Source organism: Amphiura filiformis, chromosome 2 (assembly GCF_039555335.1).
Source record: "Amphiura filiformis chromosome 2, Afil_fr2py, whole genome shotgun sequence".
NCBI lineage: Eukaryota > Metazoa > Echinodermata > Ophiuroidea > Amphilepidida > Amphiuridae > Amphiura > Amphiura filiformis.
This window is the reverse complement of record NC_092629.1, coordinates 84,175,155-84,319,333: the sequence shown is the minus strand read 5'-3', so window position 1 is coordinate 84,319,333 and position 144,179 is coordinate 84,175,155. Positions and strand designations below refer to the sequence as shown.

At 37.4% G+C, this 144,179-nt stretch overlaps 6 protein-coding genes across 6 annotated transcripts; 4 read left to right on the top strand and 2 right to left on the bottom strand.

The window, feature by feature from the left end:
• Positions 1–6,321: 6,321 nt before the first annotated feature.
• Positions 6,322–39,351, top strand: LOC140146719 (uncharacterized). Its single transcript, XM_072168591.1, is given in 14 exon segments — positions 6,322–6,359; positions 8,545–8,795; positions 9,375–9,700; positions 13,054–13,281; positions 15,705–16,539; positions 24,143–24,247; positions 27,396–27,437; positions 27,440–27,534; positions 28,234–28,390; positions 29,278–29,330; positions 29,332–29,426; positions 30,077–30,196; positions 30,598–30,668; positions 38,109–39,351. Coding segments are annotated over 14 exon segments (2,691 nt in total). The 5' UTR covers positions 6,322–6,351; the 3' UTR covers positions 38,414–39,351.
• Positions 39,352–45,341: 5,990 nt separating this feature from the next.
• Positions 45,342–50,042, bottom strand: LOC140146718 (pyruvate dehydrogenase [acetyl-transferring]-phosphatase 1, mitochondrial-like). The gene has a single exon (XM_072168590.1). It carries the CDS (start codon positions 49,916–49,918, stop codon positions 48,221–48,223), a length of 1,698 nt encoding a protein of 565 aa, XP_072024691.1. The 5' UTR covers positions 49,919–50,042; the 3' UTR covers positions 45,342–48,220.
• A 7,701-nt stretch (positions 50,043–57,743) lies between these two features.
• LOC140146720 (cysteine desulfurase-like) lies at positions 57,744–122,027 on the top strand. Its single transcript, XM_072168592.1, has 12 exons — positions 57,744–57,967; positions 67,786–67,865; positions 68,556–68,672; positions 76,475–76,558; positions 77,150–77,203; positions 78,124–78,222; positions 79,913–80,006; positions 81,740–81,874; positions 90,825–90,982; positions 91,830–92,101; positions 93,699–93,788; positions 121,256–122,027. Exons 1-12 carry the CDS (start codon positions 57,832–57,834, stop codon positions 121,317–121,319), a joined length of 1,383 nt encoding a protein of 460 aa, XP_072024693.1. The 5' UTR covers positions 57,744–57,831; the 3' UTR covers positions 121,320–122,027.
• Positions 111,707–113,575, top strand: LOC140146717 (uncharacterized). Its single transcript, XM_072168589.1, has one exon. It carries the CDS (start codon positions 112,279–112,281, stop codon positions 113,503–113,505), a length of 1,227 nt encoding a protein of 408 aa, XP_072024690.1. The 5' UTR covers positions 111,707–112,278; the 3' UTR covers positions 113,506–113,575.
• An 8,612-nt stretch (positions 122,028–130,639) lies between the features above and the next one.
• LOC140144136 (uncharacterized) lies at positions 130,640–131,311 on the bottom strand. The gene has a single exon (XM_072165974.1). The coding sequence runs from the start codon at positions 131,309–131,311 to the stop codon at positions 130,640–130,642; it is 672 nt and encodes a 223-aa protein (XP_072022075.1).
• A 6,343-nt stretch (positions 131,312–137,654) lies between these two features.
• LOC140144127 (tripartite motif-containing protein 3-like) lies at positions 137,655–139,547 on the top strand. The gene has a single exon (XM_072165966.1). The coding sequence runs from the start codon at positions 137,655–137,657 to the stop codon at positions 139,545–139,547; it is 1,893 nt and encodes a 630-aa protein (XP_072022067.1).
• The last annotated feature ends 4,632 nt before the right edge of the window (positions 139,548–144,179 follow it).

Below are 144,179 nucleotides of genomic sequence, written 5' to 3'. Positions count from 1 at the left end.
AGAGACCGCTTATTATTTTATTAGTACTAGTGCACCTGCAGCTCTGAGAGCCCTGATGCTGTGAGAGCACTGGCATGATAGCATTTCTGTTTGACCCGAGATGACCTTGGTGTAATTTTTTTTTTTGGCCCCCTCATACAAAGGATTCCACCTATCAAGTTTAAGCCCAATAGGGCAAAGTTTAAATTTAGCCCCTACATGACCTTTGACCTTGTTTGACCTCAATGTTATTTTGCGCATATATTCCCCTCGCATCAAGGATTCCACCCACCAATTTTGAGCCCGATAGGACAAAGTTTGAAATCCATGACCTTTGACCTTTGACCTCGGATGACCTCCATATAATGTTTTTCATGCTTCCCTCATACGAAGGTTTCGACCCACCAAGTTTGTGCCCGATCGGACAAAGTTTGAAATTTGACCCCTCCGTAATGACCTTTGACCTCGGTTGACCTTGATTTTATTTCGCGCATTATATTTCCCTCCTATCAAGGATTCCACCCACCAAATTTGGGCCCGATCGGACAAAGTTTGAAATTTTGACCTTTGACCTTGACCTCCGATGACCCTCAAAACCACATGCCCAACATGCTTTTCCCAATACCTACCTATATCCAAAATTTCAGCACGATGCGTCGAAGCGCGGCGAAACGCATAGCCGGACAGACAGACAGACAGATACACAGATAGAGACCGCTTATTATTTTATTAGTATAGACTAGTGCACCTGCAGCTGTGAGAGCCCTGATGCTGTGAGAGCACTGGCTGACCTCAATTTTGTTTGCGCATATATATTCCCCTCGTATCGAGGATGCCACCCACCAAGTTTGAGCCCGACAGGACAAAGTTTGAAATCCATGACCTTTGACCTTTGACCTCGGATGACCTCCATATAATGTTTTTCATGCTCCCCTCATATAAAGGATTCCACCTACCAAGTTTGAGCCCGATCGGACAAAGTTTGAAATTTGACCCTCCGTAATGACCTTTGCCCTCGGTTGACCTCGATTTTATTTCGCCCTATAATATTCCCCTTGTATCAAGGGTCCCACCCACCAAATTTGGGCCCGATGGGACAAAGTTTGAAAATTTGACCTTTGACCTTGACCTCCGATGACCTTCAAAACCACACGGTGAACATGCTTTTTCCGGCACCTACCCATGTCCCAAATATCGGATCGATGCGTCGCAGCACGGCGGAACGCATAGCCGGACAGACAGACAGATAGACAGACAGAGACCGCTTATTATTTTAGTATAGTAGATAGATAGTGCACCTGTAGCTTTGCAGCAATGCATTCTGGGTAGACATTACAGTGTATTTCAAATTGGGCAGACAGCCAAAAGCTGAATGAAACTTGTCCATAGTTGCCCATTACACATCTTTGTATCCACTTGCTGCTGCTTTTGCTATCCAGTTGGGGTATTTTGCCCCTAGATGACCTTTTGACCTCGAGGGGCCCTTCGAAAACCACCGGTCAACATGCTTTTCCCGTCACCTACCCATATCCGAAATTTCGGCTCGATGCGTCGAAGCGCGGCGGAACGCATAGCCGGACAGACAGACAGACAGACAGATAGACAGAGACCGCTTATTATTTTAGTAGTATAGATAGATAGATAATTAATTAGCGACATGTATGGTTAGGGTTAAGGTTTAAGATATGGTACATAGCACTACGGGTTTTATGAATGTTTTTTTAATTATAAGATTATTACCAACTATTAACGTTTCAGAAAATAAAATAAATGATATTCAGCTATACGGATGACAGTATTGACTTGACATTAGTAAACTATTATATTTTTAAGCAAAAACAAAACAAAACAATAATTAATTAATTAATATTAATTAATATTAATTAATATTAATTAATATTAATTAACATTAATTAATATTAATTAATATTAATTAATTTAATTAATTAATTAATTAATTAATTAATTAATCTAAATTGTCCTTATTTACAGGGTGCCCTGTAGATTGATCATCATCATCATCAATATCATCATCACCATCATCACCATCGTCATCAACATCACCATCATCATCATCATCATCATCAATTATAATGTAATATAATATAATATAATGTAATGTAATGTAATGTAATGTAATGTAATGTAATGTAATGTAATGTAATGTAATAATGTAATGTAATAATGTAATGTAATGTAAAGAAATCTTTTTTGGGTTTCATTACTGTATGTATATACTTTAATGTAATGTACTGTGTTGTAATCTTTTTTGGATTTCATTACTTTATACAATATACTAGTAATGTAATGTAATGAAATCCTTTTAGGATTTCATTATTTTACGCTATGTGATGTAATGCAATGTAATGTAATGTGATGTGATGTGATGTGATGTAATGTATTTTTTTCGAATTCATTATTTTACATAATGTTATGTAATTTTAATCCTTTTTGACTTCATTACTGCATGTAATGTAATGTTTTGCAATTCTTTCGGATTTCATAACTGTACATTAATGTAATGTAATGTAATGTAATGTAATGTAATGTAATGTAATGTAATGTAATGTAATGTAATGTAATGTAATATAATGTAATGTGACGTAATGTAATGTAATGTAATGTAATGTAATGTAATGTAATGTGACGTAATGTAATGTAATGTAATGTAATGTGATGTAATGTAATGTAATAATGTAATGTAATGTAAAGAAATCTTTTTTGGATTTCATTACTGTATGTATATACTTTAATGTAATGTACTGTATTGTAATCCTTTTTGGATTTCATTACTTTATATAAAATGTTAATAATGTAATGTAATGTAATCCTTTAGGATTTCATTATTGTACATTATGTGACGTAATGTAATGTAATGTAATATAATATAATGTAATTTAATGTAGGCCTAATGTAATAATGTAATGTAATGTCAAGTAATCTTTTTTGGATTTTATTACTGTATGTATATACTTTAATGTACATGTAATGTACTGCATTGTAATCCTTTAGGATTTCATTACTGAACTAATACATGTCATGTCAGGTCATGTATTAGGATTTCATAATGTGACGTAATGTGATGTAATGTAATGTAATGTGATGTGATGTGATGTGATGTAATCTTTATTTGATTTCATTATTGTATATACTTTAATGTAATGTAATGTGATGTGATGTGATGTGATGTGATTTAATGTAATGTAATGTAATGTGATGTAATGTAATGTAATGTAATGTAATGTGATGTGATGTGATGTGATGTGATGTGATGTGATGTGATTTAATGTAATGTAATGTAATGTAATGTGATGTAATGTAATGTAATGTAATGTAATGTGATGTGATGTAATGTGATGTAATGTGATGTGATGTGATGTGATGTGATGTGATGTGATGTGATGTAATGTGATGTAATGTGATGTGATGTGATGTGATGTAATGTAATGTAATGTAATGTAATGTGATGTGATGTGATGTGATGTGATGTAATGTAATGTGATGTAATGTAATGTAATGTAATGTAATGTGATGTAATGTGATGTGATGTGATGTGATGTGATGTAATGTAATATAACAATGTTATGTAATGGACGTGGTGTAATGTAATGTAATGCAATGTAATGAAAACAATGTTATGTTATGTAATAACGTAATGTAATGTATTGTGATGTGATGTAATGTAACGTAATCCTTTAGGATTTCATTACTGTATATAATTTGACGTAAAGTGATGTGATGTAATGCAATATAATGTAATCTAATGTAATGTAATCTGATGTAATGTAATCTGATGTTAAGAAAATAATTATGTACATTGTACTTAAAGTTAACCGTGTACTTTTTAAGGACAAAATATGTCGGCAAAATTACTATAACAGCAACTTTGTCTTGTTAAGTGGGCATATAGGTGTTGGAATAAAATAATCGTACATGTATAGCATTTTTTTCCTATGGGCGTCCCGGTGTTGGAAAAAATAATACTCTAATTGTAATTTTTCCTAATGGGCGTCCATGTGTCGGAAAAACTACTCTAAGGCAACAAAAAAAACCCTGTTCTTCGGGTGGACGGGCCATTCAAGTAGGGTTGGTCGGTTTTTTTAAAATACCACCAAAACATAAAAAACTGAAAAAAAGATCTGATGATTTTTTGTTGCAAACACATGTTCTATGTTTCGCCAAAATTAATAAATTTGAGCCCAAAACAGGATAATTTTACATGATTTTAGCGAAATTCGGGCCCGTAGAACAGGTTATATTTTGTTTTGTTTAGTCGCCTAATAGCATGATCTTTGCAGATGGGCATCCAAGTGTTGGAAAAACTACCATAACAGCACATTTGTCCTGTGCATCCGTGTGTTGGAAAACAACTGTGTCTTAATGGGCATCCATATTTTGGAAAAACTACTTTTAACTATAAACTACTTATAATTACTCGGCAAACACACAACGTTTTACTGAAAAATTGAAATGTCAGGTCATAAAGGGTATAAAACATTTTAATAACATTCGTAAAACATTTTTGAAATATTTTGCAAAAATTAATGTTTGCCCAAAATATTTTACGACGGATTTTGTTGAGGTAAACCAGCTTTATTTTGTCATTATTTTTTCTTTATGACAACCAACTTTAATTTCACTTAAATTAGCTTAAATTATATGTACAGAATTTCTTCATTTCCGCAACACCGAATCCTGATTTCATAGTACTTTGCCTATATTATTCAAAAAGATCTTGGAACAAAATTTCCTCACAAGCTCGATAATCCCCTAGGTTATAATCATAGAAAAAAATGAAAGGGCTACTGTAATTATGCAGAGATAATGAGGGTGGAGGTAAAACTTTCAATGACCCTTGTAAACAGATTTCCACGTGTAGGCGTACATTACGCGTTTAGGCGTATAGCTGGCTGATTTTGAATACACTCTAAGAAATAAAGGTTCTAAAAAGAACCTTTTACGGTCCTCTCAGGAGAACCCGTCTTGAACCTCTCAAAAATGTTCTTTAATTTTGGAAAACCATTAAACTAAAGGTTCTCAAAAGTATCACATTTTGGGGGCAATTTTCGATGAGTTTGGAACCATTTTTGGTTCTTTAGAGAACCTCTAAGGGTTCTCCTGAGAGGACAACTTTAGAACCTTTTTAGAACCTTTATTTCTTAGAGTGTATAATCGGGTGTAATTTTTGCTATCTACTGAAGATAGCTCGAACCAAATGGGAAATGGGACAACAGCTGCGTAAAATTGTCTTAACATTTTGCTAAGTTGCAGAAAATTGCCCAAACGTTTACCAAGCACCATTACCATGAATCAGTTTTAGGACGCTTATGTGTAAAAGAGTGTAAAAACAATATTGAGCATAAATTTCCTGAAAGCATAGATAATATGACACTAAAAGACGAATCTGAAAAAAAAAATGATAGTTCAAAAATACGTTCCTCAGCTTCGGATGATGAGGACTTTAAATGTTTTAAAATAGCGCCGCCCATAATTATCTGATGGTAGGTCCATGGTTACTATGTGACGCTCAGCTGTCACATGTCTCGTCTCCACAAGGAGGAGCTTATTTGCATAATTAATCTGTTTCCCAGTATTCGCTGCGTGTAATTGGTTCCCCGCAGCCTGCCACAGCTCACTGTGAAAAGTTATTCCAAACTTTACAACCGGACATCAGCGACGCTTCAAGGCAAAAATACAATGGCGGATGAGACGAGTGTATCGTGAACTTTTGGCAGAGATAATAAGCCAGTATTGATCTTCAAAATGGAATCACAATAATTTCATTGACGTGTAATTGATTTGGTGAGTAACAAATGGACCCTTGGTGACTTAATAATAGGCCATTAGGTTGTTTGGTATATTTTGTAGTGCACGTTAGCAGGCGGCCGAGTGATTTTAGGCTTTCATTCATGTACTTCGACTGCACAGTCCACTGACTCGGAATCTGACTGATGTGCAAATCATGAAATGATTTATTTTGAACAACTCTTTAATTGATGGATTATTATGGGGATTACCTTTGCTGGAAGATTCATGTATACATGGTTCCTTGACGGAGGGACTAGCTTCATAAAATGATATTGCATTTGCATGTTAATTCTGAATTTTAGAATATTTTGATGTTGTGTGAGCTGAACTTGCCTGATATCTGATTCAGTGATTGAAATTTGATTGAAGTGATTGTTTTGGCATCACTTATCATGTATTGTAATATTTCACAAGAGGATTTTATGTTTTGCACTTTTGAAGTACATGTAAGCTTGCAGCTGCAGGCAGTGTAACTTGTGAACAGTAATAAATCAGCAATACTAAAAGTAAAACTAGGAACCCTTCAAGTTCAACAATATTAGGAAAAGTCAAAACAGCATCAAAATGTATGGGTAAGTAAATAAAAGTGTGTAAATCTGATACTAGTGTTAGTAATGTTGATCACAAGAAATCTATGCACTTTCGGTGATCTTTTCCTTTAGACCACCCTCGCTATAGAGGGACTAAATTATTACTTTTGCGTCAAGCAAGGTGTACTTTTGCATCACAGATATACAGTTACCAAATGCAAACACTTTGAAGTCAAGGTATTGGACGGATGGCAGGGCTTCGATAAATGAGGAAAATTATGGGGTAAAAAAAGGCTAAAACAACGTTTTGAAAACAATTGAAAACAGCTATTCTGCTAAGAAGTTTTTGTCTCAAAAAATATTTACAAATTATCAGAAAAGCAAGGAACATACATACCTTCATAAATTCAGCATCACTTCCGTCACATAAAAAGATGATCAGATGAGTGGAAAGTGGCAAAGAATTTGTGAAATGGGGTTATTTTTTGAAGAAAAATACATTGCGTTTTTTGAGAAATTTACCGGCCATCTTGAATACATGCAGAATTACGTCACTCAGTAAAAAACTCAATCGTGCTTGAAAATGCTTGATACACGAGCGTAAGTTACCGTCAGAACGAGGATACCGGTACATCAAGTGCTCTTGCTACGCGAAAGTTTTGGGAGTTTGCATCACTGGTTTTGCACAGCTCTTTTATAATGTCAAAAATTGGGATAAAAACATGGATTTTGACAAGTTTAATTTGATAAATTCGTAAGTTTAATCTAGCTCGGATGGTCTAAAAGAAAAGATTGCTGTACTTAGTTTCCACATGACGACATGATACAGGGTTCAAAACAAATACCCACCTAAAATTATAAAACATTTCTTTTGCATAACTTGATGATAGATTTGGTTGATTTGAAAAATTCAAAAATCTGTGAATAGAGGAATTTTTTTCACCCCTCTGCCCTCTCAAAGTTGTCCCATTTCCAAAAACAATTTCTGTGGTCAACAATAATCACCAGGGAATAGGGGGCCTACCTTTTGAAAATGATAAAAGAGCTGTAGAATGCTCTTCTAAAACTCTTCTTGAAGAGACCAGAAGAGCACCTCAGAGCACTTGTGGCCATTAAAGCATGTACAGAATTTAACGAGTCATCTAGAGGAGCTATAAATCGCTCTTGCAAATGCAACTTAAGAAGAACTGTAGAGGAGTGATTGCTCTCACTCCTCTCAAAAGGCAGTCCCTGAATCACATTATCTAATAATGATGCTTTCAGAAAGAAAAAAAAATCATTTTTCAACATCCTACATGAAATGTACCCCGGTACATAATGTTATTGATATTTATGATTGATTTAATTGTTTTTTTCGAACTTCACCTTGAGGCTAATGAAATGAAATGATTAGTTGCCTGTCACATTTTGTTTGGTGAAATATGAGGTCATGGTTTCATTTTGAAAAATTTCATTATTGTCAAAACTTTCATTTATATATGGCTATTACTTGTTGATGAAAGACCGTCTCAAGGTACATGTAATCCTTAAATTTTCATTATTTACTACATATCCTCTACCCCTACAACTAAGAAAAACTGCTGATTGTGATCAGCAGAGGATGTCAGACATTTTGAGAGTTTAAAATTTGGTTTTCCATCTCAATTTTCAGATAATAGACTTTTTTGAAAATAATGAAAGTTTTGATCAAATTGGAAAAGGTAATCATGCGGGCGGGTGACGAGAAGCTTGAAATCAACTTTCATTAGCCTTATGTCTCCTGTGCAAAACAATGATTTGTTGAAATTAATTTGAACATAAATTAGTTTTTCTCTTACGTAAGTTTTTGATCAGCAGTTGTCTCAAAATTATTAAATCACTAGGGAGGAAAATAGAGTTCTCCATATGTATACATGTATGTACATTTGACCAAAAGGTGAACATTTACATGTATTGAGTAGCAGTGGTGTCCATGAGGTTTTCAAAAGTGGGGGGGCACAAGTCTTGATTCCCCTTACTGTTAAAATAATCTGAACTTCCTTTGCTTTACACGGTGTCATGCTTCAATGATTTCAACTAGATTTCAAATGCAATAGTCTTGATCCTCGAATGTGAAGCTATCTGTGGGCAAATTTGTGGCTAGACTTCTCAAGCAATCCTTCAGTCACTTAATCATCATCAATTTTCAAATGCAAAAAAAAAGTATTAAGAAATACATGTAATCTTCAACCTTATCTGCTTTCTACAGGTCAAATCGTTTCGACGAAGAGAGCGACGAATTTGCAAAAGAGCGCGCCATCATGAATGACCTGGACGAGAACGGATGGAGCCACATCCATCATGCCGCTATGCACGGCATGATCAAATCAATCCAGAGATTTGTTAGCGCCAGCGAAGATCAGCTGGAATTCCCAACCAATGATGATCGTCACATGACCCCCCTGTTGCTTGCTGTGGAAAGTGGAAAGCTGGATACCGTTCAGTGCATTGTGGAGTTAGGTAAGAATTGTAACAGGCTGTCGCAATATTTTTATCTTTCTGGGAACATGTCAGACATTTTCTGCATGGTAAAATGGTTTATTATGGTTATTACATTTAGAAGCTTTTGTGGACAGGCTACAACAATAGCCTGTCCAGATGCATAATTATTTTTGCAATTTAGAAACTAAACAAAATGACATGTCCAGCAATATTGCATTTTGCAAGTCATCTCATTCTTTATTACCTGCCACTTTCAGGCATGAAAAATGTTAGCGTTTTAGCTGATTTCAGCATTTTTTGTTATTGTTTTCAGTGTTTTTCTGCCTATTCTTGAATTAAATTCATAGAAAATGGTAAAAAACATGGTTTTCAGTGTTTTTTTCCAAGACTAGTTTTCATGCCTGCATTTCCATATTCCTACCCTTTTCCATGCCCTGCATTGGGCTATTCCAGTGGAAAAGATCTTATGTACCCCAATGGAAGACATGACCATAAGTCACATTATGGCTCTAAGTATTCATATAATCAGACAAACTATCCGGGAGCTCCATCCTTAACTTTGTTTTAACTCCAATACTTCCTTAATATACATTGTAGGTGGCGATCTTCGTTACTACAATCACCAGAACATTGGCGTCATCGAAATGGCTGCAGTGAAAGGATATCTAGAAATTATTGAATACTTCATCAAAATGGATCACAAAGATCTACCCGTGTGGCAGAAGCTTCTCAAGTTTGTCAGTTCAGACAGCGACGACCAAGCAGAGGCTTCCGGCAGCATCTTGAAGAAGCTGAGCAAGCCTTTGGAGGAGGGTGAAACGAATCCCAACTGGGAACCATTGGTAGAGAACAATGCCATACCAATCCTGATGAAGGCTATCAAATCAATGTGTTCAGAGAAGGCCAAGATATATGCCTTCAAGGTGAGTACAAAATGATGCCGTACAAGGGTGAAAATAAGAGAGCTTGAACCAGGTTGGCTATAAAAAGTGGCCCCAAAATAAGGAGTGATGGACCAGGGGCTACTTTTACATAAAAATGGCAGCTGGTTGAACAAAGTCCAATCACCATTAAGGGGCTAATAAAAATAAAGATGTGCTGAATGAGTAAAATAAGCACCAGTTGGTTTGAATTTGAGTTTTTGGTTCACTATCCAGGGGGCTAGTTTTTTGATAAAAGTGTCCCTTGGTTAACTAAAATTGAGATGGATGCACCGAACCAGGGGCTATTTCAGAGTTTCTGTTGGCCAAATGGCTCCCGTCTCCTACTTATTTCCACCCTTGATGCCGACCAGGCCTCCAAATACTTTTGGTACCGTACAGGGTTGTAGCTAGACCAAGTTGAGTGCCGGCTAATTTTACTATCAAATTAGAGTGCTGGCTCGGGGCACAATCTTTTAGCGAACATGAGGGATCGGGGAATAGGAAAGGGGTATACCCCAAATTTTTTATGTTTTTTACTCTTTTTATGATGAATAAATCATTTATGGGGAAAAAAATAAAAACAATTTTTTTTTTAATTTTGTTTTTTTTAGTGCCGGTCGGCGCCGGTCCGTGCCGGTCGGCCCCGACCAGCGTGGCTACAACCCTGGTACCGTACCTGCCGGTAGTGGTGTAGCCAAAGAGGGGACCTTGGCTATGTTACTGCCCCCTGCCTGGCCTTGGCTAAGTCACTGCCCTCTCCCCTGTGAGAAGTTTTGGCCTTCTGAGGGATGATGGCCCTGATTTTTGTCTCACCTGAATGTTCAGGGAGAGACTTAGTAATCACTATGGTGTGCGTGTGGGGGTGTGGGGGTGCGTGTGCGTGTGTGTGTTCGGAAAAAGCTTGTGAACGCGTTATCTTGAGAACCGTAAGTGCTATGATGATGAAACTTTATAGGGGGTAGCATGACCAGAGGGTGTCGACCTGATTAGATTTTGAGCGCAAAATATGGTAATTAAGTACCTAATTTGCATAATTTATGCGTAATAAGCAAAATACCTTGTGAACAGATTATCTGGAGATCCGTATGGGGTACAGTGACGTAACTTGGTGGGGAGAAGCGTGGCCAGATGTTCTCGACCTGATTAGATTTTCAGCGCAAAATATGCTAATTAAGTACCTAATTTGCATAATTTATGCGTATTTGATGCGTATCAAGCAAAAAAACCTTGTGAACAGCTTATCTGGAGATCCGTATGGGGTACAGTGACGTAACTTGGTGGGGAGTAAGCGTGGCCAGATGTTCTCGACCTGATTAGATTTTCAGCGCAAAATATGCTAATTAAGTACCTAATTTGCATAATTTATGCGTATTTGATGCGTATCAAGCAAAAAACCCTTGTGAACAGCTTATCTGGAGATCCGTATGGGGTGCAGTGACGTAACTTGGTGGGGAGATAGGGGGCCAGAGGTTCTCGACCTGATTAGATTTTGAGCGTAAAATATGGTAATTAAGTACCTAATTTGCATAATAAATGCGTAATAAGCAAAATACCTTGTGAACAGATTATCTGGAGATCCGTATGGGGTACAGTGACGTAACTTGGTGGGGAGTTGCGTGGCCAGAGGTACTCGACCTGATTAGATTTTCATGAGGTCAAAGGTCACATACAAGGTCAAAGGTCAACTGAGGTCACCAAATCTTTTAATAATTAATTTTTAACTGTGCATCACATATCCCAATAACAGCTTGATCGGTCATGTAATTAAGGAAATATGACGACTTTAAGATAGGCGCTTTCTTTGTAAAGTATAGCAAAGTAGCACTTTCAATGAGTGATAACTCGTAAAGGAAGCATCTTTCTGTTTTGATTTATTTGATGAAATAGTTCTTCGGTATTGCCAAATTTGATTTTTCAGCGCAACATACTTTTTCCAATTTCGTGAGGTCAAAGGTCACATACAAGGTCAAAGGTCAACTGAGGTCACTAAATCTTTTAATAATTAATTTTCAACTGTGCATCACATATCCCAATAACAGCTTGATCGGTCATGTAATTAAGGAAATATGACGACTTTAAGATAGTCGCTTTCCATGTAAAGTATAGCAAAGTAGCACTTTCAATGAGTGATAACTCGTAAAGGAAGCATCTTTCTGTTTTGATTTATTACTTTGATGAAATAGTTCTTTGGTTTTGCCAAATTTTGGAAGGTCATTACGGGTCATCCGAGGTCACTCAGGGTCATCTGAGGTCAAGTTATTAAAAACTCGTATGGGCATGAAACTTGGTGGGTACAGTCATCATTTAAAGCCAAATTTTGGAAGGTCATTTTGGGGTCACCAGGGTCATCTGAGGTCAAATGAGTAAAACTGTCGTATGGACATGAAACTTGGTGGGTACAGTCAACATTTAAAGCCAAATTTTGGAAGGTCATTTTGGGGTCACCAGGGGTCATCTGAGGTCAAATTAGTAAAACTGTCGTATGGACATGAAACTTGGTGGGTACAGTCAACATTTAAAGCCAAATTTTTGGAAGGTCATTTCAGGGTCATCTGAGGTCAAATTAGTAAAAACTGTTGGATGGACATGGAACTTGGTGGGTACAGTCAACATTTAAAGACAAATATTTGGAAGGTAATTTCGGAGTCACCAGGGGTCATCTGAGGACAAATTAGTAAAAACTCGTATGGGCATGAAACTTGATGGGTACAGTCAACATTTAAAGCTAAATTTTTGGAAGGTCATTTCGAGGCCACCAGGGGTCATCTGAGGTCAAATTAGTAAAAACTGTCGTATGGGCATGAAACTTAGCACGAGGGGTACAGTCAACATTTAGAGCCAAAATTTGAGAAGGTCATTTCAGGGCCACCAGGGTCATCTGAGGTCATATTAGTAAAAACTGTTGCATGGGCATGAAACTTGGTGGGTACAGTCACCATCGGCCAGATAATCGTGCCCAGCCGATAACCGCCAAATTCATTTACCTCTCTACCAACAGTTATCGCAAAAGCAGGCGGTCACAAAAGCAGGCGAGACTCGTGGTTCGAGAACCGCCTTGTTAAGATCGTTAGGCCTTTTTGTGTACAGCACTGGCCTTAACTTATGGACTATTAGGCTATTATTGGCTCAATACATGATATATACATGTATTACTTTTTGTAACCAATAAAATAGTTCAAAGAGGGTGACAATTCCTTTGATATACTTTGTACGCGTACAACTACAATTTCTACTACTTTGTCGGCACGCTTGCAGTACCACCACAAAAGAGAATTAGCATGATCACTATGATCTTGAGGTGAATCAAATAAAAAATATGGTCTAAAATCATATTTCTTATTTTCTTGAAAAAGGTGATTCTGAACATCATCCTAGTGGACATAGTCAAGAAGCAGCTGGTAAAGGAAGGCAGTATTCCAGTGTCCCTGGAAATATTGAAAAGCAAGGAGTCTAACTTGCTATTAGTGGCAGCCCAGGTGCTGTGTCATCTCTCTGGAGTCCAGGAGAATGTGCCAATAATGGTGAATAATGAAGCCATTCCAGTACTGGTTAAACTCTGGGAAGAAAGCAATGATGCAGAGGTATGTATTCTGAGGTTGGGAAGGAGGGGTGGTGGGAGGGGGCGTTCAATGTTGCTACTAGAATCAAGAGTATGTGTCAATTTTAGTTGATAATCTTAATGGGGCCTTTCCGTAGTTAAACTTTGGGAAGAAAACAATGATGTACAGGTCAGGTATGTATCCTGAGTGGGGAGGAGGGGTGATGGGGAGGGGGAGTGGTCCAACAGCATCACAGCTATACTTTGATCAACTCGTAATTGGCGGGCCTTATAACATCGCCGATTAATATCAAAATATTTTATTTTGAGAATTTTCTTGTCACATCTTTCCAGAAGCATCACAAATTATTAATGCAAGTCCTACATGTATACTTTGTCTACTTTCTTTAACACCCACATAAAGACCGGACAGGTCAACTAATAGTACCCTTAAAGGAAATCTGTACCATAAACTAATCAATGGCTATATAGTTGCAATAATAATAAAAACAACGAACAGTAAAAGTCCCAAGCTTATATACGTCCAAATAAAGGAGAAATTCTTAATTTCTTTCAACGACCAGCGGTAAGTTTGCAATCCATGGTGGCTGCCATATTGATACCTGGTGTATTTTTATTACGCTGTAACGGCACCCCGATTTTGAAACCAGCGAAATCTGTGCCACAAGCCTCGCCCCTCGTGAACTTGGTGACACGGGCTTAATACTACCAAAGTTCAGATTCAACATTCGTTCAAAAGAAAACGCGACAATTTATACCCATAAAACTACAGAAGAACATAAAAAAATGTATTTTAAGTAATATTTGTGATCAACAATGTCTTTTGAGAACGAAAAGTGTAAAAACAGCACTAAAACCAAAATTGCTGTGAGGGTCGCTAATGCCATACACCAACACACGCTTTCGCCGAAGGTAGCCGAGGTCTGTGTGAAAGGTTACACTACCGCTTGTGGCAGAAAGGATTCGCAAGCAGCTATCATGGCGGCTTCCATGAATCGCAGAAACAAAGGATTAAAAGTGCTTTTTCTTTGTTAGGAATATTCCGAAATTCATATAGACCGCCTGGTATGTTTAATTTAGGGGTATCTATATAATAATACGCTATTCTCTGTCTGTAGATCTGTCTGTCTGTCTGTGACTGCTAATGTGAGGCCACCGTAGGTCATACGGGGCTCAAACTTGGTGGGTGGGTGTAGTTCTGTCCCGGCAAGAAGAAGTTTATGTTCGTTAAGTCGTCTGGCCCCGGGTCCCCCGCCCAGGGGTCATCTGAGGTCGAATTACTAAAAACTGTCGCGTGAAGCCGTGGTAGGTCGTATGGGGCCCAAACTCGTGGGTGGGTGTAGTTCTGTCCTTGCAAGAAGTTTATGCTCATTAAGTCATCTGACCCTGGGCCCCCCTCCCAGGGGTCATCTGAGGTCAAATTACTAAAAACTGTCATATGGGCATGAAATTTAGTGGGTACAGACAACATTTAGAGCTAAAATTTAAGAAGGTCATTTTGGGGTCATCCAAGGTCACCCACGGGTCATCTGAGGTCAAATTAGTAAAAACTCGTATGGGCATGAAACTTGGTGGATACAGTCAACATTTAGAGTCAAAATTTTGGAAGGTCATTTTGGGGTCATTCGAGGTCACCCACGGGTCATCCGAGGTCAAATTAGTAAAAACTGTCGTATGGACATGAAACTTGGTGGATAGAGTCAACATTTAGAGCCAAATATTTGGAAGGTCATTTTGGGGTCACCAGGGGTAATCTGAGGTCAAATTAGTAAAACTGTCATATAGGCATGAAACTTGGTGGGTACAGTCACCATCAGCCAGGTAATCGCGCCCAGCCGAGAACCGCTAAATATGGGTAACCGCCTAGTATAACTATATTAGCCATTGATTAGTTTATGGTACAGATTTCCTGTAACATGGGTCTACTTTTCGGCGTAGTGGTAAAATCCTAACATTTCCCGCCTATTACGAGCTGATCAAAGTATAGGCACCTGCCAACTCATTCTTTTTTTTTGGTGGGTGTGGGGGGACTCAGAGTAGTTCACCTCTGGGGGCGAGTGACTGAAATGTGCCGAAAATAGGCATCATTTGTGAGAAAATCGAGGTGGCTGACGCTCTCAAAGCGACCCATATCATGGGCACACCACTGGGTATGTTTGTAAGTTCTACATTATGTGACATGATCTGGTCCATATAGAGGCCAAAGGAGGCATGTTTGAAAATTTTGTTTCAGAATGATTGCCTTGTACAAACATTAAGCTATCATATACTGAAAACACCAAAGGTCTAGCAAACTTTGTTCTAAAGTTCTAAAGTTTTATGATGTTCATTTTCTGTTATATTTGCCTTTTTCTCAATTTCAAATTTGCCGCCTTGGGCCTCCATGGACCAGACTTGGTCACATGGTCTTTGTAAGGTCACTAATTTTGACATTATGTTCTGCAGGTACTGGTGCAAGTGACAGATACTCTAGCCAATATAGCCAATGCAAGCAACGAGTACAGGCAAACTATAGGTAATACACAGGGCTGCTTCCCCTCCATCGTCAACATCTTTGACAACAACACATCCAGGCCGCTGCTGAAGTCTCTCACTAAGGCGGTGAGCATCATAGTAAAACAGGACAAGAATAATCAGGACATGTTTGTTGACGACAACGGTGCTGCTGCTCTCATCAATCTCGCCAATGCTAAGAAGAGCCCCGAGCTGCAGCTAAACGCCATCACCGCCATTCACATGCTCGCGCAAGACAACCCACACACGCAGAAGATCATTTTAGAAGAAGGCGGTGTGATTCCCTTGATGCAGCTCTTGAAACGAAGCGGCGCACCGACTGTTCAAGTATGTACGGCAGGCGCTCTCTGGGCGCTCGCCGGAGAAGATATAGAAGAAAGACGGACAATGGCTGGAATGATCGGTGTGACTTTATTGATAGACTTCTTAAATGCACAAGCAGAAAACGACATCTTGCATTATATCGGTGCAGAAGGATTAGGCGTGCTCGCGCAAGGACCACATAACAAGCAAAACGTAATAGCAAACTCAAATGGAGTCCAACCGCTTGTAAGACTATTAAGATCACCTAAGGAACACATAGTGCTGAGTGCTATCAGGGCATTGAGGTTTATGTGTGTGGGTATAGGCTATATACCCCATACTAAGAACCAGGCTACTATATTAAGCTCTAGGGGGATCAGATACCTGGTGGCGTTGATGGTGCATTCTAGAAATGAGTTGATCAGGGTGGAGTCGGCACTCACGTTAGCATGTTGCTCAATAGGTAAGAATACATGGGCTATTCCAGTTGAAATCCATATACCCCCTGTATGGAATAATGGAAGACATGACCTACCTTAAGGTTAGCCGAGAGTTTTCATGCGCTTGATAACAGAGGGGCGTAAGATCATAACAGAAACCGCCATGCAGAAAATGAACAAGCGTACCGGGACGTAGGCCTACTTACAATAGAATATCGATCAACGGTCAAGACATGAAAGTTGGCTTAGCTCGTGCCCGGAGCTCGTGAGTTGGTGGCGGGGGCGGGGGGGGGGGTGTCATGAGGGGCGGCATGCCAGGTCGGATGCCGGGGGGGGGGGGGGCCCAAGCCGTTTTCGGCAATTTTTATAAGGATTTTATAAATTTTAAAATTGATTGGGGCACTTCGTCAAGGTACGCCATGGAAAATGTGTTGATTTTGAATTTATAGCCTTGATATCTTTGATGAAATAAATCAATGCTGCTATTTCCCTGATTACAATGTAATAGGGTACAACAATAACATCAACAACAATATCAAAAAGCAATCATTTGCAAATCGAATTTGGGAATAATATTCAACAAAACAGGCCTACAAATTTCTGAATTATATAAAGTGAAAAACAATCAATCACGATTCACTGCAGTCAGCGAATCAATCAAATAAAACTAAAAAGAAAGGAGCAAGAAAGAATAAAGAAATAGTGAAAAAGAGAGAGAAAGATAGAGAGAAATAAAAAGAACGAAAAAGAAAGGAAGAAAGAAAGAAAGAAATGAAAAAAAACGAAAAAAGAAAAGGAGAAAGAAAAGAGGAAAGAAAGGAAGTAAAAAAGAGAAAAGAAAAAAAAAAAGGAAATTCGGCCACACGGGGACTCGAACCCACAAAAAAGGTTCATAACAGATTCCCAGTCTAACGTTCTATCCACTCGGCCATACATCAGCTTACGCAAGTACTTGTTCTCGAAGCGCATATATAACTATAATTTGATGCAATTACTTGATTACAATCGCGTCCGCATTAATGGCTCTTAGAACACGCATGTCGGGCGCTGAAATTTTGAACGAACTGATGGAGGAAAAACCTCGTTTTTGCAATACTAGCTTCAATTTGGAGTGAAAATCAAATGGGATAGCAATTGGCAGAATGTTGAGAAATAATGTAGGTATTCAGATGTCTAAATTAACGTCCCGTAATCAAGATATCGATAATTTCACAAAACAGTTTTTTCTCAGACAAGATTCTCGAAAATGTTCCCCAAAGCGGGCTTTTAAAATTTAATCGGTACTGTATTTGGTTCTTCCCCATGGCAACATTATTTCTTTAATCGATTTATAGTACAATACAAAAAAGAAGAAAACAATCACTCGGCGTGGTTTTATACGAGGCGCACATTTGAAAAAAACGTCATGGAACACGTTTTTGATCTTGTGAACATGGTGCGTAAAACGGCTTTAAACGAAGGATTTTCAAATTTATTCTAAAAATTTGTATAAACACACAAGAAAAATGTTAAGCTACATCCAATGCACCAACATTTCACTTGCTGCGATATTTGATTACTGAGAAAACTCTGTTTTAGAGAACAACTTTATACGTCTTTTATACGTTTTTTATACGTTTCTTTGTATAACCTTAATCTCCTACGCAGAGTAAATTTAATGTTAAGATCCCTCAACCAAGAACAGATTATAAGAAACATAGTTTATCAGGTGGAATCATCTAGAACAATTTAGATGAAACATTCAAAAATCCATGACCTTACATATTTTCAAAAATAACATTTAAAGTGTGTATTTTAAACTGTTGTTTAAAATATCAATTTTATGATGATGTTAATCATAATTTATTTGTACTTTGTTGATTAATATGTTTTGTATGTTGTGTTATGTCCACAGCCCCAAGGAAGAACAACTTGATTTGGGCCTCCGTGGTGAAATAAAGCTTCCTATCCTATCCTATCCTATCCTATCCTATCCTGTCCTATCTAATCCTATCCTGTCCTATCCAATCTAATCCTATCCTGTCCTATCCTGTCCTATCCTATCCTATCCTCCTATCCTATCCTGTCCCATCCTATCTTATCCTATCTTATCCTATCCTATCCTCTCCTAACCTGTCCGATCCTATCCTATCCTATCCTATCCAATCCTATCCTATCCTAACCTGTCTGATTCTATCCTATCCTATCCTGTCCAATCCTATCCTATCGTATGTATCCTATCCTATCTTATCCTGTCCTATCCTAACCTGTCCTATCCTGTACTATCCTATCCTTCCTTGTCCTATCCTGTCCTATCCTATCCTGTCCTATCTTATCCTATCCTATCCTATCCTAACCTGTCCTATCCAATCCTGTCCTATCCAATCCTGTCCTATCTTATCCTATCCTATCCTATCCTAACCTGTCCTATCCAATCCTATCCTATCCTGTCCTATCTTATGTATCCTATCCTATCCTATCCTATCCTGTCCCATCCTATCTTATCCTATCCTATCCTAACCTATCATCTCCTAACCTGTCCGATCCTATCCTATCCTATCCAATCCTATCCTATCCTATCCTAACCTGTCCTATCCTATCCTACAATGTATCCTATCCTGTCCTATCCTATCCTATCCTATGTATCCTATCCTATCCTATCTTATCCTGTCCTATCCTAACCTGTCCTATCATATCCTGTCCTATCCTATTCTACCTTGTCCTATCCTATCCTATCCTGTCCTGTCCTATCCTATCCTGTCCTATCCTATCTTATCCTATCATATCCTATCCTAACCTGCCCGATCCTATCCTATCCTGTCCTATCCAATCCTATCCTATCTTATGTAACCTATCCTGTCCTGTCCTATCCTATCCTATCCTGTCCTATCCTATCCTCCTATCCTATCCTAACCTGTCCAATCCTATCCTATCCTGTCCTATCCTATCCTATGTATCCTATCCTATCCTATCCTGCCCAGTCCTATCCTATATATCCTATCATATCTTATCCTATCCTATCTTATCCTATCCTATCCTATCCTATCCTATGTATCCTATCCTATCCTGTCCTGTCCTGTCCTGTCCTGTCCTGTCCTGTCCTGTCCTGTCCTATCCTATCCTATCCTATCCACAGGGAGTGTAAATTTGAAAGAGGTTGCCTGAATGGGTGACTCCATTTTACACTCTGTGTGTGGAACATTAAGGTCAGGTCTTCCATAGCGGGTTTTGGGATTTTAACTGGAATAACTCAATAGAATTGTCACTTGTATGCAATAAATTAGCAAGCCAAAAATGGGTTTGCATTCTTAAGGGCTCGTGGTCACCCATCTTTGCATAGTATTTTTTGTGGGACCCGAGAGCTCATCAGACACACCAAATTGCATTCTGAATACGAGGAATGTCCCTGTGATATCAAATTATTTTGATTTTTTGAAATTTGTGATATAATACAAATTATGTGGCAAGTTATTTTTGACATTAACAGTCCTCGAAGTACACTAGGTAGACTTTATTAAATCTAAGTAAAAGTGTATAATTTAGCTGAGATGATTAGCCGACCAATGGCGGCCATCACATGGAAATATTGACCATTACTTTTGTATTGAACATCTACATGAAGTTTCCCAAAAGACCTAAAATTAAAAAAAAAATGATGTTCATGATTCCAAATAGAAATCATTGAATGATCTCAGTGCCTTCCTAGCAGATTCTTTCTTCTCTTCATATTTTCCCAGTTACTAGCCTGATGCATGCTTGCAGTCATGTTTTTATGTTTATACAGGCGTATAGGCCTGCTGATTGAATGTAATGCACTACTTATTTGTAATTCAAACAGAGAAAATAATGAAATGACCTTCTAACATTAGCATTGCAATTTATTATTAATTTGCCTGTCACAACAACCAGCTCAGAGCAGACAGCACAAATAAAAGCATTGATTTTTGCAGGGACTCTCTTTAATGCTCTGCGTGCTAGCCATGGGCTTCAACATAAAAAGTCCAAATTTTGAGATATTTTCTCAAAATATCAAGAGCTATCTAAAGAACCACTGAACCAATACTAGGCTTGTTTGTACTCATTTCAATGCATTTTTCATGCTGATTCCAAATATGGTAATGAAAATTTACATTTCGGAAATTTTAGAATTTTTAGAATTTTTTTTAAACATGTCGTCTGCAGTCGACACCCACGCTAAGAGGGTTAATAAGGTCCTAATAAAAGTGCAATTATAATTATATTAATACACACCTATGACGTCGCGCTATTGTTTTACCGCTCCATTATTTTCCACGAATGGAGCGATGATCACAATAACACGCCATTCGTAAATGCCTTTCTCTTTTCTCTGAAAAGCAAATACTTTTCAGGAAAAAGTACTGGCATTCTGAATGTAGTGTTAATATCAATTGCACTTTTGAAAAGCAAGTATTTGCGAAAAGTGCTTGTATTGTTATCATCACTTCATTCATGCAAAACAATGATACGAAAAACAAGAAGAAAATGATTTTCATTAATACAATAAATTGAGGAAGCGGATAGCAACATTTGCACAGTATTGTCATGGGACCTGAGAGCACATCAGACATATCGAATTGCATGCTGAATACGAGGATTGTCCCTATATCTAATAATAATAATAATTTTGATTTTGTGAAATTCGCGATATAATACAAATTATTAAAATTTCATATTTTTTATATTTTTCCAAATGTAACAATCCTCGAAGTAAACTTTATAAATCTAATGATATGTAATTAAACTATAGGCCTATGTAGCTGGGATGAAAAGCCGACTCAATTGAAAATTTGACCTTTCATATAGAACTTAAACATTTGTTTCCAAAAAGACCTACATTTTTTAGTGTTTTGAGGAAAAAATCTATATCTTTAATAATGAAGGTCACAATTTTCATATGATTGACTTGCTGTTCAACCCAACTTCCTACTATTTACTGCATATCGTTAGATTTATACAATTTACTTTGAGGACTGTTAAATTTCAAAAATATCAATTTTTAATAATTTGCCTTAAAATGTGTATTGTATCGTGAATTTAATAAAAATCTAAATTATTTGATATCAGAAGGATGTGTCTGATTTGCTCTTAGGTGCCACAAACAAAATAACGCAAAAACGTCGCTATCCGAGCCCTTACAATGCAATCGGTGAAAAGCAAGTCAAGATCAAAGCGGGCAGGTTAAATTGTTGGCTAAGTACGTTGTACTTATTATGCAAGATGTGTTTTACCCTCACTTAGGCTTTACTTAGTAGGCCTTTACTTTTATTTATTTGGACCTTTCTTTCTCCGCTTACTGTTTTTTATAACATTTTTGTTCCTTCTTTATATTTTTATACGTTTTTTAGTGGCTTAGGCCCTACATATAATTTGTCATATTTTGGGCAACATTGCTACATATACATAATACACATTCTGTATCAATGTATTTAGGCCTATGAATCTGTTTATTTTCAAATCGTTCTCTTCGGGCATGTTTAATAATGATAACAGCCACAGTAGGTCTATTTTCTGTATAATTTTTATTTGTCATTAGTATATCTGATGTTTCATCTGATGGTATTTTGGCATGCTTGAATATTTACTTACATCGATCAGTAGGCCTATCCGATACCGTAAAACGGGTAACTTTGGGCACTTTTCAGAGTTTTTAAACCACTGCTTCCAAACAAAACCAAATATATTTCTAATTATCTCTTTTTATGACGTTAGGGTTCCCTTCTACACCTTGAAGTTGAAAAAGATTTTTGAATAATTTTGAAAGGGTGCCCTAGGGGTTGAAAATAGCCTGACCAAAGTTACCCCACATTTGGGGCAACTTTGGTCAGAGTATTACATTCCATGAAGAAAAGAAAATGAAAAAAAATGATCTTCGCTGTATATGGGCAAGGTTTTGTTTTTTGTGACATTTATCCCCATGGAAAATTAAGCAAGCACGCATCCTTGCTCACAAATATCGATTTTTATTTTGTCTGAAAAAATGTAAAAAATGCTCATTTTGGTCAAAAATGCCAATATTTTCGTAACTTTCAAAGAAATTGGACATGAGCGACTTCTTCCAAATATATTTCTTAACAAATTGAGACCAAATATGACTAAAAACAATATTGCTGTAACGGAAATATGACCATTTAAAAATATATTTGAGCGACCAAAGTTACCCGCTTACCGAAGTTACCCCCATTTTACGGTAATTAAATATTACAATGTTAGGGACGCTCCATTTGATTTCGGAAGGGGACTGGAAGTTGAGGTGGCTTTTATTTCGCGTCGAAGGCGGCGAAGTTTGTTTTGTTTTTGCCGACAAAGTTCAAGGACAATAATAGGCCTAGGTAAAATGTGTTGTAGTACATTTAAAATTTTCGTACCTTTTAAAGTACCTGATTTTGGTCCTTCTGCTGCGAATCAACGATATATATCCTCGGAATGATTCCATCACAAAATTATCCAAGATAAACAATAGTGTCCATAATTGCATGGTTGTTCCAAAATCGTAAACTCGATTCACAGAGAAGAGTATCATTGCTCAGGTATAGCGATAGGTATAGTTTTCTTGAGGTTGACAACTGTAATGACCATTTCATATGAGCCTATACATGCTATATGACCTTTTGCCAATTTTCCTTATTATGCAAAATAGAGACCTAAACGCAACATGACGCAACTACTTCAACAGTTAATACATTAGAAGTGGGCATAAAGAACTATTGATGGTCTAATCACTTTAATGATTTTACTGAATCTACGTTTATTCAATTTGTGTAACAAACATTTTAAATCTTTATAATTCAAGAAGGTGGTTACGGATGATTTGAACTAAACACCTGGATCGTGATATGATGGGTATTTCTATAGAAATTTTACATAAAGCTGAGTCGGACTATTTTTGCACTCGCACCTAAAATTTAGTACGATCATTATATTAGTGTATTGTCCGCATCAATGAGTAATTGATCAATTTGTAAAGAGCAACCTATTTCAATAACACTCCATTAATGTGAAAAATAATGGAGCGGTAAAACAATAGCGCGACGTCATAGGTGTGTATTAAAGTCGGTTAATGGCATGATTAGAGCGTGAGTGGGTAAGAATGGCTTCGCCGCTCCGCGGCTCAGCCATTCTTACCCACTCACGTTCTAATCCTTGGCCATTATCCTATACTTAACCCATTACATGCTGTTTACCTTTGCGTGGTCATGTTGATATCTGATGCACAGGTTGTCAAGCTTACAAGCCCCATCTTCAATAGCTGCCAGATGTCATAACATAAGATGTGACATAATCTGCTCCATGGGGCCAAAAGGGCCAAAAGAGGCATTTTTGGAAATTGAGTTACTATAATTATTACCTTATAGTAACATTAGGCTATCATATACTGAAAACACCAAAGGTCTAGTATACTTGGTTCTTAAGATATGAGGTTTGTGATGTGTATTTTCGTATGTATTTTATTGTTTTTTACTCCATATTTTTGCCTTTATCTCAGTTTCAAATTTGCTGCCTTTGGCCCCCACGTACCAGATCGTGTCACATATGCATAAATTGTCAAATGTCTATAGGGCAGCTATTGCAGATAATATTTTCTTGCACTACCAATTCTTCCAAATATTGATTTGTTTTGTTTGACAGGAAACCAAGATGTAATGAATGATATTATGGACAATATGGATTTCAACTATGTGCATATACTCAGACTGTTGTATTCACAAGATGAATTAGTCCAACTGTTAGCTGGTGAGTAAAGTACAATGTAGTCCTACTTGTTATGACACAATTTGAGCCAGTTGTGTAATAATAAATGATATTGTTGATTTCAACTATGTGTATTATACTCTGACTAAACATACAAATATTTGTACTAGTCCAGTAGTCCTACTTTATTACTGTCCAATTATGGATTTCAAATGTGGAATAAAGTATAGAATGCTCCTGTGCACTCTAACCCAAACCTGACACTTACCCTAACCTTAAAACCTAACACTCTAAACCTCAACCATATCCCTTAAACAGGAAGCCCCGCTTGGCCAGTTCTCCACAGGACTTACACCTGTTACCTTGATGACAGACAGAACAGAATTTAAATGGATACATTTTAACCTTGACTAATTCCCAAATTTCACCAAAAGTGGGTCTTCATCTTTAAACAAATAATACATTTGAGTTATGATTTGACTGATTCCAGATAGCTGTAAGTTTTGTTTAGTTGCTCTGAGGATGGATCTCTCTAGAGCACCAAAAGTTTAGCCCTCTGAAAAGGTCTTTTCTTGGGAAAGTTTAAACCCTACTCATTCGCACGGTTCCGCATATGCAAGGAGTGCCTTGAACTGGCAATAGACATGACAATTTATGACAAAACAGTTCCTTATTTCTTTTTTCTTTCCGGTAGGCTGTGCACATATTGTTTTAGGGACCCATTTTACCACTTTTTGTTTTTGTAATTTTAGAAATTCAGAAACAAGTGACATTTTCAAGCAAACAAAAATCATAGATTTGTTTCTGATACATATATTCTTTTACAAGCAATATACATGTAATATCAATAAATGAAAATCAATCTGTAATTTTTTTTCTAAAACTTATAATTTTCATATCAAGCATAAATCTGCACTGATTTGACTATAAATATTTGTGATTTGAGTCATAATTCACCATGTATGTAAATCCCAACTCGAAAAACAAAAAATGCATTTTGCAATTTGGTTATTAGGCCCCTACATGAAACAAACACTGTTTTTTGTAGCATAATCCCAGTGTTTTAGCTGAAACTGCTAAAAGTAAAAGCAAATTTTATCTTTGGAACTCAGCAATCCAATGTTAGGGACCATTCACAAACACTTGTTAAGGGGGGCTGATGCAAAAAAAATTCATATCACAATTTTTTCAGGACCCCCCTTTACAGACCTCAAATATTTCAAGGCCCCCCTTTTTGACATGAAAATTATGGGTCAATAGAAAAGTATATAAACTTAATTTTCCCAGGAAAATATTTGTGGTCATTCATTAAGAGGGTCAAACATTTTCAGGCCCCCCTTTTTGCATCAGGCCCCCCTAACAAATGTTTGTGAACAGTCATTCATAACAAATACCATCAGCAAAAACTGACTAACATTGAGGACCGAGTTCACAGTCTAGACAACAATGTGCTTACATGTGAAAACAAAATTGGCATAAATGAATGCATGATTAAAATCTGCAGTGAATGAGTACTGGATAATTCAAAGACCTATAGCAGGTGAGGCAGGTGGAATAAAGATCTGTCTATTTCCTCTCATCAATAGAGTATTGCTTTATTATTGTATTGGATCACATTATTCATAATCATTTGTATGCCTTTTTGATCAAGGATAAGCAAAGAGAAATTTACGTAGAAAATATCTCGTACAATATGTTGTTATGGTGATATATAAAGTCTGCACAAAAAGTAACTCGGCTGTTATAAATATGCCTATAGATTCAGAACTAATAATTGTTTTCACAATATTTCAACATAATAAGACGGATGATTTATTAACGTGCATTTTGATACCCCATTTGTCCAATTTTGTTCAATATTGACAATACAACAGTGTTTTGAAAGAAAAATACCCCAATTAAAAAGTTGCAGTTATTTGTATTGATTTGAAGTAAGCGCGAAGATAATGGCGGGCTTTAAGTGTTTACAGTGCTGGCATTATAACCTTTGATCGCTGTAAACGGCAACTTTTAAATTGGGGTATTTTTCTGTAAAAGCACTACTGTGTTGTTAATATTGAACGACATTTGACGAATGGGGTATCAATATGTGTGTAAATAAATCATCCTTCTCGCTATGCTGAAATATTGTGAAAACAATTATTAGTTCTGAATCTATAGGCGTATTTATAACAGCTGAGTTACTTTTTGTGCAGACTTTATATACATGTAGGTTTTGTTATTTATAGTTAAATGATGTGTATGTGATTAGATGAGGCGGAAATTTGGGAAAATTGATCTGATATTGAGAAACAAAAGAAGCACGGATGATCTAGCTTCTTTTATGTTTTGTATTGTTTCAGAAAGTACAACATAAAAGTACAACATAAATGTCTTATACCGGGGTCTTATGTTAGCATATAGCTTCTTTTATGTTTATAAAGTGCAACATGATTATGTCTTATGCCAGAGGGAATTATGTTATTATTAATTTTAATTGATGAGTTAATTAATATGTGTAATGTGATATGTCCAAAGGCTATACATTATGCAGAAAGTGCAACATCATGTTTTATGCCAAGGTCTTCTATGTTAGTAATGATGATAAGTTAATGTAAAGGCCGATATATACCGAATGTATTGTTATTATATTATGTCAAGAGATACCACTGACGACAGCGTTCAAGATCTTGGTACCATCTGGGGGCAAAAATGGTTTGAACATCAAGTTATTGATATTAATATGGTCAAAGGAACTTTTTCTAGGCAGAAATTTTATGCAGATTATGAATCTGTAATCAGAAATGCAAAATCTGCTTTACTTTTAATCTTGCATGATAAGGCAGGAGACTATATAATCACTTTTCTGTGTGTGTGTGGGTGGGGGGTGCATTTGTAAATGCTTCCAAACGAGGACCTACATATGGATACACACCATAAAACGAGGACACACCTCCAAGCGAGGGCGTCCTTGGTTTGAAACTATGACCAGGATGACGTAAATGATGCAACTGAATATGCGTATAAGATAGGTCCCCCATAGGAGGTATAGGATTGGTCACACTCCTCTGGGGGTTATGGGCAGGCCTGGGGAAAATGTGGAATCCAGGGGGTGCAAATTGTAGTGCAAATTGGGGCAATCATATTTTCCTAACACTTCTTTATGGTGTGTAGTGCAATATAAAATTTCAAATAATTTTTATTTGTACAGGTTTATCGCTGGCTGCCTTTGCATACAACAACGTAGCACAACAAAAGAGATAGCAGAGTCAGGTGGTGTCAGATATTTCTGTTTTGAACCTTTCATGGCATCACAAGATGAGTTTTATAGGTGCAATGCTGCATTTATGGTAAGTTGATTACCAATGGTGGGGGGGGCATGGGGAAAATGCCCCCCCAGTCAGAACACTGTTTCCCCCCAGTAAAATCCCAACATTACGAACATTTCCACTTTTTGCGGCAATATTGTGCAAAATGTGTTGATTCCCCCCCCCCCTGAAATTCACTTTTCCCGCCCCCAATGCCCTCCGAAAAAAAATCCCGGCGCCGCCACTGTCGATTACAGGCTTATCTCTAGCAGTAAGGTTCAAATTTAATTATCCGTTGGCAAAAACCAGCTGTAAATGCTTTGGGCAAGCTGTAACACCACAGGCACTTGCCCCTGTGTCCAGTTGTAAAAACAGCCCTTAAGTTACTGATGGTGCCCTTTGCTAGAGAGCTGCCTTTGAGAAAGTTTTCATCACATTTTCAGTTGTTTAAATCATTGAAAAGTGCTTTCTGATGCTAGATTTTGACTGACAATTGAGAATTTGGATTTGACTCTTGGAAAAATAGATTTGACTCAAGTGAGAATATTACTCTATTGAGTCCAATGCAAATTTGTTCGAGTAATACGTTTTTGAGGACTTTTTCCTGTTCAAGGTGTCCATTCAGAAAGTCAATGTCATTACAAGCAAATAGTTCAGTGTCTTCTCCCACTAACAGTGAATGTTCCACAATATGACTATTTAATTGTTTTCTCTTTTTTATACAACAATTTCCTTGTGTAGATTGTTATTTTAGCTCGCATCATTCCAGATGAAGATCAAGCCAAGTCATCAGCGATGGGAATCAAACTGCTTGTGGATCTTCTTGAGCAATCCAATAATGACTTAATCCTGGCTTTAGCGTCAGATTGCATAGCAAGATTAGCCCATACAAGAGCAGGTAAGGGTTCTGTGTACTTGGTAGTTTTTTGGGGCAGGTGGATTTCAACTTAATCCTGACTCTCAGTTGGTTAACATATTTTTAATCAGGAGAGTGAGTTGGCATCGTGGTTGCTCTCTAACCTTGCACCAACGAGTTCCACGTTCAAACCTCGGCCGTGCCCAGGGACTGTACTAGCATTTGGTTTATCCTGATCCATCCTCGCTCTCGCAGGTTTTCTTTTGGGTTGCCGGGTTCATCCTGCATTCAAAATCGGTATTAGTTGAATTGTTTGGTTATCAAAATTCCTTTCACCCAATGGACTTTGGGGTGCTACACAGATAATTGGTGGATGTTTGTTACAATCTAAGTGTGGATAGGTTTGCACCTGAATCGGCTGCAACCGGCTTGCAAGGGTTCTCTATCATGGGTTGGGGATGGATAAAGTAGATCATTTGAAGCAACAACCTGATAGTCCTTTTTAAAAAAAAAGGCTCTTGGCTGAGGTTAAAAACTGTGTAGCTAGGCCAGCCTCACTGCTCTGCTTCACCGAGAACAACTCTATGCTTGGAATCGCCGAGCCTCCATCCTCCGATAGCCGTAGTCCTTCTTGAAGGACTCTCTGATCACAACTCTGTTATCATATTGTATTACCAGATTAACGCAGGAACAGCTTTTAAAAAGCATCCTGAGATTGGGAGGGGTAAGATGGAGCTCTTGGAAGCAATCTAGTTTCCAGTATAACAATTTTTTGACCAAAGCTCATTTATCAGATTGTATTGCAATCAACATGTGCTTATGACTTGTATCATTCTTGAGAAGATCTTAAAAATCTACAAATCAGACGATTTTGGCAAATTTCATTTATATACTTTTTACACTTTTTATGTTTTATCCAATACATATAGGTGTTCCTGCTGCATTTGTGTCTGTTAACACTGTTGATCACCTGTGTCGTTTTGCTCCTACGTGAAAATGAGCAGGTCCAGGGATCAGCTGCTATTGCACTAGGATATCTCAGCTATAACCACAAAGCAGAGAGGCGACTACTTAATAGGTAAGATGTCTGCCTGCCTGCCTGTATACCTGTCCCTCTGTGTGTGTCTGTTTGTCTCCTGAGTCTTTCCCCGTTACATGTCATTTACGTCATCTGCTCCTATATGGGAATGAAGAGGTCCAGGGATTGGCTGCTATATTGCACTAGGATATCTCTGCTATAATCACGAAACAGAGAGGTAACTTCATACAGGGTGAGGCAAAAAAGTGCAATAGAGAAAAGAATCCATTTTATTTAAGAACTGAGTTGACCCTTTTAGGTTTTAAAACATTTTATAGATAACATATCCACGGTGATCTTGTGTGAAAAAATCAAGGAATTGGCATTCACCGTTTTGTTTTTATGACACATTTTATAGCGATACCTAATTTTAATGTTTGGCCAAGAGACATCTACTGAATGTCAGCCCACACTGTGTAAGGTAGATTTGGAACAACTGCCGTTTTCTTACCTCATTGGCATTGAAATAAAATGAGCACCCAAAGTGTTATTGTCCTTGGTCTTGTTTAAGTAGAAGAAACATTATTTCTTGTAATTTTCATTTTCCTTTACTTAAACATGTTTATTTTCTATCAAAAACATACAAATGTAGCTTTGAATGCCTCATTTAATATTTCTAATTTGCCCTGTCAATTCTTTTCATCATACAGGTGTCGTAGTGATCCATTCCTGTTCAAAGTGCTCAAGTATCACACACAAGAGTACAGGTTATCAGGCGCATTCCTTGAAGAGTGGAAGCATTATCAGCATATTGGTTTACCTCCTATTGAGTAAGTCTTACACTATGTGCATGTGTATGCCCACAGGTATGCGCACATGCTCGAGACAATAGCGTCGTCAACCTTGAGATCAATGCATCTGTAGGGTGCGGTGCTAAGTGACAGCGCCCTACAGATAATCCACATTTCATTTTGTGTGTATCACATGCAAATGCTACTGTATTGAGGAAGCCAAATGGGCTCTTGTAGTAGCCCTCATACATTTGGACCAAATTTCCATATGACAGAGATTGTTTGTTGAAAGCAAGGATTTGATCAAGGATTAGTAATATAGAGAGCATGTGTCTCTGTACAGGCGTGACTTAATGAATGTGAGGTTATGGTTTTGAAACTGAGCAGTTCCATATCTCAACAACATTAATCATATCATGTGTGTCTTTTTTCTTTTCAAGTACTAGCCTTAGACCAAGTCTTGTAGCCAAGAAGACAGTTCCATATCTCAACAACATTAAGAATCCACAAGGTGAGTTACTGTACTTGTTTTGATCAACATCCAGAACATTCCCAGACCAGACCTGACTCGCTTGAGTCCAGGGTTGGGGAAGGATATGTATCAAAACATGGGACAGGTCAGGTCAGGCCAGGCCAGGTACATGTAAGAAAGTCTTTCACCGGGTTGGGCTGGGGCTGGGAGGGTTAAACCAGGTCTGGACTGGCTGGGACTGACATCGATTGCATGCCAGCTTGAGGGTTTTCAAATCCCTAGTAACAATCTATTGCATGTCAGAGTTATTACTCTTTCTTGTCACTACCAGGGATGTGGTAATAGTTAAGGTACAGTGGCTAATAACAGTCTATTGCATGCAGAGTTATTTACTATTTCTTTCCACTACCAGGGGAAGTGGTAGTATAAGGTACAGTCCTAGTGACAATCTATTGCATGTCAGAGTTATTACTCTTTCTTGCCACTACCAGGTGAGGTGGTAGTACTTAAGGTACAGTCTCTGATAACAATCTATTGCATGTCAGAGTTATTTTACTTTTTCTTCCCACTACTAGGGAGGTGGTAGTAGTTAATTAAGGTACATCCCCTAATAAAAATCTATTGCATGTCAGAGTTACTATTTCTTCTTTCCAAATTACCCACCATTGGGGAGTGGGTAGATAAGGCATAGGCCCTAAATTGTCCATCTGGTCTGCTCAAGAGAGTGATGTCACTGTGCAGCAGTGTGCGTAGTATTAAACCATGTGAGTTGACTCAAAGAACTGTATGGTGTGTCTACAGCACGATCAAAGGTGGTGCATCTGTACACGTTTGAAGTAATTCTGACAAAGTACTAACGTCACTCTCTTGTGGAAGCCAAATGGACTATAGTCTTTAAAATCTGTTGCATGTTGGAATTATTTACTCTTTCGTCCACACAAGTTACTATAGAGAGGGGTAGGTGGTAAGATGCAGCCCCTAATTCTAATGATCTATAGCTTAGGGTACCCTATGATAACAATCTATTGCATGTCAGAATTATTTACTCTTCCTTACAAATTACTCGCTACTGTGGAGCGGGTATTATGGTATGTGCCTGGAATAATTCTGGTATACCCTGCACACAAGTATAACCTTAATCCTAGTCCTAACACTAACTCTAATCCTGACCCTCACCCAACCCTAACCCTAATCCTAAACCCTAACCCTATAACACAGGGTGCGCAGGGTAAACCAGAATTGTACCTAAAACACAGGGTGTGCAGGGTAAACCAGAATTGTACCTAAAATGCAGGGTAAACCAGAATTGTACCTATAACACAGGGTGCACAGGGTAAACCAGATTTGTACCTAAAACACAGGGTACACAGGGTAAAGCAGAATTGTACCTAAAACACAGGGTACACAGGGTAAACCAGAATTGTACCTATAACACAGGGTGCGCAGGGTAAACCAGAATTGTACCTAAAACACAGGGTAAAGCAGAATTGTACCTAAAACACAGGGTACACAGGGTAAACCAGAATTGTACCTATAACACAGGGTGCACAGGGTAAACCAGAATTGTACCTAAAACACAGGGTACACAGGGTAAAGCAGAATTGTACCTAAAACACAGGGTGCGCAGGGTAAACCAGAATTGTACCTATAACACAGGGTGCACAGGGTAAACCAGATTTGTACCTATAACACAGGGTGCGCAGGGTAAACCAGAATTGTACCTAAAACACAGGGTACACAGGGTAAAGCAGAATTGTACCTATAACACAGGGTGCACAGGGTAAACCAGAATTGTACCTATAACACAGGGTGCGCAGGGTAAACCAGAATTGTACCTAAAACACAGGGTACACAGGGTAAAGCAGAATTGTACCTAAAACACAGGGTACACAGGGTAAACCAGAATTGTACCTAAAACACAGGGTGCGCAGGGTAAACCAGAATTGTACCTAAAACACAGGGTGCGCAGGGTAAACCAGAATTGTACCTAAAACACAGGGTACACAGGGTAAAGCAGAATTGTACCTAAAACACAGGGTGCGCAGGGTAAACCAGAATTGTACCTATAACACAGGGTGCGCAGGGTAAACCAGAATTGTACCTAAAACACAGGGTACACAGGGTAAAGCAGAATTGTACCTAAAACACAGGGTGCGAGGGTAAACCAGAATTGTACCTATAACACAGGGTAAACCAGATTTGTACCTATAACACAGGGTACACAGGGTAAACCAGAATTGTACCTAAAACACAGGGTACACAGGGTAAAGCAGAATTGTACCTATAACACAGGGTGCACAGGGTAAACCAGAATTGTACCTAAAACACAGGGTGCGCAGGGTAAACCAGAATTGTACCTAAAACACAGGGTGCTTGAGGGTAAACCAGAATTGTACCTAAAACGCAGGGCGCGCAGGGTAAACCAGAATTGTACCTAAAACACAGGGTGTGCAGGGTAAACCAGAATTGTACCTAAAACGCATGGTAAACCAGAATTGTACCTAAAACACAGGGTGCACAGGGTAAACCAGAATTGTACCATATATGCCCTAATAAAAATCTACTGCATGTCAGGTATTTACTCTTTCTTCCTTACAAATTACTCCATAGTGTATGGGGAGCGGGCCGTTAAATGTATAGGTTCTAATAACAAGCAATTGCATGTTAGAGTTCAGTTAGCTTTCCTTTCAAATCACCAACCACTAATGGTGAGCTAAGGTATGGGCCTTAATAACAATCTATTGCATGTCAAATTGAATTACTCTTTTCAAATTCCCAGCCACTGGGCATTGTATAGCTCTTAATAACAATCTATTGCATGTCAGGGTTCTTTACATGTGCTCTCAAGTTTTCAGGTTTGATATTTAGTCCCTGGTAATGAAACAATCTATTGCATGTCAGATATATTTACTCTCTCTTCCTTTCAATTTAATCCTGCTTATATCTGCACAGTACTTGATGGGTGAGTATATTATGTATGAATGCACTGATTTCTGTGAAATTGGGCTCTTCCCGTCGAAATCCATATCCCCTATGGAGTAACCTTACTCCTCCACACAGGAGTGTGAATTTCAAATGGGGTTACCTGAATTGGTGATTCCATTTGAAATCTGCACCCCATGTGTGGGAGATTAAGATCATAATTATCTTCCATGGGGGTGTATGAATTTCGACTGGAATAGCCCGTATGGGTGAACTAACTTGCACACTATCTTTATTATATGTAACACAATCTAGCTTGATCTGATCTGTAACCAGGCTAAAGGAGCCAAATTAGGCTATTCCATTTAAAATCCACACTACCCCTGTTGAAGATTTTGGATATATCTTCCACAGGGGGAGTATGAATTGCAAATTAAATAAGCACATTAACCAGCTCTACTTGACATCTGATATCCCTCTTTGGAAGATTAAGGTTGAATCTTTCTCAGGGGGCGTATGAAATTCAAATGGAACTGCCTAATGTGTTTAATCCATTTGAAATTCATACTCCCCTTGTGGAAGATACTTCCAAAATCGTCCACAGGGGTAGTGTGGATTTAAATGCAATAGCCCAATTTTGAAAACTAAGTTGTTGTCATCAGCAACTTACCCAGTATTTAAGAATGATGTTGCCAAAATCATACATTCATATATGTGACATGATCAAGGGGAATGAGTCACATGTCGACCCTGGTCGAAAATGAGGTTTACTTATGTTTCTAAAGAAGACAATTAGATCTTTCAGAAACTGAAAGCCCCATGTTGATACGACTTTTCTTTGTGAAGTTACGTCATTTTATCAATCGCTGAAAACAACATAAAACAAAAGAATTTTAACACTTTCTTTGCCAATATCTGAAAATCAATATTAGCGACATCCGACTCATTTCCCTTGATCGTGTCACATATGTGACCTGCTTCCACAATATGAGTCTTGAGACCTTTGAGCTGCTGAGTTGATGTTCTTATGATGCACACATGACCTGCTCCAAGGAAATGAGCCTAAAGTCAGAAGTTGGTACGTAGTTTCGAGACCCCTGGCTGCTGAATTGGTGTTCTTTGTTTGACCTGTATATGTCAGTAGTATGTCCTTAATGAATGCCCTATTGTGCATGTTGCATCCCATTCACAAAGGACATACTACTGGCATGCAGAATGTCCCAAGCACAATTGGTTTGTACACACAGCAGCTGATAGGTGTATCCCATTATGCTCTGCAGTATCATGGAAGAACTGCACATGCCATAGAAACTAGAAAGTGTATACAAAATCCCTCACTTCATCAACTTTCAATTACTCTCTTATATCAGGAGCTTAGACTTTTGTTTGAAAAAATATGATTTCTAAAGTATTGTGAAACTATCCATAGCTCTCAATATTTAAGCGGCTCTTACTTTTATTTTGTATGTATTTGCTATGGAGCAAGCAGATGCATGATGGGATACTCCCTTCAGCTGCTATGGTTTGTACAGGTGTGTGTCAAATAAAGAGCATCAATTATCAGCCAGGAGTCTACCAACTTGCGACTTGACACACATTTCGTTGGATGTCACATATATATTATACTTAGTTGCAAAGTTACAGACTTTTACAATAGCCAATTTTATCATCGGATACAAGTTCCTATGTGCTGGGAACAAACAATTTAAAACGGTTTAAAATGTTTGAAGTGTGGACGCACATCTTTCTCAGAAGCCCTATGATGTTGTGGGCTTATCATTTTGGATATAACAATGATAGGGGTGTCGAGTATCCTCATTTAGTGAAGAAAAAATTGAAAGATTCTAAATCATGATCAAGGACTACAGTCTGTCTCATTCCAAGTTGAGAGTAACGCCTTGTTGTTTGGTTATCAAAACTTCCTTCACCCAATGGAATTTGGGGAGTTGCACATATTATAATTGGTGGATGTTACAATCTAAATGCGGATAGGTATGCGCCGTTTGGCAGCAATCTAGTTGATGCGATCTGATTGTGATGATTCATCATTGCAGCAAAATTACAGCGCTTTGATTCCTCTAAGATCTGGAGAAAGGCGCTTTATAAATCCAAAAATAATTTTTATAAAATTCCGAACGCCATGTTGGATTCCAAAGTAGCAGATTCGAATCATGCAAGCTAACCTAGAACCTCAAGAAGGCCGATTTGTTTGTACACTGGCAGCAACCTCATAAAAGCACTGATTCGATTCTGCCACTACAAAATCCAACATGGCGTTACTCTCAACTTGAGATGGGACAGACTATAGAGTTGCCATCCTTATATATAATGCCCTCAAAGGTCATTGAAAGGGCAAGGTCACAACATCATCTTACACTGCCAAAACGTGGGTTAAAATTTTTAACCAACAGGATTACCAGGTGAACCACATAATTGTTGGTTAAAGATTTTAACCACCAAGTTTAAACTTCTGATGACATGGGTTAAAAAGTTTTAACTTATTGGTTAAAATTGTAACCAAAATTTGTGTGGTTCACCTAGTAATCCTGTTGGTTAAAAATTTTAACCCACGTTTTGGCAGTGTAGGACTATTTATGAGGAGGACATATGTCACATGTTAAAAATTCCAGGTTATTTTAATTTTTTAGCTGGATAAGATTGCATCAAATATAGAGCTCTTTTGAGCTCTAATCCTAAGCATTTATGCTTCTTTTACTCCTAAATCTTCTTTTAATCCTAATCCTAACCGTAACTTAGCCGTATCCTAATTCCATCCTTAAACCCTAACCCAATCCATGTAATTAAGGCTAATTATTTTGATGTGCTAATTAGGTGCAGATTTAATAATTGGTGTGAAGTGGCAAATATATATATTGGTAAATTTGATTAAATGTAATACAGTACAACCTCCCTTATCCATACCTCTTTTGTACGAATCTCCTTCTTATTCGGATGTGTTAATTTCACAGGAAAACTGGTTTTTAATGCTTTGACCCAGTAATGTCATGCTCTGAAGCATCAAAGTCTGCACAAAAAGTAACTCGGCTATTATAAATACGCCTATAGATTCAGAACTAATAATTGTTTTCACAATATTTCAACGAGAGAAGGATGATTTATTTACGCGCATTTTGATACCCCATTCGTCAAATGTCGTTCAATATAACACAGTAGCAATCAATGTTTATAATGCCAGCAGCCAGCACTGTAACCACGTATTAGCTCGCCATTATCTTCGCGCTTACTTCAAACCAATACAAATAACTGCAACTTTTAAATTGGGGTATTTTTCTTTCAAAACACTGCTGTATTGTCAATATTGAACAAAATTGGACAAATGGGATATCAAAATGCGCGTAAATAAATCATCCTTCTTTTTATGTTGAAATACTGTGAAAATTTTTTTTATTTCTGAATCTATAGGCGTATTTACAACAGCTGAGTTACTTTTTGTGCAGACTTTATGTTGCATACATGTCACTCAAATATCATCTGTTGAGTAATCTTGTGTTGTTGCAATTTTGGCACTTGGTCATTCAATGTAGAGTTACACATAATTCACTTTTTTTCATTTGTATCTGGCCAATGCTAGGTCCCATCATGGCTGGATAAAAGAGGTTGGACTGTAGTGGTAGTTATTTGTGGAGGTTTTGTATTTATTTGCTATAATGTGATTGAATATATGTGACCATTCACCACAAAGTGGTAGTAAAGTCGGCTCTAGATCATTTTCTGTTTATTGCAGCTTTAAAATGACACCTCCAGCTTCATCGGAAGTGAAGTTATGGTTCATCAAAGGTCAAATTCCTAATATATTTTACATAGAAATCCATATACTGTTTTTGATTGTATCTCAAAATAGAAAATGCCGACTTTACGACCAGTTTGTGGTGGATGGGCACATATGTGACCTATCACATCGAAACAGCAGTTATCGGAAAACCCAAAAAATTGTATAATTATATTCCACATCAGACATCAATAAATGAGATGTAATTTTAAACTCAAATTGAGACAATTCTTCGACTTGATTAAGAATTAAAATGTACCTTTTTGAAGACAGCTGCTGTGTTTTAATGTGGTGGGCCAAATTATTGATGTGTCATTTACTACGGTTGACAGTAGGGATGGGCGATACTCACTTTTGCTAACACCAGATACCGATATGCCCAAAGTATTGATGATACTTTCTGTTACCAACAATACCATGGCCAATTTGGAATAACCCATTTAGTATAGGGTTTCCATCAAACAGAGGAAAACCTTGTTTTTTGGACATTGTTAATCTACTTTTCTCCATGAATTTGTCTTGTGAAACCTTTGGTGTGAGAAACTCTTAAGCTTTGGTTTTCATTTTAGGATGTCAAAATTGAACTTGATTTGCTTGCAAAATGACTGAGTACCCAAACTCTAATTAAAGGTATCGCTATATAATTAGTTAAAACATGTTTTGATACTTTGTGTAATTGCAGGCCCTTTATACATGATACTGTGCTATAGGGGAAGGTACCACTGTTATAAATTTTACATGCTTGATGCTTTGTATATAAATTACAGGACGTCCATACACGATACTGAGTTATGGGGAGAATGGGCCGCCGATGAGTCACCCAGCAAGCTCACCAACGAACCTGCCGGGCGCGAATTCCAACTATCAAGATGATAGCGCCATCCATATAGCAACCAATCATGACAGACACACACCAAGGTCACAGGTCACACCAAGGTCACAGGTGTCATCAAGGTCACAGGTCATGTCGGGTCAGTCTAGCAAACATGGGAGTAGATTGTCTACTGCAAAGAGTACTGTTTCTGCGAGGTCTGTAAGACTTGTTGTTGACGGGGGTGGGGAAGGGATGTGATGTATGATTCGTAAAATGGGCCATTCCAGATGAAATCCATCCATGCCCTATGGAAGACATAACCTTGATCTTCCACACAGGGAGTGTGAATTTCAAATGAGGTTACCTGAATTGGTGAATCCATTTGAAATATAGACCCCCTGTGTGGGAGTTTAAGGTCGTGTCTTTAAAAGGGGTGCATATATGTCAACTGGAAAAACGCAATGACTGTTTCATACTGAAACACGCTGGAGTCTTGATGTAACATTCTAAGATCCACAAGCAAGGCTTCTGAAGAGGTTATTGCATGGCAAGCTGGGTTTAATGGAATGAAGAACAGTCGTTTGACATGATCAAGTGTGGTATGAACAGTAATAAGACAAAGGTCATAGGTCAGTAGAAAGGTGAACCTGTTGTGGGGGGGGTCAACAACAGGGTAAGTCATAATGACATACATTGTTGAAGGAAATAAGGTTTAATGTGGAGCTGTTTGGAACTAATGATACAGGAACGATGCAAAACCGCTCAGTATAGTTAATTACCGTATTTCGTCAAACACCCCTAGCATTGCATTTTCCACCATAAGACTCAGTCCGAATTTTGAGGGTTAGGGTTACTAACGCTAACCCTAATCCTCAAAATTCAGACTGACGGTGGTTCGGACTGACAGTGTTTCGGAATTCAGGAGGAATTTGTAGTATTGCAGCCAAAACATGTAAAATTGGGCCCTTTGTTCTGAGGGGGCGTTAGTTTGAGGGTTATTTTCATCACTGGGGGCGTTTATATGAAGGGGAGCGACTGTTCGAGGATATACGGTAATTAATACATCTAAAATAGCCATACTGATAAAAAGGTTCACCACAAGGTCATGTCAGAATTCAGAGAATCAGGTTTTCTAATACACAACTAGCAATTACAGCAAGTGAGAGAATATTTGGCTATTCCAGTTGAAATCCATATACCCCGGTGGGGTCACTCCCTGGCAGGGGGGACGCATAGGACCGTTACCACAAGTACAAATTACCCCCTTTTGCAGTCGATTTCAAGGACAAATCATGAAATTTTACCCCCTTTTTACTCCAAAACAAGGACAAAATGGTACTCTGAAACACCCCTATTTTTTAGATTCCGAGGACACATTTGCAATTTTGACCCTATTTCAACATTTCAAGGAAGGATTTTAGGCCTATGAATGTTTTTTTTTCCAGTAATTAACAAGGGCATCACAGAATTCAAGTAGTACCCCTTGCATATAAATCAGAACCGAGAACAATATTGATCACGGGATGAGTACAAAGTAGGAAACCAAATTTATTCCTGTGATTTTTTTATCTGGCCACGGGATCAGGAGAAAATAATAAGAACCACTTTTTCAATTTCGCAGACATTTGTGCAATAAAACACCCCTATTTTTCCAATTTCACGGACAATTTTGTCCGCGGACATGCCCTAAAAATGACCCCTTTTTCCTTGATTTTGGTAACGATCGTGCGGTCAGTATTGCAAGTTGAGTGACCCCACCGGGCCATATACCCTATTGCATGACCTTAAGCTCCTACACAGTGGGTGTAGACTTCAAATTGAGTAACCCCTTTAGGTAACCCTATTTGAAATTCACACTCCCTGTGTGGAATATTGAGATCATGTCTTCTATACAGGGTGTATGGATTTCAAATGTTCATTGCTAGTGAACAAACAGAAGTTGCTTATTGTACAATGCTCTAAGATCATTCTGTCATGGCTAGCGATGTTGCTAAAAAGTTACTGTGAAGCCAACTGGTCGTGAGTTGACACTAAAGGCATGCTATAATGAAAGTTGGAATTAACAATACTAGTTTGCGTCTGACGCCACCTGTCAATCAAATTCGGAGACGGTTTTGTTTAAAATTGTTGTGATTATTGAAGTTTCTAATTGCAGCGATAAAACAGTTTGCCCTATGGTCATGTTTTTTATGTTGGGCACCAGTTGCGTTGCATGTGTATTTTTCAAACAAATCACATGCTTTTACAGGTTTGGCACTATAAATTCAAAAATTTACATTAGAACCCAATAAAAGTATATATTCTGAGAGCATATACTCAAGACGATTTCAGAAACAATACAATGGGAGTCATTATACAGGGTGACCCATATAATATACAGGGTGTAACAAGCAAAATAAGGATGACAATATTAATTCAGTTAGGGGTGTCACCCCTCGACGTACATTGATAACGTAAAGTTTTGACACATGTTTAATATAGTTAACTTAATTGCCCACCCAGCCATATGGAACATTTAGCGGTCAAGTACTTCAATTATGTAAATACAAGGTGGTCAAAAATCTATCAATATTTATATAAATTTCTTCAAAACACCCCTTATCTGGCACTGGAGATGCAAATTTTCATGATTGAGGCATGTAACTAGATGTAAAATAAGCTCAACAATCCAGTTTTGAAAGTTAAAAGAGAATTCGACATTTGGCGTTTTCGTAAAAATGGAATTTTTGGATCAAAAGTGAGCATGAGGGCGCTCTTTCAGATTTGTCGCAAACTTTCTTTGTTTTACTAGTTTTTAGTTTATTGAAGTAAAGAGGATCACAAGCAAGGTCTGCTTAAGAAATTTGAGTCTTTTATCATGTTTCGTTTGTCCATAGCACCCTTTTGAATGTTGCCTACATTAAATCCCTATGCAAATACATAGAGGGCAACGAACTTTATTAATGTAGCAACAAGTAATTAGTAATTTTTAATTGTCTAATTAACACATACTGAGGCAATGAATGTTAAACATGATTATCACTTGGCTGAGATCAAGTACAGATAAGTAGAAATCCATGAATAATGTTTGTTGAAGATCATGTGGCGGAGGATCCCCATTGTACAGCATTGTGATCCTCCACCACATGATCCTCCACCACATGAGCCACCCCTGACTAATTAGACTTAACGAGTTACAGTAATTAGTACAAATGAAAATCATAAATTTTTGTTTCAGAAATTGAAAGACCAATTATTAAAGAAAAACATAGTACTAAACAAGCTCATAATAAATATCAAATAAACAAGCTACATGCATGTAAACACGTCTTGATGAGTAAGAATGCTACAGAGCCACCCTTTTTAGGAGCCCAGTATAAAAAACATGACCATATGGTTAGTTTTTCACCTTCAAACATATAGCCACTGCAAAGTTAGGTTTTAGTAATAGGAAACTTTTGAACAATGACTAAAAAAGTTGTTGTTTGCCTTGTAAAAGTGGCAACATCGTCTGCCATTTTTTGTGATTCCTTTATCTGGTGAAAGGCACCAGATGAATCAGCCTCGCTTTTACGCACTACTAACCAATCACAGGCCGTGGGAAGTGTGATTGACAGGATCTTTAGACACAAACTAGTTCTGACTTTTATTACAGTATATATTGTCACTATTTGTAAATTGAGGATTTAATATGACAGGTCATATCGCTCTGTTTTTTTCATAGTGACAAATATTGCTATAAACCTTGCCGTGGTACTATTCTGTGCCCAACAAAGTATTCAACATTAATGACACTACAACATGTTGCGCCTGAGACGAATATAACTAAAGCCCCATTCTTTCATACCTTGTGCAGCGATCCAGGTCGCCCACAGATATTGTTACGCAAACCGTGCTAGCTCTACACTTACCTGCTTACTGCACACGCTCAAATCAATTACACGGTTTCAATACACTGCGGTCAGGAAGTTGTTAACAGTATTCGCCGGCAAAAAATCAGCTGCAGTGCTAGTTACTTTCTTTGATATTTGAAATTAAATTTAACTACCTTTTCATGAATTAGGACACATAAGTGTCAAGAGACAGTTCTGTGTTGAAGCTACCATATGGAAGACCTCGGGATATGATCAATACTTGATAGCAATAGGGCTGTGCATTGCTTTGTATCTCTTTAGTTATATTCGTCTCAAGTTCCACATGGGGGCAGTTATATATTCCGTCCATTATCTGCATTGTCTAAGTCTGGTGGAATTGTATATTTTGCAAAAGCACCTGTAATGAATTCATATTTATTTAGAAAATGAGTACCAATTAACTTTGCCATGTTTGTGTGTTGCATACATGTATCTAGAGGCCACTATGGACCGGTTTCTTGAAGCATGGCTAGTGGTGTGGCTTCCTATAAATGTAAGCTATCAAGCTTATAAATAAAGCCCAATTATAGCAGATTCAACCCATTGTGGAATATTTTTCAAACAAATTCAGGCTACCGGGCGATCATGCATATCACGCTAAAGACGAAGTACAGATGATTGACCAGCAGCCTGGATATGTTGGAAAAACAATGATTCAATGGTAAACACGTACGTGATATTTTTATTCAGCACTCGATCAGTGAGCTCAGAATAAAAGCGGGGATCTCCAGTTTTATTATAAATGTAAAATTTTACTGTAATTAATTAGCACTTAAGGCTTAGTCTTTCACAGGGCATTTATGTACACCAATGGCCATTACAGTTGTGCAAAAGGTAGAAATTAAAACAAAATTAAGGGCATTGCTGTGGAGCAAATCACACATGGCTTCAAAGATTTAAATTATTGTTTGATTTCAGGCTCTTGCTGACAAATGCCACCATGAGCGTCAAAGCAAGATGGCAGATTTGCAATGGCATTACTCATGGTGCAATTTTGAGTGGTAATCTTTTGGTATAATATATAATATGTATGGATATCAGTAAAAAAAAAACAATTAAAAAAAAACATAACAAAAAACTAACCCAAATTTTACAACGACTTAAGAGAACCACTGGACCTATTCTGTATCGGATATCGGATTGGTAGACAAATGCCATATCGGTTGAGCCCTAGTGAATTTATACTTTGATCAAGCCTAAAATGAATTTGTTTGATTGGCTTAACCAGACCTACCCTAAATATGCTGCTGATCCTGAATATTTTTATTTATTTTGAGGAAGAAAAGAGCAAGTAATTTAAATTTGATATAATTTATTATGGATAATAAATGCTCTATGGAACAAAGTTTGTGACTGTGTGAAGTTAAAAAAGATACAACATTTACCTTACACACAGGGAGCGTGAATGTCAAATGGGGTTACCTGATTGTTTGATTCCATTTGAAATCTACACCCCCTGTGTTAGAGATTAAAGGCATGTCTTCCATAGGGGGTGTATGGATTTCAACTGGAATAACCCAATATATGGGTGGCCTGTTATTTTGGTCCATGCTGGTGTGACAGGCAGGTAGGATTTGCTGCACAATCCCCAGTGATGCCAATGCTGCACTCGGGCGCACAGTTGGGCTTCATTGCGATCACTTGCTGCTACATGTACTCAAAATACCATGCCGCTACCTGCCTAAAATTGGGCTACTTTTGAAAGTGTCAGGCTTGGGCAGTAATTTGATGTATAATTTGCCTTTCAATTTCACTCTCATTTTGTGCTATTAAAAAGTGTTTTTAAACACTTAAAAGCCGAAAGCCGTATATTAAAGACAAAAAGAGACATTTTACATGAATCTAATTTCTTTTAAACTACATTTGAATTAAAAATGGGGCTTCAACTTTGTTGATACTGCTGTTTACCTCTTTTTTTTTTTTTGTTCACAGCAAAAATACCTAAATTTACTCTTAGGCACAATTTTTTACACCTTTGCTCGCATCAATGAATGTGCCTTTAAGAATTTGGCTAAATGTAGTGTTTACATACAGAAAGTTTTCGGGAATCTGTTTAGATGATACAAATTTGTTCTGAAATTATAGCTGTCAGATGTCTCTTTGCGAAAAACTATATAACAATTTGTAAAGAAAATCAAATCTTGTGTGTACATAATATAACATAGCTATGCATGCGTGTCTATGCAATGTATTTATCATGTATATTTTGAGATGTAAATAAATCTTGTGAAATTGAATATTACTGGTGTTTATATGCCATTGATTCATTGTGTATAACATGTAGGTACAGGTGCAACAAACTACAGGGAGAGGAGCATATTAATGATTTAGTTGTCAAAGGGCCGGGGGAGCCTGAGGGAGGGTGTGCATTATTTTGGCATAAAGTGGCATATATACCGTATACATACAACAGGGTAGTGCTACTATAATTTGGTTCACCTCAAGTTCGGTAGTGACATCAATGCATTTTCAACTGCCTCTGTACGCGGGCGTGTACACTCAGCGCGTTTTAACTTTACGCATGCGATGCGATACTGCGGCGAGCAAAATACGCACATGTCACAACCAAACTTGAGGTGAACCAAATTATATAGGTAAAATAATCCAATTCTCGATCATGAGAGCCAACTTAGGTAAATGGAATCAGCCAAATTTGTTGTGTTTGTAGGTAAACAGAGCAAAGTTCGACATAGTCACAATTCAAGAAATTATGACTTTATGTCCGCCCATAGAACTGCGTGTTAAACGGCCAAAATAACAAGCAGTGTTTCTTTCACGTTACCTCGTTATTTCAGCTCAAAATGGACAGAAACCATTCCCGATCATTATTACTAGTATTATTTCAGCATTTTGAGTATAGGCCTATAATGACAAATTTAAAATTTGAAGGAAATCGTACATTAAGCCTTTAAAGGAGTATTTCGTGATCCTAGCATCCTCTATTTATGTATTTTTCATTAGATATCCACGAAAAAAACACCTATTCCCAAAATTTCAGTTGATTCCGATTTTGCGTTTGCGAGTTATGCATTATTATGTGTATTACACTGCTCCATAGACAATGTGTTGTAATTTCGAATTTCACGATATCTTTGCTAAACGAATTAATCTGCAAGAAATGTTTTGTATATAAACATTATGTAGCCAGAGGTTTCCAGTGATATAAAAATCTCAACTTTTTTTGAGAAAAGTGGGGGGATGAGGCTGTGGATCACGAAATGCCCTTTTAACCTGCTAACCAACTTGAATGGATTTCATCTGGAACAGCCCAATAAAGGAGACTACAATTCAGATGGCTTGAAAAGATATAATTTATTTAAATTCATATTAGCATAATACACCACAAAATGTACAATCTTGGATATTCATACATAAGTGAATTACACAACTTCATATCATGTATCTTGTATGCATGCAACCTTGCTTACAATTTAATACTAAGTATAGATTTTATATAAAGTTTGAAAGGATTACATCCAGGACATGTGGACTAAATGAGGGCGCTAAAGAATATATTTTCTTTAAGAAATGTTTGACAGTGTGAGGCAATACCAATTCTAATTTATTTTTCAAAATTTATGAATCCAGGGCTACAAAAAACACATCCTGGATGCAAAGATGCGATCTAGTGCAATCCCCAATTTTAAGTGATAAGTAATCAAACTCCGACAGATAATTATTTTAAACACTTCAAAGTTAACAAAAGAATCATGCATGCATGCACTTATTTATACACTGCAAACGTCAGTTTAAGGGGGTACTACACCCCTGCCCAATTTTGTGCCTATTTTTGCATTTTTTTCCAAAAATTATAGAACATTGTAGTAAGATATGTATATTATAGGGGCAAGGACTACAACTGCTACACTGGAAATTTTATTTCGCACAGACAACAGTTGTGGAGTTACAGTCAAAAATGAGGGAAAACCAATATTTGATCAATAAATCAATAACTACTTGCCTTGAGTTGCTGAATTTTCAGTGCGGTAGTTGCAGTCCTTGCCCCTATAATATACATATATCTTACATTTTTGTACTTGTCACCAATGCGCTATAATTTTTGAGAAAAACGCAAGAATAAGCAAAAAATTGGTTAGGGGTGTAGTACCCCCTTAAATTCAAAACAAATATTGACTGATTCATTGCACAGTTTTACCAGCTATTATCCATTCCAGCTTCAATGTCGACATCTTTACTTTTGAAAAGATATTTAGAGTGACTTGGTGAGAGGTGCCCTGTTCAATTCTTAGCAAATCAAGACTGCTTCGATTGATTTGCTCTAAATGTATTGCATTCACAGTCACACACACATACAATGTACAAACCTCCTCTGACGAGGTGCCATCATACGTATAACAGCGAGGGCGAGGAAACTTTCTTGGCAATTGGGTATATATTCGCAGTGGTGTACCAACCAAATTTTTTATTTAGAGAAATAGAGTGTTCCTCTTGACTTGTTATAGGCCAGAAACATTCTCAGTTTGGCCAATTTTAGCAATGCAAATTTGCGCATTTCACAAACTTGTTCATACAATTATAAAATAAACAAGTTTGCAAAATTTGTGTTTGTAGGTCAAAGTAGCAAAGTTCGACATAAAGTCATAATTTCATGAAATTATGACTACAGCCAAAATAACCAATAGGGTTTCTTTCACTTTTAATACATTTTGTACCTTGTTATTTCAGCTCAAAAGGGACAGAAACCTCTCCCAACAGTTAGTATTATTTCAGCATTTTGAGTATAGGATAGCAAATTTAAAATTTGAAGGAAATCGTACATTAGGGCTTTAATTTTTCGTTGAAATTGGCCCTCAGTCCCATCTATTTTGAGCCCTGAGAAGATAAGCACTATTTTGAGCCCTGATATGTAGGAGATCTTTAAACACTTAAAAAGAACCTGTAACTGCCCTCGAGTTTATGGTTTCAATTTAATAGCTCTTGAAACTTTCAAGTGTGTTCAGATTAACTCAGACAGATTATTAGTATTGTAATGCAGCACAATATGTACATCATCTATATCATGCCCCCCTCAATTAAAAAAAATATCAATTGACAATCTCTTAATAGAGTGATAACACTACTTGTATACATGTGTCTTGTCTCAACCATGTTAGATTTTGAAGTGGCTGACTCGAATCCAGCGTACAGACAAATCATGTGTATATGCCCCACAGGGTGCGCGATTTGAATCTGCCAAGAAATCCAACACGGCATTACTGATTACTCTCAACTTGAGATGAGACACAGTATGAGTATGTAGTCTTGCATACTATGTACACCACTTAATTTTAGGTCTAAATTACTCCCAATTTGTTTTTCAAAATCACTGCCATAAATAATGTGTTTTATGGGACCTGAAGCAGTTTAAGGCGGTACTACACCCCTGGCCAATTTTGTGCCTATTTTTGCATTTTTCTCAAAAATTATAGCGCATTGGTGACAAGTAAGATATGTATATATTAGGGGCAAGGACTACAACTACTGCACTGGAAATGTTATTTCAACACAGACAACAGTTGTGGAGTTACAGTCAAAAATGAGGGAAAACCAATATTTGATCAATAAATCAATAACTACTTGTCTCGAGTCACTGAAATTCCAGTGTAGTAATTGGATTCCTTGCCCCTATAATATACATAACTTTTGTTACCAGTGTTTTATTAGTTTTTGAGAAAAATGCAAAAATAGTGACAAATTTATCAAGGGGTGTAGTACCACCTTAAGGCATGATGTCCCATAGTTTTGTAAATTTCAATCACATAATGAGCATTGCTAATATTAGAATAACATTTAAAAAAAAATACACTTTATTGTTTACTCCAATTATCATAATTTTATATACAAAATTATAATTTTTGACTTGTTCAGTGATAATTAAAAAATTTGATGTTGGTAAAAACACAATTACCAAGCTTGCTCACTTTAATTTATACTCCATCGTTGAGCGAAGAATGATTCATGGTTTCTAGCCAATGAGGTAGCACGCTTTTGTTGCCTTGGGAAAAGCGCACTACGGTAACTCATTGGCCAAATACCAATCACTTGTCGCTCAGCAGTAGAGTGTAAATACAGCTTCAATTGTGACTACCAAATAAAATTGTGAATACATTTTTTTTCAATAATAATTATTTTATTTATAATTATTATTTTATTTATCATGCCATTTCATAATTTAAAAATACACAACAATAACTGTGATGTCATCTCTATATTGCCTAGCTACATCATTTGGTAAACTGAGAGTGTGAGCTAGTCTGTCGTGATCAAACTCGTTTTGCGATCCACCTAGAGCGTACCGAATAAGATGTGTTGCAGCATTTATCCTGTCTATTGGACGAAGCGCGTCTCTGCGTTGAACGAGTTGCTGTTTGACCTCGCCCAATCTCATATGCCGCTTCTCAAATGATGCTGACGTCTTAGCTCTCTGCAACAGAAGATGATCACCGACTAATGACACCGCTCTCTGTGGTGTTATGCAGTCCCACAACCCATCAGTGGCTAGAATAAGAAACTTGTCAGTTTCCTTGACAACATGGTGCTGTACTTCCGGAGTTGCTACTAAATACGGAGGCGTGTGATAACTTCTTGGGACTACATCACTACCATACCATGGGTTTAGAACATTTCTTTGCGTATCGGCAGCCCATTTATAACGTACATCTCCGAATGCTCTGAGTGGAACAAGTTCCGATAGTAAACGTCCATTTTTGATTATTGTTGATGATTCATTCGGCGGATGCATTCCTTTTAGCCTTTTAATTTCATCACCATTATGCGCGTTATGATCAATAGATAATGGTTTTGCAAACCAAAATCCATCAGCGTCCTGGCTACCTAACACAGCCCTGCAATCCCCAGCATTAGCGATGTATAGATCGCTCCCATCAATGTACGCGATGCACGCGCAAGCACCAGAAAATACTGTATGTATTGCTTCATCGTACATAACTGCACTGGAGGGGGTGAGCGCTTCCATAGACAGATCTTTGTCCAGTCTTTCAAATGCAGTGATTAGGTCCTCTGCGATGTCAGCTTCACCTTCATGAGAATCGACAGACAGGTTGTCTTGTAGATATCTATGAAGACTTTTTTGATAGGTGTAAGCCCGATCTTGGGACGTGTAATCATTGGGGTGATGATACCACTCAACCATCTCACGTAGTTCACCCGAGTCAAACAGCCGTTGCGCCTGCAGGAGATCTTGATAAGGAAGAAGCTCTGCAGCAATGTAATTGAACAGCCGCTCACTTATAGATTGGGCACAAGCAGGACCACGGTGACCGTCAAATACCCCAAATAACATTGCATCACTTAGGTGGCTCTTGGCCTTTGCACGACGATCTTCAATAGGGTTGTTTGATGCAACTTGGTTACTAACAAAATTCAAGTACGAACCATCCTGCTTTTTAATTGTCTGAGCGAACTCATTTTTGCGTAGGATTTCGCTAACTTGTTCAGGAGTTAGTCTAGCATGTCCAAACCAATTCCGCGATGGATTCCTGTACAGATTGTCATGAACCGCTAATGGGGTGTGGATGTTGGCATGGTTTCGAGATCTGTTTTGTTGTAACAGTTGCTTCATAGTTCCAGCAGTGTTTCCATGGCTTGTGAATGATCGTCCTCTCTGATTAAGAGCAGAAGATGTTGAGAAACAGTGTGTAGGACATTTAAATGCTCTACACGAAACACTGTGATAATTCTGTTCATGAGCATTTTCGCCGGTGTTTTGACTTCCGCACGGCTTCCATTGCTGCCTGTGTCTACTGCTGCAAACTGGGGAACGAATTAGTGTCGAGATTGCGTTCTGTTTTCCGACTGTATGTACTCTTGCAAAAGACGATATTGAAATCGACGTAGACCAAACGGCCATGCTAAGTCACATTTTCAAATTGACGGTATCAAATTGGATATTATTCAGTTGATAACGTAAAAAATAGTGAAATTCTTCGACTGTTTTGCGTGCATCACAGAGATATCGCTGACCGAAATCCCGACCGAAATGACAAGGGTCAATGACCGGGTCAACGGTATCAGGACGACTCGACCTCCGGACTACTCGACCACGGACTACTCGACCACGGACAACTCGACCTCCCTGACAAGTCGACCTCCCTGACAAATCGACCTCCAGAATCGCCGTGCACTTGGTGCATTCATGAATAGTGATAAATGCATGCACGAAGTTGTTGTTGTTATTTATCATTATTACTTTGTTGAGTAGCTAACATGATTAGCAGGCCTACATTTAAATGTTTTGTGTGAAATAATATCGTAATATAAATTAATATTCCATATAACAAGACATGATTATCAAGATCAAGATCATCTGCATAGAGAGATACAGTATGGTAATATTTTTGTATTGACCACTTGATATTGATTAGCGCATTGTCACTTACCTACAATAGCAGAATGGCACAGGAGGTTAAATTCTTTGCTATTATATAAAATCAATGATTGTCAGGTTTTAGTTATCAATGAACATGATCAATGGAATCTATATTTTAAGAGTCAGATAAAAAGGAAACTAGTAGTTTTCGTGGAGAGTAAATATTACTAGAATAATCAGATACAGAATCATGATCAGACCGCGTATTTCTACAGAAAAGTCAGGAAATTGTGTGAAATGTTCTTGGCTTGCTAGTAAGCTCTAGTATATAGCTACTTCTGGGTTCCGTGTACGAATTAAATATAGCTCTTACCACCATGCGGAGCATTTATTAAAACACAGTTAATTAAAACTTCTTTATATTGGAATGGATGGATAAATTGTCTTTGGACTATAAAAATTTTGACATGAAATAAAAATGATTTCAGTACCAAGAAATAATATTTTAGCAATGTACCGGTATTTTCCATTGGGTTTGATTTAAGCTTCGCTATTAATATTGACTTGCTTATATAATTATTTATTTATTTATTTATTTATTTAGGCCTATTTATTTATTTATTTATTTATTTATTTATTTATTTATTTATTTATTTATTTATTTATTTATTATAATTTATGCTCTGATATTGAGCATAGCATTTACGGCGCGGCTCGCGGGTCTATAAAATAGTTTTAAAAACGTTTTAAATGAGTTATATTTTGGCTTTTGGTTAAGGTAACAACGTTTTAATAACATTAAAATGTCGGGTTATATAAAGGTCATGAAAACGTTTTAAAACTTTTTGTATGAAAACACACTACAGCAATATTTTAAAAATATTTTCAAAGTGTAAATGTAAACTATTTTTGCCAAATATTTTGTCAACATTTTAATAACATTATGTTAAAATATTTGCACCCAGCAAACACAGAAATGTTCTTAAAATGTTTTTTTAAAACGTTTTAATAACATTTAAATGTCGGGTTATATAAAGGTTATGAAAACGTTTTTAGAACGTTATTGCAAATATTTTGGGCAAATATTTTTCGCAAAATATTTTTACAACCTCAAAATGACATCTTGTTTATAATGTTTTGTATCAAGTTTTCACGAATGTTTTTGGAATGTTATTAAAACGTTTTTATACCCTTTATATAACCCGACATTTAAACGTTTTCTGACCTTTTATAACCTTTTGCGGATGATGTCAAAAACGTTTTGTGTTTGCTGGGATGTACGTGTTTATTGTCATCATGTGTGAGACTTGTGTTAATTTCAATTCGCCTCAACATGTTTAACATAGGTAAGAACGTTGGTGGGCAACGGAACCCGTGCTTAACACATGCACCTTGGTGGGCAACGGAGTATGCGGGGACTGTGTTAATTTCGCAGGCCTCAACACGTTTAACAGCACGTTGGTGGGCAACGGAGCACTGCACTTGTGTTAATTTTGACACGTTTAACATAATGCACGTTGGTGGGCAATGGAACCCATGCATGCACGCATAGTCTGGGACACGTTGGTGGGCAACGGAGTATAAGACTGTCAGGCACGTTGGTAGGCAACGGCCCACTCGTGCATAGCATGGCGCGTTTGCATGGGGGGGGGGGGTGGAGTACGAGATATGTGTTTTATTTGACATCGCATCAATACGTTTAAGATATGAACGGGAATTGTTGATGTTTTATGTTATTTCGCTATCTACTGTAATGCACACATTTGGCAGAATGTAGGCCTATTAGGAAAAACTTTTAGTATTTTGATATTTCGTGTTTGTTGCTTTGTTTCATTTATTTTTTGTTTGTTTTTTCACTATCTACTGAAATAGCATTTTGCGGCGAGACGGCCCTATAAACTTGATATTGAACATTTGAAAAAAGTTGAAAAGGCCTACTTTTAATATTTGATAAATTTGAAAATTTCACAAAAGTTGAAAAAGTCGAATTTCGGATTGAAAAAGACTTCCAATGATTGAAAAAGTGTATAAGGTTGAAAAACTCCCCAATTTTGGTTTTGAAAAAGACTATCTTGACGAGGCCCAAATAAGTTTTTTAATCCGACCTCTAATATCTGAAATGTTGAAAAACTAGGAAAACTAGAAAAATACTAGACGAGGTCAATTTTTTAATCGACTTTTAATATTTGAAAGAATTGAAAACGCGTGATTTTGGTGTTGAAATAGATTGTCGAGGGCCCCCACTGGATATGCTATTGTCTTTCGGGTAAAATGTTAACAAAATGGGGGCCTTTTGCGGGCAGATGCTAAAACATTCGGTTCCTTAAAGATCCTAAAATGTTGGTCTTTCAGTGGCAGATGCTTAAAAATGGGACCCGTTTCGAGGGAAAATCTAAAAATGAGTTCTTTCGAGGGCAGAATCTAAAACTTAGGTCTTTTGGTTTCATATGTTGAACTTTCAGTTTTTAATGAAATAAAGATATGATATAGGCTACATCATGCCTGCAGGATAAACACGTGAACCCAAAAAGAGAAGAACGAATTCGATGGTGTTGCATGCATTATCCACAACAGTGCGTTGTACTACGCAGGTGCTCCTTTGCTAGAAGGGAAATCCCTGATTGGGCCGGGAACTTCTGAAAAATATCATTTGAACGAATGTGACAAAGCATAGGCCTACCTGTAACAACTTATTTGAATTTGCAAATTGGTGAAACAATTCATTATCAGTTAAGTGTCGATACCTGTGTACGACATACATGAATAAAGTACTGAAGTAGGGCCTAAACACATGTCTTCCAAATCTAGGTATATTAAACACCCAGATTTGGAAGTTAAAGGTTAGCCTATTGGAAGTGGTCATTTTGTTATAAAAATAGATATGACAAGACAGATTCTTTATAAATTTATTTCAGTTTATTACACAAATTTTACTGATCTATTATAGGGAACACTTGTTTTAGTCTGACCCTTTTAAAAGTTATCCCATAGGATTAGGATATATCTATCATTAAACTTACTATCAACCATACTACAAAGTTTATCTACGTTATTGGCATTTATAGTTATACGTCCGATGATGTTGAACCATCCTTATTTATAAACATTGTCGATCAAATTTTCACCAAAAGACTCACTTCCCTTTATTTCTATTTGAATACTTAACCGTTCCCCCTGGGGAGTTGGAAAATGAGGTTCTATCTAAATTAAGTCCCAATTGAAGTCATTTAAAGGGGCACTTCGTGATCCACAGCCTCATCCCCCCACTTTTCTCAAAAAAAGTTGAGATTTTTATATCACTGGAAACCTCTGACTACATAATGTTTATGTACAAAATATTTCTTGCAGATTAATTCGTTTAGCAAAGATATCGTGAAATCTGAATTTCGTTCTGGTGCACCAGAACGAAATTACAACGTATTGTCTATGGAGCAGTGTAATACACATAATCATGCATAACTCGCAAACGCAATATCGGAATCAACTGAAATTTTGGGAATATGCTTTTTTCGTGGATATGTACTGAAAAATGTCATAAAAAGAGGATGCTAGGATCACGAAATACTCCTTTAAAACCATGTCATACAAGGGATACAAATTAATGTTTACCACCTTTACAGATATTTTGCAATTGATAATGATTTTTTTTTAAATTTCCATGATAATCTATTGACTTTTTCATGAAAATAATAAAAAGTTTTGGCCAGTGATAAGAGCTGGTGACGGGACATTTTCAATCACCTTTTTCATTACTCTCATCATGGAAATAAGAGAATTTTGTATAGCCCAACTATAATATTGAAGTGTTTGTTCCCAAAACTGATTATATCGAATGGCTAGTGTAAAATGTGGTTAATTAATTCCTGTACAGCAGTTGACAAGTTCGAACAACAGATATGAAATATTTATAACAATGATTTGAGTAGGAAAGCCGGGAAGGAAAGCCGTCTATTTATTTTTACAATCATCCAAAACAGATGATATGGCATAGTAAAATGCAACGTGCTAAATCAATTGGAGAATTCAGTAGGCGGATTAAACTTAAGAAAACATATTAAAAATAACACTGACAAATTCATATACCTATCCATTTCATTGGTGAAAATAATGTTATTAGAAGTTGCAAAGTTAAAATTATACAAGAAAAAGTAACTGAAAGCAACTGTTCAAAGTTGATTTAACCTTGTTTTTGGAAACAAAATTTCAAGTTCAACTGTCTTCCTTAATGGTCCGGATACGTCGCAAGCACAAGACACGGGCAAACGGCCCGTAATAGACTTGTAATTACTACCCAGGCGGTTATAGTGATGAGAACATACCAGGTTATGCTGTCTGCAGACACGCAGCCGAGGGGTCCGGGGACCGTAAGCAATCGATCTTACGTCCGGGTCCGTTCTGTCACCTTTGCGTGCTCACCGCTCGGTTGTGGTGCCGTTGATTCAACCCCTGTCTCACCCGGTGCTTTCGGCAGCACTGAAATACCCGCGGTGCAAAACGTGGGTGCCGAATGTACCCCAAAAATCCCGGAGCAAAAATAGTATAATATCTCCAAGCTGCTGCTCGCGTTTGTTTCGCTGTGCGCATTTGTCTTGGAGAAATTAGTTAATTATTTTTATCATAACTTTAAGTACATAAGGAATTTAACATAATAATAAATACATACTGTAATCAATGTAACTGAAACGTATAGATTTCTACATTTACAACTATTATAATCATAAATATCAAGGCCTAAATTTCAAAAATATAAATTAATTATTGTCCTGTTTCCTCTGTTTTGCATTTTTTATGATATGCCTATCATGCTCTATCGATGATTAGAATCTGAGAGTATACTTATAGATTCCATTGATAAATAATAGCACACTAGTTAATGATTAATACCAAAGAATTCAATATCCTAACCATTCGGCTATTGTTCCTAGTATCATACAATGTGACATTGCGCTAATCACCTTATCAAGTTGACAATACCAAAATATTTCCAAGATATCCCATCCCTTTCCTACGCAGAGCTATTTCAAGCTATTATCTTTTATAATAATTTTATTATTTTAACCTATCGTCAATATAATTCCTCACGCAATGTTGAAATATACCAAATGTTAGATAAACAAGTAAGTAAATGATAATAAAGAAAATAATTAATTGCTAATTAAATAAATAAATAAATTGCAATAATAGGCCCTAGATTAAACAAACATATCTGGATACGTCGCAAGCACAAAGACACGGCACAAGACACGGGCAAACGGTCCGTAATAGACTCGTAATTCCCCAGGCGATTATAGTGATGAGAACATACCAGTTTATGCAGACACGCAGCCGAGGGGCCCGGGGACTCAAGTAATCGATCGTACGTCCGGGTCTGTTCTATCACCTTTGCGTGCTCGGTTGCAGTACCGTTGATTCAACTCCTGTCTCACCCGGCGATTTCGGCAGCACTGAAATATCCGCGGTGCAAAACGTGGGTGCCGAATGTACCCCAAAAATCCCGGAGCAAAAATAGTATAATATCTCCAAGCTGCTGCTCGCGTTTGTTTTTGGATTTGCGCATTTGTCTTGGAGAAATTAGTTAATTATTTTTAACATAACTTTAAGTACAGAAGGAATTTAACATAATAATAAATACATACTATAATCAATGTATCTGAAACGTAGATTTCTACATTTACAACTATTATAATCATAAATATCAAGGCCTAAATTTCAAAAATATAAATTAATTATTGTCCCGTTTCCCTCTGTTTTTGAATTCATTTATGATATGTCTATCATGCGCTATCATGCTTATGAGGTTTTTTTAATTAATATTTATTTGCTTATTGTGCTCTGAAGCTGGAAATAATCTGAAATCCAAACTATTCTTCTTACTGTTATAACTTTTCTTCAGCTTGGTATCGATGATTAGAATCTGATTATATACTTATAATGATTAATACCAAAGAATTCAATATCCTAACTATTCGGCTATTGTTCCTATTGTACAATGTGACATTGCGCTAATCACCTTATCAAGTTGACAATACCAAAATATTTCCAAGATATCCCATCCCTTTCCTACGCAGAGCTATTTCAAACTATTATCTTTTATAATAATTTTATTATTATAACCTATCGTCAATATACCATAAATAATTCCTCACGCAATGTTGAAATATACTAAATGTTAGATAAATAACTAAGTAAATAATAATGAAAAATTAATTAATTTCTAATTAAACAAATGAAATAAATAAAATTGCAATAATAAATTAAACAAACATAATAATAGTAAAACATGACATAATAAATACATAATGCATAAAAAAATACATAAGGGGTAACAGCAAGAAAGAGAAAAATAAGCAAAGAAACTTATAAAGTTCTTCATTGTGACTTCTTAACCATTCTAATTATACTCCCGGCTAATATCACTGTTGTAAAATAATTAACAATAAAACCACAATAATTGTGACATGTATTGAAGTACATTCCATGATCATGGTAATAATATTCACTTGATAGGCCTATGCGCAAACAGAACATCAGCCCCCATTAGCCAAAAAACAAACAAACAAGACTTCTTGCACATAGGAATAGATAGATAAATAAATAAATAAATAAATAAATAAATAAATAAATAAATAAATAAATAAATAAATAAATAAATAAATAAATAAATAAATAAATAAATAAATAAATAAATAAATAAATAATAAATAATGACATCAGATAATATACCAGTTTATAATAACCCGGTGAGAGATAAGAAAGAAACAACTTCAAAAAATTGAGTGTTTTCACATGTTTTTGTAGGCCTCTATACGACTACGTTGGAATTTTGTACCGGGATATTGTAATAAAAGTCTGGATATAATACTAGTAGGCCTATCACTAAAATAATTGACAATAAAACCATAGTAGATCTAAATCATCACATGATCACATCATAAATATTATGGAAAACATGGAGCAAGCAAATCTTTCAACATGATGTAAAATGAAATGCACGATCAGCAAGTCATCCATCGATGAATGCATCAAGTGCACGGTGAATATAAAGCTCGAGTTCTCAGGAAGGTCGACTTGTCCGTAGTCGAGCTGTCACGGAGGTCGAGTTGTCAGAAGTCGAGTAGTCCGGAGGTCGAGTCGTCTGACATTCGGGTCAACAATCTGTTACCTTTCTCACTATTTGGAAAATAAAATAGTACATATTTGGCAAAAAAATCATTAAAATATTTTTAAAATGAAATAAAATTAGTAATTCATTGCGTAATATGGATTGTAATGTATATTTTATTTTGTTTTAAATGAAATTTTATGTTTAAACATGACTTGGAATCTTGCAACAACGGAAAGAGGCTGTGTTTACGAAAGAAAAGGTCAAACATGTGACCTTACGAGGCGATTCTGTTTTGCAACAAAATTTATGAACAGAACAACTGAGACTTGAAAAACTTAATTAAACCAACATGCTACCTGCAAGAGCATTGATGAGTAAATCTTGCGGTGCACGATTGCTGTGTCATGTTGCTAAACGTTCCCTGCATACGGGTGAGAGTTGTCAGGCCGCCGGTCGTGCTGCTGCCGCGGTAGCTGCTAAAGCAGGTAAGCTTAAAAAAGTTCTGGTGAGAATGTCAGGCAGGTCGTTGATGTACAGTAAAAATAGCAACAGACCAAGTGCGCCTTTACTTGACTTCCGAACCACGGATGTCGCATAGGGGGTGAGAAGAAATCCTACAATTAAATTTAATTCTGTGATGGAACAAAAACTTAATTGAAGGATTCCTGACCATATAGGCTAGCTACACCCATCGAATGTGTGTCATCAGCCCTCAGATCGGCCCTCAGACACACAGGCATAGAGTTGTGCAGTAGCATGTTTTGTTGACATTTTTTGTCAATGTTTACATCAAATGACAGAAGTACTCCCATAATTGAAAACTCAAATACAAAGGACATCAATTGGCAATCTTAATGTTATGCAATGGAGTTTACAACACATCAGTCTTACAATGGGCAGAAAGTTACTGAGTCACGCCACTTAAGTGCCAATATTGATTACTTCAAGTGGCCTAGTGGAGTGACCAGATATAACCCTGCATGATTTCCATGTTATTTTGCAATAACAAAACCCGGCATGTTTTCCTTGATTTTGGTATGAAATTGAGCAAATAGAATTCAATGTCATGTCAATTAGGAGTTATTAAGGGGGTACTACACCCCTGGCCAATTTTATGCCTATTTTTGCATTTTTCTCCAAAATTATAGCACATTGGTAACAAGTAAGATATGTATATTAGGCCAAATAAAAAAATAAACATGTTTCACGTCCCCTCCCGCTTCCTTTTTCGAGGTTTCCTGAAATATATTTTTATTTTTTGAAATTCACTTATAACTTTTCAAAAAATATGTCTAGGAAGTTGGGATGCTTTCTGTAGCCTTGTTAAGATACAAGAAACATTTTAGGAAGGTTTTGTGATCATTAGAGGGGGTGTAATTCTCAGAACCAGCCCTCGAATTAAGGATCTGAAGGGGCACGGCAACTTTTTTAGGGCAAGTTGATAATTGCCGTGGATTTTCACTGAAAAGGCAAGGCAGCACGGCAATTTGTAATATTTCAAAAGGGCATCAAGGCAACTGTTGAAAATTTGAGAAGGGCACCAAGGCAATTTTTCAAAAGCGAATAGATGCATTACCGTCAGCTGAATTCGACACCAAAGTAAAATTCGACTCTCAACTTTACACTAAAACTAACCTGATTGCTTAAAAAAACTGACTCGAAACAGCGATGAAACAGTTGTAACTTTGGTAATAATATTGATAAAATTTGCAGGGATAAAAACTATTTCGTGCAAAACATATCTAGAGATGGGCTCACATGTACAAGATAAGACGAGACCGGAAGAGTAACGCCATCGGTTTGCAATGGGAAGTCAATGTTTGATAATCGAGAGAACAATTGATTTGCCCAGCGCTCAGATTTTGTTCACAACACGAGGTCGAGGAGTCTTAGTTACTAACAGCGTTTCTGATTGGTCGATAGTACGTTGGAGGTATTTCTCTGACCAATCGAGAAAATGAAATCAGAATGTCAGATTTTTAGCAACCAGATAATGTATAAAAGCCGATGTGATTGGCTGAATATGTAAGCTTACGTACGGGTAATGAATATTAATTCACAACAAACTATTGTGTATACTGTAACTGTGATTGATAGCTGGGTTACGATGCTCAAAATAGCGATCGTGTTCAAGATTTTCGATTTAATTTTCCACAATTTTGCGGGGATTTAACCAGTACTTGTTAATGATTTTATAATGAAGGGATAGGGCTGGCCGGCTAGGGCACTCACGGCAACTTCATTTAGGGGCACGGCAAGTGACTGCCGTCGGTAAAGGACATATTTTGAGGGCATTGCGGCAATGGGGGTGGGCAGTATATGCCGTCGGTGCCGTGGGTTAATTCGAGGGCTGCTCAGAACAATAAATAAAAAAGGGCCTCCTCCTTTTTCCAGGCATTATTGTATGTACGCTAAAACAGCTCTAATTATGGGTATTTACATCAATTTTGCGATAAAAAAATAGAAAATAAAAAGCCCCCTCTTCCTCATTTTTTTTGAAAACCTGGACGTGAAACATGTTTTATTTTTTACTTGGCCTTATAGGGCAAGGACTACAACTACTGTACTGAAAATTCAGCAACTCAAAGCAAGTAGTTATTGATTTATTGATCAAATATTGGTTTTCCCTCATTTTTGACTGTAACCCCACAACTGTTGTCTGTGCTGAAATAAAATTTATAGTGCAGTAGTTGTAGTCATTGCCCCTATAATATAGGCCTACATATCTTACTTGTCCCTAATGCGCTATAATTTTTAAGAAAAATGCAAAAATAGGCATACATTTTGGCAGGGGTGTAGTACCCCCTTAAGGGCAACTAAAACTGATGTGAGGTAAGTTTTATCTGTTTGGAATCTGTATTGACAATTCTGAAGGAATTACTGCAATGTAAACAAACTAACTCATGGCCATATGAACATTGTGTACTGGTTTTCAGTACCATGTTTTCCATGGGTGACTGTAGGAACCCATGGATTCGATCCATGTACCATATAGCCTAGGAACTTTTAGGGAGGGAAGAGAATTTTCACCTACATTAGGTATGTGAGCTGGGGTAGCGCTAGGTTGCTTTTTGGGGTCCCGGACCCACCAAAATAGAGTTCGGACCCCCTATTTTGAAATTTTCTGCAAATTCAGGAGTCCCTGCAGACCCTCAAGTTTTTCAATCTAGGGCTATTGCAGACATCAGGGCATGCTATTTAAGCTGCATTAGTGCAACTCGGACTCACAAACTCTACTCCGGACCCCCTACTTTTTAATTTTCTGCAAGTTCGGGGGTCCCTGCGGACACTGGAGGGTTTAGTTCTAGCGCTACCCCTGTATGTGAGCATTCCTTACCTGAGCATGCGCAATATTCAGCCTCTCTCAGCATAGGGAAATCGCGCACCCGGCGCCATTTTGGAAATTCATTATCGGTAGTAAATATTTCGGCGATGTTTTTGAAAAATTTTTTTTGGGGGTATTAGATTGAGTTAGAAACAGTTCCGAAGCTTACTAGGTCAAGTCAAAAGGTTAAACTTGATCATAACCCGGAAGAGGTCAGATGATTCGCACGTGGTCGCGGCAAATTTTGGCGACTTTCTAGTGGGTTTGAAAGTAACAATTTCGATCTAATTTTTTTCGGAAATTACTCTCCAAATATCTAAATAATGGAGTTGAGCGGTAAGTTAAATGGAGCACGCGGTATTAAAATAAAGGTAGTTTTTTGTACATAAAAATGTTGGGTTTGATGAATGGATGGATGCCTTGCGCAAAAAGTGAGTGAACTGGGGACTTAGTGTAGTACGAATTCGGCGACTTTTGCCAGTGAGTGAACATGTTTAACCCGGCATGGTTTGCGTATTGAATGGGCTCATACTGTGGATGCTGGGATAGATTCTCATTCTGTGCCGACTATGAGTCGGGGGAAGAAGCAAATTTGGACCTGTCCTATTCCTATCCCATCATGCATAGCGCTAGCACGATTTTTGCTATGATAGATGCTGAATGACTGGGGTGGGCACATCAGGTATGATGGCGGGGCACAGGCCGTTTTTGGCCATTTTATGCCTCCACCGGAGGTATTATGTTTCCTGGTTGTCCGTCCATCTGTCCGTCCGTCCGAGCTTGCGGGTGCAATATCTCGGAACTGATAGGATGTACAGTGATGCAATTTGGTGGAGGGATGGTCATTGGCGGTCTTCAAATTCCAGTAGGTTTGGTTAGTGGGTCAAGGTCACCCAAGGTCATCTAGGGTCATCTGAGGTCAAATTAGCAAAAACGTTGTATGGGCATGAACCTTGGTGGGTACTGTAAACATTTAGAACCAAATTTTTTGAGGGTCATTTTGGGGTCATCCGGGGTCACCCAGGGGTCATCTGAGGTCAAATAACTTAAAACTGTCGTATGGGCATGAAACTTGGTGGGTACAGTCAACATTTAGAGTCAAATTTTGGACAGTCTTTTGGGGGTCATCAGGGGTCATCTGAGGTCAAATAACTTAAAACTGTCATATGGGCATGAAACTTGGTGGGTACAGTCAACATTTAGAGACAAATTTTTGGACAGGCTTTTTTGGGTCATCAGGGGTCACCCAGGGTCATCTGAGGTTAAATAACTTAAAACTGTTGTATGGGCATGGAACTGGGTGGATACAATCAACATTTTGAGTCAAATTTTTGGACGGTCATTTTGGGGTCACCCAGGGGTCATCTGAGGTCAAATAACTTAAAACTGTTGTATGGGCATGAAACTTGGTGGGTACAGTCAACATATAAAGTTACATTTTTTGGAAGGTCATTTTTGGCCTTACATTCCACTCGGATAATAGTCAAAATACTTCCTTGCTTCAGGTAAAAATCAAAATCAAACCATTTTGATGAAGACAAAATGGGTCAAGGATCTTTCATTCGTTACACTTTTTCTAAAACCTACACTGTCATCTAGAGATGGCCAGTTCCTAGTGAAATTGCACCAGTTAAAATGATACTGGCGTCAAGGTGGAGGCATTGTGGCCGGCGCTATGCGTCGAGAACCAGCATAAGTCGAGAACCGCTCTAGTCCTATTTGATTTTCTAAATGTTCAAATTGATGGGGGCGATGACATGGGGGGGTAACTTGAGCAGGAGTGACCCCATTTTGATGCTCAAGTGAACTGGCGCGCGGGGTTCCGCAATGATCTTTGGAATAGGGAGCATGCGCCAGCCAGTGCTCCAAAGGGTGCCTGCTCAAAGACAAAACTTACGCTGGGGGAAGGGGCAGGGGGTTCATACTTGAGCAGGAGTGACGCCATTCTGATGATCAAGGAACTGGCCCTCGAGTTTCATAATGATCTTCAGAATAGGGAGCATGCACCAGCCAGTGCTCCAAAGGGTACCTACTCAAAGACAAAACTTAAGCTGGGGGAAGGGGGCAGGGGGGTCATACTTGAGCAGGAGTGACGCCATTCTGATGATCAAGGGAACTGGCCCTCGAGTTTCCGCAATGATCTCAAGTTCAGAATAGGGAGCATGCACCAGCCAGTGCTCCAAAGGGTGCCTGCTCAAAGACAAAACTTAAGCTGGGGGAAGGGGGCAGGGGGGTTCATACTTGAGCAGGAGTGACCCCATTCTGATGATCAAGTGAACTGGCCCTCGAGTTTCCGCAATGATCTTCGGAATAGGGAGCATGCACCAGCCAGTGCTCCAAAGGGTACCTACTCAAAGACAAAACTTAAGCTGGGGGAAGGGGGCAGGGGGTAAAGTGTGCTGAGGCTTGTGGATCAATGTCTAGGCATTGTGCCTGTGCGTAGCGCACTATAAATCACTGCGCTTTTTTTTTTTTTTTTTTTTTTTTTTTTTTTTTTCATACTTGAGCAGGAGTGACCCCATTCTGATGATCAAGTGAACTGGCCCTCGAGTTTCCGCAATGATCTTCAGAATAAGGAGCATGCGCCAGCCAGTGCTCCAAAGGGTGCCTGCTCAAAAACATTTTCCTGGGGGAGGGGGTTGAATGCTAGTGCTTATGATAATTAAACATTTTAAAGGGTGCCCCCTTAAACAAATTACCCCCCCCCTTTGTATTAGTGAAAAGGTGTACATGTACTCTGGTGGGTAGTATCAAAACCGTGAGTTTTTCAATGACAGAAAATAATAAGACACTTGAACACAAATTTCATCTTTTTGAATAAGTTTTTCTTTATTTTTGCATTTGATGTTGGCCCTCACTGTGGTTTCCCAGGGACTGCCTTTTGAGGAGAGCGAGAGCAATCGCTCTCTACTGCTCTTTAATTTAATGCTCTCCTGCAAATTCCAAAAAGACAGTCCCTGGTTTCCATCCTCTGTCAAAGCTGGAATCTGCATCAGAAAACAGAAATGAAACAAAATGTTACTCATACATGTTCATTTGTATATGGTCATTTTCACGGTAAAGGGTGTAACTTTGGATTTTTAACATTTTAATCCGTAGTGTTCTAATAAAGCCACAGAATTCCATGATTTTTGGCCACATAAGTCATCTAGTTAGCAGCTACCTTGGGTAGCATAATCATCTTCGGGAGTTACTGCGTTCAGTTTTAACAGGCTTAAATGTACCTAATATTGCCATTTTGAAAAACTATAAAAACAGTAACATTTTGTAAAACCCTGTGTTTTCTTCAGTTAGTTCATGGATAATTTTTCTTATCCTGAAAGTACGGTCATATGTTCAGTAAACACTGCCACATTAGATTTCATTGTGAACAGACCTGTATTTTTTGAGAACCGGACTTCGAGATTTGTCGTTTCAGAGGCTTCATTTTCCGTTAACAATTGTTAACAAACTTTGTGGTGTTACGAGTCGTACTTGACTCAAGGCCAAAATCACCTTTCACCCGAACTCACACGAATGCACAACACAAATACACTGTTTATTTAAGCTAACAAAATCTAAGTCTTTAATTGAAAACAGAGTATGATTGGTACATATATTAACAATATCGCATATACAATAAAATCACACAATGACAGTTTTACTCTATGACTACTTAACCAGCTGTCTTCTTGTTGGTGATCCTAGAGTTCTTGCAATGTTCTGGACGACTGATGTAATATATCCTTATTCGCTTGTCCCACGAAGTCCAGTGTACACTTGCGCTTATAAATCCTTGCGTATAAAATCCTCATACGAACATGATGATGCTTTCTCCAATCTCCTTTGCGCTGTTATCTCCACAAATATATCTCCTTGCGCTGCTTTCTCCTCAAATATATCTCCTTGCGCTGCTTTCTCCAAAAAATGGTGTTTCTTTCACCAATCACTCTTTTTCCAGGGAACCGGTTTCTTTAACACAGCTCCACTGTTTCTTGACAGATGCGTGGCCTTCACAAACCCAGCAAACTCCAGCAATTTGACAGAAGAACTTTTAATCCTTTGATGAGGAAGAGCACTTTTGTGTGCTGCTCGCTGTCTTCTTCGTTGCTGTATTAAAATTAGCTCAATTATTGGCTATATAAACTGGTTAAAATGTACTTCTTTTTTGAAGCACGAAGACCATCACACACATGTGGAGTTTTCAATCTCCCATGGCATTCTGTAAAGTCCCAACAAAAGTCTCCAGCTTTTTATATCAGTACTCATGCAAAAAACCCATCATCTATTAATAAACCATTACTTCAATCACATTTTCACAACATTGCTGCAATCTTGGGATTTCCCAAGATTAATTATACACATTCACATTACATCACTTCCTGGGGGGTTTTCCTGATGGTGCAATAATGAACTAGGGCTTTCCAAGTTCCAAACATAGCTCTGACTTTGTTTACAATAATTTGGGGGAATTCCAAAATACAAGGGGGTTTCCCATCTCATGAAATACTTTCAGCTTGTAAACAAAGTTAAATAATTAAATTAAGTCAAATTACTCAGGGCACATCACAGTGGGTATAGCTTTGGTTCATAATTCTTGGTTATTTCTTCACTTCTTCTTGATTCATAATAGTTGATATCTTAACTTAAAATGGGTAACAAAAATTAGTCGATTTGCAAGCTTTAAAATTTTTTATAAAATCTTGACTTTAAAGAGCCGATTTTCCGTTAACTTTTTTGAAGCCTCCGAAACAAACTGTTCAGCAAGCTTGGGCAAATATAAATAAAAGAGCTCATCCAATCTATTTATCAAAATGTAGCAAAGTAGATCCTCAAGTCACTTGTTTTTAAATCGTGGAGATATATATCACCGTTTGAAAATGGGACCCAATACAAACTTTCCGTTAACAATTGAAGCCTCCGAAACAAATGAAGCCTCCGAAACAACAATAAGGTTAATAATCATCTATGCATATCTAAATTGGTGTGTTCCATATTGATATCTGCATTGTAATTGTTGCATGATATGTGCAGAATGTCATAAGTTTAAAAAAAAATTGATATTATGGTTAATGTTTGAAAAATATACTGATACCCAAGAAAGCCCGTTGCGGAGGCTTCACATGCAAATAACACCATACTTAACAAATGGGTGAAAAATTACCATGTTATAAATCTACAATATCTGCCGCATAGAATCATCGATTCAATACACACAAGAAAATAACAGCTTAGATGATCCCAACAGTGTTGTTTTCAAAAAAACTACTTCTGCAATGTTTAACCATTGTTAACATGAAGCCTCCGAAACAAATAAATGACTTGCTATGATAATTTAATTTTTTGGCAAAAACAGTTTTTGCCAGCAAAATGGCAAAAACTAAAAAAGTGATCTATAGTTCATTTTTTTTCATCTCAAAACAAATTATTAAGTTACAAAAATTATTTCCTGAGTGTAACAAGGTCAGATTTTGTAATTATAAATAACATATTAAGAAATTAAAGGTATACATGGGTTTTCATTGCTCAAGTGCATTTAACCGATATGTGGCAAAAATCAAATTTAAAACTTGTTCCTTTTAAGGACTTGATAAGACAAAAACTATTTAATGATTCACTAAAAGTTTTGTGATACTGTTTATGAGCTTAATATTTGAGTGACTATATGTGAGTTTTTGCCATTTTTTGCCATTTTTGCCGGTTTAAACCAGGCAAAAACTGAACCCTGCATTATTTTACTGGAATTTAAGTTGCTTCTATGCATGATTACAGTAAACAGAAACATATTTAAGTGGTTTGAAATTTTGACCCTATAAACCAAATTTACAAAAAGTCGGCATCAATAAAATTGCGACCCCCCCATTTCGGCAACAACATTTTATGACAAGGCTAAAATTGTCAGTCTTTTTGAATAAGATAAACACACTATCATCAAAAATTTTATGACCCCCCCTATTTTTCTTTCCAAAAAATTATGACCCCCCTGTATATTTGGGACCCCCCTTCCAAAGAAAATGATAGGCCTTTATGTTCACATCAATACAAATTCAATCAATATAGGATCACATTTACAGTTCACGGTAAATGGCAAGTGCCAGTAGTGCTTGTTTCTTAAAATTGTGTACCGTACTCACAATGCACAGTATATAGGCTTATAAGCATTTTAATAAAAATTATGTGCATGCACAAAAAGTTTGTACAGGAAATTGGCTGAAAAATTGAGACATTCAAATTAGCATATCTCCGCAACCACATGTCGTATGATATTCATTTATGCCTCATCAGTTTTCTTTCATTTAGCTCTTTATATGAGATTATTTTGATGAGAATAAAAAAAAAGTTCAATTTTTTTTGTATTATACCTACCTACATGTAAGGCAAGCCCAAGGCTTGAACTCTCGCCGATCGTATTCTCCCAGCCGGCAGCGCAATGCCTTAACCGCTCTGCTATCTCGCCCTCTCATTTTTTATTTATCTGTGTTCCAGGTACGCGCTGGTGATCAGCGATCATTTCAGAGTCATCTGAGGTCACTTAGGGGTTATCTGAGGTCAAATTACTAAAAACTGTCAATGTCATATGGGCATGAAACTTGGTGGGTACAGTCAACATTTAGAGCCAAATTTTTGGAAGGTCATTTTGGGGTCACCCAGGGGTATCTGATGTCAAATTACTAAAAACTGTTGTCAACATTTGGAGTCAAATTTTTGGAAGGTTATTTCAGGGTCGTCCGAGGTCATCCAGTGGTCATCTGAGGTCAAATTACTAAAAACTGTTGTATGGGCATGAATCTTGGTGGGTACAGTCAACATTTAGAGTCCATCCATCAGTTGATTCAGTACTTGCATCATTTTGATTCTTCTGTGTTGCCTAAAATACCACGTCGGGACTCGAGTTATCTGACATGAGCTATGATGATGATGATCCTTCACCTTTTACTCCCTTTCTATGATGATAATTATAGTCTCCATGTTTCTGTTTTTCTCTGTATTGAAATATAGGAAGAGATGCAGCCCAAACCAGTACCGACCCCATGGAAGGGAGATCACTATACCTTGATGCACAGGCCACTACACCTATGGTAAGAGCACACATACCCCACACACCCCACACATACCTCCGATATACCTCCCCACCCCCATATTCAGCTCAAACTAATACAGACACATACCCCCACAAATACCTCCCCACCCCCTCAACACAAACCAATACAGACTCCATTAAAGGGAGATCGCTGTACCTTGATGTTCAGGCTACTGCACCTTTTTTACACCTTTTTTATACCTTTTTTTTCTACACCTGTTTGTAAATACGTCCAAACGAGGACCTCGACTTAACAAGGATCTAACTGAGGACTCACACAAACACACCAGACAACTTACATGTACTATCCAACTGTGACCCGTCCTATACCCACCTATATCTTATATATGCATATTTGCATCATTTACATTGTCCTGGTCATAGTAACAAACCGAAGACGTCCTCGATTACACCTAGCTCGCTACTCCTGACTTTTGTTAGGAGTAAATTGTTGGATATATGCCTGGCGGCACTTACACTGACCATCGTTCACAGTGCCACTACTCCTGGTAGCGCCACCGCTAGCTCTCCTAGCAACTTGCGCTGATCAAGTTCCGCCGGGCGTACATCCGACAATGTGAACACAGCTAATTGAAGGAAGATCGCTGTCTTATTTTTTTTCTGTATTTAAACAGGTAATTCGTACACAAAATGTACTCATGTTTATTTTGCCCATGATCTATTTCAGGACCCTCGTGTATTAGATGCTATGATGCCATATTCTGTTACTTATTATGGTAATCCTCATTCAAGGACACACTCTTATGGATGGGAATCGGAGGATGCCGTGGAGAATGCTAGAGCTGTAAGTTAATGATTTTGCATAAACAGGCAATACGCTGGCGAAGTTACGTAATTAATCGGATTAACTACCATAGCAATAGATCAAAACAATTTTGAACATATTGCACTGCACTACAAGCAGGTTGAACTAATCACCTGTGTATGTCTGCAATCATAGATTGAATACAATACTGGTCTTTTTAAGGTTACTGCCTCTTCTGAGGTTTTGAGCAAAAAAATGGGATGATTTTGCCACATTAAGTATCAAATTTGGCCCAGAAATAATCATCGGAAAAATAAAAGTTATACCTCATCTTAAAGGTAAAGGTTTATATATTATTATTTTTCCATTGCTATTTTAATTTTCAGACTCTGATTGGGACTGGGAGTGAATGAACTGGGTCATTGATTATAGCACTCGCTATTTTTTATTTGACCAGTCATTTCATCAATTTTCCTCATTCCGATTTCTAAACCAAATTGTAGTCATCTATAAAACATCCCATAGTAACATTCTTGCTATTCAGTTTTGATATCTCTACTTCAGAAATAAAATTACAAGTTGTAGAAAACCTAAAATTTACGACTGAAATTTGTATTTTTCAAAAATTTCTTAATGAGTCTAGCTTTCATAGCTTGTTTAATTATTTTCAAAAAATTAACTTTGCAAGATATGGTGCATATCTTCGCTACATGTGCATACTCGAATTTGGGGATTACGATCAGCCAATTTGAAATATCAATTTTTTAGACGGTATGGTCAACACTTTTAAGCTTTTACACGATTCAGAGATACGGTCAATCGCGTAATATTTCTTTTTTCAATTCTATGTTACTAATTTGACAAAGTGTCAAAGCGAAATTCGCCCTCATAAGCCACGACAAGGCCCGGTTGCTTGTGTACTTTGCTACTCACAATCAAATGACTGCAACTGGCTAAATTCCTGATTTTCCTGGCAAGAAGACACGGAGAAATTTATATTTCACGCCATGTGTTTACGTTTCATGACTCATGAGGTCATGGGTCAATCCGGCAAATCGAGATGTACACACTTGGAGAAGACTGTCGCGGTTGTATATCCCGTTTGGAACATGATTGACCAACGATGTTAATGATGTTAGAAGCTGTGGTCAGAACAGGGCCAGTGCAAAATTGACAATTTTAGAACAAGAATGGATATCGTCAGCCCACTACGATAATTGACTTACTTTTTTTTTTTTGTAATTTTGAGAACAAAAGTACAAAATAGGCCTATATGGTTTAACGATGCATTTGTAAATCATATGATACACCAATCTTTGCTCAAGAACAAAATAATGATTAGGCCTGGGGGCGCTATCATTTTCTTCGGAAGGTTGTCTCAAATATACAGAAGGGTTCAAAAATTTTAAGGATAAAAAATATGGGGGGGGGGGTCATAACATTTTCGATGACCAAAATGTAGGGAATCACAAGATGACAGATAGTGTGGTTATTTCATTCAAAAACACTGATTTGAATGATTTCAATACAATTTTAGCCTGTTTATGGGGTACGGTAGGCCTAAGGGGCTGTGCAATTTACCCCGGGGGTAAAACTTCCAAATGACTCGCCAAATATCGCCTCTCGCCCGCCAAAAATCGCTCCCCGTCGGCCCGCCAAAATTCTTTGCGCCCCCCCTTGTGTACGCCAAAAATATTTGCATATTTAAGCGTTTCCGTACTGTTTTCCCAAGCCATTTTAGAGTGTTTTATTAAAAGGCGCCCCATGAATGCGTGCAAAAATCGCTTGGGGGAATTGCTTGCCCCCCTTCGCTCGCCAAATATTTCTCCCCCGCTAATTTTACCCTCCCCAGGGTCATAATTATTGCACAGCCCCTAAGGTGTAGGCCAATCAGCGGAGGGGTCATAATTTTTGGTTGCTGAAAAAGGGGTCGTAATTTCAAGTGCCGCCGACTTTTTTTAAATTTCGGACCACCCTCCTTCCAAAAGCAGTAAAAAACCTTTGTGTTGGATCTAATACAAAATTTGTATTTTATGAACCGACATATTGTCATGGGAAGTTATTTTGTGTTTTTGTTATTTTGTATTTTAATCAGAAGGCCTATTGGACTATTTTCAAGTTTAGATTTTCGGATCCCTTTGTAGGCGTGAGATCCTGGTGGGATGGAGGATAAATCCCACTAATATTGCCAGGGTAGATGTTCCATACAATCACCCTCCCAATGTTGACGCCTGTATGTGGGTTTCTGCCAGGGGTTTCTGACCAAATTAACCTCATTGGCCATTTTAGCTAGCCCCCAAAGTGCAAATTTTTGCACGCTCAAATGGTCGTTAGGCGTATAATTATGGTTTAGGCGAAGTGACACCTAAAACCGCCCTAGGCATGCGGGGGGAACAAGTTGATATTTATTAGACGGGGTGGAGGCTCCAGACTTGAAACCCGTGAGGCCTACCCATTGCCATTTGACCGTGGACAGGTAGGGAGGGCCTACCCATTTCTAAGGATTTTCTCCAAAATATAGACCCATGTCTAAAGTTTTCTTTCCTATAGGCCTAGACCCATTTCCCCCGAAAAGATCGAGATTCACGGGACGGGGGTTTAACGGACCCATAAGGATTTTCAGCAAAAATAGGGACCCATGTCTGTAAGGATTGTTTGCAAAAGCGCAATCCCCGTATGCATTTGGCAGTATGGGATTACCCCCCCCTCCCCTTTGCCGGAGGCAATAGGCATGTCCATTGTCATTGAATAATGATCAATAGACCTTCAACAATATTTGGTTGATCATTTATAATAATCATTTTTGTGAGCCCCGGGTTTCAGTAAATCTAATATAGGCCCATATCTTCCATATAAATATGTTTTCACAGCACTTCTTGCATGCCCGGCTGTAGTGCAAAAGTTACGGCGCTTGGCCCTGCTGGGCGACGGTTTCAAGCACAGCGATATCCCGATTCCCGTTCGTACATCCCGTTTTGATATTATATGCCCAATTTGACGAGTTTGCGGGACTGACGTTCTAATCGGAAACGCTTCAACTTGAGAGTTAGTCTCCTTCACAATCGGTTTATGCTGTGGTTTACGTCGTTCTAAACACACGTCGTTCGTCCTTACAATATGCAGTCTGGACTCGAAACTAAGAGAGTAATTGGTGCATACCATGGAGCTTTTAATAAATGGACCACACGCAATACAATCGGAGTTTGTTTTCATTAGCAACGGAGACAAAATAGGGGAAATTACACATTGGCACTTTTTTTCAGGATTCATGTTATTTTATATGAAGGGTATGTATGTCTTCTTGTCAAAAATATTTAAAAAAATTTCCCTATGTCAAGGTCATGACCCAAGAGCATGTACCCTTAAAGGGACCATTGAAAGAAAAACATATTTGGTATCAAAATAAAGCTAATAACATATAGAATCCATTTCTAAAATGATAAACACAATTTTCCTTTATTTTACCCCCAAATCAGCAAATAAAGACAAAGCGCCAATGTCGCGTCGTTCGCCTAATTCATATGTGCAGAGACACGTGGCAACCCCTGTGACGTCAAAGTGGTTATCCTTTCCGCTGCATGGCAACACTGCATAGTCCAGACTTGGTCCTAACCAACGCATTAACGTGTTTACAGCAATGAACTTTTATGTGCCTTCTAGGCCTAACAAGTATATTAAAAAGGATATTATAATATAAATTACAAAGCTACAATGACTTCTATGATAGGCCTATATATAAATTCTAGCTAGGCCTACTAAATTGGCCAACAACGGGGAAACTTAAGTAAGTTAGGCCTAGGCCTTCATATTGACAAAGTCAAAGCTGTCCGTACTAGTTGCTCGGCGTTTGTAAGAGAGTATCATTTGTTTTGACTGAGGCATTCTGATATAGCAACTCTACTTATATTTCCTCTGAAATATCTGGTGAGGATAGGAAAGAGAAGGCAATGATGCTTCGGGTTAGCCCATGACATGCGACTTAATTTCTTTAGGCCTAATTAGCCTACCTCCCGGGCGTGCGGCCTAGGTTCCGGTTAGGCCGTATAAAATTAATATTTTGGTTCTCGTCCAGAAGATTTTCATGAATTGATGAGGGAGGGAGGGAGGTGGTTTTTTTTCAGTGTAAAATCAGCATTGTCTGCAGTTTTCAGTCTTTTCCAACAGTGTTCGAGGAATTTAAACGATGACGCTCTTTTTTTTTTTTTTTCAAATGTGAGATTCTGAGGGATAAACCCCCTAAAGTAGGCCCTACCACAAAAAGACTTGGAAGTGGTCCTTGTTCTCTAATAAACTCATTTATAGGCCTATGTACGAAAAAATCATAAATCATTCCAAAGTTTAAAATAATTGAAAAATCTAAAAAAAAAAAAAAAAAATCTGAAAAATCCCAGAAATTGAGGAGAGAGGGGACGAGAACCAAAACATTAATTTTATACGACCTTAACCGCCGGGCCTAAAACGCAAGCCGATCCTGACTCCGAAGTTTGGAAGCTGAATTGCGAGTGATTAAAGTGTGTTGCTTGAGACACACTGATGGGACCAGGTTCAAAACAAAAGTCAGGCTCGGGAGAGGGAGTTGCCGCGGTTGTTTCCTCGCCTTGCACCACTACTGAGGTCCCGGGTTCAACTTCAAGCCCCTAGCGCGCGGCCCAAAGACTCATGCGATCTTGGTTTATCTCGATCCCGCAGGTTTTCTTCGGGATCTCCAGTTTCCTCCTGCTTCTCAAAAATCGGTGATTAGTTGTTTGGTTATCAAAACTTCCTTCACCCAATGAAATTTGGGGAGCTGAAAAGATAATTGTGGATGTTACAATCCAAGTGCGGCTAGATTTGCGACAGGTTCGGCAGCATCCAGCCTAGATGATGCGATCTGATTGTGATAAGTACCATGGCAGCGAAATTACAGCGCTTTGAACCCTCCGAGATCTGGAAAAAGGCGTTATTATATAAAAGCCGAAATTTATTTTTATTTATTTTTAAAAGCCTATGAAAAATGAGAAACAAATTTGAAGATAAAGAACCACGAGAGGAACATTATAAAGGCCACTCCAAACAATCATATGAACAATATTTACTGTCAGCCTTTAGTTTACGTTATGGAAATGCTTATAAGCCTAATCCAATCTCAACTCCCACCGATACTTGAAAGTGCAAAGTGTCCGAGCGTTTTATCAAAGGTAGGCCTACAGTTACAAAGTTTATGTTGATTGGGTAAATGTTGTAAAATACAGCGCGCCTGGCTGGATATTTCGGGTTTTTTTCGCATAGGCTAGGCCTACCCCGGTCCTAACCATCCATGGATTAAAATAAGTGTAGGCCTATAATATTTCCCATTTGATGTTTGTAGCATATAGGCTTTTTGAAGGCTTATATATGTTTATAGGCGCTCCTCGTAATTTATTTCAAGAACAGCTTGCATGTCATGTTCTTCTGAACCAACTTCTTCATCTGCCGTTCAGCTACTGCCCCAGTGCCAACGGCTCAAATAATATTGGCAAGTCTCCCGTATAACACATGGTAGGCCTATAGGGGAATACATTTGCAAAATAAAAGGGCCTAGGCCTACTTTGCATTGTTTGGGGTATGAAAATAAGCACTTTTGAAAGTTAACTTATGGAAGAAAAAGCTTTTTTATACCAATTGTCAGGTTTTGGAAAAAATAATCATCTCTTGAATATTTTTTAAGGTAGGTCCTACGGAAAAAATACATAGGCCTATAATAATAATACCCATTGGAGGTGCTCGTGCCGGCACATCATCTGCAATTTATGTGTTGCGACAAATCTTGGCGATATTCCCCTCAACATCGTCACTATATCATAGGCCTATAGGCATACTCATAATTAGTTTTATGGTTTTATATGCCATGTAGGGCCTACATAAAGTCATCAGAATCATGGTCATGTTGACCGGGGGGTTGAATTTATGAATAAGTAAAATAGGAAGCTGCATATGCTTGATAATGATAAAAAAAACAATTGATCGTCCCCGCCCGCTTCCTTTCGCATGGCATTGCAATTGAGGGAGTCTGAAATGTTTAATGCTATTTTCTTTATAAGGGAAAACTTCTTTTTTTAAATGTTTCAAAAGTTAATAATATTGTTAGCGTTTCAATTTAGAGACTTTGTTTTAATCATCCTCTCAGAGAACCATCAAATAACAAGAGCCTCGATCATATCATCCTCCTCTACAAATTACACAACTAGTTATAATGTCCGGGAATAATACATAGGCCTAAAAGATCCATTTGTATTGTAAAAAATAACTTATAAATGATAAATAAAAAGGCCCTCCACTTCCTCTTTTTGATAACATGTAGACAATCAACTGGAATTTTGTTTTTACTTGACCTTTAAATAATTATAAGTGGTTGTATTACCATGATTATTGCATCTGATATTTAGATCGCGATCGCTGTTGTCAAATTATCCCGGCAAAAATGTCAACGCAACACAAAAACGCGTAACCACAATGACGTAATCCGGAAAGCGCCCAATTTTCTACTTTTGATAAATGACACGCGATGTAGCGTCGGAAGGGGGTAAATCGAGTACGTTGTTTTCATTGTATTTTTATTTCTAAAATAGTTAGTTCTTCAATTGTTTTAGATATTAATTCTATATTTTATGGGCTTTATTTTGATACCAAATCATATTTTCTTTCAATGGTCCCTTTAAAGATACTAATCTTACAGGTGCAAGTGATTAGCATGATATGATTCAATGCAGCTCTAGGTACCGTGTGAACGTATCAGTGCAGCGCGGTATATATATTCAAAAATTGTTTTAACCTATAGTTAACTTCGCCAGCGTAAAGAGTGTATGCAATAAACCAACCGGAACGGTGTAACAATTGAAATGGCAGCCATGCTGGAGGACAGTTCGAAGATAACTTAAGATGACAGAGGGACAGGTCTCTAGATCGATTCCACAACCATTCATACCTATCACACGTTTTATTGTATTATCAATATCATGCGAGTTTTTCTTTGGTATCTTATGGAGGACAGAATTTTATTTAAATATGAGGATGACTTTGTTATGAGTGATGTCGTATTGCATACCCTCTATACACACATGTACATGTACTATATATTCGCCGGGATGTTGACCGTTTTACACAAATTATAAATAATTTTTTTGGATTTTAACCTAGGGGCGTACACTGGCTGCTCTCAAATGCATTTGCCGGCAAACACCTGTGTACACATATACACATATCCCCTGTTTGTTTTTTTGTGCCAAGGAGAGACACAAACACGCACACGGTCACACCCCTACACAATATTTTTCAGACTGATTGGGGACTTAAAATAGCAGATTTTTGAGATTTCTTCCGACATATTGATTCATCAATACTGCCCCCATGGTGTCCCTGGTTGGAATAATGCCATTTTTAGCATTTTAAGATAGAGGGGAGTATGTACTATTTAAAGATGGGTGACCTGATCGACAGTCTCATCCCTCCACTTTTTCCTATCAAAATGGCAATCTTGGCATCAGAAGAAATCTCACATTTTTCTCATAATCCCGGTGGAATTTTAAGACTTAAATATGTTCTGTTGACATGTTATGAATGAAAAGGTGCTAGCCTCATCCCAATTGTGATATACCATACACTGTTCTATGGGACGTTATGAAATATCAAAACGGCTAGTGCAAACTTGGGAATCGGATTATTTTGGGACAGGCCTCAATGTGAGGTACAAAACACAATATGACAAATCTGACTACCTACATTTAAGTAGCTCACACCAGAGATGTGGGAAATTAAAAATCCCTTTAAAAAGGCAGATTGATTTGTTTATAGTTGACAGGTTGTTTATTTCATTAATTTTGCAGCAAGTGGCCAAAGTTATTGGAGCTGACCCCAAAGAGATTATTTTCACCAGTGGAGCCACAGAATCTAATAATATATCGGTTAAGGTAAGTCAATAACTGCAAACCTGACTGGTGTTCTTATCAGGGCTGTTGTCGAGCAGAACTTTCTTTGTCGACAATCATCAAATCTCAAGATCCAACGTCGGTAGGTTGTCGACAAAGCAATACATCAATAAAGTCCAAATATAAAGTTCAAAGTCCTCATTATGCATGGTGTATTTTACATCAAAATATTATCGTCAACTACACATACATTTGTAATCAAATAGGTAACTTGCCACTACAAAATGAAGTCTATTAATCCACCACCATTGTCATCTTGTGCTCAATTATTACTTTTTTATACCTAGAAAAAATGCCTCCTTTGGTCCTCATTGTGCAGATCATGTCACATACATTGTATGGTACACTAGGTTGAATGTGTACAGTGTTTGATAAAATAAATTTGAGAATCAAAATATGAAATATCCAATTTCATAGAGAACTCCTGTCTTTATATTCTTATTTTGTGTTTGTGAAATATCCAATCCATTGTAGTACTGGCCTATTGTAATGTGAAAATGGATCAAAACATCAACTTTGATAATGTCACTGTAATTCTTGTCTATAATTGCTTTGTTGTTTCATTACTTCCAGGGTGTTGCCAGATTTTACAAGAGCAAAAAGAAACATGTCATTACCACCCAAACAGTGAGTATTTGAGTACAAAGGATTTACTTTTCTTCACTCTGAAATCTGTATTCACAGGCAGTGGCATAGCTAGGACTATTTAAGGAGGGGAAGGCAACTTTCGGGGAACTGATGAAAATGGTCCAAAACAGTAAAGGCCTGTAAATATTAAATATCATGGTGGCCAGCATCCCACAAGAGGAAAGAGGAGGGGGAAAGACTTCTCACGGGGGCAGAGGTCCATTTTCCCCCTGGTATCACCACTTTCCACCTGCCTAGGATTCTAACATGTTATGGATACTAGTACCAGATTAGTCCGAGTATAGTCCCACCCTTTTTAGGTGAACATTTTCTTGAATCTCAAGACCTAGATGCTAGGATCATTCATGGTTGACCTAAAAAAAAAAAAAAAATTTCAAGATGTTTTGTATTTTTAAGATGAAAATTGATAATTTGTATTCATGTCATACTCTATTAATGATATCAAAATGCATTGAATTTGAATGCATTTTGATATCCTTTAAAATAGAGTATGACATGAATACAAAATATCAATTTTCATATTAAAATACAAAACATCTTGAATTTTTTTTTTTTTTTTTTTAGGTCAACCATGAATGATCCTAGCATCTAAATCAGGTCCAGGACACTCCAAAACGAAAAAAAAACACCTTTTATTTCTGGAATTTTTCAAAAATGGGGGGGTGGGACTATACTCGAACATGGGACTATACTCGGACGAATACGGTAATTTGAGACCTGGAAAATGTGGACAATGTTTTGAAAAGTTTTACATTTCACCATAACTGTCGTTTTAAGTATATTTATTCAGCACTTGAATTTTAAGATGACTGCATACACTTTTATTTTGAATCCTAGGGTTGTGGGAAACAAAACTTAAACTTGAAATACACATTTGTACATATTTTGTTTTATTCCAGGAACACAAATGTGTATTGGATTCATGCAGAGCATTGGAGGGCGAGGGATTTGATGTAACATACCTACCAGTACAAACTAATGGTATTGTAGATCTTAAAGTAAGTCTATAGGATAAGTTACTAGTAATCTTGGGGTCTAGTAGGTCCTGGTTCCAGGAACACAAGTGTGTAGATTCATGTAGAGCATTGGAAGGCGGGGGATTTGATGTAACATACCTACCAGTACATGGCATAGTAGATCTTAAAGTAAGTCTATAGGAGTAGTTACTGGTGATCTTGGGCCTAGAAGGGCTTGGGGTGAAAGACTGGTAGTACATGTTACAGATTTAATGGTACTTATAGCAAATCTTGGGAGTTAGTAGGGCATGGAGTGTTGAAGGATTTTATATTACAATCTACCAGCATAGACAATGAATAACATTGTGGATTTTAAGCTCTTGTAGAAGAGCTTATAATCTACTGGCATTCCCAATTATTTTTTCACCATATTGGAAAGTCAAAGTACCTGTAACCCCGACAAATTGTATCATATGTCCCACCTCATTGAAAGTGATGAAACACTATTGGTAATAATTGGTTAACAAGTGAGTAATCGCAATTTATATATCGAGGGCTTAGAGCCAGAAGCAGCTATGTCCATTTGTTTTCTCAATTACATGTTACTCATTTCGGTAACAAATGGACGGTTAATTCTGTTCTCCATAAGAAAATGTAAGTGACTTTGGGGTATATGCATGGTCACTTGCATCTATCTAACTGTTCAAGTGACCATGCATACCCCAAAGTCACTTGCATTTATTATGGAGGGCATAATTAACCCTACATTTGTTGCCGAAATGAGTAACATGTAATTGAGAAAACAAATGGACATAGCTGCTTCAGGCTCTAAGCCCTCGATTAGACAATAATAACTGCGCACCATCTATTTTGAGGTCATTGTGTGAAATCGGAGGGTTTTGTTTTGGGCTGAGGTATTTAAAATACAGAGGCCCAAGACAAAACCAGACAATTTCACACAATGAACTCAAAATAGATGGTGCAAAGTTATTATTGTCATTCATTACCGTCGTATTTAATAATTTGAACAAATCAAAATAGCATTTTATGTTATTTTATGCCATAAAACGTTGTTAAAATATAACCAGTTTTAATTATTGTTGTAACCTACCCTACAAAAAATCGACCAGGCGAATTTAAACATTCGCGCCGACAACAAGAGCTACCAATCACAGAAATGCGGCGGCATCGCAGAGGCACGCGCGTTGCAATAACGCTTAGCTTTATACACGCATCGCCGAGCGCAGAAGTCATTGTAGCGCGTCAGGAGTCATTGTGAGTTATTAATGGCCTCGCAATTAGTGCGCGGTCAGGCAATCAATTTCTTTTGATTGGATCACAGGTTTCGCGTATATTAATGAGGTTATGAATATGTTTTTATGTATTAACACTCTAAAGACTACAGTGCTTGTTCCACATATTGCTCTTCTTGATTCATATGTGACATGATCAAGGGGAATGGAGTCGGATGTGGCTGATATTGTTTTTGAGATATTGGCAAAAGCAGTGTTCAAATTCTTTTGTTTTATATTGTTTTCAGCCATTGATCAATTGCTCATAACTCATTAACCAGATGTCCGATTTTGATGGGGTTTGCATCAAAATGTAGCATTCATAACCTGCAAGAAAATGATGTAAAACAATTCTAAGTGAAAATTGCCGACATGTGACTCATTCCCCTTGATCATGTCACATATATAAAAAGCTATTTATGGATTTCATCTTTGTACAGGTGTTGGAGGAAGCAATGAGGCCAGATACTGTGTTAGTATCTGTGATGACTGTGAATAATGAAATTGGTGTCAGACAACCTGTAGAAGAAATAGGTAAGCTACCGTAGAATTCCGTCTAGAAGCATATATGCCTCTAAGCGAGGGTTTTTTAACGAAAGATATGAAAGGCCAATACCCTTCTCAAAAACATTGCAATAGATTGGTCTTACAAATATACATGTTTGTACAGCCGCCTTTATCAGTAATATAGTTGTTCAAACTCCAAATAACGTTTTTGTTGAGAGTGTCTGTCTCTTGTGTCAAAAAAACCTCGTTTAGAGGCATATATATGCTTGTAGACGGAATTTTACGGTATATCTGTGGGAGTGTGCATTATGTCTGCATCATACTACAGTTTCTGGCAGAGAAGAATGGCAGTTTTGAGAGTGTGTACAGCGTAAACACAGAAGTGGTGTTCTGATTGGCTGATTCAATCATCTGACAATCATAACAACAGACTAATTATCTGATTGGTCAATTACAAGTCAGAACAGGTCAGCGCATACAAAGCTCCATGTTTGTCTCTCATTAACAGGACGCTTGTGTCAATCTGAGCAAGGGACTGTTGTTCTCTGAAATCGAGTGTAAGGAGTCACAATGATTACCATAGCATTTTGACATTTTCATGTCTACATCTGTCGCTTTAACCGAAACTAATTGCTGATAATAAGGATACATCAAGCAAAAAGTTTGCAGCATGTCCAAGTGTCAACTTCAAGGCAAGTTTCTGGCAAAAGAAGCTGGCAATTAAGACTGAACATCAGTAGCATTGTACAATCGCTTCTGTTGTAAAATCAGTAGTAATTTTTTGGTCACTTGCTGCAACTTCTTTAGCTTCAAATGAGAAAATTTCTCAACATGCTTTCTCACCCTTAGACTAGTAGTATATAGAGGGTATGCAGTATGACTTCACTCATGACAGAGTCATCCTTATTTAAATAAATTTGAAGCCTCGGTAAGGTACCATGGGGCAATTCACATGATAATACAATGAAACAGGTGTTAGGTATGAATGGTTGTGGAATTGAACTAGACCTGTCCCCCAACATGGCTGCCATTTCAATTGTTATGCCGTTCCGGTTGGTTTATTGCACAGGGGGTGTATACAGAGTCTCAGTTCTAACCTGCATCCAAAAAGTGGATTATCAATGTTTTTTTGTACTTGCCAAACATCTATTTCAAAATCAAGTCACCCCAAGAATGTACTATATTTATGAAAACAAGTTATACACAAACAGCAGAAAACATCTATTGTATGATGGACACACCCTGTCTGCATTTGCATAATCCTGTACATTAGTCCAAATTTGCTCAGATAATACAATGTTTGTGCATGGGTGTAGGGCGGGTAGTGTGTGCATGTGTTGTATACAAAGGGGTGATAGAAAGAGATACAAGGCAGAACAAAAGGGCAAAGAAGTAATAATGGCATTAAAAAGTAAAAGTGGCAGACAAAGACAGTGGAAAGACATTCAACCCCATGAGAACTACCTGCCGATTGGCCAAAAAGAAGTTTTCATTGCACCAATCAGCAACATTGTTAGAATAAGTTCACTACACAAAAATTGGGGTGAATTATTTGCAAAGCTCCATTCTGATTGGTGATTAAAGTGAAGATATCATGTAATTGACCAATCAGTGGCAATGTTAGATCAGCAGGCAGTGCTTAGGGGGTTAAAGTTGGGGAAAGATTAAAGGTTAAGAAGAGGGAATTTTGCCATACTTATTTGTGTTGTACCTTCAATCTCCATGCAGTTTCACCTTTTTTGTGTCTTTTACATCATCAGGTAAAATGTGTCGTGCTAAGAAGATCTTCTTCCACACGGATGCAGCCCAAGCTGTAGGCAAGATTCCATTGGATGTGAATGCTATGAATATTGACTTGATGTCTATTAGTGGACATAAGATATATGGGCCTAAAGGTGAGTAGCAGTGACTGAATTCATTAAGATATGAGCTAAGTTACAGAGAGCAGCACAAGCGGTAGTCATGATTCCATTGGATGTGAATGCTATGAATATTGACTTAATGTCTATTAGTGGACATAAGATATATGGGCCTAAAGGTGAGTACCAGTGACTGAATTCATTAAGATATGAGTTAAGTTACAGAGAGCAGCCCAAGCGGTAGTCATGATTCCATTGGATGTGAATGCTATGAATATTGACTTAATGTCTATTAGTTGATATAAGGTATATGGGCCTAAAGGTGAGTACCAGTGATTGGATTCTTATATACTCAGATCAGCTCATAATAGGCAGGACTTGTAACATTGTGGATTGATATAGAACGGCGTACACACAGCTTGGCGCAGTACCTACGCGAACTGCGTATTGCGTGACTGACACATGCTTTTGTGAATTTACGTGGGCGTAAGTTGGAACTTTATTGACTCTCGCAGTAACAAAAACCGAATAATTATCGCCTATTACGAGCTGATCATAGTATATATCAATTGGTCACTATAATCCCAGGCAGAGATTTGCATCTGGCATCACCTGTCACTTGAAGCAGAAAAATAATTTGATTGGCTGTTTTACTGATTTGAGGCATGCATACGCATAACATTCCAAGTTAATTTCTGCTGCCAATTATAGTCCAAGTAGAAGTGTTGCCTGGTCCTGTTTTTTGTTGTCACTCATGAGTGCTTTAGTGATGTTTAATCATTGATCATGAATATGAACCTAAAGCAGAAACGTTCACCAAAGGGAGAATACATTTCACTCTTCTTGGTTAATCTCTTTCAACATAATATATAGGCCGACCATGGAAGATAACCGGTTGAAAAGTGCACCACTGGCTGATAAAATCAGAGCAGACTTCAATAATAAAAAGAAAAAAAAATTGTCATTGGCATAAAAAAATCCCTGACTAAATGTTACACTACCCTTGATTAACTAATTAGCTAGTTTTGTAGCGGGTTCCCCATCGGAAGCTTGATTAACCATTTTCACTGTAATATCATTGACCTACATTAGAATAAAACTGGTTGAAAAGTTTACCACTGTCTGATAACATATAGATAAGTGATATTTGTACAAAAACTTGAAATGATAATCATATTGTGAGCATTTTATAAATACTAGATACAAATTTGGTATTGACAATAATATAAAACCATATACAGGTGTGTTATCAGTGTATGATGGGTTTTGATAGGGCCTGTACTTAAATGAACAGTTTATTTCCAAAACTGGGTAATCACATGTGCTGGCTTGTGCATTTGTTCTGAATGTAATAATATTATTTAAAATAATCAGAAACTTGGCAAGTATGTAATTGATAATAATTACAGTGCACTACCTTTAATTTGGAACTATTAATATACATTATAAAGTCACACAAAATGTACAGAGCATATGTGATGTTTCATGTCAAAAGGAGACACTTTTGGGCAGGATCGTAAATGGAGAAATAGCCATAAATCTGCCCACGGGTGATTTTTTCACAATTTGGGTTTGTTGCAAATTTGTGATGTTATCAATGTTTTAAATATTGTCTGATAGTTTCAGACCAGAATATAACTGGCATCTTGTATTTTTGGAGACATTTTTCAAGGTAATTCCTACTCTCAACATTGTCAATAATATTTTTAAAGACCGATATCTCAATTTCCAATTTTATAATACCATAACTTACGAACTCAATATCTTCGCTTAGGAATGTCCGATTTAATTGGAGAAAGCGGTGTTGTGGAGCAAAATATCTTTTAATTTAAGAATAGGCCTATATTAAAACCTCAAAATTGATGACCTGCCCAAAAGTGTCTCCTTTTGACATGACTAGGCACATATAGTGATTCTGATCAAAATCACCAAGTGAATTGAGATGAAGAGGGATAATTTCTGAATTTTAGTGACTAATCTTTGCAGAAGTATCAATCTAAATCCAGCTACATGTAGTAGCACATACAATCAAGGTGTCAATCAATACTGTAGAGTGATACTTTTGAGATGGTCAAGATGTACATCATTTGACACCACAGTTATTTGACACTACATCATTTTTTTTCACTTAGGCACCAGAAACAAATTGGTTCGATCTTTGGATCGACCGTCGATGCTGCTTCGATGCATGTTATTAATGAACTATCAACTAATTAATCAGAATTAACGATACATTTGTATTGGACAATATCACTATACAGGCAAAATTACTATTTTATCACAATTAATAATAGTAAATTAATTGATTTCATAAATAATAAGGATCGACCAAGCATCGATGGTCGATCGAAAGATCGAACTAATTTGTTTCTATTGCCTTACATACCTGATGAAGGGGCCATTCAAAGGATTTTGTTTAAAGTGAATTTATTGTTGCATTTTTTTATCTATCTGAAAACTAAAGTGTTGTTTTAATTTGGAATTTTGGGCAAAGTACAAAGTATTGCAATTCTTACAGGTCATGCCATGCAGTATGATAAGTGGGTTCTAAACAGGTTACCAAACCTGTGATTTGGTAGCCCAGTTGGGTGACTTTTTAAGATTTACCTTGCTAGTTTTGGCTGGTCCCTGTCCCATAGAAACTAATGGTAAAGAAAATAATTGGGTGACTTTTTGACATTGATTTTAGTATTGTCCTTTCCCATTGTAACCAATGATTAAGAGAAAATTTGGGTGACTTTGGGGGCTGATGAACAACCCTGCTCAATCCAATATCGACTCTCATACTCACACTTCTGATTGTGTAGGAATATCAAACATCATGGCTGCTAAATGCTCACAAGGCCAAGCAAAAGAAAATCTCAAAGAGATGTTAACTTGTTCCATCTGTGCTAAGCCGTATGCCAATGATGAACATAAAGCCAAATGTCTGCCTTGTCTACATACCTTTTGTAAATCTTGTCTACAAAGTATTGCTGATAAGCAATCAAAGTTTGACTGTCCAAAATGTTGCAAACTGATCACATTACCAGGAGGAACTGTGGACAGCCTGCCTAATAACTTCATCGTGGAAAATCTTAAGGCGTACCAGGATATTTTCAACTCATCCATTTCATGTGGCAGTTGTGATAGTCAGCAAGCAGGCAGTTTTTGTCATGATTGTGGGACTTTTCTGTGCCAAAAATGTGTGGATGCTCATTCACAATTAGGCATTTTAAGGCACCATAAGCTTTCAACAATAGCTGATCTCAAAGAGCAGAAATGCAACCCCACAACAAAACTGGGGCAGTGTTGTACAAAACACCCAAAGCAAGATGTGAGCATGTACTGTAAAGAAATTAGCTGCAAAATAGCTGTTTGTTCAATATGCAGCCATCTTGATCATCGAGGTCATGACCTCGTTGAATTATCAACAGCCCACGGCCCTGCAAGGTGCTAACGCTTCAAAGTGTTCATAGTTCTGGTCGCTAGGGTTCAAATCCCCGCACAGGCATGGAATCCTACCTAATATGTATACCATGTTCGCTTCCATCTAGCGATCAATAACCTGAATAACCATTGTGTAATTCAATTCAATGCATAAGCTCATACACATGTGGTTCTTTGATGTCAATCGCATACAATATAACCCGTGATCAATAATGAACGTTGGTCAAAAGACGAGCTTACTGAAGTGAAAAATTATGTACATGCAGATTCATCATTTATGCATATTGCCTTGAAAATCATAAAAAGCAACTGCTTGATCAACCCAAATGATTTTATTAGCGTTATTTCTAAACCATATTTCAAAACCACAAAGTGTTTTACCTGACTTTTGACCCAGAAATGTATGAATTTGATGAGAAATTGTGATGAAAAATAATATTTTACGGTCGGATTCAGAAAGAGAAAATCTTATTACACACGTTAATTACATCACAATCCAAACATAGATGGTTAAGTTCATGGAGAATGTTACAAACTGTTGTATCTTTTGCCATATTGTTTTTCTATAGGGAATAATGTTTTATCGTTAAAATCGGACATGAAAACCTATCAAAACACAACAAAAACGTGCATCGCTATTTGTATGCATGAAACAAATTATAAGAATTGTACAGAAGTGACCTAACACTTATGAAGGCTGTATCTTGAGAACGCGCATGGTCTGATGCTAGAATCTTGGCAAGGACACTTTGGTGAAATAAATAAAAATATATGTGATTTATTTTGTGTGACTTTTGAGCGTTAAATGTTTCAAAATTTAAAAATGAACAAAATGCGAGTAACTATGATGTCATCAACATGACAATAATATTCATGATAAATAATTATTGCTCCCTAAAAAAGAAAGGGTTAACAAATGGTTTGAATACATCGCATACGACCTTATAGTAACTGTATCTAGAAATTTGTGCAAGTTACTTGTCAATTTTCGCCAGAAACAAGCTTTTTCTACAGTTACTGCCCAGCTCATTAGCGCGATATGGGATATTCTTTACTTCGAGTTTACTGCCCTCTGTTGACGACAGGGCTTCGAACTCTTATCAAGGCGATCTAAGAAGTGCAGGGCCGTGAGCCATTGATAAGATTACTGATGATATGCGCCAATCCGCCAAGATACTAAATTTGAGAAATAAAGAATTGTCATGTAAACGATTAGTAGTGGAAAGTCTGCAAGAAAATTTGACCACAAACTTCAAAAAGAAAGATGAAGAAATGCAAGAGATTGCATCAATCAAAAATTGCATCAACAAATTGACAAAAACTACAACAAAGCTCATTCCCTCTTGAAAAATTTGTATGAAACAGAGAAGAAAAGTTTGACTGCAACAATTGGATCGATAGACTCTCTTGCAGCTCATATCAGCAGTGCCTGTGACTTTGCTGGCCAGTCATGTGACTTGAACCATACACAGCTTCTGACCTCACAAAACCAAGTCTTGGATAGACTGAAAGAACTCCAAACAGCAGAGTTACCTGAGACTACATTTACATCATATAAGACTGACTTTGATTTCACTGAGAAGCATCATTCAGCTATGACACAGATTCAAGAATCACTGCAGGATTTGTGCGATATTGAGTGGATGCAAAAAATACAGACTCAACAAGTAGCTATTGATTCAAGCCAATCAGCACAAGTGGAAGATAAAGCGACATCAACAGTACCTGATGAAGAGAAACCACAGGTTGATCCACAGCAATGCACCATTCAGTTAGCTGATATAGGAAGATTCTGGAACAGAGTCATCATTGAAACTGTAGATTCTAGTGGACAAAAATTGACTACTGGTGGAGCCATGGTGGAGGCTATCCAAGGCGGATGTACACTTGGGGTAATAGACAATAATAATGGCACATACATGTGTCACTATAGCGTATACCTCACCCCACTGCTCTATGTCAAGATAAATGGGTCTGATATAAAAGGCAGTCCATTCAACCTTGATGCATGTAAACCACAGATTGACCCGCAGCAGTGTACCATTCAATTTGGACTGCCAGCTGAATATGAGCATAAAAAAGGACATTCTGATCAGTGGAAGAAAGCAATTGTACGACTTGTAGATAGGAATGGGCTTCAGATGACCACAGGTGGTGCCATGGTAAAGGTTACTCAAAAAGAAGCTGCATTGAGAGTACAAGATAAAGGTGATGGCACATACATATTTGACTATAACCGTCTCTATTCATATAGCCAATACCATTCACTCTGTGTTTCTGTAAATGAGACTGACATAAAAGGAAGTCCATTCCAATATTATAGTAGTACGTATACTGGCTGAGCTAAATCTGCCATAATTAATGGGGATTTTGTTACTCTTGGGAAGGAGGGAGGAAGAAAGCAGTGCTATTTGAGATATTTAGGCCAAAAAAACACCAAGTTTGTTTTGAATATTGTATAATTTTCACTGACAAACATTGACTGACCTGTGACATTTCACTCATAATAATGCATATGGGGTATAGGTCCCCCATCTAAGGTGTAGTACCAGGTTTACGATTTAGTGGTTAAATATTATAATATATCTTATCACAAAATGTCAGTGCATAGAGGTCCACAGTTATACTGTTAATGTACATAGGAGGCTCATAGGGTCCATATTTGAAAATGTGTAGAGGTGACTAGATAAAACCCTATAATCGGGGACTTTTTGGCAATTTTTTACTAAAATCCGGGGACTTCACCCCAAATGGGGACGTCCCCAATTATAATAATAGGACTAGATTTTTATTGGACTAGAAGTATGAAATCTCTTCACTTATAATAATAGCCGTATGGGGTCCCTTTAGGAAGGAAGGAATAAAGAGAGAAGATGAACAAAGAACTTGTTTTTTCCCCTCAGGATTAAAACCCAAACCCCCGCTTGCCAACCACTCAATGGGCGTAAGGTAACCACAGGTCTTTCGCTGGCCTGGCCAACTAAAGCATGCCTATATATGACTTGCTGTGATTGCGTCATTTCACTCACCTGTGGTGCACGCATGCGCAGTGGCTGTGTGCTGTTGTATTTTGGTGGATTAAGGATGGTTAGGGTTAATAAAACAAGTCCCAATACAGCCTCATGTTTTTTTCATACTCAGCCTGGTTGTTAGGCCTGAGATTTGTTTCCTTTTTATGGTATGAAAAGAAAGTAATAGTCTAGTCCCCCATGGTGGTACAGGATCAATCTTGATTCTTGCGGAGTAAATTTGTTGGAATCATTCGATTCTTACCAATCAACTTCTGTGTAAACTATAAAATATGTTTATGAGAATCTTTCGAGAATCGATTCTAAGATTCTCACCAAAATTTAGTCTCTGGTGGTATATTATGCACCCATTGAGGTACACACTTTTGCTTCTACATGTATAATATCCGAACCTCTTGAACAATTTAGCTCATAACTTGTTTTTGTGATAGGTCATCATGTAAGATAGAAAACACATTCAGTAGACAAGGTTCTTAGTATCAGATCCAGAAATTGCATTTACTTGTTTATGTTTCAGCAACATCTGTTGCCTTTATCAACACTTATGGGTAGGGACTGATATTGGCAACTGACACTAGAAGTAGTTCCAGTTAGAGTTGGCAGTTGGTTTTTCTTCAAGGGATTTTCTTCAAGAGAGCTTCCTTTATCCAGAAAAATCATTAAAATTGAGTACACACCTTTAAGATATTTTTCCATTCAGTACAGGGCTTCCCACACCTTTTTGCCATGACCCAAATTTCATGAGAAAATATGGCATGACCTACAACATGATGCACATGTTGTTATTTACTGAAACTAATGTGATATGTGCCTATTTATTTGAGTGCTTCCGAAAGGATCTGAATCTGATAGTGGATCCCTTGTAGCAAAAACATACTCATTGTGTGGGCTGATTTTATCATTCACCATTGGTTAGTACTTGACCACCCACAATGATTAATCTAATTACACATTCATCAAGAATCCTAGATGGATATAATATGTGAATACCTGTGAGGCGATATGGTGAGGTTGAAAGGTCAAAATCCAAAGTTAGTAGGCCATTTTTTCTGGGATTTTGTGGTCACAGGGGAGGGCAGTTACTGGAACTGATAGAATAGGATACTAATTTTAAAAGGGCCTAATCGAAGTAGGCTAATTGTGAGTAGGAGACATAATTATCAGTGGCAGCTCTGCAAAATGTGGAGTCAAGAGAATGGTATAAGGAGTGAAAAGTTTCCAAGAAAATAAACAAGTGCATACAATTCACCAATTTCTGTAAATAGGCAGAGCAAGGTGTTCTGGATAGAATTGGACATTTTCTACTTGCAATTCATCTCTTGCATCCAGCACAGCTCTAGAGGGTTTCCACTCTTACACAAGATCATCTTTCTCTTCACTTAATCCCTCCTGTTGTTAATGGTGCTCTGTATGTGTGCAGAAGATCTTATGTGAAAGTGAAAATTCTACAAAATTGAAGATGCCAAAATGGGGGGAATGAGGACTAGGAAATGTCCAACTCATTCACAATGAACCACTTTGCCTGTTACAGGTATTGGTACATTGTATGTGCACGCAGGCCCTTGAGACTCCAGGGCTAGTTGGAGGACATCATTAATAATACATGCAGGATGCCATTTTGTGACTCTTAAGAAATTATCAAGCATAAGTAGATGAAATATCTTTTCAATAAAATATGCTTCTAAATGTACTGTACTTGATAATATTACATTCTGTTATTATTTTATATCCATATTAATTTTATGTCGATTTATATGGGACACGATCTGGTCCATGGGAATACATAAGAAAATAGACATCAAAAAACTTTAGAACCAAGTATGCTAGACCTTTGGTGTTTTCAGTAAATGATAGCCTATTGTATGTATTATGTAATAATTACAGTAACTCAATTTTCAAAAATGCCTCCTTTGGCTCCCATGGACCAGATCGTGTCACATATTGTGTTAAATTGAATGTGGAGTTACAATGTACTCGGTTCCATAAGTGGTACAAAAATGTGACTGTTTATTAAATTATAATAAATTATCCATGGCTTCAAAATATGGAACTCTTCCACAGAGCCCTATATAGGGTTTTATGGTCTCTTATTTACATGATCGTAGTAAGACCTGAGCGGCAACGACAAGCATAATGCAAATACATACGCAGTGAAGACGACTGAAGGATTCTAGTCCAAGCTGTTTGTACAGAATAGCGTATCTCATTATTCTGTTATCACTGGACTGGTGCAGGCTTGTGTGAGAGTGGAAGCCCTACATCAATGAAGAAACAAGAAATGAGGATTAAAACATTTGAAGCTCTCACACAATGAAGTGCTTTGCTTGCATTACTGGTATTGGTGCGTTGCATTTGCGTTGCATGTGCGCAGAAGACCATGCGTACATGAAAGAGTGGAAGCCCAACAGAGCGGTGGTGGCCAAGAGACGCGAATGAGGAGTGAAAATGTTTGGAAGTGTTAATTATGAGAGAAGAAAATATCCAAATCTTAAACACAAAATTGCTTTAATTGGCTGCTTATATTACAGGTATTGGTGCATTGTATGTGCGCAGAAGACCACGCGTGAGAGTGGAAGCCCTACAGAGTGGTGGTGGCCAAGAGAGAGGAATGAGGAGTGGTACGCTACCAGCTCCATTAGTTGTAGGTTTGGGTGCAGCTTGTGATGTAGCTATGCAAGAAATGGAGGTAAGCAATATAAAGGGATCCATACACCCACTATTGAAGACATGGCCTTAATCTTCCACACAGGTTGTGTGAATTCCAAATGGGGCTACCTGAATTGGGTGACTCCACTTGAAATCTACACCCCCTGTGTAGCCATATCATCCAAAGGGGGTGTATGGATTTCAACTGGAATAGCATAATGGCTGATGATAAAATGGGCTATTCCAGTTAAAATCAATACACCCTCTATGAAAGACATAACCTTAATCTTCCACACAGGGAGTATGAATTTCAAATGGGGTTACCTGAATTTGTGACTCCACTTAGAATCTACCCCTGTGTGGGAGATTAAAGCCATGTCTTTCCTAAGGGGTATATGGATTTCAACTGGAATATCACAATGGCTGAAGACAAAATGTTAACATCCTCTGATCCAGGTGTTTTCAGCCTACCAAACACTGATATTTAAGCCCTTGATAAACTCTAAAATGTGAAGTTAGCTCAATCGATAAGGCGTTCAACTATGGTGTGAGAGGTTATGGGTTCGCACCCTGTCGGTGGTTAGTACGCTCACATGTAAAAATGAAATGAAATGACTTGTACAGGTGGGTGGCAAACAAAGAGCATCAAGTCAGCTAGGATGTCTTGAAACTGTGAACTTGTGACTTAATGCTTACTTTACATGCTTATTTATGTAAAAACATATGTAGTACATTAGTGGTGAGAAGCAAGTGAGGAGACCACTACAACCCATCCTCCCAATGCAACATTAAGCCAGAGAAGTCTCCTATACTTGTAATTAGACAGACAATCAATCAATCAACTTTATTTGATAATTCATGTATTTCCTCTTGTATTCTTTTCGCAGTATGATAGTAAACGTATCGCAACCCTCGCAGATAGATTGATCAAAAAGATCACCGACCGTATTCCTAACGTGATTCGCAATGGCGACCCAGAAGAAACGTATCCTGGATGCGTCAACCTATCTTTCGCGTACGTTGAAGGCGAGAGTCTCTTGATGGCGCTTAAAGACGTGGCGTTGTCGTCCGGGAGTGCATGCACCTCTGCGTCTTTGGAGCCGTCATATGTTTTGAGAGCTATCGGAGCTGATGAAGATTTGGCACACTCATCTATAAGGTATGAAAGCAATGTAAAATGCTACTTGTTTGAGGGGTTGTAGCTTAGTGCACAATTAGTTAAAGGGGCATTTTGCAATCCACATTCTCATCCCCCCCCCACTCCCCCCCACAAAAAAAAAACACAAGATTTTTATACCACAGGAAACCTAGCTACATAATGTTTATTACAAAATATTTTTTTATGGATATCTACTGAAAATGCTAGTAATACTCATTTAAAAGCAATACATTTGATATGAAAGTGCAGAGAGTTTTTATGTGTAGGATGAAACTAGACTTGATTAAACACAAATCAGAATATCCAAGATATTGAAGAAGATTGAATGAAATTTGGTAGGATTTGAAAATTTGCAATTAAAACAGATTATGCAAGAGGAAGGTTTCATCCAGTTTACTCTTGGTCATCGTCAGCTCCCAATGTCTGACAAGTGGCAGGGCTGTTGAGCTATTCTGAGCCAATGAAACCAGATGGTGTCAGTTGGCTCAGAAAAGAGTTGTGCATCATTGGTAAATAGTATACAAATATTGACTGTTATGAGGGGCATGGTTAAAATTATAGGCCCAAGGTGATCTCAAAACCATGCTATTTCCCAAAAGTAATGATGTTTTTGTTTTGAGCCGTGGGTCATATGTACGTGAACAACCACGGCAAAGGTATTGTCTGTCTCGATCATGTATATGAACCACTGCTCAAAACAAAACACATCATCACTTAGGGGAAATGTCAACAAGCAGTCGTGGGAAAAGTAGTGGACCAAGTTTGACACTTGTGATTAAGCTGTCGGCTAAGTGAGAAAATAGTGAGTTACTTTTTCAATGGATTTGCCAAGCAAAATGTTTGACTCATATATATTGTAAGGTTTAGGTGTGCAAACTTTTAAAAGCACATTCTCAGTAATGTAACATATCAAGTCGAGTAAGTGGATATCTATGAAGATTTGGCTGTTGGGAAAGTGTGAATTTTTTTAATTTTGTGAGGCCTGGTTCAGAGCTTGAAGGTCATAATTGAAAGTCTTGTGGTCATCAGCAGTTAAAAGGATGGTCTGATTTCAGATGGTCTGAAACTGGAACACCTTTGGAGAAGCCCATCCCTGCCAATCGAAACAAAAATCAAGCTGTTTGAGACAACTTGTGTTACTGTCTTTCTGTACGGGTGCAAGTCAGCTCTGCAGCCTAGCTAGCCGACTGATGATGATGATGATTTAATTACAAGCTATTTCCAACTTGGTTGAATGACCTTAAACAGTACTCTCCACATGTGTAGTTAAATGCTGGTTAAGGTGCATGATTTCTCCATTTCGATCGGATAATTTTGCTTAAAGGGTGCATGCATGGAAGATCATTTTGACAGGAAGTTTGTATTTTGATTTTCACTATAACTTAGGGAGTAACAATGACAAGTATCTGAAAATTAAATGTTTGGTAAAGAAGTGATGAAAGGAATGCAACTATATCTTGGAAATTTGGAGAAAAAAAATGAAAATTTTGAATACTTTTCTTTGTTTACTCTAAAAGTTGTAGTAAAACGCCAAATGCTATCCTGCATGCATCCTTTGTGCATTTATGGCAAACAATATTATTTTGTTTTTATTCAGGTTTGGGATTGGTCGCTTCACAACAGAAGAGGAGGTAGATTATACAGCTGAGAAATGTATAGAAAAAGTAACAGCACTGAGAGAAATGAGGTAGGTGAAAACAATTCACAGTTAGAGTGTACATTATGGAGAGCTATAATTGGAATCTTGACTCCCAATAAAAAAAGGTAAAGGAGATCAACCTGTGTTCTCAGGTCGGAATCTCTGAAATTCTCTGCAAGTTGTCCCTATACTAGGCCTATAAATTGTGTTAAGCATAAATTGGCAAATGTCGAAAGTAGAAGTGAAAGTGGCCATTTGTTTATCAACTACGCAGGGTGATGTTTCCCCCTTAGAACTTGGAAAATTTTGCAAAATGAAGACCTAATTGAAGCGATTTGGTGGACCATTTTGGCACTGTTACTGTGTAAAATTTAAATTTGAACAGTTGAAAAGCTGAAAATTGTGAAATGCCGGTCCATAAAGCCTTTCGTTGTCCTACATATCGGGAGTATAGGTCCTAAATGCCAAAAGCCGAGAATAAATACACAATATCAGGTGTTTCTCTATTCAATTTTTGCAATATCTGAACGCGTACGTTTTCAAGATTTTGTACGCATTGGACTTTGGAACTAGGGATTTGAAGGAGTCAGAAAAGTGCCTGAACGGGTAAATACGTGTGTTTTGTGCGTTAAAGAAAACCCTGTGTATAGGCACAATGTGAAATCTCCCCAGAAATCAATTTATTTGCACCAGAATCTCCATGAGAGTAATTTCAATATGACCATACTCATGTACAATTCAATGGGTAAGTTTACTGCTGCATGGCTGATATGGGTTACATTTGTGCATGATAGATAATTAGAGGGGAGGAAAAGTTTTCTTAATTTATTATAATTACATACTACCGTAAAAACTTAATAGTTAGCATATTATGTGCTTACTATCGAGCGCTTTTTATGTCTCCACCGGAGGTATTATGTTTCTTGGTTGTCTGTCCGTCCGTCCGTCCATCTGTCCGTCCGTCATCGTCCGTCCGTCCGTCCATCTGTCCGTCCGTCCGTCCATCTGTCCGTCCGTCCGTCCGTCATCTGTCCGTCCATCTGTCCGTCCGTCCGTCCATCCATCTGTCCGTCCGTCCGTCCGTCCCTCTGTTCGTCCGTCCGAGCTTGCCAGTGCAATTTCTCGGAACTGGTTAATATTAGAGGCTTGAGAACTAACAAAGGACAACTGGAAGTGAGGATCCAGAATACTCCATCAGACTCTAAACCGGACATTATTCTCAATGATGAAACCAAGCTGGATTCTTCAGTGCCTGATGATAGTCACTCACATCTCACTAAATGGGTACTGCTGTATGCGAAAAGACAGAACTGATGACAGTGGTTGGGGTGGCTGCCTAATATACCATCGAAATGGTCTCCCTATAGTCAGGGAAACCCACCTAGAGCCCAAGAAGCATGAGCTGGTGGTCTTCACTATCCTTACCAAGAGTGGCACCCTGCTTCTTTCGCTTGTTTACATAACTGTCCTCCAGAGAAGGCTATCGGACCCATAGACTGGGATGACAAACATCTGGATAGCCTCATCTCCAAGACCAAAGCTAACATCTGTGTTCTAGCTGGAGACTTTAACTGTCATCATCGCGGATGGCTGGTCAGTAGGTCTCCCACTGATGCAGAAGGGAAAGCAGCCTTCAATCTATGCTGCGCTCACGACCTCACCCAAATTGTTGACAAGCCAACCCACAAACTTCATGGAAACCGCCTGGATCTCATAATCACTGATGCTCCAAACATGTTCTCTCCAATTACTATCGACCACGACATTGGCTCTTCAGACCATTACCTTGTCCAGACCATGTTGAAAGCTTCTCCACTCTCTGAAAATCCTCCTCCACGACGTGTCTGGCTCTACAAGAAAGCTAACTGGGATGCCTTGAGAAATGAGCTAGCTGGTGCACCCTGGGACCGTCTTCTCACAAAAGATGACCCTGAAGGGGCTTGCAGTAATGTCACCAACACAATCACTGATGCCATGCACCGATTCATACCACAGAAATCTGCACCCTCATTTGTCGACCATCCTGCGTGGTGGAATGAGTGCTGTGAAAAGGCTCTGAGAGAAAGAACAAAACATGGAGAAGATGGAAAGCCCTGCAGTCTCCTGAAGCTCGCCTTGATTATAACAGAGCAAGGAATGAGTATACCACAATATCCAGGAAGGCATGCTCTCTTCACAAAGCTTCACAAAGCTAGGGTCAGAGGAAAGATGACAGACGAGCTCCAAACTGGTTCGAAATCTTGGTGGTGGACAGCACGCCGGTTGATGGATAAAGGTGGAAAATTGGAAATCCCAGTCCTGAAATCTGACAGCCAGACTTTTCTCACTGCCCAGGAAAAGGCAGAGTGCTTCGCCTCCTTCTTCAGTGACAAGTCAACCATTACTGATCTGAAACTGAAAACAGCAAGCAATTCCCTCACCTTCCTCCGAGGACGACCACCAAATGCTCCAGTGTGACTTTCTGGCCTAAGAAAGTAAGGAAACAGCTTACCAAACTGGATATCAACAAAGCGTCTGGGCCTGATGGGATTCCCGCTCTAGTTCTGAGAACTGCAGCTGCTGAACTAGCCACTCCTCTTGCACGGCTCTTCCAGCTCTGTTTCAACAGAGGACACATGCCAGCCCAATGGAAAGTGGCTGATGTGGTCCCATGTTTCAAGAAAGGGGACAAACACTCTCCAAGCAACTACCAGCCCATCTCTCTCCTCCCTGTTCTCTCCAAGATCATGGAGAAGTTGGTCAACAAGGCTATGTGGAAACATCTCAACGATCAGAAGCTGATATCCAAACAGCAGTTTGGTTTCAGAGCTGGCCACTCAACATCAGATGCCCTCACTTATGTTTCCCAGGCGTATAGCAGGGTTTTCTTTAAGCATTTTGCTGAAGGGGTATTTTCAAATTTTTTTGACCCTTTCAATTGTGAATTTTTCCTCTGAAGGAGTCAAAAACATTGCCCAAAGGGTATTTTTATAATATTATTTTTGTTTCAAAGTTTTAGGGGCCTGAGCTTTTTGTTTCAAAGTTTTAGGGGCCTGAGCTTTCGATCCTAGCAGATCTTTATCAAAGGCAAATATTATTTTTGAAGACATTTTTAACAATATGTGTGTTTTTAGAGTGTAGATCCGGAGGGGTGTGGGGGAAATTCTCCCCCAATATTTTGCCAGGGGGATGGTCCATACAATCATCCCCCAGTGTTGACGCCTGTATGTGGGTTTCTGACCAAATTAACTTCATATTTGGTAATTTTAGCCCCATAAGTGCAAATTTTTGCACGCTTCGCCTGAATGTATTCCACTATTGCACCATATTTCAACAGTTTAGCTTCAAAATGGCAAAAATTTTTGTACCATAAACTTATTCTTTCTCCAAAAGGAGCTGGATTCACTATACTTCAAGACATTTTTTTGTGTGAAATAAAGGTCCATAAAGCCTTTCGTTGTCACGTTTTCCCCATAGACCTATAAATTGTGTTAAACATAGGGCCTAAATTTATTGGCAAATGTCCAAAGCAGAAGCGAAAATAGTCACTTGTTTATCCACTACGCATGGGGGTGTCTGAGGGGGGTGTTCCCCCCTGAGAGGGAAAATTTTGCAAAATTAAAGTCCAATCATGCCAATTGAAGACATATTTGGTGCATCATTTAAACAGAAAAAAGGACCCGAACCCAATTTGCAAGATTTCAAACTGACACTACACAATTTTAGAGACTCGCAATCACTAAAACATACATGGATCGATGCTGACAAAATGTGATGGGCCCTACATATCGGGAGTAGGTCCTAAATGCCAAAAGCTGAGAATAAATGCACAATATCGGGTGTTTTCTATTGAAATCTTGCAATATCTGAACGCGTACGTTTTCAAGATTTTGTACGCATTGGACTTTGGGACTATGGATTTGAAGGAGTCAGAAAAGTGCCTGAACACGTAAATACGTGTGTTTTGTGTGTTAAAGTAAACCCTGGCGTATAGTGATGCAATTTGGTGGATGGGTGGCAATTGGCGGTCTCCAAATTTTAGCAGGTTTTCGTCACAAAATATGGTTATTAAGTACCTAATTTGCATAATTTATGCATATCAAGCAAAATAACCTTGTGCACAGATTATCTGGAGATCTGTAAGAGTTACAGTGATGAAACTTAGCATGGAGTATAGCACAGCCAGAGGTTCTTGACCCGATTTGCGTAATCAAATTGTCATATATTGTTGCAGGTGCATGAAATTTGGTAGGAACGACACTACTGAAGGAAGAAAAATGTCAAAGTCATTTTGGGGTCATCCAAGGTCATCCGAGGTCAAATTGCCATAGATTGTCGCAGATTCATGAAATTTTGTGGGGACAACCACTGCAACAAGGCTAAAATGTCAAGGTCATTTTGGGGTCATCTGGGGTCAAATTGCTAAAGAATGCTGCTTAGTAAGGCAAAGAATGTGAAGGTCATTTTGGGGTCAAGTGAAATCGCACCGGTTAAAATGATGGGCGTCAAGGTGGAGGCATTGCGGCCGACGCTTTGCGTCGAGAACCGCGCATGTCGAGAACCGCAAAATTCTAGTTAAAACATGAAATTGTACCAAAGTCCAGGGTTTACCAACTGAGCTAATGGGGTTGAGACACACTTTTGCAGGTTTACTTGTATGTATATAACTGTGTGTATCGATGATTTGCTCAAAAACCTTTACACTTCTGTGGATGGGGCTCTTCATGTTTCCATGTTTTAAAAGTGCTTGATAACGAGTTTTTACCATCTATTGATTTAAAGAAAGTAATAACTTAATGTTGGCTAGCTAGTTTTCTCAACAGCTCTCATACAATGCAAATCAAGCCATGGAAGCAGCAAGTCTTGTGGTTCAAGAAAACCCAGGCTGTTATTTTTTTGTTTTTGAACAGGTTCATCAAGTTTGTAGAAATCATATTTTTTTAGATTTCATCTTGGTAGCATGGAGACAGATATTGGACAGGGTCATTGTGAGATTAGCTTACATAAGTTACCAGTGCTTGAAATAGCCAAATCTTCAAGGGCCATTCTGGAACTAGGGTTTGAAATGGGCTCACATCAATTTTCACGGGCCCAAATTTGACATTTAAAATTTAAATGTTAAACTGGTCCAGGTTTTGTGACACTTTGTAGGACTTGCAAATTAACAAGTAAAGCCTTGGATTGATGATGAAGTCAGCATTGAATCCATCTTGTTGACAGTGGTGACAACATTCCACGGGCAATCAGCAATGATTTTCACTGGCTTTTAGCCACAGGGCCCACCATATTTCAAGCACTGAAAGTTACCTTTTCTGAGTCAAACATTGTAATGTGGCCATATTTGTCCTAATATTGACCTAGTTTAGCGTTAAAAAATTAAAATGACTGCACTTTTTAGTAGCGGGTCAGCGAGGCGATTTGAAAATTTTGCCCACTTGGCTCAGTGGCTTTGGTACAAGACTGAAAGACCAACACTGAACTGATGGATTCAGCCATCATGGACGATGACTGTCTTCAGAGTGGAGATACAATACAAAGAGCATTTGCGCCATTTCCATAAGGCTCAGAGCGCTTACAAAATGTTGGTCAATCAGCTGATTTTTCGTTGTTACTGTTTCTGTTAAAATTATTTATGGGCCAAGAGAGATATTGATACCAGTGGGGGGGGGGGAGGGCAAAATCTTGTTGTGTTTTTTTGGAAAGGTCAGTTGGTGAAATGGAAAAACCTTCCCCTGTTGGCAATAAACTTGTTCAAACTAAAGCCAAACTATATTCGTAATAATCTTTGGTATTATTAATGTAATTATTTATGTTTGCAATTTGTAAAACAATTTCAACAAATTTATAGCAAGAAAAATTAATAGTTTGCAAAATAGATTCTTTAAGCCCTTAACTTTGCATCAATGGTATCATTTATACAATGCGCTTTATAAAAGTGTTTTATTATTATTATTATTATTTTGCCTGTACTTTAGTATTTATATAAGGATCCGCACTACAAATGCATTCGCCCATATGTTACTGTGTAAATTGACACCTATTAATGGGCTATTCCAGATAAAGTATGCACACCCCCCATAGAGGATATGGAAACTTGATGCTCTACAAATCTGGAAATCCTCACACTAAGAGCAAAAAAAGTCTGGAAATCCAGATAGCAAGTGTGTTCAAGGGGTTTAGGAAAAAGATTTTGATCAGGAAAAAACTGGATTTCCATTAGCCATCCCAAAAAAATTCTGGAATTCCAGCAGTGAGGAGCAAAAAACTCTGGAAATCCAGTTAACAATATTGTGTTCAGGGGGTTGAGGAATAAGATTTTGATCGAAAAAAAAACCTGGATTTCCATTAGCCACACCCAAAAATTTCTGGAAATCCAGGAGTGGGGAGCAAAAAAATCTGGAATTCCGGATTGTGACAAAAAACTTATAAAAGTGTTGCAAAATGCAAAAAAAAATTGAAATTCCAATTAGCCATAGAGGAATTATGTTTAAGATGACAAAAAAAATAAATGGAAAGCATTATAAAATGGGGGGAGGAACCTGTAATTCCTATAGGGCATAGCTGAAAAACTGTTAAAAACAGTCCTGATTTCAGTTTGTGTATGAATGTGTATCCGATCGTCTATAAAGTGACCCAAAAATAAAACAAATTAACGAAACAGCCACCAAAATATATGAATTTCCTGGATTTTTAAGCAATTTTGGACTAAAATTTAGCTTATTTGGTATCAAAAAATGTTCCAAGTTTTTATTAGCCTATAAAAATTGAGCCAATATTCCCAATTTTGAGCAAAGTCTGAAATGCCTCCCCCCTTCTTGTAAATGAAAACAAGTTCACTTGTTATGAGCAGAGAGAAGATCTCTGGTACATGTAGGAGTGATGAGTTGCAATACCTATTGGGGTTCACTGACCTTTTAGGGCCTACATTTAACAAGTTCAACAAAAGTCAATACTATTACGTAATTGTTCATGGTACATGGCACACACACACACACAAAGGGAAAATCAATATTGTATTTCTTGGTCATAAACCTTGCCTCCTGCAGTAGCCCTGTTTATGTTTCCTATCATCTCATCTGTTTTAAAATTTACTGGTGCGCTTTTAGAATATTTAAAAAAAAATACAAATCTACCTATCGTGGCTTGGGGTTTTAATAACAGGCTTGATTTCCGGAGTTGATTGGTTTTCAATGATGGATACAAATTTTAAGTTTAGCATCAGCTTTGTTATTTAGTTTTATAAAATGTTACAAAAAAATATAAAATAATAATAATAGTATTAAAGGCTACGAAAAAACCCTTCTATACGGGCCCAACAGTGACAGGTCGTGACCCTGAATTTGTGTTTTTGAGAATTTTTTTAAGGGGGTACTAACACCCCTCGATAAATTTGTGTCTATTTTTGCAATTTTCTCAAAAACTGATAACACAGTGGTAACAAAAGTTATGTATATGATAGGGGCAAGGAATCCAATTACTACACTGGAATTTCAGCGACCCAAGACAAGCGGTTTGTTATTTATGATAAAAAATAAGGTACCGCTAGGATGTACCTCATTTCCTATCATATATACTAAACCGCATGTCTTGAGTCACTGAAACTTCAGTGTAGTAATTGGATTCCTTGCCCCAATAATATACATAACTTTTGTTACCAGTGTGTTATTATTTTTGAGAAAATGCAAAATAGTCACAAATTTAGCACAGGGTGTAGTACCCCTTAAAACAGTTAAATGAGGATTTCGTGATCCTAGCATCCTCATTTTATGACATTTTTCAGTGGATATCCACGTCAAAAGCTTATTCCCAAAATGTTAGTTGATTCCGATTTTGCGTTTGCGAGATATGCATGATGCATTACAATGCTCCATAAGATCAGTGTTGTAAATTTGACGATATTTTTGCTAAAAACGAATTAATCAGCAATTTTGGTACATAAACATTATGTAGCCAGAGGTTTCCAGTTTTGAAAAAAGTGGGGGGATGTGGCTTCAGATTTTGATGATATTTTAGGGTAATTTCCCGGTCCCCGCACTCCGTGCATCCGCGGGTATTCATGCTTGTCGGTGAACTTTAAAAACACCCCTTTTGCATCTCATTTTGAAGTTTTTAGGGAAAAACACCCTTTTTTAGCGATTTCGAATTATTTGCCATTCGACAATACCCCTATTTTCGCTAAAACGCGAACGATATTTCTAATATACCCTTTTCTGGCAGAAACGCGTAGGCTGCTCGATGAAAATACCCTTTTTTTCAATTTCGCGAACACGTGGTTTGAAAAAACACCCTTTTTTTTTTTTTTTTCGAATCGCGTTTCTTCATCTGAAAACACCCCTTATTTCGCGAAATTTTCGACGAGCATGAATACCCGCGGATGCACGGAGTGCGGGGACCGGGGTAATTTTAGCCTCCCCTCCCTAAAAAAAGCACACAAAACAAACCACCCGACCCTACTTGAACTTCCATCCGCCCGTACAACATGGTGTGGTTTTTTCGTCGCCTAAAATACTTTTAGATTAATAAATAACATGACACAAAAAACTGAAATTTTCACAATAATAGTTTTTTTCTGATCATTTTAATGTAAATTTTGACCAAGTATCAGCAAATTCATATAGCGATGAAATACAAAGATTACACATAACTATATAACATTTGAAAGAGAGACTCTAAAATTTAATATACATTTAAAAATCAAGAAGTGCATATTAAAATTAATTTATATTAAATGAAAAATCCGGACATTGATTTTGGTTTTTTTTTACATGTTTTGTATCTGTACAATGCCACATTACAAACCAAATGTCAGACAAATCCGTCTCTTTCATATAGCATTTAAAAAAGGGACTATGAATCCAATATCATATTAAAATTCTCATCAATATTAACTGTATAGGCCTACTAGCTAAAAGTAAAACTACTATTCTTTGAATGGTACAAAATGCAGATGTTCAATCGAAATATAGACCTGTCCGAATTTTTAGGTTGGTAAGGAGTGTTCATAAATACTTTGGTGGGGGGTTTTGTAATCTCAAGCTACAAATCAACCAAATGTGCGCACTTTACAATTTGGGTGTAACACTATGACTCCAATGAGTAATAACTCCAAACGGTAATTTTTAGCTAATGAGTTAATGACCATAGGGGTAGATCCCGGGGGTGGGGGATAAATCTCCCCAATATTTTGTTAGGGGCAATGGTCCATACAATCATCCCCCCAATGTTGACGCCTGTATATGGGTTTCTAACCAAAATTAACCCCATATTTGGTTATTTTAAAATACAGTTTTGTACTATATTTTACCAGTTTAGCTTCAATATGGCAATTTTTTTTTATGCGCTTTATACGCATTTGTACCATAAACTTATTTTGTCAGCAAAAGGTGCTGAATTCACTGGAAATTTTCACCAACCCATATGTCAAAAAAAAAAATCTATGCCACTGTTAATGATGTATATTTTTGGCTTCTTTTTTAGGACATGAAGGGGGGATCAAAAAATTTTAGACCATAAAAGGGGGGGATAAAAAAAAATCCACCCTTTTTTAGGGGGGATCAAAAATTGTTGACGTCCGAGGTTCCAACTTTTCCAACCCCCCACTCCCTAATGAGAGCATGTTTTAGGCGAGTTACAATATGGGCGAGTTAGGTAAAGGCGAGTTAAAAAGGCGAGTTACCCCCCACAGAGTCAGGCTATTTTTAGATATTCCCATGGGTTAACACTAGGAAGTCCCAGTGGCGAGTTACAGTAACACTATGAAGTCCCGGTGGCGAGTTACAGTAACACTATGAAGTCCCAGTGGCGAGTTACAGTAACACTATGAAGTCCCGGTGGCGAGTTACAGCAACACTATGAAGTCCCGGTGGCGAGTTACACTAACACTATGAAGTACTGGTGGCGAGTTACAGTAACATTATGATGAAGTCCCAACAGTGAGTTAAAAATGTCACAGTATATTTTTAGTACTGTTTTTTTTAAGCTGCTAGTCCAAAATCAGCAAAATCAGTTTCCAATTTGCTTGAGTCCTCGTTTATTATATATTTCTCTCGGGCTTGCAATCTTGGGAATTAATATATAGAGGCAGTGCTACTGTCGCCTGTGCATAGGCTGCCCTCTTCAAATAAAATCCCAAAAAGTTATACAAATAAAAGTCATAAAACTTTTTTAAACACTTTTTTAAAAACTTTTTTAATTTTTTTTTTAATTTAAAAACACAACACAAAGGGGCACAACACATAATCAGTCAATTGAGTGATTACTCAACTATTTTATGTACCATGAAAAATATAAAAATGTGATAAACAAGCAACCACTAATATTAAAGAAACCTAATCATATCTCACTACTCTTGAAATAAAAAATAAAATTTTATGTGCCAAAGTCAAAACACATAATGCCTAGGCAAATTTGTACAGTATTAATGGTATTTGTAATAACTATTGATTGCAGTATTTAAAATCAAGGCTGATATCTATTTATATGATAAAGTATAATATGGAACGGACATGAGTCAAAGAATACATTAATGGTATAAAAAATTTTAAATAATCATTTTTTGCATTTTGACCAAAACTGCATTTTGGACTTTCCGAAAATTCACAACTCGCCACATGACCTTTCCGGAAATTCACAACTCGCCACATGGACTTTCCGGCCAACTCGCCACGTGGACTTTCCGGAAATTCACAACTCGCCGTGTGGACTTTCCAAAAATTTACAACTCGCCGCATGGACTTTCCGGAAATTCACAACTCGCCGCGTGGACTTTCCGGAAAACACTGCAGGGGGTAACTCGCCTTTTTAACTCGCCTTTTTCTAACTCGCCTATTTTTTAACTCGCCAATAACCTGTTCTCCTCCCTAATGTATCATATGAAACAAATAAATATCCACATCACTACCATTTGTTTCCCAATTTCAAAACAAGTTATGTTTTAGAAAAAAAAAAAAACATGTATACAAGAACAAAATAAATCACAATTTAGACCAAAAACTATGTTTTTGACCAAAATCACGTTCATGATCTTTTCATTTTACCCGGCTGACATTTCTGAAAAGTGGCGTAGGCTGAGATTCTCATACTTGAGTTGAAAAATGCATTTTTTGTGATTCAGTTATTTTGTGTATTACTGAAACCCAACAATATGATGGGTTGGGGAAATGGTGATTTTTGCTGACAAGGTTGCTGAATTAAGATTAATTACGGGATATTTTTATGCTGTTACTTGTGAAAAATATTATGGAGCCTGACACATATACACAAAATAATATTTATATAATTATTGATTAAGTTTCAGCTTGTATGGATTTTGGCGATTTTGTCCTAATAATTTCAGAATTCTGCACACATGACTGCAGAAAAAACCACAAAACTTTTCAGTTCAGTTTACTATTTGATGCATATTAACCCAATAACATTTAAATTTTGTTGCAAAAAAAAATACCTGGACTGCTGATCTTGTGCCATGTCGGCCATGTTTTTTATTAAATTCTAAAAGCATGATTTCAGTGCCTCGATTTGAAAAAAAAATTGATATGTTATTGACCTATAAAGTGCCATTTCATAAAAAAAAAAAAACTTTGACACTTTCACAATATGCATATGTATGAAAAGGGAAATATATACTTGTGTCAATAAAAATAACAATTCAAAAAAAGTCATACATTAAAATGCGTAAAAGACAGTCTCAATTTGCAACAAAATTTCACAGAAAGTCCTAATGTCTACTGCAGTGGGGCTCATATGGATCACTAAATGTATAAATTATGACAAACACTCATTGGCTTTGGAAGATTTTTAACATGGGGGTGGGACTGACAATTTAAAAAATATTTTATGGGGCATTCTGGGGGTGCCCGAGTGGGGTTCTCCCCCCCCCCCCCTTGGAGTCAGAAAATTTTGCCAAATATAGGTCACAAACACCCATTTTCACTCTATTTTGTCACAATTTTTAAATTTCACCAAGGATTATTTTTGGGGGGCTGAAAGGTATTCCAGAGACCCCCAGCCCCCGGTTCCTAAGCCTATGACACTGCTTTTATAAAAAAAACTTGGAAAATAACAAACTTCGCCATTTGGATCAATTTGGAACTAGTAATTCAAGACTGGAGGTCTTATCTATCTTCAAGATCATATCAGAAACCAAATCAGTGCTGGTCTGTTTACTGGAATGGTGCTTCTTGACATCCAGAAAGCATTCGACAGTGTTAATCACTCTATTTTATGTCAAAAGCTTACTGCTCTGGGAATGAACTCCACTAAATGGATTGAGTCATATCTGATTTGCAGATCTCAGATTGTTAATGTTAATGGCTCAGACTCCAACTCTATGGCTTTAACATGTGGAGTTCCACAGGGGAGTATCTTGGGTCCCATTTTGTTCCTTTGTTACGTGAACGACATGCCCAACTGTGTTGATTGTATGCTCCTTCAGTATGCAGCGATAGCGCTCTTTTGGTGTCTGATAAAGATCCGTTGAAAATTGGGCAGCAGCTTAGCAAAAATCTCGAAAGCTGTAACAAATGGCTCATAGATAATAAACTTTCTCTCCACATGGGTAAAACAGAACTCATTCTTTTTGGAACAAAACGTAAATTGAAGAATTGGCAAAATTATACCATTGAGTGTGAAGGGCAAACAATTCATGCTACTCCCTCAGTCAAATACTTAGGCCTTTGAATACTATGGACCAGTGCTTGAATGGTGACGAAATGGGTCTTGGTGTCATAAAAAAAGTAAATTCTAGACTCAAATTTCTTTACAGACAGGCAAAGTTTCTTGATCAAAATATCAAGAAAATGTTATGCTCTGCTCTTGTACTTTGTTTGTTTGATTACTCTATTTCTTCTTGGCATGCTGGCACACATAAGCAGATGAGTAAAAGCCTACAAATTACTCAAAACAAAGTTATCAGATTTATGTCAAATAAGAATTGCATGTATCATATTACAGAAGATGATTTTAAAGATCTTAATTTCCTTAACATACAAAATAGGGCTAAACAACTCAGGTTGAACCATGTTTTTGATATTTTTAATGAAGTTGGCCCAGACTATCTTAGTTTAAGTTTTACCAGAGTTTCAAAGCGTGCACCAATACAGTACTAGAAACAGTGCTCAAAATGTTCGTGTTCCAAAATCCACTACCATCACGTCTGGCTCTTTTTATTATAATGCCATTCAGGATTGGGCCAACTTACCAAGTGCAATCAAATCAATTTCTAGTAAACCAAGTTACAAAAAGTCTGTAAAAACTCATCTTTTTAACCAAATTTAGTTTCTAATGATTTTAATCATGTTTAAAGATTTTATTTTACTTTTAATATTCACTTGTATATATATATTTCTTTGTATGTTTTTATATGTATGTATGCCTTTTGCCCTTCTATGTATAAAGGACCCCTTCAGAAATAAGCCTTTGGGCTTAAAGGGCTATCCTGTGATATCTCCTTGCTTTGGTTTTTGTGTATCATAAGTTATTTATCTTAATGCAATTTATATATATTTACCTTGTATTGTTGTATGTGCAATATGGAGATACCGAATAAAATCAAATCAAATCAAATCAAATCATATATGTGGCATGTATACGGGCGTTGAAACAGTCCCCAAAGAATTTATATAATAAGCTTTTTGACAGTCCCCAATTAGGGAATTCCCTTTTAACAAAGGAGCACCTGCGTAGTACCAAGGTAAGCACCATCGGTGTGACATGATCCCACTCCAAAAAAAACTTTTAAAAGTAACAGTCCCCAAAGAATTTATATAATTAACTTTTTGACAGTCCCCAATCAGGGAATTCCCTTTTAACAAAGGAGCACCTGCGTAGTACTAAGGTAAGCACCATCGGCGTGACATGATCGGACTCGTTCTACTTGATGTGGCTTCATGTATTTATCATGTAGCCTGTATATAATATATTTATTTCATTCCAATACAGGTATATTTAATATAAAAACGACATTTGAGGCTTTAGGTATTTTAGTCTCCGCTCAAACCAAAGTAAGAAAGTTGTAAGAAAATTTGAATTCTTATGTACATCCATTGACAATAGGCTGCAACAAATCAACAATATTCGAGTTGAAAGGTAGAAAAAACAGATCTAGGCCTCAAGAAAGAAAGAACAGGATTAACTAAAGAATAATTAAGGACATAAAGATAGAACTTTGCCCTAATGAATTTTTAGCAAAAACTGAAGCAAGAATCTGAGTTTCACTATCCAATCGTGTTCGAAATGTGTGCTGTCGACAGAGTATGCTTCACTTTGCGTGGTTCAGTTCATGGACCTAAAACTCGGTTTATTATTGCTATACATTGAGAAAGCAACATGATTACCTCGTTCCCTTCATGTAAGGCCTAAAAAATTGTTTGATTGGCGTAACATGAAAAAAATAGGTTAGGTCGGTCGGCAATTTAAAAAAAATTACATACATTTAAAGCTGTAAATTGCGTAAATTGGAACTTTTAAACATTTTTTTTTAATTTTCAATTTTTTTAAAAATATAAGAAAAAAAGTCCAGGGTTGGGCCTATTTTTAAGGTCGGTCAGGTTACACCAATCAAACAATTTTTTAGGCCTAAGTAACTATTGCAAAATGGGGCCGTAAAATAAACATCGACATAAAATTGTTGTGACAAAATTATTTTAATAAATTGTGACCAGTTTTCCTAAATGAATATGGTTTAATATAAGTTATCAGAACAATGGGAAACAGTCATGGCAATTTGAAGCAGAAAAGACCTTAGAAAATAACATGGAATTTCCAACTTTTTTGGTGGTCAACTGATAAAATTCCAACTTTTATTTTATTTTATTTTTATTTTGGTAATTTTAGAAACCCTCTATGGAGTTCCAGATTTTTTGGTAGTCAACTGAAAAATTCCAACTTTTTTATTTTATTTTATTTTTATTTGTGTAATTTTAGAAACCCTCTATACCCTCTATGGAATTCCAGACTTTTTTGGTAGTCAATTTAACAATTCCATCTTTTTTATTGGTGTAATTTTAGAAACCCTCTATACCCATCCATGTAATTCCAGACTTTTATTGCTATTCCAACTTTTTATTTGGGTATTTTTATAATACCCCTCTGTGGAATTCCAGATTTTTTTTTGTTAATCAATTGAAAAATGTTTCTTCCTCAAGTATGTTTTGGAATTCTAGAATTTTAGAATACATTTGATTGGCCCTCTAGGGTGCATGTTTTATCTGGAATAGCCCCCCCCCCCCCAGCTTGCCAAAAAAATATCAGCCCCAATCGCGAGTCGTATCATCAAAAAGTCACCTAATTATTTCCTTAGCTATTAGTTTCAGTGGGATACTATACCTACTGGAGATCGTGTGCACCAATGTTGAAAAGTCGTCCCTTTCTCCCTTATGGAATGTTCAGGAAAATGTGGAAACTGACAATGCAATGAAAATCTCCAAATTTCGTCCAATTGGGCTGCTATTGAAGCGAGGGTTTAGCAACCCCCTTTGAACCAAACGATAAAATCCAGTAGGCCTACAACTCTTTTCTAAAACTTTTCTTGGCATAGGGACTACGATGAATGAACATAGGCCTATCGATTTACGCATGAAATCTGGGCTATAAATAATGATAGACTTTTTTTTAAAACATGTTTAGCCAGTGGCTCGGGATGGAACCGGAAGAATTTTGGTAGGCCCCAAGCTGAGACGAATTGTCTCAGCCCTCAAGTAACCTACCATAGGGCCCAAATAGGCCCTAATTTAAGGTAAATTAATTTTAGGGTAAATTTCACAATTTAAGGTAAAATATATAATTCAGTAAAATTCATCATATGAAGTACATGCCGATTTCAAAACCTTCACGCCCTCCGCACCCTCCACCTTAGCGTTTCGTGCCTTGGCCAGCTGCTAGTAATCCAAAGTACATAAAAGTATTTTGAAAATTAAATGAGTCAAAGAATCCTATATTGGTAACATCAGATTCAGTTTTTGAAAGAATAAAATGTCAACGACATTAACCTACAAAAAAAAGTTCGGAGTGAACTCTAAGAAAATTGATGTTTTAGTACTGAAAAAGGTATTGTGTAAAAATCTGAATTTCATGACGTCAAAGGTCAAAGCTGGAAGTCCTGTCCGGGGGGGGGGGGGTGCTGGATTTCCTACTCCTCTATGGGTCTCGTTTTTAAGGAGCTCAATTGCTCCAGAGCTCCAACAGCTATCCTTAACAGCATCACAGGAGTGTGATTTGTAGAGCCCCTTAGAAATACTTGAAAAGCATGTTGTACAGTAGGGGAAAAAACTGGAATTCCAGTCCATAAATATGTAAAAAAACCGGATTTCCAATATCCTCTATGGGTCCCACATTTGTTTATTGTGTGTTGACTTAAAATTAGCTGGAAATCCTGGTTCAGTAGGGGAAAAGACTGGAATTCCTGTCCATAATTTTGTAAAAAAAACCTGGAAATCCAATATCCTCTATGGGTCCCACGGTTGGTAAATTGTGTAATGACTTAAAATTACCTGGAAATCCTGTGTACAGTAGGGGAAAAAAACTGGAATTCCAGTCCATAATCATGTAAAAAAAAACTGGAAATCCAAGTTCCTCTATGGGGGGTGGGCAGGATTTATCTGGAATAGCCCAATAACACCTTAATTTTCCTCCTATTATGAGTAGGCTGTACAATAATTATGAGCCCCAGGGAGAGAAAAATTTCCAAATGGCTTGCCACCCCCCTTTTTGGCCTGCCAAAATTTGCTTGTCACACCTCTCAGCCTGCTAAAAAAAAGTTGGCTAACCTTAATGGCCTATAATAATGTGAGTAGGAAATTGTGCATAATTGAACATTTCATAACTGCTTTCTTAAGTTATAAATCTTTTTTAATAGAGCATATTAAAGGTCCCCATAAATGTGTGCCAAAAATTGCCTCCCACACTTTTTTGACTTGCAAAAACATTCTTATCTCTCAAAATCCCTTGACCTGCAAAAATGGCCAACCCCCCCAAAAAATTGGCTTGCAAAAACATTCTTTCCCCCACCCTCCCCACCAAAAAAAAAAATAATGCATGATCCCCTGGATAATAACATTTATACTTATTATTAGCACCCTTATTATGCAATAAGTATATTCAGAAATTAATTTTTATCTGGATATTCCTTAAATATTGCCCCTTGAAAGCAATACAATACATAAGAAATTAGTATAGGACAAAATTCAATTTGTGTCACTTTGTACCCTTTGATAACTTGCAACTTATGAACCAAGACATGTTCATAAACATTTATGTAACCAGAGGTTTCCAGTGGTATAAAAATCTCAACTTTTTTTCTGAAAAGTGAGGGGATGAGGCTGTGGCTCACGAAATACCCCTTTAAAAAAACTCACTTGCTATTTTAGCTGCTTAACCTATGGCTTAACTGTGGTGTTCTATGGGGATTTAAAGTCATGACTGTAATTCAAATCAAATAGGTGTAACTTGGGACATGTGTAAACAATTCAAATATGCCAAAATATCTAGGTTTGAAAAAAAAAAGACAGAATTTCTCCTTTTAAAAGACCGTACATTATGGCTTTAAAGCAATCCTTTATCTGTTTGTGTTACACTTGAATGAAAACTTTAAAAGTAAAAATTTTGATGGGTGTCATTTTTGCCTAAAACTATTTTTCTGCTTTAAGTTTAATAAATTCTAGTAGTAAAGTATCAAGGCAATTGATTGTCTTGTACATACCTCAAACTAATCTTATTCATTTAATATTTGTTTTTTTAATTCATGAATTTGACTTTAGAATGTCTAAAAGCCAACATTTTACAAGTGAAAATATTACATGATCATGCTCAGATTGAATTCTGTATGGTTGAGCTGTCTGGGTCAAATAAGGGTCAAGGACAGCTAACATCAAACTTGTTCAGTGCTTTGGTTGAATACGGAAATGGTTGCATGAATTACCAGAAGCAATTGCTTGTTTTTGGAAATATTGGAAATGCTGTATAGATACCATTGATTGTGGTGCTGGATATATATAACTATACATTACACATCTTTTGGACTAAGGACTAAGTACAAAGTGTTGCATGTCTTGTGATGTCATGCAGCACAGTATTCAAGTTGAATATTCCTAGTCATTTCATCTCAGCTATCAACCTATGCTTTCAGACTTTTGCCACTGTAAAACATGGCTGCGTCACTTTCACCAGTCCAGAGAAAGGAGGAATTCAAAGATGAGTTTTTAACTTGTTCCATTTGTGCTGAGCCATATGACAATGATGAACGTAAAGCCAAATGTCTGCCCTGTCTACATACCTACTGCAAATCTTGTTTACAAAGCATTGCCGGTAAGAGATCAAAGTTTGACTGCCCAAAATGTCGCAAACTGATCATGTTACCAGGAGGAACTGTCGATAGTCTGCCAAATAACTTCATCGTGGAGAACCTGAAGGCGTACCAAGATATTTTCAGCTCGTCCATTTCATGCGGTAGTTGTGGCGGTGGTCAAGCAGTCAGTTTTGTCTTGATTGTGGGGCATTTTTGTGCCAGAAATGTGTGGATGCCCATTCGCAATTAGGCATTTTAAGACATCATAAGCTTTCAACTATGGCAGAGCTCCAAGAGAAGAAATGCAATCCCATGACACAACGACAGCAGCATTGTACAAAACACCCAAAGCAAGATGTGACTATGTACTGTATAGAAGCCAACTGCAAAGTCCCTGTTTGCGCAACATGTGGCCTACTTGATCATCAGGGTCATAAGCTTATTGAGTTATCAGCAGCAATCGCAACAATAATTGATGATATGCACAAAGCTACAACCAAATTAGATGAGACAAAGAAGGAATTACAGCACAAGCGATTGACAGTAATAGACCTGCAAGCAATTGTCACCACCAACTTCAAAAAGAAAGAGAAAGAAATGAAAGAATCGGTTCAGAAATTGCATCAACAAATTGACACAACCCATAATAAAGCACTCACCCACTTGAAAAACTTGTATGAAATAGAGATGAACAATTTGACTGCAATTAATGAATCCATAGACTCTTTTTCAGCCCAAATGACCAGTGCCTGTGAGTTTGCCAACCAATCATGTGATACAAGCCATCCTACGCAGCTCCTGACCACACAAAAACAAATTATGGATAGACTGAACGAACTAGTAATCGCAGAGCTCCCCAAGACTGCATCAGATAAGACTGACTTTGATTTCACTGAGAAGTACTATTCAGCTATGGCACAGATTCAAGAATCGCTGCAGGATTTGTGTGATATCAGATGGAAACCACTGGTTGATCCACAGCGATGCACCATTCAGTTAGGACTAGCAGGTGGTTCTAAGAATAAGCGAAGAGCCAAGCAGAAACAAAGAGCCATTGTTGAAAGTGTAGATAGCAATGGACAGAGGATGACAATTGGTGGCACCAAGGTAGAGGCTACACAAGGAGGTGATTCGCTGCATGTACAGGACAACAATGATGGCACATATACATTTGACTATGGCTCATATGAGGGCTCGTCATCACTGTATGTAAAGATAAATGGGACTGAAATGAAAGGAAGTCCATTTAATACCCTGCCACAGGTTGACCCACTGCAATGTATTATTATATTTGACGCAGAATATTCTTCAGCCATTGTTCAAACTGTAGATGCCAATGGCCATGATATGACCACTGGCAATGCCAAGGTAGAAGCTACACAAGATAGGTACTCACCGAATATACAGGACAACAATAATGGCACATATACAATTATCTATGATCCATATGGGGGCTCACTACATGTAAAAATAAATGGGACTGAAATGATAGGAAGTCCATTTTAACATTTAACCTTTGGGAAAAGTATGATAACACATTGATCAATATTTACCATTTAAAGCCATATTATAACATTTCTCTAAAAATAGATTTGTATTTATTTTCCATAAAATGTTAACTTTTACTGTCAGATATATATCCTCTTTTAATTTTGAGCCGAACAAGTGAGGTAAAGCAATGAAAATTGGAATTTACTACTAGCGCTATTATATGTTACTCCGGCGGTTGTAATACGGTACGATCCTCTTGCGTGTGTGTGTGTCCCATACGCCGTGCAGGTAATGCGTTATGTGTTATGAACACGCATACGCGTTCGACTAATATTTCTATCGTAATAATAAAATGCCGGTTCCAGCAGTTTATTCAAAATCTCGGATTTAGATAAAACTACGGTACCTAAAGTCTTGATTTTTACATAGAATCTTTGTTTACTAAAGAACATTACAATCGTGTAAAAATCTGAATTAAAATTTTTTTTGAGGGTGTTCTCCACAGCAAATGTTATAATATGGCTTTATTTAAAAAAAGATATGATTTTCAAAGAAAATTGAGACCCAAATGAACATTGAAAAGAAAGGAAACAGGATTGTCCTTAATCATGGGAATTTCTGCATGTGGAAAATGGACATGGTAAAACTTGCCTGTAAACAGAGTAATTTTTACCAAAACAAATTTTTGAACTTACACAAAAGTTAAGGGGAATATCAGTGATTTGCGGAACTAGGACAGATTTTGTCTGATTAACGGATGATACTTTTATTGCTTCAGTTCTCCCACTCAGCTCGAGTGAGGCTGTCAAATTCATAAACCATGGTTTACATACAAATGCTAGCAGACGACACTATATGGATAGTAATTTACACTTTATACAGAGAGAGTGATTTGAAATGTTTAAGGGGGAATAATACCCTGATTTTCATCAGTACCCCTCTTCTTTTTTTTCTTGCAAATTTATTAAGTACATAAATATGTTCATCACCTCATGTCCTGAACTTATAAAATATATCTACATACAAAGTGCATTTAAACCATTTTAGTAAGTCATTTTAGCCCTATATATTTTTTTGTTTACTGTATCCTAGTAACTCAGATCTGTGTTTCATAACAAACTATAATTTATTCTATTCAACATGTTCAAGTAGGGTACATGAATAGAATACATTAAATCCTTTGTTATACTCTCTATAGAAAATCTATAGTGGTGCATGCAAAATATAACACTGAATAAATTAAATAAACACTTATACAATGGATGCATAGTCATTAGTCAATTTAATACTATAATGTGTTGTTAGGAGAAGAAAAGGCTATTAGGTCACCGTATGTCAGGTTATAGGTCAATTGGTTCAGGTCAAATTTAAGCATCAATTTTGAATACACATGTGAGAGTCTGTGATATCATAATGAGGCATAATTTTGATATTCTGTCTTTAACTGGATATATATCGAGAAGTGCAAGGTGGGATGTAAATGGTGAGTACAATTTAGAATGCCTGCTTGAGATGGATTTCACAAATAAATATAAAATAGTTACCAAAATCACAAAAGTTAAGCTTACGGAAAACTACCCAATATAGTGGTATAGGTGACAAGAAATACAATTTTTTTCAACATTGCTGTAGTATGGTTGTGGTAACCTGTTACCTATGGCTTAATTAAGTTTCAGTGAAATAATGTCGCAAGTTAAAAATACAAATTATAGCTCAACATTGAAAATAGAAGCATTTTAACCAATTCCTTTTTTGATAGTTGTGGAGCACCAAGTTCATGAAGTCATAAAAGAAATCAGGAACCACTTATTCCCATTTTACATATCAACTTTATTTCCCTAATGTGTTAGCAACACATATCCAAAATTTTAACAAAATCCGTTGATAGTAAGCTTTCCAAAATGAAGTGAATTTAAATCATCAGTGATGTACCTCCTTTTGGCTTCTATCTTTAAAAGCATGTAAGCTACATTGATACCGATACCCCTAATAAAACGAGAAGATTTGCCCCTTCATTTGTCCAATTTTTTTTTTGTAATTTCTTCACAAAATGCAAAAAAATGCAAAAACAAATCAATGGGTGTAGTACCCCCTTAAGAAATAGACATGTTTAATGATCAAATTGGGTTATATGTAATTGGTGATCGTCTGGTGGTGCAGTTAGACAAAGTTTTTTGCAGGAAACTCTGATAATCCCTTAATGAAAGGACAAATGGAAAAAAATATATTGAGAATACATGAAACTTAATGTATTTTGCCAAAGTAATACTAGACTAACCAGATTATAGTCCAGACTCAGAATATCCTTGTGTGTATAATGATGTGACAAATCGCCAAATTTGGACTTCTAAGACACCATAAGCTTTCAAGTATGGCAGAGCTCCAAGAGAAGAAGTGCAATCCCATGACTCGACAGCAGCATTGTACAAAACGTCCAAAGCAAGATGTGGCTATGTACTTACAGAAGCCAACTGCAAAGTCCCTGTTTGCGCAACATGTGGCCTACTTGATCATCAGGGTCATAAGCTTATTGAGTTATCAGCAGCAATTGCAACAATAATTTTTCTAACAATTTTTCTAACGCTTGCTCTGATTGGTTCTCGCTATCTAAGAGTGTATGGAACTTTTGTAATGCAAGAAATTCTATGTGGTGAAAAATGGTCCATTTTAGGCCAAAGTGCCCAAAATCTCTAAAAAGGTGCATTTATGCCTACTTATGAATTTCAAGAGATCCATAGGTCAAAAACCATCTACAGAAAAATGATTTGATTGACTAACTTTTTTGATCCAAACATCCATGTTAATAAATTGCTATACTTTCCGTTATTTTAAGATATAGCCAATACTATGAGCAAGTCATCTCTGAAATTGTAAGTTTAATTTCATATGATGTGGGTTTTCAGCAAAATGAAGCTCTCAGAATGGCTCATGTAATGAAATTGAAAACTGAATTCTGATCTTGATTTTACTCATTTGTGACTGTCCATCACAAACCAGCCGTAAAGTCGGCCCCTGGTCAATTTTGTTTTATTTTGTGTTTAGAAAATATATATCATAAGCTTTAAAATGATATATCATTTGACTTCAAACGATTTCCAGAAGCGGGGTTATGGTTTGTTCACATCAAATTTTGAAGCTATAATGTAAGATTCCTGTCAAATTTTAATTTGGTTTTTCTTTACACAAAATGCTGAAATAGTAACTGTCAGGGAATGGTTTCTGTCCATTTCAATCCAAAATAAGGAGGTAAAGTGAAAGAAATCACATTGGCTATTTTGGTCGCATTTAGTGTGCGGGAGTTCTTTGGTACCGATTCCATTTCGGTGTAATTTTGGACATGTGTGTATAGACGGGATTTGCGAACACGCCACACTGGACAATTCATGGCTGCACCTATATACAGGGTGCACAACTTCTAAGTTCCTTCCCCCTGATATGTTTTTAAAAAATAAGTCGAAAAATGTTTTACCAAATGTAAAAATGTAAAATTATATGTATAGCCCTATTTGTTTTACCCCTATGGACAAATTTGTAGCATCACACATTACTGCGTTCAGCCACAATGGTTAATTATGTAAGAAAAGAGGCCGTTTTAAATGTTGTACCTGAGTGCATAGTAGTCAGGTTTTCTTTAACAAACACATAAATAGGCCTGGCCTTCTGTATTGTTTGATAATTGATTCCTATGCAGCTTTTCACACTGTTTAAAACGGTCTCTTTTTTACATAATAAACCATTGTGACTGAACGCAATGATATGTGATGCTATAATTTGGTCCATAGATGTGAAACAAATAAGGTTACACATCTCTTTTTTGAAGTTTGCATTTCATCAAATATTTTTCGATTTATTTTATAAAGTATTTAGGGGGAACTTAGAAGTTGTGCACCCTGTTGACTATACCGAGGGACTCGATACAAATATATAAAATTGGCTAAAAAGTAGACAATCAGCGAAGAACAACGTGGCCAAGCACGTTGTGATTGCTGGCATATCTCCCAAAATGGGAGTTGTCAGCTTGCTTGATTTTGAAATGGAAAATTGGGCCAGCTGTTATTTGCTGTGCCAGCACAGATATTTGAACCCAATATATGGTGTCAGTAGCCTTCACTGGCCCGGAGGGCCAGTTGAAAGTAGAAACATAGACCCTGAGTTAAATGGCTAAAACTGGGAAATTATGGTTCCTGCCATCCCACTTGCCTTGAAGTAATGATATTTGTAACCACCTTGACAAGATTAGGATAAAGTGTCTTGTTTCTTGACAATTTATTTTGTTTATCTGCAATAGGTCACACTTGATGATCTGAATCCAAAAGTAACATTTTGACAATTTAACAATTTAAGCATGTGCCTTTGTCATTAGTATATTATAAGTAGACTGAATATTGTAAAAACCACTTTATTTCCATGGTTAAAAATACTTTAAAATACTTAAAATGGTTAATATTAAGAGTGGAATAACAATCCACTACATTTAGGTGAGTGTTATTGGATAAGGAAACAATTATCTATGTATTTTTAATCCCAGGGTCATTGACAGCAGGTTTCATCCATCAACAAAAAATGCATAATTTATATAAAGGGTCATTTTCAAGATGAAATCACTGTACACACGTAACATGAATCTAAACCCTGGATCTAAACAAGCAAATATGTGACCATCCTCCACAACTGAGCCCGGATGTCGCCAGTGCCACTATTGAGATATGCTCCATTGAACTTAACAATAAACAATAGGAAACAAAGGATTTATTGACTGTTTTATTGATTTTTCACTACTTAAAAGTCAAGTACTATAGACATGATATATACATCATTTTAAAGCTAATTTCAAGCAGAATATTTTGGTTGAATATCTCAAAAATGATGATTGGCGACTTCAGGGCTCAGTTGTGCTGGATGGTCACATATGAGAAAAAAAGGGCATTAGGTTCCACTGCCTAAACAGAATTGATCACAACTTGAATTCCCTCGGGGGGTAGAATCTGTCAATGAGGTGACCAGATCATCAGCTCTCATTATAGCTAAGGCAGTTCCGAGGAAGTGAGTTTTGTCAGAGTCAATCTGAGGTTAAATGTTCACTATAAGAATTATTACCATTGATTTGGTTGAAAAAGGAGGTGAGACATGATCAGTTCTGTTCAGGCAGTGGAACCTAATGGGATATTCTTGTATAATACAGGGTGAGTAAAAAAAGTGCAATAGAGCAAAGAATCGATATTTATGTAAGAACCAAGTTTAACTTTCTCATTATTGAAAGTTTCTATAAATGCCACACTCAGTAGTCACCTTCTGTGAAAAAATGAAGTGACTCGCTTCTACCGTTTGATTTTTATGAGTCATTTTACTGTGATACCCAATTTCATTATTTGTCCACGAGATAACATGTATTTTAAATGGGAGCACACAATGCATGATAAATGCACCAGCTCTGAAACTGACTTTAACTTAAATAAGGTTGATTTTTGTGTTATTTTCATTCTTTTTTTCTGTTCAAACAAACTTTCTAACATTACTTTAAGTCCTTCATACCTCACTCGACTCCAACTCCAGTTTTTAATATGTCCAACTTACTGGATGTTTTGTAATTCACTCCACTCTAATGCGCGCATTTCATTTCGACATTTGGAAAACCCACCTACAAATTTATATGGTTTGGATAGAGAATAAACATCTTTAAAATAAAGGGAAAATGAAAATAACAACAAATACTGTTTCTTCTCCTTAAACAAGACCAAGGGCAATAACACTTTGGGTGCTCAATGCCAATGAGGTTAACAAACTAGCAGTTGTTCCAGATCTACATTACACAGAGTGGGCTGACATTCAAATTTTAGGTGTCTCTTGGACAAACATTGAAATTGGATATCGCTATAAAATGTGTCATAAAAACAAAACGGTAAATGCTAATTCCTTGAATTTTTCACACAAGATCACTAATGAATATGTTATTTATAAAATGTTTTAAAACCTAAAAGGTTCAACTCGGTTCTTAAGTAAAAATAAATTATTTTCTCTATTGCACTTTTTTTGACTCACCCTGTATATCATACCTAAGAAGGGTCTTTTGAGAAAAGATATAATGGAAATTTTCTGACCTTATTGAGTTGTAAGTGTTTTTCCAGGTGTATAGTCATGATTTGTTTTTCAAATAAAATAGAACCCAGGAAATCGATACTAGATACTGGGAATCTAGGGTATATGAAAGTGTCAATACCTGTTTACAGAATTGGTACTTGTCATACCTGCTTAGGGATGCATTGTCGTATCAGTGCTTCTATGTAATGCGATCAAGCTAAATGAGTCTGATGTTGATCATCAAAATTCAGTTTTCAATTTCATTACATGATCTATTCTCTGATGTTTATTGTACTGAAAACCCCATCATAATTAGACTTACAGTTCCAGACATATGGCTATTTTAGTATTGCTCAGAACAATAACATACAAAGGAAGTTGAATACTATAATGGGCAGTGGCGTAGCGAGGGGGGCTTAGGGGCACCAAATTAACCAATTCAGCATCAATTCTGCACTCCCTCCAAGCAATGAAAGTCATTTGCATGCATTTCAGCACAAAATAATTTGAAAGGTCAATTTAAGACCGATATTCAACTTCATTATAACCAAAATTAATTAGTGGCGGCCCTATTTGTCCAAATTTTAGTGCGCAATTGTTTCCGAAATGGAGGGGGGGGGGGGCATTATGTATTATTAGCCCTGGGCACCACAACCCCTAGCTATGCCACTGATTATTGGCTATATTAGTTGTTTTAAAATAACTCAAGGCCAAAAACACCTTTTACCCAAATTCACTTCATAATCCACAACAAAACACACTGTTTGATTAAGTTAACAAAATCTGAATCTTTAATGAAACGTATAATGTGATTAGACAATATTTTGGCATATCGGATCCTCTTCTTGTTGATGATTACAATGTTCTAGCTGCTCCAGTAATGTCCAGTTCCAACTTTGTAACTATCCCATAGCAATAATATCCGTGGGCAATATAATGATACTAAAATGATGTTACTTTCACCATTCACACAATATCTTCAGGAAAACATACCTGCCTCCATATCTATACACACACTCCAAAATATAGCTTACAATATGTGACATGATCAAGGGGAATGAGTCACATGTCGGCCCTAGTCGAAAATGAGTTTCACACATGTTTCTAAACAGGAGCTTTCAGAAACTGAAAACCCCATGTTGATACAACTTTTCTTTGTGAAGTTACGTCAATTTATCAATCACTGAAAACAATATAAACAAAAGAATTTTAACACTTTCTTTGCCAATAGCTCTCAATCAAAATTAGCGCCATCCGACTCATTTCCCTTGATCTTGTCACATATTGTTATGAGAATCTCCCCCTGGTTTTCACAGAAAAACACAAGTGTGTACGGAAACACTCTACATGACAATGTTTTGTTTCATAAGGCACAGTGATGAACCCAAGAGGATAGTAAGTGAGGAGGTAACAGTCCCCTGTAAGAAGTCTTGCCTCCTGTAGGATGCTGGCCACCCTGATATTTATAATTTTCATCAAAGTTTTCCCCCTTGAAAGTTGCCATGCCCTCCTTTACCCCACCTGAAAAAGTCCTGGCTGCACCACTGATAAGGCAAATGTATATCCATGTTAATGCAAAAATGTTAACTATACGTATTCCGGTGAGTGTACCAAATTTGAGTAGCGTTGAACTATAATTTTGCTTTCTATTTATGTATTTCTTGTTTTCTTTTCTATTTTGTTTCAGCCCACTATGGGAGATGGCACAGGAAGGGATAGACATCAAGAGCATTCAATGGTCTCAGCACTGAAAGGGTTTAAACCGCTACTAAAACAGTTGAAAATATGCCGCCCACAGACTACTACAGACCAATAGAGGCCGTCAGCGTGATGTCATATGCCGCCATCTTGTGGGTACACACTGCGATGGTCGTTCGATCTCCATGCGTGATGATACGGGATAATGCGTGATAACAGCTGCGTGGCAAGCTGCGCCCTGCGTGTAGTGTCCGACGCATGAACATGTGTACCATTTGTACCCACAAGATTGTGAAAGGCTGACGGCCTCTATTGCAACCAGTCAAAGTCCATGTGTTTTGTATGCTGTGAATTCTCGCATATTCATGAGGGCCGATTGTTCGTTTTTTGCCGTGTCTAACAATCGCGCCAGCGATACGTGTCTTTGCGTATCTTCAAAAGACAGTAAAAATGTGCGGTACGTGCGTAGCAGTTTCGCCTGTCGCATTTCATGTATCAGTCGGCCTCATTATCGGATGATGCTGAGACTTTGACTGGTTGCGATTGGTCTGTTATCTTTTTCATCCATAATGCTGCCATTGAAAATTCTACCCTAATAATAAAATGGTATATCTTCTATTCACTTCCCTAACATGATACTACCTTTTGCCATAGCGTTGATCATCTGTTTTCAATCATCTTCATATTGTAAAAGTATGTAACTTGTAAAGACAGATATGCTGGTTTCATCCTTTCCTGCCGCTTATCCGCTCGATATATTGATCACTCCACCGCTTTGCCCAAGCGGCAGCATCGCTGGGAGTTGAATCCAAGTCAACTTGGAGTGGTGCCAACTGACGTATGAGAACAAAATACGATTTTAGAGTGGTGCTTAGCGGCAACAGTGGCTTTCAGAGTCATGCCGCTCAGCGGTGTGCTGCTCCGCTTGCAGACAAGTGCAAGGGGCATGATGAAGCGTCACGCGGCAAGTGGCAGAAAGTATGAAACCAGCATGAGAGGAAGAAATTTGCAAGTAGAGACTGATTTGAAAATGTGCTAGTCCTGTTGAAGTCCATACACCCCGTATGAAAACATGACCTTAATCTTCCACACAGTGAGTGTGAATTTAAAACGGGGTTACTTACTTGAATGAGTGACTCAATTTGAAATCTTTACCCCCTGTGGGGGGAGATTAAGATCATGTCTTCCATAGAGGGTGTATGGATTTCAACTGGAATAGCCCACTGTATTTACAGGTTTGTTTTCGATGTAATATGGAAAGCTCACTATATGTGACATGATCTGGTCCATGGGGCCAAAGACGGCAAATTTGAAACTGAGATAAAGGTAAAAATATGGGAGTAAAAAACAATAAAATACATAAGAAAATAGACATCCAAAAACATCAGAACTTTAGAAACAAGTATGCTAGACCTTTGGTGTTTTCAGTAAATGATAGCCTATTGTATGTATAATGTAATAATACTCAATTTTCCAAAGTGCCTCTTTTGGCCCCCATGGACCAGATTGTGTCACATATAACTACTTCAGTTTACCCCTTGTAGGGTATCGTTACTTCAGTTTACCCCTTGTAGGGTATCATTTACTCATTTGAATGTTTTGAGTACTTAAGACAATTAGCTATAACGGAATAGGTTAAAATTATGTAGTATAATATGGAAAGCTTATTGTACCCATGAAATTAAAGTGTATCAATTGGAATCTAATTGGGCTATTCTATTCTAAAATCCATACACCTCATATGAAAGACGTTGCCATGTTATGTAGACTTTTCCAGCTGATATCCAAACACCTTTTATGGGAGACATTACTTTAATCTCCCACATCTATAAAAGGAGTGTATAGGCTTCAAATGGAGTCACCAATTCAGGTAATCCTATTTGAAGTTACACTGCCTGTGCGGAAGACAAGGTCATATCTTCGATAGGAGATGTATGGATTTCAAATGCAGGGATGTAAATCTTCAGGAAATTTCCTGATTTCAGGAAATTTTGCTTGGATGCTTGGAATCCCTGTACATAGTATAGTCAAATAGACATTTTCAGAAAATGTTAAAGCAGTTATATCAGTGCTTGTTTTCATCCCTGTAAATGGAATAGCCCAATGGGTCAGTTCAAACATCTGTAATGCATAACAATTACTTATATGGAGGTTTTTGTAAAAAAGATACAGTTTTGAAAGTTGCACTTTGGTTTATTCAACTCTTAAACAATGCAGTAGGCCAAACCTACTGTAGATTACATTTGGGATGCTACTTGAGAGTTGATTAGGCCAAAAGGGCACCTTTCAAAACAGCATCTCTATATAAAAAAATAGGCTAATTTTGGCAGGTTTTGGCAGGTCATTTTTCCTGAAGGAAAAGACCTTATGGCATCACAAGTCTTGTGTCTGTGTATCCATCCGTCAATCAGTCCGTCAGCAATTATGTAAGGTTTTTGGTTAATGTTTTTGTTTCATATTAACAATTCATTGAAAGTCTGCTTCTTCAAATGTAACATTGGATTGGATCATATTGAAATGGCCACCATTTATAGTTTATAACATTTATCCACAAACTAGGTGGATCATACATGTATGTTGCATTTTGATGTGGCAGTCTTGTCCAAAATCACAAGAAACTGATGGGTACCAATCATTTTCATGCAACCTGTACTTCAACCAAACCTGGGTCATTTGATGTATAAGACTTTTGGTTAAATTTGGTCTCATATGAACAGTTAAAATCCTATTGCTACCATTATTATATTTTGATGAATCCAAGTGGGTGAAATTATTAGATCCACAACATGATCATGATTGTAAAATTGGATGTATAATACCCAAATATTTATTGGCCTCTAGGGGCGTAGCCAGGGGGAGCCACAGTTCAAAGTAAGTGCCACTGATGGATTAAAAAGTTTGACAAAAATGGAATCATTCATTAAATATATTAATTTACGTTCTTTGCAGGAAAACCTCTTATGTGTCATTACCCCCTGAACATGTTTAAAGCAAAACCTCCAACATAACATCTACCTCTTGGCAGTGTTTTTGTATACATGTATATATTCAAGGGCCACAAGTACATAGGAGGTTTTTTCTTGCCCAACGATGATGATATTATATTCAGAATAATTATCATTTTAGGTTTCAACCAACATTGTTGGGCACGAGAAACCTCCTATGTGTCATTGGCCCTGAACATGTTTAAAGCAAAACATGCCATATAACCTCTTGTCAGTTTTGTTGTAAAACATATTCAAGGACCGCAAGTACATAGAAGGTTTTTCTTGATAATTATATTAAGAGTAATTATCATTTTAGATTTCAACCAACTGTAAACATTGTAAATTATTCACTGATTAGAGAATATAATAAAATAAAAGTTAACCTTGTAAATAATGATATAGTCAGCTTTTTGTTTCCCCCAGTTGTGAATTTAATGTTATTTCTAAGGCGTGGGGCAGGTGGTGTATGACGTGCAGTCCCTAAATTCAGTAAATTTTCATCGTCAACCGTGTAATTGAATGGGATTATTTTGAAATTTTAAAACGCTTGAAATATCACAAACAAATAGGCTTATGTTGATAAATAATATAAATACAAGCTAAAACCGTTGGGGTTCGATAATGAACCCCACAAAACTAACCGAGTATATGGAAAATGCCATACGGCCAGGCGGTTTCACGAGTTGCCGGCTCGATCATGTCATCCGCCGCCTGGCGTGGGGTATGGGCGAACTTGAAGTACAGGTATCTGGAGAGGGAAGCAACGAGTTACCCCAAATCACAGCGACAGGTAGTGACTGGGCCGCTGAGTGCAAATATGTATCTATTTTGGAAGGTTCGTGTTTGTTTTAAATTTTGGGGCGTTTTTCAAAAATTTGATATTTTTAGTGATATTTCAAAAAAGCAACATGTCAAAGACAACTCTTTGGGCACATACTTTGTTATTGCACTTCTTTTCCACATACCTACGTTACCATTCGCTTTAGTGATTTACGAATATTACATATTTTGTGACTGCAATTTGGCGTTTTCAATGCAATTTAAGCTTATCATGAAATTAAGAAAAATATCTGCTCATGCTTCTTTTATAATTTTTACCTGATCGTCGGCTTTTGCAGGCAACAGAATGCAGATTGGCTCACGATAGATGTGTATTTGTGGGTCACTTGATGATAAAATTACTTTGAATTCCTTGTAACAACATACAAATGTCCGTCTGGAAAGCGGGTTTCGGACTAAATTATGGAAGAGCTCTAGTCTTCGGCGCCGTATCAAATCTCATAAAAAGGCCACGACTGGCGAGTATGTATTTATGTTTCCCGCACGAAAGCTTGCGTCTAATTCTATACTCTACTTCTTTGGAAACGTTGACCTTTGGCCATTCTTTGTATAATGCCCTGCTATGACCTTGACATGTACACTTGTTTGGGTACTGTTAAAGCATCGACTTTAGTACCTGGTCAGAAGATAATCCTAGAGGGATATAGTATAGTTTAACTATTGAGTGAACATAGTGAAAGACCCATTATTGATTAGGCACAGATATTAAAATTTGTTTATTTACTGACTAGTTTGGTAATTAATAATATTCCATGATCCATCGGTTTATTATTGATTGTTGATAACTTGAAAACTTGATTGATTGATAGCCATTTCACACGTACACATTCCTAGTTTTATAGGCCCTTTTAATTTTGAATTGCATTGTACATTAGATAAATAGGGCTATAAGTATTGATTTATTCTATTCAGCAATATCAAGGATTACTATCAAACTTCTGGCAGCTAATATACTGCGCCAATAAAGTATCCTTACACTTGGAAAAATAATCACAATTTCAAAACTGAACAATATTGAGGTAAATTTGTTTTTTAATAGATGCACTATCTAATCCTGCACATTATGACACCACATTGAATCAATGTGACCTCAAGAAGTAAAGTTACAAGCAATTGAATAGACGAAGATCCGTTTTAAAAGTAACAAACTGGCCTATACAAGGCGCAAAAAGATTCCAACAAGCGAAACAAAGAGACAACACAGTTTCTTCAATGAAGCGTTATTTAAAGCAGTTTTTATTTCAGTTTTTACTTCTTTTTACTTTTCATAACTTTCTTTTTATTTGTCAGTTCTTTTGTTTCAGTTTTCTTTTGTTCCTTTTGTTTTAAATTAAAGCCAAATGCATAAATTAGCCATTCACCACTCTCAAATCAGATGTCTAGTCTGTGGAGTTTTGAATAGGCCAGTTTGTCACTTTTAAAACTGGACCTTCGTCTGATCAAATGCTTGTAACTTTACTTCTTGAAGTCACATTGGATTCATTGTGGTGTCATAATGTACAGGATCAATTTACCCCAATATTGTTCAGTTTGGAAATTGTGAATATTTTTACAAGTGTAAGGATACTTTATTGGCGCAGTATAGTTACTTGGCTCAGTGGTATGCACTGAGTTTTACAAACGGGAGGTCCCGTGTTCGATTCCCAGCTCTGCCTGTTTTTTTTTTCAAGGCTGAAAAAAAAAGCTATTTCTGAAATGCAAACTTATTTGGCGCACGATCTGAGCTGGTCCTTTTCTGATGGCTGTGACTCTTTACAGACACACCCCCTCTGGAATCCAAACCGGGTTCACGCTCATTACACCTCCCTAAGAGATTGGAGCATTATTTGATACACACCACGGCTGTCAGTTCAACTTAAGCATGTTGAGTTCGACCACGTTATTGTAAACAGACCTCAAGGCGCTTATGGGGTTATTCTCTTGCCTGATTGGGTATTTTCTAAAATAGATACAGGGCATATCACCCTATATATCATGTCAAAATTTGACTGGGGTTATGAGAAAACTATGAGCTTTGCTCTTATGCTGAAATCAGTTTCTAGAAAGACATTTAAAAAAGGTCATGTTCTCACCCAATGACCCCATACTTTTTCACGGCAGTGAAATGATGCCACTTGCACCCACATCTCATATGCACAGTTTATCCCTTACGTACCCTGTATCTTGAATAGCTATATAGCCCACCAACCACGTGCTTAAGAGGCTAGGAAATAATTCCTAATATCTCATACCCTAGTTTGTATGCCTTTATCTAATCTTACCCGACATGACAACTTACTATTTAGCACTTAACCTGGCCAAGAGTCTGTCCAGCGTAGGAATTTTTAGCCTTTTTTAGAAACATGTTTGCAATTGGCTTATAGAGGCCTTGCATGTGACGTATCATCCCGTAAATATGGCGGACTACTCAAATGCATTCAACAAAAGCATGATTGCAATCTACCGTGACAGTTCGTCTCACACACATAACCCTGCACTACGATCAAATAGGTTGATGACAACATTTGATTGAATGGACTGCACTTCGCCATAACTACGGTGAAGGCTCAAATCCTTTGTTTGGAGCCAATCGATAATTTCATGCAGGGCCTCTATAGCCATCACATGCTGACAATACACATAACTGATTGGTTAATCAAAACTAGCAGGTCAAGGTCAGGCCTCATCACAAAGTAAACATATCATTCTGTATAGACAGAGAAGATGATAAAAGAGGAGGTCGCTCGCTGCCCACATCAAATAAATAATGTGTGCATCCGCCTATTGATGGAAACAATGATCTAATCCGATTGATCAACTAATACGATAAGTGGCGTTGCGAGTCACGACTGTCTAGCTCTAAACGACGCATGACCGGATATCAATTTGTTACGTCAGTTGACCGCGAAATATAATTTCTGTATTGTTTGGCATGACTGGCTGCTAAATTTGACCCGAGATCCCTGTGAAAAAGACCCGCATTTTGTATCCAAATAGCATTTTTGGACACGTTTGGACACAAAACGGGAGTATACTATGGAGATTGGAGAAACTGACACGAGTTTGAATTACTGATTACACTGGTTTTAAGTTTCCGTAAACTGCCGCAAATATTCAAATAGTTATCATTTAAAATAGTATGGTATAGAAAACTGTGTAGCATGTGATTTACTTCATATAACTACATCAGACATTGCACAAAACTAAGTCCATTATCTATAGTTAATTGAATGTTTATTGACGCTTGTAATAACCCATGTGTATAAACCTGTATAATATTGACCCTGACAAAAGCTAGCAAGAGTTAATAAAAATTCCTTTAAAAAAGGAATGGGGCACCCAATGTGAGCTTGGTCGTGATGTGGTGAATTTCATGGTGTTTAGGCCTATATTTGGTATTATTATCTCTTGCAAACCCGGTGACACCTCATTATAGAAATCAAACCTGTTGATAGGTTGTAACAGGGGATAGCCTTTTCCAGGCACGAATTGGGCCATATATAAAGAAAGTTTTCCTACTTTGCAACGCAATAAAGACCTAAATGCAAAATGAGATCCTGTAGGTGGCTCCCGAGGTGACTTAAAAAACTAAATGCAAAATGAGGTTTTTAAAAAATATTGTTTTCCAGAGTCAAGGCGCAGGTATCATTATTAAGCCTCATATCACTTATTTATTGTCGAATAAGTGAAGAGTAGGTTAGATATAAATATTAAATGTTAGATCAAAGTAGCTCATACATGTACTATACATCTGATCCCTGATCCGTGAACTTGTCTTTTTTAAAGACAAATTCTTGTTTACATTTTGCTCTCACCGAATTCCCCTTACTGTGAAAGCTCTGCTGTGAACGTGTCAGCCCTACACCTATATCCATTTCATATTTAGTGCCCCCACCCATGAATGATGTACGTCCCTCTCCATTATTCCACGCCCCTTCTCTGTTTACCACCAGCAAAGAGGATGATGGGATACCAATCACTCTATAAAGAAGTGTCGTCCATGATATACAAAACTGAGTGTCAGGTCAGTGTCCAAATTAATTTGACTTTGTAAGATGAAAACTGTTTTTATAAACCGGATGAATCGCTTAAAGCTGCTTCATTATTTTAGCTATTAAATATACTGCGCCAATAAAGTATCCTTACACTTTTTGGATAAATAATCACAATTTTCAAACTGAACAATATTGGGGTAAATTTGTTTTGTTTTTAATAACACTCTATAATGCTGCACATTATGACACCACATTGAATCCAGCGCAGATAGATAGCGCATCTATTAAAAAGAACAAATTTACCCCAATATGGTTCAGTTTTGAAATTATGATTATATTTCCAAGTGTAAGGATACTTATTTGGCGCAGTATAGATCGCGTGCACACTTCAAACAAAATTAAATACACAATGTTAATAAGTAAAATAAGTTAAATCATAATGTTTACAGACGTCAACAATTGGGCGCACTCTTGGGGGCCGTGTGTTGAATGGGAACCACCGATCAACCAATCATGATAAAGAGCTGAAGGTAATTTGACGAGTACTCCCAGTTGGTAGATCCGGCAAATGATAACAAAGAGTCGTAGGAAACATATCCAAACGATCACGATTGTTCACAATGTACTGTCAACAATCTTATATGCAGGGTGTAAAACATACTTAACTTTCAACGATTCAACAATAGATTTTGCCATTTATCATGTGATTTCGAACATTGGCTTAATATAGTAGAATGTGTTTACCTGAGCTTTGTAAAACTACGTGTGATATAAAGCTGTATAACTAAAAATCAATCACGTGATTGTTTTCATCATCAACGCATCGTTTAATGAATTCAGGTTATATACCGGGAAATCCCCTGAATTTCCCTGTCACAGGACCTACCAGATGATCATCTATAAAACGTCCTTTACATTCTGACATTACAAAATAGTCGGAGAACTTTAACGGACGAATCCTCCATCACCAGCACTAAACAACCTTGATCCTTCATGATTAATGCACAGATATCATATCTTGAAATCAATCGTTTGGAAACAAAGACGTTCTATAAAAGCAAAGGTACGTACTACAAACATGATAAAGAGTCGCCATTTTAATTTTTTTAATTTTTATATTTCTTTGATATTTTTACTCTGAAAGTACACTTTCTTTTCGATGGGGGTGCGTCGCACCACCCGCACCTATACCATGCCTACCGCAATTTTTGTTTGGTGGATTTGGGCCCCAGCCCCATACAGGAAAAAATCCCAGCTACGCAGCCTACGCCACTGCCCATGTCATGCATGTGTTCTCCGAGCCTTCCTCTGGCAATCAGGTCAATCTTTCTACACCTTTTTCCATGACTTCATCGTTTGTCGGTTCACTGTCTGCCTGCCTATCTATTTGACAAAAGTGTCCAAACGCAATTATTGGTACCTCTCTCTCTACCTCTACCTCTACGTAAATACTGTCTTGGCAAGGTCCATAAGTTAGGATGTAGTGCCAAGGAAGAAAACTTGTTGCTCCCGTGCAGTGCAGGTAATGAAGGTGCCGATATATACAAAGTGCGAGTAAAAATGGACCTGGAATTACATTGAACCAGTAACTGCTCCCCTGAACACCTCATAAGTTGGAGAAGACAAGGTGCTCACTGGTAGAGAATTCCACCAGGCGACTGTACGCGGGAAAAACGAAGCTTTGAAGAGCTGGATACGGGCTGGTAGTGGATTGAATTTACTAGGATGGTAGGCTCTTGTAGAGGATGGAAGCATTGGAGTCATGTAAAGAGCTGGGTTGACTGCCACAAGGTTGTTACAAATCTTGTACATGAGAATGAAGCTGGATGTTTTTCGCCTTTGCTCAAGGGAGACCCACTGTAATTCTTGAAGCATTGATGAAACACTGTCTTGCCGTCTGTATCGGTGGAGGACGAATCTTGCAGCCTGTCTCTGTATGTTTTCAATTGTATTGATGTCTTTTTGATGGTATGGAGACCAGACTGGACACGTGTATTCAAGATGAGGTCGAACAAGCGACATGTAGGCTTGTTCCTTCAACTTGCGAGAGCATCCTCTCAGATTTCTGCGGATGAGCCCCAGGATTTTATTTGCACGAGCTGTCACACCGCTGATGTGTTTGGACCATGACAGATTGGAGGTGAATGTCAAGCCAAGATATGGATAGTCGTCAACAGATGTCAGAGCACTATTCCCTAAATGATATCGGCCGTCAATAATATTGCGACGTAGGGTGAATCTCATAGAATGACATTTTGTCTGTGTTAAATTTCATTTACCAAATAGATGTCCACTGGTGGAGCATGTCAAGATCTTTTTGCAATGCAAGTATGTCTTCTGAATTGTTGATAGGTCTGTACAAGAGGCAGTCGTCTGCGAAGAGCCGGATATTTGAAGTAATGCCTGATGGAAGGTCATTTATGAATGATAAGAACAGCAGAGGACCAAGCACTGTGCCCTGGGGCACTCCTGAGGTGACGGGGACCCATTCCGATGCCTGGCCATCGATGACGACTCGTTGCGTGCGTTGTGTTAAGAAGTTGTCTACCCAAGCGAGTAATGAACCTCGAACTCCGTAATGTTGTAGTTTCAGGAAGAGACGCTGGTGTGGAACGCGATCGAACGCCTTGGAAAAATCCAACACAATGGCGTCAACTTGGCCTTTATTGTTAAGGGCACTGGCTAGATCATGTGTGGTTATCAGAAGCTGGGACTCACAGGAGCGGCCTGGGCGGAACCCGTGCTGGACGTCTGTAAGGATGTTGTAAGGATGTTGAAGGTGTCATAGTGGTCCATCACCTGACTGAAGATAATGTGCTCAATTAGCTTGCTACATATGCTCGTGATTGAAACAGGGCGGTAGTTAGAAGCTGTACTCCTGTCCCTTTCTTGTATATGGGAGATATGTTGGCTATTCTCCAAGCATTGGGTACAGTATGGTAAGAGGACTCTGTTAAGGAATCAGATAGCAACATTTGCATAGTGTTTTTGTGGGACCTGAGAGCACATCAGAAGATATCAAATAATTTTGATTTTTGTTTTAAATTCGCATTTTATAGCATATGATTAAAATGTGATATTTTTGATATTTAACAGTCCTCTGCAAACTTTATAAAGTCTAATGATATGCACTTAAAATGTATGTAGCTGGGATGAAAATTAAAGATATACATTTCCCCACCTCACCCTTAAACAAAATCTATAATTATTTTCGATACGAATGGTCAACATTTTTATATGATGGACGGCTATTCATCCCAGCCACATAAACTTTACATATCATTAGATTTAAACAATTTCAACTTTAAATTCGCTATACGCGCCTGATTTAAAGGTTGTGTAATATGGCTTTCAAAAGCAAAATTGTTTTACTCTGCACCATTTATCGTGAAAATATTGTATTTTATTTCATATTTTGTAATCTCAAATATTCCACTTTTTTTTTAAATATGGAGTAGAGCCACGTTCGTTATGAAAAAAAAGTATGAAATATAATATTTTTTTCTTAATTTTTGAAGGACACCATTCAAGCCTTCATTTATTTAGGCCTATTATCCATATAGAAATGATGGCGAAGACATCAGTCGTATGTGTCACTGCACTCTCTAGCAAAACCTTTAAATTAGCAGATAGGAGAGGTCTGTTGACAAGGGGCTCTTTTCAGAGCCATCAGTAGTCAAGTGGCGGCCTACATATCAAATTCTTAAGTACTTGAAGAAGTTATAGGTAATGACCGAGCGAGATGCATTCGTGCAGATAATTGCACACGAAAAAAGTTAATCAACCAGTAATTAAATGGAAAGAAATTAGAAATGATCAAGTCAGCGAAAAACACCCTGCGATTGGTATATGCCTTAATCTGAACTGCTGTTAGTGAGTAGATATTGGCATCACAAGGCCTCCCGATTTTTGCGGCGCAAAATTTAAATTCCGAGAAGCTTTGCGATCTTTGCAATCCACTCTTTCAACGTTAATTTACGAAAAATGTTTCTTATTAATAATATTTAGCAAAGTATTCTAGCCATGGCTAGAATACTTTGATTTAAGGAAACTAAAATTGCAACGTCCATTTACTGCATTCAAATAAATAATACATGTACTATAATTCTTTTTCAGATTATCATGGCAACTTCTCCTAAAGAGGCCCAAAGTTCGACATGGATTCCCAATGCTCCTCAGGCGCCTCCTTTGGCCAAGTTGATGTATTACATTGATACCATTTGCTCCATCATTCACATGGAAGACGCACATGACGTTCAACGTTTTCGCGATTTTCGAAATTACCGCCTACTATCTCTTGAAGATATGCCGGGTCTTTCTAGAACAAGTTCATTAATCCATCCGCGTGTGTTGTTAGAAAAATGTCTCTTCCAAAATGACGCATTGTGCGGTGATGAAGGAAACCAGTTCTACGAAATTGGCTTGCGCTCTATTGCAATCTTTAGGAATTTAGATGACACTATTCGCATTGGCAAAGAAAGCAGACGCATCAAAAAGATCATGGCTGTCAAAGAATCATGGCTTGACAACTACTTTTTCGCGCCAATCAATGTTATAGAAAATGATCTTGCGAAGGAACTGGTGAAACAGAATGAGATACGTAGAAATCGGGAAGAAGAGCATTTCAAATTACAGGCAGAAATGATTCGGAAGGAAGCAATTTTAAAAGAACAGTTGAGGAAGGACGGCGAAACTTATAGGAAAATAGTGGAAGAAATTGGATTTGCGGGAGAGATAGCAGAGAGAAATAACAATGAGGAAGAAATAAAGAGACTGACTGAGGAAAAGGAAGAAACGAGGAGACTGACTGCGGAAAAGGAAAGGAAACTAAGGGAAGACGTAAGACGCCAACAAGAGGAGGAAATGATGGAAGAGAGAAAGGAATGGGAAGAGGAAAAAATGCGAGAGGAAGAAACGATGCAGGAACAAATAAGGAGATTAGAGGAGGAAAACAATGAATTAATGGATAAATACCACAGGTTGGAAGATGAGAAACAACAGAGCGCAGAGTCATGTGTATGCTCTATTGTGTAATTAGAGGGAGAGAGAGTTAAATTACGGAGATGTAACGCAGATATAAGCAGTGTCAGTGTATAAAACACATGCATAGTTTTAAATTTGAGATAAGATTCTGAAAATAAACCATTAAAAAAAACCATATTAAAGTTGTCCTAATACGACAAGTGAAAAATAAATAAAATTACGGGTCATATAGTCGTTTATCCTCATCTTTAATTTACCAGTCAGTAGCACAATAGAGGTTGGTGTTATTGTCATATTGACTGGTTAAAACTGGTGAAAGATTAGGACGACGAATATAATGACTGGTGATTTTGTTTTTTTCACTGGCCTTTCTGCCTCGATTTTGAAGGCACTATCGACGTAATGATCTGTTCCACTCGAAGAGTAAGGATACGTCAGCACTGAAAGATTTTTGTTTAAATGGTTTGACCTAGTAGCATTGTATTTGTGAACTACATCAGGATATGCTACTCAAGCAACGTACTTCTGGAAACAGCAGCCTCGTCTTTTCATAACAAGGTTCCAACTTGTAACAAATAACCCAGTTTGATATTCTCAATTTCTGCTAGAGAGCAAGTCAATCCCTTTAATCAACATGATCAAAACAAAATGAATGATCAAAAAGTGTACATTTCAATGCAAAGTTTCACTCCAGTGGGACAAAAGCGTCGTCCGACCGAAAGAAAAGGAGTAATATACTAAAAGAACACCCAAATTAATATTCCTTGGTGTAGAAGTGCTGAATATGGTAAGATATTGAACTGGTTTTGCTATGTTTAGGCCCTATGCATAGATACCAGACTGTGCAGCAAAATGGTCTATTTTGTTCAACTGTGATATTATTGTAAACGTTTCCGTCGGTAAACATTTTTTCGGTCGGTAAATACTTTTTGATAACATATTACTAATTCGGAATCTCCCATATGCAATAATTTCGCTATTCAAATAATACTTAAATTTTTTATAATATTTATCGAAAGAGTTCTTTAGTTCCTTTTCTGCATAGTGTTCAATGGAATGAGGATTTGGTCACGCTTTCTGGTCTTGGTATGTCGTGCCCATAGGTCACGTGCGTATATATAAATACGTATTTATAAATTAGTCGAAGGTAGCTGTCTAACTAACGCTAAAACCAAACATTTAAATTTGTGATAATGCTTACATGAAGGTAGAACCACTGTATTGAAACTGTGTATATAGCGCTTTATAAATCTTTTTTTTTATTCCTGACTTTTTTCATGGTATTTTGAGAAAAAAGTCTGATTTTCGCCGATTTTTTCTGGAAAAAACTTTAAAAAAAAAAAATTGAAATAAAAAAATTTTCCGCATTTCTTTTTTGTCAAATCGTGCGATTTTACAAACGCGACGCAAGCTTTGAGACAAACCTTTTTTTGGCCTTATTATTATGTTACCTGCCCCTGCCACACTCTATATAGGGCGCCACCCATAGTGATGCATAGTGGTATGTTCAGGAAGGTATAATAGGCTAAGCCATTTGTAAATAGTTATTAAGAATTTAAAAAATGAGGTCTCGCGTTTGGTTTTATACATGCAAATAGAAATCCAGGAGCGATTGCCGAATAGGGTGCAACTCTACTAGTCTTAAATACCCCAACCCTAAACCCTAACCCTAAACTCCGTAAACGAGGACTGGACTCAAGTCTAGCAAGTTGCACCCTATTCGGTAATTGTACCGAAATCCATTCTGACAATCGTAATCACATCATATGAAGACCTGAGCGCAAGAAGACCGTAAGTCCACTTGGCCCCTGAACATGTATACACTAAAGTTACGTATAGTTTCTTAGGGTGTTATGTTTAATACATATTCCATGGGGATAACATCATGAAAGGTTGTGAAAGATTTGTTTTGGCCCCTGAACATGTATAAAATATGACCAAACTATATGAAACTATACTCAACTTTAGTGTATACATGTTCAGGGGCCAAGTGGACTTACGGTCTTCTTGCGCTCAGGTCTTCATATAGACTTCCATCAAACACCTGAAATGCAATAATGAACTTTTGTAATAGTTAATCATGTGTACACATAGGCATGGATCATGAAATAAGTCAGGTGAAGTCTGTCATCATGGTTGTTCGATGGCATGTAAAACTCTCGGGTACAACTACGCCATTTTAAAGTAAAAGTGAACACCGATGGCACTATTTATCTTTCAAGATAAAAATCGTATTTTCATCTTTACAAGCGGTAGACACTTGCATAATGACATTAAAACTTCAGTGAAAGAATAACACATAGCAAGGAATTGTTCAAAAAAATTTTATCATGAAATGTAAGGAATAACTCATATTATTTTGCTAAATTAAATTAAAAAATATAATGTAAATAGCGCCCTCAATTTGCACACAAATATACAGTTTATGGAAGAGTTACCACAAAAAAGCAGATAAAGATGAAAAAGTCGATAAAGAAACGAAAATCTTTGTTAGAAATAGCTAAATATGTACATATATATATTTAATATAATGGCTGTTAGTAATTTTCCAGGTCTAGAATTTAACATTATTATTTAATGTTGTGTTAAAAAATTGAATAAATGACCACATAAAACAACCATGTTATACATAATGTTGAGTGACCGTAGTTCCAATGATTTTAGTTGTAATTTATAGCTCTGATTAAGCAAACTGGTATACTCTAGTCAAAATTAAACGAGCCTTTATAAAAACAAGTCCCAATTCATTGAGAACTTGGTAATAGAAAAATAACATCATGAACCCTTTTGACAACAATTTTGTTGTGTAAAGAACCCCAAATTGGGGTACCTATATCTCCCTAATCAAGGGGTCATGTGGATGCAACTTATTATGTGTTATCCAGTACAATCATCTTACACAGTAACCAATTTGGCCAACCTTCATGTTCCCACATTTTGCCACAGTCAGTGGCGTAGCCAGGATTTTGGAACCGAGGGGGGGGGGCACAACTTGTAAATGTACCGACGGAAATATTTTTTACCGACGGAAGTTGTGATTTGTAATTCACAATTTTTCATCATTTTCTTTACAATTCTCCCCTTCCCCTTTTTCCTGTCACCCTGGGTGAAAAAATAGTCTATTGTTGACCCAATTTTTTCAACGTTTTCCGTCTACCGACGGCCTTACATGAACCGACGGCCATGACGAGCGGGGGGCGCACCGGTCCCCTGCCCCCCCCACTGGCAACGCCACTGACCACAGTGACTGTTTTGCTCCGACATAGACACTTAATTTTTTTAAGTCAATAAAAGTAATATTATTTCACAATAATTGATTCACAATGCGTCATTTGTGAAGCCTGCACTTTGAAGGAAGGAAGGAAGCTTATTAGCAGAAAGGTTAAGAGGTGACATGTACGAGTATAGTTTGGTTTGGTATTGATAGGGCCTTTGAATACATGATCACATATAGATTGTGGTGGTATTATGACTGTTGTATTAAATTGATCACACAAATCTTGGACTAATGTACGAAGTTGCCATTCATTGTTGAGTCATTTCCATTAGAGCTGTCAACCTATACATTCGTACATTTGCTACTGCAAAAAAAATCAAAGGCAAAATGGCTGCTTCGCTGTCACCAGTCCAGAGAACGGAGGAATTCAAAGATGAGTTTTTAACTTGTTCCATTTGTGCTGAGCCATTTGACGATGACGAACGTAAAGCCAAGTGTCTTTCTTGTTTGCATACCTATTGCAAATCTTGTCTACAAAGCATTGCTGGTAAGCAATCAAATGTGAACTGTCCGAAATGTCGCAAACTGATCACGTTTCCAGGGGAAACTGTTGATAGTCTGCCAAACAATTTTCTCGTGGAGAATCTGAAGGAGTACCAAGATATTCTGAACTCATCCATCGCATGTGATAGTTGTGTTAGTGGTCAAGCAGTCAGTTTTTGTCATGATTGTGGTGCTTCTTTGTGCCAGAAATGTGTTGATGTACATTCACAATTAGGCATTTTAAGACACCATAAGCTTTCAGCAATGGCAGAGCTCCAAAAAATGAAACCCATCCCCATAATGCAAAAACCGCAGCATTGTACAAAACACCCAAAGCAAGATGTGACAATGTACTGTACAGAAGCCAACTGCAAAGTCCCTGTTTGCGCAACATGTGGCCTACTTGATCACCAGGGCCATAAGCTTATTGAGTTATCAGCAGAAATCGCAACAATAATTGATGATATGCACAAAGCTACAGCAAAATTAAATGAGACAAAGAAGGAATTAGAGCACAAGCAGTTGAGAGTAGCAGGTCTGCAAGAAACTATCACAACCAACTTCAAAAGGAAGGAGAAAGAAATGCAAGAATCGGTTCAGAAATTGCATGACCTAATCGATGCTAATTACAATAAAGCAAACGCCCACTTGAAAAACTTGTATGAAACAGAGATGCATAAATTGACTGCAACAATTGATTCAATGAAATTTCTTACTGCCCAAATAAGCAGTGCCTGTGACTTTGCCAACCAGTCATGTGACATGAACCATTCTTCACAGCTTCTAATTTCACAAAACCAAACCATAGAAAGACTGAATGAACTAGCAATAGCAGAGCTACCTGAGACTGCATCAGATAAGACTGACTTTGATTTCACTGAGAAGCATCATTTAGCTATTGCACAGATTCAAGAATTGCTGCAGGGTTTGGGTGATATCAGATGGAAATCACAACAGTGCACTATTAAGTTAGACCTTACGAGTGGTTCCGATCAGAAGAGAAGAGCCATTGTTGAGAATGTAGATAGTAATGGACAAAGAATGATAATTAGTTGCACCAATGTAGAGGCTACTCAAGGGGGACATTCACTACATATACAGGACAATAATGATGGCACATATGCAATTGAATATGACTCGCATGGGCGCTCATTACCACTTCATGTTGAGGTAAATGGGGCTGAAATGACAGGAAGTCCATTCAGTACCACACCTGATGTTGACCCACAGCGATGTACCATTCGATTAGGACTGCCAGTTCCAAGTGGATATGGCAATATGAAAGCCATTGTCCAAACTGTAGATATCAATGGTCATAAGATGACCACTGGCAATGCCAAGGTAGAAGCTATACAAGGTAGGAACCTTCTAAGTGTACAGGATAATAACGATGGTACATTTACATTTGACTATGATTCACACTGGGGCAAACAACCCTCACTACCACTACAGGTTAAGATAAATGGGACTGAAATGAAACAGAGTCCATTCAATACTGTGCCTGCTGAGGTTGACCCAGAACAATGCACTATTCAATTAGGACTGCATTCAAAGTACGATAATCGCAAGAAAGCCATTGTTCAACCTGTAAAGGGTAAAGGATCACCGTTCGGAGAGCACAACTGTGATGGCACATATACAATTCACTACCGCTTATATGAAAACCGATCCTGTTGTCACTTTCATGTTGAGATAAATGGGACTGCGATGAAAGGAAGTCCATTCAAATTTTCCTAGTGCAATGAAATATTTGTTGATACTTCCAATATTTTCCTGACAATTTTACGTATCTATTTAGGACTGATCGTATGATTTCCTATGCAACCACAAATAGCATAGTGAAAATTGCTCATTTAATATTTTACCCTGATTTGGCAGTGACATAAATGCGTTGAGGTAACTGTTTTTCGCGCGCATCTATGCGGCGTCTTTAAGGGTACACAAGGTACTGTTGGTCGAAACAGCCAAAATATATCGATTTTCATTATGTAAATCAATATATTATTGAAAAATAATACTTTGATGGTTTGCAAATTTTCATTCTTCAAAGCATATACTTTCAAACCTTGCTTGATTTATCGTTGTTTTAAAATGAGTTATGTACGTTTATGTAAGTGTTGCAGGTGTTTCAGCCCTCCTACAACATAACTCAAGAACCACAGGACCTACAAAAGTATATCTGTGGTATTTAAATTCTTCTACACACTCGCTATGAAATGAGCAATGCGATTTTTGCCAAAGCTGACTACCATTCGCAAGATGCTGTGAACTATCAAATCGCAACACTTTAAAATAGTGTCAAACCTTAAGAGCATGGGTGCGACGTCCGCTAGGTACTTGATACTGCGCCTAATGAAATGCGCACTGACCTCACTGCCACGTCAGGGTGAAAACTGGTTTAGACTAATTGTTAACGAAATTGCGATCGTCTGAAATTTGCCACCTCTTGAATCTACTGCGGGCTGGAGAAATCGGAATAATTGGAATTATGCGTAACCATGGTAACACGATGTGAGGAAATATAAGGTATTTTATGTGTGATTCTAAAAGGAGGAAATCTCGATAGTTACTGATGAGAAAAATTCACAGACAATTCAAGACCTGAAGATTTATTACTGCCAAAATATCAGGGCTAACTTAAAAAATATGATAGACGACTGACGACGTGGCTCTATTGTCAATACATGGTAGCTCCAAAACAAAACACGGTCTTGGCTTGGGCATGCAGGAATGTGCTTGCAACTTGAAACTTGTGGACCTTTTAGAAAACAAGCTGACTATGGCAGATCACTTCTAACAACTCAATTTTTGATAGCCCTATAATAGCGCTGACCTGCAAAAACTGCCTATAGTTTAACATAACATTATAACATCGCGGATTGATATCAATGCATTTTATTTCGAGAGTTGTCTTGTGACATCTCGCCAGAAGTATCACAAATTATTAATTCAAAGTCATATACTCATCTACTTGATTTAACACGCACAAAATAGATCATACATGTATCATAGGCAAACTATATCACTCTTAACGTGGGTCTACTTTCGGCGTAATGGTAAAAGCCTAACAATGACCGTCGATTACGAGCTGATCAAACTACAGGGTGAATCAAAAAAGTGCAGTAGAGAAAAGAATCCATTTTTATTTAAGAACCGAGTTGAACCTTTTAGGTTTCAAAACATTTTATAACATATCCATTAGTGATCTTGTGTGAAAAATTTAAGGGGGTACTACACCCATTGATTTTTTTTTTTTTTTTTTTGCATTTTGTGAAGAAATTACAAAAAAAATTTGGACAAAGTGGTATGCAAAATGAAGGGGCAAATCTTCTCGTTTTATTGTTGGCATCGGTATCAATGTAGCTTACATGCTTTTAAAGATAGAGGCCAAAAGGAGGTACATCACTGATGATTTAAATTCACTTCATTTTGGAAAGCTTACTATCAACGGATTTCGTTAAAATTTTGGATATGTGTTGCTAACACATTAGGGAAATAAGGTTGATATGTAAAATGGAAATAAGTGGTTCCTGATTTCTTTTATGACTTCATGAACTTGGTGCTCCACAACTATCAAAAAAGGAACTGGTTTAAATGCTTCTATTTTCAATGTTGAGCTATATTTTGTATTTTTAACTTGCGACATTATTTCACTGAAACTTACTTAAGCCATAGGTAACAGGTTACCACAACCATACTACAGCAATGTTGAAAAAAAAATGTATTTCTTGTCACCTATACCACCATATTGGGTAGTTTTCCGTAAGCTTAACTTTTGTGATTTTGGTAACTATTTTATATTTATTTGTGAAATCCATCTCAACTAGGCATTCTAAATTGTACTCACCGTTTACATCCCAAGTTATATTAGTATATCCACCTTGCACTTCTCGATATATATCCAGTTAAAGACAGAATATCAAAATTATGCCTCATTATGATATCACAGACTCTCACATGTGTATTCAAAATTGATGCTTAAATTTGACCTGAACCAATTGACCTATAACCTGACATACGGTGACCTAATAGCATTTTCTTCTCCTAACAACACATTATAGTATTAAATTGACTAATGACTATGCATCCATTGTATAAGTGTTTATTTAATTTATTCAGTGTTATATTTTGCATGCACCACTAGATTTTCTATAGAGAGTATAACAAAGAACTTAATGTATTCTATTCATGTACCCTACTTGAACATGTTGAATAGAATAAATTATGGTTTGTTATGAAACACAGATCTGAGTTACTAGGATACAGTAAACAAAAAATATATAGGGCTAAAATGACTTACTAAAATGGTTTAAAAGCACTTTGTATGTAGATATATTTAATAAGTTCAGGACATGAGGTAATGAACATATTTATGTACTTCATAAATTTGCAAGAAAAAAAAAGAAGAGGGGTACTGATGAAAATCAGGGTATTATTCCCCCTTAAGGAATTAGCATTTACCGTTTTGTTTTTATGCCACATTTTATAGCGATACCTCAATTTTAGTGTTTGTCCAAGAGACATCTAAGTTTTGAATGTCAGCCCACTCTGTGTAAGGTTGATTTGGAACAACTACCATTTTCTTAACCTCATTGGCATTGGATTAAAATTGGGTATTGCAGCAAAAGGACTCATAAAACTTACACGGTAGTAGCGAGTCACTTCATATTTTCACAGAAGGTGACTATTGATTGTGGCATTTATAGAAACTTTCAATAATGGCAATGTTCAACTTGGTTCTTACATATATATATTATATATATCGATTTTGTGCTCTATTGCACTTTTTTGACTCACCCTGTATAACTGCACCAGTTTTAATTGAATGACATTGTTAGCTTTCAACAAGCGAAAAACAAATCAAAATCGGACAAGTTTGGTCAAAGTTTCATTTTTTAAAGATAGTTGCGGAGAACTTGGAATATCTATGGATTATGAACATTTATATATTTATAATCAAATATGCCTTAGCTTTTTGGCCAAGAATCGCCTATTCGAGACATGTTGGTCATGTTCCATATAACAGATAACTACGTGTGTTGTTGATTGTTTAATAATTATGTTTTGGTATTTTGTATTGGCCAAAACTGGGTATTAAAATAATCGTAATCAGAGTCATTTGGAAAAGTTTGATAACAATAGGTCACGTGCTAATTTGAGTGCCACTTCCCGGTTTGATCATTCCTTGCGTCTTCTTTGGAATCCCAGCAATCGATTCGCCGTAGAAGTGATGATGTTACTTGATGAGGATTGATTACCATAGCAATTATAGATGAATATAATTTTTGAATATATCGCCCTGCACTACAAGCATGTTGCACTAATCACCTGCGTACAGGTCTGCAATCATTGGTTGCATACAATGCCGCTCTTTTATGTTAATCATTCTATAGAATTAGTCTTTAACCCTGCTCTTAAGGGGACTCGATCTTTTGTGCGTAATTATAGAGGGCCAGGGGATTCACCCTATCATTTAAAAAATTATTTGAAGAAGTTAAAGAGCCCTAAGAATAAAAAAAACTGTAGTGCAATTCACGCCAGACACAATTTCTTTATATGACAAAAATTAATTTTTGTAATCGATCAAAAACAAACGTTTTATATCAATTTTAAATTTAGCCTGAATCGGTAAATATGGTACCTCTCGCCCTTTTTTAGGTCAAGGCTGTTTTTACCATTATGCAGCGAACCATTGTTGAAGCTATTTCACAAACATGTACAAAACATTCTAGAGAAAGAATGAGGCCATATACTGTTGAAATATCTTTTGTTGATTTCGAATGATAATGTCATGATGTCGTAAATTTTAAGGTCAAATTCCTAAAACCAAAACAAAACATTGCGACGCAGATATTTCCCGACTTACGCAATTTCATCATCACATCAGTGTCTTTATTATTTGTTTGAAACCTTTCCCAAACGTTTGTGCTCTTTATGCATAAAACGGCTAATCTATCTTTACAAAACGCGTCTTTTTTTTTTTTTTAAATGCTAAAGATGGCATTATGAGATTTATCATTTATCATTACACTCCTCCACTCAACTGCCACCGTGGCCGAGCGGTAAAGCGCTCGACGCGTAATCAAAGGATGTTCCGAATCGCTGGTTCGAATCCCAACGAAGGCTGTGGAAACTTTTTTTCTTCAAAATTCATGATCGCATTCCGAAATGAGTCACTTGTCGATAAATCATGTATCGTATCCTTTAACATTCTGTGGTTCAATTCATAGGTACCGCGTGAACGTTATAGCGCTGGGCGATATATTCAAAAATTGTATTCATCTATAGTCGTGTTCACACGGTCGAACATAAGTAGCTTATCGCCGGTAATAAGTAGCTTATGTCCGCCCGTGTGAACATGATGGTAGT

Excerpts from the sequence above, each read along its gene's own strand:
- LOC140146718 (XM_072168590.1), bottom strand. The coding sequence starts at position 49,918 with ATGGCCGTTTGGTCTACGTCGATTTCAATATCGTCTTTTGCAAGAGTA.
- LOC140146720 (XM_072168592.1), top strand. The coding sequence starts at position 57,832 with ATGCTACCTGCAAGAGCATTGATGAGTAAATCTTGCGGTGCACGATTG. Across the intron at positions 80,007-81,739 it reads ACAACCTGTAGAAGAAATAG|GTAAAATGTGTCGTGCTAAG; the intron begins GTAAGCTACCGT and ends TTACATCATCAG. Across the intron at positions 92,102-93,698 it reads TTGGCACACTCATCTATAAG|GTTTGGGATTGGTCGCTTCA; the intron begins GTATGAAAGCAA and ends GTTTTTATTCAG.
- LOC140146717 (XM_072168589.1), top strand. The coding sequence starts at position 112,279 with ATGGCAGAGCTCCAAGAGAAGAAATGCAATCCCATGACACAACGACAG.
- LOC140144136 (XM_072165974.1), bottom strand. The coding sequence starts at position 131,311 with ATGAGATTCACCCTACGTCGCAATATTATTGACGGCCGATATCATTTA.
- LOC140144127 (XM_072165966.1), top strand. The coding sequence starts at position 137,655 with ATGGCTGCTTCGCTGTCACCAGTCCAGAGAACGGAGGAATTCAAAGAT.